The following is a 144,179-nucleotide window of genomic DNA, read 5'->3' as shown; positions in this document are numbered from 1 at the left end:
AATTGCTATAAAAGGCCAGACCTACTGAACTGATAGAGACTAGAGGAACCCCCAAGACTACTGTCCTAAGATACCCTTTGAACTTGGAATTGAAGCTATTTCTGCAGGTTACCTTTCAGCCAAATAATAGCTAGGCTAATAAAATAAACAATATCACCCATGAGTAATGTGCTCCCTTAAACAATTAACTATGAGACCAAATGGTCAACATTTCCCCAAAAGCAAAGATGAGAAGGCAAGGAGGGAAAGGGACACTAGATCAATGGAAACAGAAAAAACAGAATGGAAATAATGGGAATGCTGACACACTGTAAAAACTGTAACCAACGGCAGGGAGCAATCTGTACAAAAAATTGTTAAAGGGGAACTGAATTTGCTGTGTAAGCCTTCACCTAAAACACAATAAAATATTATTTCAAAAAAATCCCAACAGCTTTCTTCACGAAAACTAATCCTCAATTTTATATGGAAAGACAAGAGCTCCTGAATGGTCAAAGCAATTTTGAAAAACAAAGTAGGAGGCGTCATACTTCCTGACTTGAAAACATATATCACAGCTACAGTAATCAAAATAGCCTGGTGCTGGCTTAATGACAGTACATAGGCCAATGGCACAGAATCAAAAATTCAGAAATAAATCCAAACATCTATGCTTATTTGATTTTCAACAAAGGAGCCAAATCCATTCAATGGTGAAGGAACAGTCCCTTCAACAAAGGGAGCTGGCAAAACTGGATTTCCACATGCAGAAAAGTGAAACAAGATGCATATCTCACACCATACTCAAAAAACTAATTCAAAATAGATCAAGTACCTAAATGTTAAATCTAAAACCGCAAAGTTTTTGGAAGAAAATATAGGAGTGAAGCTTTGGAACCTAATTTTCTTTAACGATAGATTATCAAACACAACAACGAATGCACAAGCAACAGAAAACAAAATATATAACTGGGACCTCATGAAAGTTAAATACTTATGTCATCAAGAGACTTTATCAGAACAGTAAAGCAACAACCTACAGATTGGGAAAAAAAATCTCTGGAAATAACATAACTGATAAGGGTCTAATATCTGAAATATATAGAAAACTTCTACAACTTAACAAAAGAAGACAAACAACTTGATCAAAAACTATGCAAAGAACATGAAAAACACGTCACCAAAGAGGATATTCAAAGGGCCAACAAACAGAAAAGATGTTCAATGTCATTAGCCATCAGAAAAATGCAAATCAAAACCACAATGAGATGCCATTTCACTCCCACAAGGATGGCTATGATACAAACAAACAAGCAAACAGAAAAGAATAAGTGTTTCGGGGGATATGGAGAAATTAGAACCCTCATCCACTGTTGGTGGGAATGCAAAATGGTATAGCCATTGTGAAAAATAGTCTGGTGGTTCCTCAGAAAACGAGAGGTAGAGCTACCATATGACCCAGCAATTCTACTCCTAAGTATGTACCCTAGGGATCTAAAAGAAGTGACACAGACATATGCACATCATCATTGGCTGCAGCACTATTTAACATGGTAAAAAGATGGAAACAACCTAGATGCCCACCAACAGAATAAAGGATAAATAACATGTGGTAAATACAAAAGATGGAATACTACTCAGAGATAAAGAAAAATGATTTCATGGAACACGGCTAAAGTTGAAGGACATTATGTTGAGTGAAATAAGTCAATCACAAAAAGACAAATATGGTATACTCTCACTTTTATGAAATGATATGAACAGGCAAACGTACGGAAACTAATGTTCATTACTGGTTACCAGGGATTGGGTGGGGGAGGGGGATTCACTCTTTAGATAGTAGGCACTTGTTATTTTTGGTGATAGGAAGGGTAACACCAAGTGAGAGTGGAATGTGCGCAGCTGGACAAAGGTAAATGATGTTACTAAAAGGTACAAAAGAAAAAAGGATCTTTTAGCAATTGCGAAAGCATATATAATTTTGAAACAACAGCAACATCAACCAAAAAACATATGTGCAAGTATATATGTAGACATATGTGTATAGGTATGTGTATGTGAGTGTATACGTGTGTATATATATAGGTATATGCATATGCATGTATGTGACTGTATGCACCTATACTCACACATATAATAAAACACATACAGGGCACAGTTACCAGTACTTCTTAGACATAACCAAACACCTCGCAGGATTGATTTCCTAGGTTTGAAGGGTTAGGACCATGGTCTCGTGGGACATCTCCGTCAACTGGCGCACTATAGTTCATAAGATTGATCTTTTACATTCTAGCTTGCTAAGCAGCGTCTGAGGTCTTAAAAGCTGAGGAACAGCCATCTAATATGCAACTACTGGTTTCTACTTGTCTAGAGCAAAACAGAAAGAAGGAAACTGTAATGGATTGAACTGTGTACCCCAAAGGTGTGTGTCAACTTGGTTAGGCCATCTGTGGTTGTCCTCCATTTTGTGATTTTCCTATGTGTTTTAAATCATAATCTCTGCCGTGGTTAAAAGGATTAGGCTAGGATGTAACACTTGCTCAGGTCACCTCCCTGATCCAATGTAAAGAGAGTTTCCCTGGGGTGTTGCCTGCACCACCTTTTATCTCACAAGAGATAAAAGGACAGGGAAGCAAGTAGAGAGTTGGGGACCTCATACCACCAGGAAAGCGGTGCCAGGAGCAGATTGTTCCCTTTGGACACAGGGTCCCTGCACCTGAGAAGCTCCTCGACCAGTGGAAGATTGAGGACAAGGACCTTCCTCCAGAGCCGCCACAGACAGAAAGCCTTCCCCTGGAGCTGACGCCCTGAATTTGGACTTGTAACCTACTAGACTTTGAGAAAATAAATTTCTCTTTGTTAAAGCCATCCACTTGGTGCTATTTCTGTTATGGCAGCACTAGATGACTAAGAATTCAAAGAATCAGAGAAGAGACTAGTCCACAAGACTAACAGTCTACATGAACCACAGCCTCATCTACCCTGAGACCAGAACAACTAGACGGTGACCACCTATCACTACCGACCACTCTGATCAGGGCCACAATAGGTAGGCCCCAATAGAATGAGAGAAAAATGTGGAACAGAACCTCAAACTTCTAAAAAAAAAAAAAGACTTACTGGTTGAGACTGGAGTATTCCCCAAGACTACTGCTCTGAGATACGCTTTAAACCTTGAATCAAAACTAGTCCCGGAGGTCACCTTTTACCTAAATAACAGATTGGCTCACAAAATAATATAATTTATGAGTACTGTGCTCCTTTAAAAAAATCATCTATATAAGACCAAATGGTCAAGAATTACTTTAAAACAAAGATACGAATGTAAGGGGACAGAGAAACTAGATTAATGGAAACGAATTGTGAAAAATATAACCAATATCACTGAACAATTTGTGTAGAAAGGGAACTTAAACTGCTGTGTAAACCTTTGTTGAAAACACAATAAATATTAAAAAATACGTATTGATCAAACTAGTGTTTGAGAATGGAAAATCCAATGGGACAGATTGAAAGGGAAGAAGACAGGCAGTATGGAAGTGGTTTAGATTTTCTTACATGTCTAAAATGTGTGTGTGTCTGGATGTATGTGTGTGTGTCTGCATGTATGTGTGTGTGTACAGTGAATGATTACAGATACATACATATATATACATACATACACACGTATATAGCTTTGAAGAGTCATTTACATTTAATATAGCAAAAGAGGCGCCCTTCACCACCACCATGTGGCAAATATAGGCAACTCCTCCTCTACTTGGTAGTTTTGAAGATTCTACTCTAAATATTGATGTTCTTACTGTTTCCATCTTCACACAAAAGTCACAGGATTTCGTCTGTTGACACCCTTTGGGTCCAGGGTTAGTCTTACTCTCAAGAGTCTAGTGCTAACTCAGCCATCTATGGCCAAATGTACTGGAATAAGAAGTGCTGCCCAAATTACAGTGGTAATTTTGTACGTGCCCTCTCATGCACTTGAAAATCTCCTATCCTCTAAGCATAGAGTTCAAAGTCTTTAATTTGGCTTATTCTTGCTGTTATATCTCATAGTCCTCCTCCACCCTCATCTCTTCATACTATGCTATTTTTTTTTTTCTGACTGGAACACTAACTACCACAATCACGTAATTTTTGTGCTAACTTCTATTCACCCTTTATGTCTCAGTTTAAATGATCCTTCCAGGACAAATATATTTTCACTGAGTCCTCAAGAATGGAGGAGTGTCTCTTCAATTCACTCTTTTATAGCTTTATGTTGTACCTATTGAAGCACATCTCCCGCTGTATGATGTAGTCATCTGTTTACCAGTCTGTATTTTTCTCTTCAGTGCATGTCCTTCAAGGGCCGGGAAGGTATCCTGTAAATTGTAGTGACAAGCACAGAGTAATTCCCTGATTAATATTTGTTGAATGAATACATAAATGGCATATATGATAGTGATAACAACTTAAAAAGTCAAAGAGGAAAAACTGGCTTCTAACAATTACAATAATACAACTGATTTCTAGGATTTGGTTCATCAGTACTGTAATTATACTTAAATTTTATCAACTTTATATTGCTCCTTCACAGTTCCTTCACAGGAGTCAGGAAGAATAACTGATTGGGAATATATCATCACATGGGGTGACTCTGATAGAACAAAAGGACCTACAGATGAAAATCCCAAAAAATAAAAACAGAAACTAATTGTGGAGGAAGAGAATCAGATAACTTTTGTTCAGTAGTACTGACTGAATGTATCACTTCTGTAGGTTATACAATAAATCAATATCTGTCAAATTCCTTCTAAATGAAACTATTTGTGTGATTGAGCTAGCAAGAATAGTACCCAAAGTTTTTAGAATCTCAATACATAGAACAATAGTTTTCAAATGTTTTTTGATCAGAACACTTCCAAGATATAAATTTGTTTTTTCTTACAACCCAGTACAAGTTCATAACAAAAGCGTGCATAATGAAGCAAGCTTCATGAAACAATATCTAACCTATTAAATGCGAGGAATTCCATTTTCTTTTCTTGTCTGCTCTACTCCATTCCATTCCATTTTTACTAGTAACATGCTGCCTGAGACCCACCACTGGATATTAATACCAACTTATTAAATTGTAACCCACACTTGAAAAACCCTGCCATAGAAGGAGGTCACTAAATCTTTGTCATGGTCCAAGTGGATTTCTGTTATTTAAAACTTTTCTTAGACGAGACATTATTATATAGAACTTAACTTGAAAGATAAACTCTACTCTCAAGCATATACACTTTACTGTTTCTCAAAAAAATACTGGAATTTCTCAAAAAATGTTCATCTAAGTAAACTGAAGGGTAGTAGATGCAGACACAAATGCCCCTCCTGCTAATCTATGCTGCTTACTAGCCATCATGTATGAAGTATATATTCATTCCTAAACTAAAACTTTCAGTAAAAATATTATTTTTCAAAATAATCCTTGCAAACACGCATACATTATCATCCTTTCTTAACATACTTCTGAATAACAATTTTCCCCAAATTAAAAAATTTAAATTGGGTGATTTCATGATTCTTTTTAGTTATATCCTTTGTTTTTGTGTTGTGACTAAAGACTTAAGTAATAGCTCTGTTTTTTTTAACAAGTAGTAAGAACAGACTGAAGTATGATTAAGATGTAAATGATAAATCTGGGCACTCAAGAAATATCTAAATAAATGATTAAGCTCTAAACTGAATAATCACATGAATTTGTGAAAATCTAAATGAGGGAAATCTAATTGGAGGAAATATAGCACTTGTTTGATCTAGTAAACAGGTAGTCAGACTTAATCATGAAAATGGCACAGGACCGTGCAACACTTCATTCTGTTGTACATGAGGTTGCCATCAGCAGAAGCCAACTCAATGGCAACCAACAACAATAACAGGCTTAAGAATCTATATATTAGTATCAAAAATTATATTTTCATATGCTGATGCCCATAATGATCAGTTCCTTTACTATTAAAATGCACTAACCAACCTAGCTTTCATTTCTTCTCAGTCACTCATCACTCCAAAAACATATTAACTGGACACATGTATCAGGCACTGGGCTGGGTAATGAAATACAGTGGCGGAAAAAGAAGACATGGTATCTTTCTTCATGGACTATAGAGCCTAGAGAAGTCAAGTGACAGCAATCTAGTAAACAAACACACATTCCAGATTGTGAAAAGAACTAAGAAGAAAATAAACACAGTCCGCAGTTCAAATCCACCAGACACTCCTTGGAAACCCGATGGTGTAATTCTACTGTGTCCTGTAGGGTCACCATAAGTTGGAATTATCTCGATGGCAATGGGTTTGGTTTTCTGGGTTTTTTTTTTTTTTTATGGGAGCACCACTGCCCTGGTGGCACTGCTAACCAAAGAGTCAGCAGTTTAAATCCACCAACTGCTCCTTGGAAATCCTACAGGGCAGTTCTACTCTGTCCTATAGAGTCACTACGAGTCAGAATCAACTCCACGGCAATGGGTTTGGGTTTTTGTTTGTTTTTTATGAGAGGGAAAAACTGAAGTGGACGACACCATAAAAAGTTGAGACTGATAAAGCCCTTTTTGAGTAGGTATAAAAAAATTTGAGGCATCAAAGATGAGAAGAAACCAGTGATGCAAAGAACGAAGAAAAATTTCCATGCAGTAAAATGGCAAAGGCCAAAACTGCGGGCAGAAATAAAGCTTCTTTCAAAAAGTCAGAAGGGCTGCGCAGCTGAAACGCAATCAGTGAGAGAGTAGAAGACAAGGTTGGAGAAAGAAGTAGGAGCCAATCCAGGCAAGGCCTTGTAATCCATGACAAGGAATTTGGATTTTGTTCTAAATGTAATGAAAAGCTGCTGAAGGACTAAGCCAACCGTGGCATGCTCTGATTTGCATTTTTGAAAGACCACTTCTAACTGGTATGCAGAGAATGCATTAAACAGGGCAAATGCGGAAGCAGTGAAGTCCAGTTAAGAGGCTATTTCAGTAATTCTAGGCTAGAGGTGATGTGACTTGGCCAAGAAATGGAAATGGCCTACAGATAGAGATGGCAATGGAGATGGCGGGTGGGGGGGGGGGAGTGGAAAAATTCAACATATATTTTCTAAGAGAACCCATAAGACTTGCTCAATATTACAAAGGAGGGCCAAGGTGAAAAGAAAATATAAGCATAACTTCCAGTTATCTGGTTTGAGCAATGGGTTGGAAGTTAATGCCGTTAACTGAGATAGAAAAGTTTAAAGGAAAACAGGTTTCTCAATTACATCTGTAGCGCTTGGGGCTAGGTTACAAATGAAGGAATACAAGTCACGTGCTTAAGTATTTTAAAATTATAAATCAGGCTAACAAATTATTAAATAAAATGTTCTATCGCCCTACCTTGACAAATACACTTTCATAATGAAATGGCAGCCTGAGTTTAAAACTGAATTTTCAAATTCCTCGGAATTCTGTGGAGTGTGGCAGCAAGAAGAGAACTGGCCTCAGGCCCCTGTCTAGCCCCTTTCTTTTCCAGCCCTTACGGCATCCTACTCTGCAATCATTCTGACTCACATACATCTGGACTCCTCAACATAAATATCCAAGCGCTGTCCACTTTCCCACCTCTGCAATTAGCCATTCCTTGAGCTTTAAGTTAAGCACACTAGTCTCACGGTTCACACTTACCAAGATTAACCTGCAAAGACGGCTGTATAGATAAACTAGAAGAGGGACCATTTGGGGAGGCAAGTCACCAGAGCTTCTTCTAGAACTGGTAGGCAACGTGGGTTCACAGAGAGCATGTCCATTTGGCCCCACAGAGTAGGCTGCAGCTGGAAAGTTAGATCAAGCACATATCTCTTTTTATCAGTGTATATGAGTGGTACTGGAGAAAGGAATGGCTTGCGGAGGATAAAAAAAATCAGTGGTGTAAAAGGTGCACACCAGCCCTGGAACAGGGACTAGAAGGCAGGAGGGAACAGGAAAGTTGGTAATAGAGAACCCAGGGTTGAAAAGAGAGAGTGTTGACATGTCATGGGGTTGTTAAACAATGTCATACAACAATGTGTGTACTGTTTGATGAGAAACTAGTTTGTTCTGTAAACCTTCATCTAAAGTACAATAATAAAAAAAAAAATAGTGCTGTAGTGGTTAAGAGCTCGGCTGCTAACTGGCGCTCAGCAGTTCAAATCCACCAGCTGCTCCTTGGAAACCCTAAGGGCAGTTCTACTCTGTCCTATAGGGTCACTAGGACTCAGAATCGACTCGATGGCAACCAGTTTGGTTTTGTTGCAACCAGTTTGGTTTTGTTGTTGTTGTTGTTTGAAGTACTGTCTGAGATATCTGACTCATTGCTATTCATCTCAACTCCTACTGCCATTTTGGAAGAATTCAATGCACAAAACCCTGGTTTCACAGTTTCTGAATGTGTTTACTTTAATGACCTCATTTATTCACTCAAAAGTATTTACTGACCATTTACAATGTGTCACTCACTCACCAGACAGAAATGTTCCCAGCCCCATGTCATCTAAAATCACTTCAGTTCAAACACGCAGGGTCCTATAATCATACCCTGGAACCTTAAACTTCCTTCCAACCAAATATATTCTCTGTTCTGAGAGCTACTATTAAGAACTGCTCCATCGTATTGATGAAGGCAATAAACAATCCGTGATGATGTGAGTAATGTCCCATTACCTTGAATCTCTCTACTTACCCTTTCTCAGCTCCCTTTTCCATTTTCTGCAGTCAGTATTTCAAACTCTAAACACTCTCCTTGCCTATCCTACCCTGCCATTCTTGAGTACTACCAAAGATACAAAGCCCTTCACCTGACTTTCCTCTCATTCTGGTTAACCACTCTGAGATATTCAGAGAAATTAAAGAGAAAAGAGCCTCCCAACGGAACCCCAGCAGCCAAGAGTATTTAGTACTCAATGCTAGACATTTAAAGAAAGACAGAGAAGGCAAGAGCAAGAGGAGGAACTGAAGGAAGGAAAGGAGGGAAAGAGGAGGAGAAAGACAGACACAAACAAGAGGACTCCTCCATCCACCCGCCCATTCCTCAAATTCCCTCAAGTTTAAAGACACACTGTTCTCTTAATTGAGAAATTTCAAAGACAATGTGGCAGGCAGTGGACACTATAGTAATGGCTTGTTTCACATGTGGGTTCCTAAAAGGCTCCAAGGATTCATCTGAACAGGGCATGCGTGTCAAGACCAATCACACCACCCTCACCTCACAACAAAAGACTTGGCCTTCTTACAGCCTTCTTTCCTCCATCCCTCTATGCCTGTTTGTTACATCAGAAATTTAGGTTAGTTCTCAGTGATATATGAATTCTTAAGGACTTCTGATGTACCAGGGACCAGATTACTATCGGCCAAAGTGATTTAATAATCCTTTCAATGACATTTTACTGACCCCATAAATTAATTTTGATGGTACATGCAGATACGTGCTCTTCTTTCCTCACTGCCCAAGGTGAGATTAGTAAATTCTTATCACACCCTCCACCCTGATTTAAGCATCACTTTTTTTAATCTACAGAAAGGAAACCCTGGCAGCCTACTGATTAAGTGTTACGGCTGCTAGCCAAAAGGTTGTCAGTTCGAATCTACCAGGCACTCCTTGGAAACTCTATGGGACAGTTCTACTCTGTCCTGTAGGGTCACTATGAGTCAGAATCAACTCCACGGCAATGGGTTTGGTTTGGGTTTTTTTTTTTTTTTTTGGTATCTAGAGAAAACTCTCCAGAATCCTGTAATCAACAAGATAGATCCTTTTCCAGGCTTCCTTGCATCCCTGTGTTTACTTCAATTATAGCACTTACTACTCTGCACTGTGATTCAGGATCAAGGCTCAGTTGTATCTCTATCCCCAGATAACACGCAAAATTTGTTAAATATATGTTGTTGAATAAACAGATGAAAGTCAACTTTATTAAATGGTGTATGAATATGGCATAAATACAACACAGAAGACTAAATATGACAGGAAGTCAAAAAAAAAAAAACACAAACTCATTGCTGTTGAGTGATCCTACAGAACAGAGCAGAACTGTCTCAAGGGATTTTCAAGGCTATAATCTTTAAGGAAGCAGACTGTCACATCTTTCTCCCACAAAATGACTGGTGGGTTCAAACCCCCAACCTCCACTTTGCAGCCAAACCCTTAAATACTGCACCACCAGGACTCCTTTGTTCAATAAATAATAGAGATTTTATTGATTTATATGAATAAATTTCAACATAACTTGAAATGGATTTTAATTTTTTTTTAATATTTTAAGCATGATAATGAAAAAATTACTTACCTCGGCATACCATATATATTTTACAATACACTATTTTAGGAAATAATCTCAAGTAGCTCTCAAAAAACTCAAGTGGGGGGAAAAAGACTGATACTAATGTAACGAGGGCAAAGATGATTAAACAACGCTCATAATTACTTCCCCAACATCACATGCACAGTACGCATTTACCCCGAAACATTTTAGTCATACCACACCTAAACACACGAAATGGATATTTAAGATAAATTAAAATTATACAAAAATAAATACTAAAGTCATGTAAAAGACACAGTAAATTTTGTTTTGTGTTAAAAAAAAAAAAACCTGAGATTGGCACACTCTAGGAAGTCGGCCACATAAGAATCCCAAGGATACAGGCATTCCCCTCCAGCTGTCCTCCAGCTGTGCTCCAGTTAACCTACATCCAAGCACACAAACGCAGAAACATGAGACGTGTTATGTTTTTCTCATTTTAGTTTTAGTTTTTCCCTTTGTATCATGACATGATTGGGAAAAAATGGATTTCTATTACTTGGACTTCTGGTGTCTAAGAATAACAAGGAGCCTCATGGTGTGGTGATTAACTGTTTGGCTGCTAACCAAAAGGTTGGCAGTTCGAGTCCCCCAGCCACTCCTTGGAAATCCTATGGAGTAGTTCTATTCTGTCCTATAGGGTCTCTATGAACAACAATAAACAAGATTTTATGTAGCATTATTATGTTATACACAAGCTTTTTGCATATAGTGTCTTGTTTTACACACTGAGCTCTTTGCATAAGGTACCTTGTTTAATTCTTTAAACACCCATTCAGGTACACCTTTTATTCCATTTTAGGTTTTTTTTTTTTTTTTTTAAGCCCAGGTTTTGAGAAAAGAAGCAACTTCATGAGAGCTCATGCTTAGTAATCAACGAAGTATCTGAGCCCAGGACTTAAGCAGAGTTCACACACTTAACCACCATGCTATGCTGGCTTTCTCTCTATCAAATCCTATTCCCTGTTACCTTCACTCCTGCAAAGAATTGCTGAGTTATAACTACTTGTCCCTTCTATGAATGTGAAAATCATCATTATTTGAAGCTATATTTTTCTTTGTGCATATCATATATATATTCTACTTTCTATTTTCATCTAAGATTAATTAATTTTTTTTTTTAAAGTTGTTTATGGTGGCACCAAAATCTCCCAGTGGAATTAATGGATACTCTATTGCTTTGTAATATGCAAAATAATAAATGCCTTCTCAGATTAATAGCTGAAGCAAAACTAAGCTGGTTAATGAATCTCAAAGCCTATTTACTCCAAGACAATAGCAATTATTGTTCTTTTACAGTCAACCATATCAGTAGGAAGAACTACAAGAAAAATATTTTTTACCTCACCTGCAATTGCTGAAGACAGTGTTTCTGTAAAGTGGTGGCAAGATTCATTTTAATACCACATGATATAAATATATTAGTAGCATATTTAAAAATGATTTATAGTTTGGTAAGATAGTACAGTTTAGATTAACAAAGTGTATACATTTGAGATAAATTTAATGAAGGAACTGAAAAATCTTGATTATATTAATAATGTGCTCCTAATCACTTATGTACAAATTCTATTCAATTTTTCCAGACTGTGGTTTACAGAAATTGTTCTTCTTGTTTGATTCAACTGCATGAAATTCACTGCAAAAAGAAACTCAAATGAATGGCTAGTTTTATCACTTGAGAGAAATGAAGTATTGGCTAATATGGAAAAATTTTTTAAATAGCTATTATATGTGATAAAAATTACATTCTTAGGTAAAAAATCAGGAAGAGATTTGGAAATGTTATGGTAGTTTTTTTTCTTTTTTTTTCTTTTTATGAGCACTTGTCATAACCTTCAAGAAAAGTCCTATAGAATGATGAACTCTTCTTTCCATCACTTCCAGGATGACCAGCATTTCCCAAAAGTTAGTGTTATAGAAAGGAGCCCTGGTGGCAAATGATTAAGAGCTTGGCAGCTAACCAAAAGGTCAGTGGTTCAAACTCACCAGCTGCTCCTGCCTTTTGGGAGAAAAGACCTGGCAATCTGCTACCATAAAGACTGGGGCAGCTCTACTCTGTCCTATAGGGTCGCTATGAGTAGGAATTTACTCAAGGGCAACTGATTTTTTTTCTTTTTTAATACCTCCTACTTACTCTCCACCAAGACTTAAAACACTATCATCATCTATCTCAGCTATCAATTTGGAAAGTTATTTAAATATATTGTCTATGACTAGTCTATCCACTTTCAAAAAAATGGCTGCAGCTCACCCATAGTTTTCACAAATGATGAAATAAAATGTTCCAGAGTATCTCTTCAGAAGACTCTAAATTATTTTTTGCCCAGAAAACACACTAAGCTATCAGATCAGTAATGAGAACTATTGTTACGGAATATCCCATTAGGACCCTCTAGTTTTTATACATAACCATCATTTTACAGCCTAATTACCTAGAACATAACAAAATCAGGAAGCTTCATGAAAAAACCAGTGAGACAAACTATTTCTAAGGGTGGTGTACTATAAATCTTTGCAACCATTCTGCTTTTCAGGTGGATTTAAGAATTTCCATCACATATAGAATAAGTCCTACCCGCCTAGAAAAAAAAAAAAAAAAGATTGCTATGCATAAGCAGTTTTAAAAAATTTGCATTCTCGACTGTAATTCATGAAATTGTTTCCCTCTCCTTGTGTAACTGAGGATCTAACCTTAAGAGTTAAGTATACCCCAGGTCTTAATTTTGAAAATTTACCACTCCTTTTTGTTAGCTATTTTAAAATTGTCTTATGTTCCCATGTAACTTGAAATAAGAATTTATGTCAAATATATTTGGTATTTATTCTAAATACTTTAAAATGTTTGCTAATTTGATTTTTAAATATGCATTTTTCAGACACCTTGGAATGCAAAATAATTTTTTTCCCCAAATAAAAAAGATTGACCTTAAATAGAATGGTAGTTTCTAAACAGTAAACTCATACAGCAAATTAAAATGCAAACTGTGCTTGTCTGGTAAGATTATTCACAGAGAAACAAGGACACACTAAGTGGATCACTGTTCTGAAAGAGCTTACCTACTGAAGGTTAGATTTACATATCAATGATACAGAAAGTTTACACAGGCTCAGAGGCTAAGCTGTGTTCAGTGATGAGCAGACTTCTACTTAAAAGGATTCTAACCCATTACAACCCTTTCTATTATTATTACGGAAGTTAATATATGCTAACAGCAGATATGTGTAGGGAAGTTCTAATTTTATTTCAGGACAGGAACAGCACACTTGTCTGCTGCAACACCTTTTTCTGTAATGTGAATTAGCTCATATGCATTGCTGAATAGGGAAATGATGTTAGTATAATATGTAAATCAGCTGGTTTATACTTGCTGTGTTCAATTTGGTAGCCACTAGCCAGATGTAGCCATTGTACTGCAAATAACTTCAATAAATTAAAAATCCAGTTTCTCGGTCAGTCATCACATCTGAAGTGTTCATTAGCCACATGTGGCTACCCTACTGGACAGTGACAGATACAAAGTATTCCCCTTGTCCCAGAATATTCTATAGGATAGGGATGATTTATACTTAGTATTTCCCAAGAAGTTAAGGGTCTGTGCCAAAAAGCAGCAGCAGGTGAACACAAAGTACACTGGCACAGTTGAAAACAGCAGGTCTTGGAGGAATGCAGTAATGTATTATGCCTCCTTCTTCCTCTTGGCTCGGCTGGTTACCTATTCTGTCTTTGAAGTGCTTATTGCATGCCATCTTGGTGCATTCTGCTCGTCTCCCTAACCTCACCCCCGTCCACCAACTACTTTGACTATATTTTTAGGTTAATTCTTACATTTACCCTACTATTACTTTATTTATTGAGAACTGGACATTTCTTTTTAACTGTGCTTTTTTTTTTTTTTTTTAATGTTATTGTCTTCATGATCTGGTTACAGAGATTTAGTGTGGTGTGCCCTTAAATGCGGTCTCCATAAGCCCTATAAATTTTAGTACATACCTTTGTAGGATGGTAGGTTTTTCAGGAATGCATAAATGTCTACCCAGATTCTAGCAGCTACCTACCAGTATCAGTTGCCATCAAGTTAATTCTGACTCACGGTGACCCATGTGCTCCACGGAGTTTTCAATGTCTGATTTTTTTAGAAGTAGATTGCCAGGCCTTTCTTCTGGGATACCTCTGGGTAGACTTGAACCTCCAAACCTTCAGTTAGCAGCAGAGTGCATTAACTTGTTTACGCCACCCAGGGACCCCAGAAATTAACTAGCCAAGGTTCAAATTCAGGATCTTCATAACTGTGAACTCAACCTCCAAAGTTCAGTTTCTGTATCTGTACAACAGAGACAACTACAGCCTTGGGCCATGGACGCTGAGGAAGAAGAGAGGTAAAAAGCATCAAGTATTAAAGAAAATACTTTACAAAAAGTAACTGCAAATGTGTGGCATTATTTACTGAAGGAATAATTTTCTTTAAAATGTTTATCTGAGACTGTAATATCTGACTTCATAAAGCATTGTTTCATGTGTATATGCCTTTTTGTGGGAGAAGATTTATATTTTTTCACACAAGTAGTTGACAACAGTTTCTTCCCGGGAATGCGTATAGTGATAAGGCAAGAGATCCAAATTTAGGTTACATCTTTTTATCTTTTCTCTTCTCATGTGCATGAATTACATATTCAAATAAATCATTTTTAAAACTTTTTTTAAAGATCCTTTGTCTTTGCTCTTCTCTGTGCACTTTGGGGATAGGTAAGTTAGTGTGGGTAGCAAGATTTAGAAATCACAAAACTTAACCAAGTATCCTCAAAAATAGGAAATAAGTATTGACTGGCATATGGACTACAGATAGACACACTGTCTACATGGCTGGGAAGACTTAAGCGAAGGAACCGTGGAGAGGGAAATGAAGATGCAAGTTGTAGAGGAGAGAAGTTAATATGATTTAGGAATATAATGAATAAGAAACATTTTATAAATAATTAAAAGGCAAATATCTATTTGCTTAATATATGCATCCCCCTTAGATGAATAATATTTTAATGTAAGGCCTTTTACATTATCCTGCATCAGTAAATGGTAAGGGGTGAAAGGTTTTCTCCACAAACAGAAAAGATCCATCTTAATTCTGATGACTACCTTGATAAAATGTTTTATTATTCAAATGGAATATCAGTTTTTACATTTTATGTCAAAACGTCAAAAATCATTACGGACATGACATTTACTCAAATATTAAAATTTTCAGTAACGCTGATAATACTTTTTAAATTATCATATTTTTGTTCTAGCGTTTCACTTTTTGAAGCATGAATCGGATAAACCAGTGCTCTTTAAATTCTCTTTGGTAAGAGGTCAAGTTTTCCCTTCCTCCCCCTGCCCCCAGTCTGTCATGGGCTGATGTAGCAAAAATTACTAGAAATATAAAAACATGACATACACAAAGACAAGCCAAAATGTTTATTATCACATTCAACTGTTAAAGACTACTAAGTCACCTTGCTAGAGACGTTTTTAAATGCTGACTTGGTTTCTATCTTGAAACAAACACCGGAGGAGCAGTACTGATCCAGAGACCACTTTTGAGTCATTGTTGTTAGGTACCCTTGAGTGGGTTCCGGTATAGTGACCCTACCAGGACAGAAGAGAACTGCTCTGCTGGGTTTCCAAGAAGCAGTTGGTGGATTTGAACTGCCAGCCTTTTGGTTAGCAGCCTAGAGCACTGAGTTAATTGTGGCTCATTTTTTCCTGGAAAGAGGACTAATATACAATTCAAAGAAAGGTTTCAAATACTTCTTGCCATTTAGGTATATATATATTATCACGGTTATTATGGTAAATAATATAAACAAAATTACCTCTAACAATATTTGAAATTTTTAACACATAGCTAAACAGAAAAAAATGTTATTATTGCATATTTACAGACATTTAGGTAAATAAGGATGATTTTTTGTTTTGGTAAACATGGCACTGGATTCATGCCAAATATGAAGACGCATGCAAATATAGTATTTACTTAGTTTATTTAAATTTGATAAAGCACAGGCATATTCTGTACCATTCTATATAAATTCATCTATTTATAACAAATGAAGTTTGACCAAAAAAACCCAAAATTCTGCCTATTTTATGTATATAAAGTGATACAAATTTCTTATATGCAACTTACCAGTTTTCATTATTCAAAGTTGATTTACATGCTGCATAATTATATTGCCTTATCTTTTCCACCCCAGGGTAACAACTGCAATATAACCTAATTTAGTATATTGTGTAAATAATTGGCCTAAAGTATTAGGTACAGGTTGTGGCAATTGATAACAATGATGGAGCACAGCCATAGCAAAGCAAATTAGCTAAAGACAAAGCAAATTGAAATAAGTGTTAATAATTTAGAAAGGAAAATGAAGGAGCTTTAACAATAGAGTTTTTTTATTATTAAACTCGGTTCATCATTTTGTTCATACAACTTTCAGCAGGATCAGTGAAAAGTCAATACTTTTATTCATGAGAAAATCATCCTTATACTAAGGAGGTGTATTAAGGGCACACAGACCGATAATTATTCTACAAAGACCTGTCCGCACTGGATGATGTTAATTTTGAACATTCAAACACATATTCTAAGGAGAGAACCCAAATACAAATATTTAATTACTATACTTCTCAAAGGTTAATTAATGTGTAATATATGAAATTCATGTCAGGAATTTTTTTTAAATGATAAAAGTAGATTTATAAAAATTGACTTCTAATACATACTTTGCATTCGTGTTGTAAAGGATTACTTTTATCTGGAACCAGAAATACACACAATGCACACACACACACAAGTGTTATTTTCTTTCAAGGAAAGAGTTAATTCTTGCAAAAAAATACAAATTTAAGAAAAACAGAAATTTTTTAAAGAAATCTGACATATAATTTAAAAATAATAGTCAATTTAAATATGAAATGACCTTTTATTACATGCAGAAACTTTCTATGTTTACAGAATAAGACGGCTACCAGTGACTCTAGCTCCTGAAAATGTAAGGAAAAGTGAACACAGATAATTCATGAGGCACGTTATAAAGACCAGTTTCTAGTGGTTAAAAAAATAAAAACCTAATTTGTTTACTGCATTTATGTAAGTAGGGATTTTTACCTTATTACTTATTTTCTACTGAAATGTGACTTCTTGTACATTTCAATCTTCTTATAAAATCTTTATGATAAACATTGCTAATCAAACAGCTCATTTCCAGATATGAAAAGGCAATTAAAAAAAAATACTGATCTTTTGAAGTCCATATTCATAATTAAAGTATACTTTTAATAGAACATGGCAATTACTGTCTTCTTTGTCAAGAGGAAGTTTCTTATTTGTACAGTCCTCACATTTCTTTCCCTTATTTATGCTACCTGCATTCCACCTACAGCTCCAGATATTGCTACTAAAACCTTGTTTTTTGAAGCCTAAAACTGTTTGATCAAAATTTGGCTGATGTAATAGCCTTTGCCTCTTGAGAGATCAAATGTGTATTCCCATTTTAAGCCTCAGATTTACTCGCTGTGTGATTTTAGGCAACTCATAACATGTTTAAGTAACACCAGCCCTGAGAACACAAAGTTATGAAGATTACATCAACTAAAAAAAACAAAACCAAACCCAGTGCCGTCAAGTCGATTCCGACTCATAGCGACCCTATAGGACAGAGCAGAACTGCTCCATAGAGTTTCCAACGAGCGCTTGGCGGATTCGAACTGCCTACCCTTTGGTTAGCAGCCGTAACACTTAACCACTAAGCCACCAGGGTTTCCACTAACATCAACTAGCGCATTAAAAATAGTTCTGAAGATACATGGCATAAAGAAAATGTGGTTATACCATTATACAGGGCCACCATTATACAGGGCCACCATTATACAGGGCCACCATTATACAGGGCCACCATTATACAGGGCCACCATTATACGGGGCAGTAGGTTAAAACAGAATTTCTCATGGTAAAATGCACACGCGTTTTGAAATAAATTAGAATTCTATTTATCAGGAAACACTCTCATGATGTAATTCATGAAAAACAATTTATACTCAGAATTCTTAACAACTGTACTATAAATCCTTACGTAAATTATATATGTATTGTATACTCGAAACGACATTTTCATCCACCTGAGGCTTTCTGAAAGTCAGAATTCACAATGGTTTTGTTGTTGTTCTGGCCTATGTAACAGAACCAAACATTGTCTGATCCTGCACCATCTTCATGATCCTCGGTAAGTTCAAGCCCGTTGTTTTGGCTATTGTGTCAATCTACCTCATTGAGGGTTTCCCTTGCTTTTGCTGGCCCTCTCCCAAACACGATGTCCTTTTTTCATAACTGATATATCCTAATGATGTGTTCAAATTGAGTCAAAATCTCACCACCCTCGCCTCTAAGGAACATTCTTGTTGTATTTCTTCTATTACTGATTTGTTCATTTTTCTGGCAGTCCACAGTATATTCACAGTGGTTTAGGAACACAGAATCTGCAATAAAAAACTACCTGACTTGCAATACTGGCTTTCCACTGTGACCTTGAGCAATTTACTTAACCTACCCTATGCCTCAGTTTCCTCATTGGTGATTGTGATTATTAATGGCATTAACACATGCAATGTGCTTAGGAAATTGCTTGGCAATAGACAAGTACTAAATAAGTTTTTGGTCGTGTTTATTATTATTATCATTATGATTATGCTGCCTCCATAGATTTTTCTCAAGGGGATAGTTTTCCAGCCCTATGCAATCCTCTCATCTATAATTCTACATATATTTCGCCAAGGGTTCTGACTAAGTATAAACATTTATACACAGCCATATCAAATAATCACGCATCTTGGTGTCAGCCAACAAAGCAGTTTCCTGAATTTCAGCGAATTCATCTCCATTCATCAGTATATAATTTTGGATCAAGGTACAAGCAGTTACTGGATTAACCCAGCAGTCATGTTCAAGCTCGAAACAGAGAGTTCCTCATTGCTTAGAGTGGGGAAACTAGGCATGCTAATCATTGACATTGTAATCTAATCACCAAATGATAAAAAAAATCATGGGAGAAAGCAAAATCCAAGTGCTGGATCTAATTACATTACTATTCAGTAGCTTGATGCAGAAGATGGGTGAGCTGCTGCAGTCATTTATACAACTGAACATTCAATAGACTGTTTTAGGCCTCAGTCCAAGTTATGACTGGAAGTCTAGCAGCTAGCTGTGCATTTCAAATCAAGACCAGTTGTGAGAGTTAACCAAGGGGCTCTGTAAACACTAATTCTTATGATCTTTAGGTAACAGCAACCCTGAAGTGGAGGTTACAACGATGAAGCAATGTGACAGGGGAGAAAGTGGTCAGGAACACAATCAGACACATTTTCAAATTCCTGCTCTGCCACTTGCTAAGTGGCATGGACAAGTGACTAAATTCTTCAGTTTTTTCATCTGTGAATGATGAAGACAAAGCATCTACCTTTCAAGGATTGTGTCAATATCAGACAATGACTACAGAACACCTGGCAACAGAGTTGGTATTCAAGAATCGGTGCTCTTTCATGTGTAATCAAGGAATGATTTTAAAAAATCATACCAAACTATTATTACTTACTAAAATTACATAAACAACGTGGAGATTATACTATCAGTGCCTAGCACACATTAGGTTCATGAAACTGGCTGTTATAATGATCACATGATACAAATTATGGAAACAGACTAAAACAAATAATCCATGCACATCTGTCTTTCAAACAACGATGTTGGCACAGGGACTAATTTTAAAGAAGTATGTGAAAATAAAATGTAGTAAAAATATTTTCCCCCCCAGCTGTCAAGTAGAAAATTGTTATATTTTATAGGCAAAGTATAAAATAAACTTTCATTGGCTCAAGACCTTGTGATCTGGACTCTGCCAATGAACAAAACAAAACACAGATTATGATTATTTCTCAATTGCCTGCACTGGCAGAGGGAATGATCCAGAACAGTAGGTCATCTAAGCTTCATTTCTATTTGGGCTCTTAAGTATATATATTTTTTCACATCACAGTAGCCATCTTAATTTTTTTTTTTTTTGAGAATAATAAGATTTTTTTGTGTGTGTGGATAACCCATTAAACGAGAAAGAAAAGTAGCTCATGCTGGTAATACCAGCATTGAGACATAGCATGATATAAAAAGGCTGCCAAAAATACCCATTTTGGGAAATCTAAATGTATTGAGTATCATTTATCAAGATGTTAAATACAGGACTTAAAGGCACATCAGCTGTCAATACAGAGACTGTAAAATAATTTAAAAAGTAAAAAGATATATATACACACACTAACACATTTACATACATATATAAGAGTATAATTATGATTAAGCTTGTACAATTCTGAGGCTCTATCACTTTTTTTTATCACTAGGCAAGGAGCCCTGGTGGTGCAGTGGTTAAAGCACTCTGCTGCTAACCAAGAAGTTTGGTGATTCCAACCCACCAGTCGGTTCATGGGAGAAAGATGTGGCAGTTTGCTTCCATAAAGATTTACAGCCTTGGAAACCCTATGGGGTAGTTCTACTCTGTCTTATAGGTTCGCTATGAGTCGGGATGGACTCAACAGCAGTGGGTTTGGTTTAGTTTTATCACTAGACAGCGTATTAAGTAGTGAGATTCATTTTTAAACCAATATACCAGAATATTTACCCTGAAATGTGTACTGCCAATCCAAAGTTGTCAGCTCCAGAGATATACACTATTCCAATGACGTTGTCACCACTCTTCTTTAGTAACTGCCTTTGTGTGAGTTTCGCCACGAGAAAAGTAGCTGCGTTAATTCGTAAACCACATTATATAAGGTGTCAACAAAAGATGAGTAAATCTGAGTTGAGAAATACAAAAAGGCAGCATATTTTGCAAATAATAATAGCTGCCTATTCAGAAATAGTCATTGCCCTGGAACACACACACACACACACACGCACACAGAGTTGGGGCTGGAAAGGTGAAGGAATAATGCACTAGAATGTTAAATCTACTTTGAAATGTTTCGGACTGATGCTCATGGGATTGTGGCAGTGGTTTCCATCCTGAAGGCACATTAAAATACACCAGGAAACTTTTAATATGCAGATTTCCAAGTTCCATTCTAGACTCTGTCAAATCTGAGTCACTGGGGCTCAAGTCAACACGCTGAGATTTCTTCAAACTCCCCAGGTGAGTCTGAATTGGATGTAAGGGCCGCTCAGTAAAAGAAACCATCATTCACTGAAAACACTGTATTGTGGTGGCTTAGTTTATTAAGTTGACCCTCACAGTAACCATAACAGTTTGTGGTTACCATCTCATTTTCAAGATGACAAAAAGATGCCTTTTTAGAGGTTAGGATGCAAGGCCAGAATTTGGGATCAGATCTGTTTGATTCAACACTTCTGATTTTTATCATACACCACACCAAGTCCAAAAAGTTTCTGTAGACTTTAAAATAGGGGCCACAAAGTGGCAACTGAAAGAAGGCTAACAAAGAGACAGCAGTTATGCTCTATGCGGTCTGCTATGCTGTCGTTCTGACAACTGCACATGCGTCCGTTGGACCTCAGGGAGTAACAAAAAGACAGTACTTCCTGAGAAAATGTTGTTGTTTTTAGGTGCTGTCAAGTCAATTCTGACTCGCTGCAACCCCATGTGACACAGCACAACTGCCCCAGAGGGTTTTCTAGGCTTTAATCTTTACAGGAGCAGATCACCAGGTCTTTTCTCCTGTGGAGCTACTGAGCAGATTTGAGCCGATAATCTTTTGGTTAATAGGTGAGCTCTTGTCATTGCACTCCTGAAAAAACAGCCCCCTCGTAATATTTTGTATGCATGTATTTCTTGAGAGGAAGTATATTTGCCATATTTGTGAGCTAAATCTTTTTATTATTATTGTGTGTGCATGTAACCCTCTCTAATCAAAACTGAAGCAGAAAATTGACTAACTCCAAAAAGATGGGAGCTGCATACAGCCAATGCAATCTTCCACTAATGGCCTTCTTTCTCTTTATTCATTAATTCTACCCTGGGTTGCAAGAGAGAATAAAAAAACAAAACAAAACCCACTGCTGTCGAGTCGATTCCGACTCTTAGCGACCCTATGCCACAGAGTAGAAGTGCCCCGTAGAGTTTCCAAGGAGCACCTGGGGGGTTTGAACTGCCACCCTCTTGGTTAACAGCCGTAGCACTTAACCACTACACCACCAGGGTTCCTGTAAGATAGAATAGGGTTCCCTTTTAGGTAGGGCTGCTACTCTGAGATAGCCACATATGGGAACCACGTACTCCCTCATATCATAAAGAAACACTTTCAGCCTTGTTTATGGCCTTGGCCTTAAAACTTCCTTATTAACTTACCTTTTTAACTTAAACATTTTAAATGTAAATAAATTGAATAACACTATACAACATATTTGTGTCATTCCTTTCAATAATCAGACAGAGCAAAAGATTTAGCGCTATTTTCTACAGATAAGAAAACTGAGGCTCAGCCAAAGAAAATTTGATGTAAGTGCAAAAGGCAAGGCAGGAGTTACATGCGGGTCTTCAGGCTGCCAGGTCAAGCCCCTTCCATGGTTCTCCATTCTCAAGAAGCTGCGTACACTAATTCTGGTGAATTTATGTTTCTACAGAGGATTAAGAACCATCACAGCTACAACCACAGTGCCAAACACTGATTCTAAAATTCTCTTTAAAAATTCACTAGATACAGTTAAGCTCCTTCAGCTCTGAGAATAAGTCTAAATAAGGTAATATACCAATCATGTTTTAAGGGAAAAAGAATAGGTCGCGGTGATTTCTCTAATTTGTTAGTATATCTGATTTACTTGCATATAAAAATAGAAAATCCTCATTCTAAAAGAAAACGAATATTTTGTGAAGACAATGAAAAAATAATTTCAAACTTTAAAAGATTTTAGCTCCTGTTAAATTATACTGTGTTAATGTCGACCTTCTAAATCAAATAGTTTTATTACCTATTTCACAATTTAATACTCTGCAGAGAAGAGCTTCATGTAGCCAATCAATCTTCTGGGTTACCTAGAATATCCTGGGATATGTGTTCCCCAGGTCATAAAGCAAACTCAAATTATTGACAGAAAAATGGGGGCTCTGACCTGTATTTGACAGGTACTAACAGGATTTTACAGCTAACATCTCCCCTCCGAATAATACTCTATTAAATGTATTTGTAATGCATTTAAACAGCAAACTGGGAAGTTTTCTTTGACAGACTTCTCATTTTTGAAACTGTCTCCCTCAGCTTCCACAGAACTACACGAGCTTTCCACTTCGCTCGTTCACTTGCTTTCCTTAACTCAAAAACCCTGGGCATTCCTCACGATTAATGAGTAGAAACTCTTTCCTATCCACAATTCCTTATTCCCAGATTTCACCCATTTTCATTTCAACTATCACATATTACCTTCACTCAGATAATTTCAAAATCCTTCTCTTTCTTTCTGACCTCTTCCCAAAATGCCAGTCACTCTTATCTACAGACAACTCAAACTCCTCATTTGAAAAATTAAATTCATACTGTCTTCTAGTTGAATTTGTTTACATCATTAATTCAGCCCTTAATCAGATACTCTCTTTAAACTGTTTTCCCAGTGACTCAGGTATGCAGCCTTAATAAAATAATTGTATCTTCTAGTAAGAAAAGTGCCCTCTTAAAGTGAAAAGCTTTTCAGTGACTGAGGAAAGAACACTTTGCCAGCCATTCAAATGCGGTCACATCACTTTCAGTGTTACCTCCAGACCACCCTCTCACCCCGTGACTGTTATACCCCATCCTACACAGAACTGCAAACTTCTTGAAGTCAGTTATGGTTCATTCTCCTAATATTTTCCACAATGCTTCCAACAGTAGATATTCTAATTTATTTGCTGAAATGATTATAACTTACACTTGGCTACCTTTTTCCCTTTCTCAGCCAGGCTTTTAAAAGCAGATGCACAATGATAAATGTCTTGAGGTCATGGATTTCCCTTTGTTCTATTGCTAACTTAGTGCTTTAGAAAAACACTGCTATTTCTAGCATTCATTCCCAAAGATGTATTAAATTTAGGTTACTTGTTCCTTCAAGTAACATGCTTCTCTTGGAAGTCATGGGATATTGAAAAATCTCAAGGTAAAACTGCAGGGTGGCCTCTCCTTTTAATACCTTGTGTATATGTTAGAAAGGAGCCCTGCTGCTGCAGGGGTGAAGCACTCAGCTGCTGCAGGGGTGAAGCACTCAGCTGCCAACTGAATGCTTGGTGGTTCGAACTCACCAACTGCTCTGCTGGAGAAAAATATGGCAGTCTGCTTCCATAACGATTACAACCTTGGAAACCCTATAGGACAGTTCTACTCTGTTCCATAGGGTCTCTCTGCGTAAGAATTGATTCAATGGCAATGGGTTTTGGGTTTACACATGGAGGAGGGAGGTTATGTGATATTTTCATATTATTTTGGGAATCTTCTCCAATCCACATGTAAACAGATCACTACTTAGTTCCTGAAAAGAAAGGGCCTTCATGCAGGCCATTTCTAGCCACAGAGCCTGTTTCATTTATTTCACCCCAGGATGCTAGAGACAACAGCTATAAAAAGAGTGGGTCCTGGAAGCCATTATATTGTCACTATTGCTGGCTTGAACTGAGGGAGGAGGTGTTCAGTAATTGTATACTGAGAACATTATAGGAGGCCAATAGCTTTGAAGTATCAACATGTGCTTTAGTAGGCAGAAAAATACCCCATCAACATCAAATTGAAAGGGTCATATTCAAATCCTAGTTAACCCACCATATACCAGGAGATGGAAGTAGCCTAACCAGTTGCTTTCAAGTCAGTTCCTACCCATGGCTACACTGTATGTATCAGAATAGAACTGCATTCCATGGGGCTTTCATGGCTGTGAACTTATAGCAGCAGACCAATAAGCCTTTCTTCTGAAGTGCCTCTGGGTGGGCTCAACCTGCCAACCTTTCAGTTAGCAGCCGAGCAATTAGCCATTTTCGCCATCCAGGGACTTCGGAGAGTAGCCTAGTGAGTCATAATTTAGGGATTTTAAAAACAGATTGACCTTAGCTGACTAAGGTCTGCGACTTACTAACTCTGTCACCTTGGGCAAGTAACTTAATCCCTCTCAGTCTTCAGCCCATCATCTATAAAACAGGATTAATGACAATGGACCTCGAGTGACTACTGTGAGAAAAAAATAAGCAAACATTGCATGCTGAGCCCATAGTAATAATTCAAGTAAATGTTATATATTACTTTGTAGACCTGGTAATACTAAACACTATTTTGCTTACTGAAAGTATGTCCCCAGGGTAGATTGTTTTTGGAAAAGCTTATAAAAATACACACATAAGCTTTTTAAAGAAATCAGAGAGAGTAGCTGACCATATGGCATGCCCAAAAGTGATACATTTAGGAATTCACCAAATATTACAAAATATTACAAAATATCACAGTGATACTCTGGGGAACACAGCGAGACAACGTTCTTGTAAAAAAAAAAAAAAAGACAAACATAAAGCACAATAACTTAAGCAACACTGAGGTCGATTAGGGATACGTAAAAGAAATATCCTGGCAGAACCCATAGGCAGTAACAACACGTAGAGTTACAATGCAGGTTTGTATGCATTCAACATGAAATGGACTGAGTCAAAATATGTGTAACCATAAAGAAAAACAAAGTACCTTATTCCTCCATTTTTAATTTTCAAACAATCACAAAATATTATTTATCCATTTTCAATTAATCAACATTCTTTCAGATATTCTAATTCAAAAAAGAAATGATGTATTTTTGCACTGCCTACCCCCCACCCCCTTTTTATTGAGCTAGAGTTCTATTAGATTCTGGTATTTGCTCAGATCTTCCAGGTAATCTATTGAGGTCATCAGTCCCTATGTGAATTTTTCTGTTCCTATGCTGAATTATGAAATTATAAGAATTGAGAATGGGACAATATACATCATTGTGTATCAGCACCTCAAACTTTGTCAATTTAAAAATGTTTCTGAATGGATGGGTGAATAATTCGTGAACGACAGAATTACACAGCCCCTATCTGGTGCTAATGGTTAAGTGCTAGACTACTAGCCAAAAGATTGGCAGCTCAAACCCACACAGAGGAACCTTGAAGACAGGCCAGGCAATCTGCTTCTGAAAGGTCACAGCCTTGAGAATCCTATGAAGCACAGTTCTATTCTACACACGTGAGGTCACCAAGAGTCAGCATCAACTCAACATTTTTAAGAAGCATAAAATACAGAAAAAACTAATACTGCATAAAAAACAATGTGATATGTTTTATACCTGTGCCTCTCAAGCAATTTGTGGTGAATGACCTTTTTCTTTATTTTCAACCAGTCGCAAAACAATGTTTTGGAAAATATAATAAAAAGAAGTTACTAGAAAATGAGGAAAAGCCAAAGAGACAGAAAAAGAAATAATAGTACTCTGTAAAACTGCTATGGAAGTCTCAATTTCTTAACTCAAACTACCAATCAACAGGCCATGGACCATATTTTGAGTTGCACCATTTTATGTTATGATCATGAGCAATATGAGGGAAGAAAACCATAGCTAGCGCAGGACTGGAGTCCCTGGGTGGTGTTAGCTGTTAATGAGCTCAGCTGCTACCCAAAAGGTTTGAGTCCACCCAGAGGCACCTCAGAACAAAGACCCAGGAATCTACTTCGGAAAAATCACCACTTAAAATCCTATGGAGCACAGTTCTACTCTGACATATATTGTTTACTCCTGGCTAACCCAGGACTAAAAGTCAGAAAAGCATTTGAAAAGTTCCATTGCAATTAGTTTAGAATAAGCTAGTGGGAAATTATCACTTTCTTCCTGTACTTTTCAGAATTCTATTGTGATTCGCATGACATAAAAAAATAAAACAAGGAATGAATAATATCCTATAACAAACTTCCTGCTCCTTATATTAAAGTAAAATATAAGGCCAAACTATTTTACTTTTCATAAACCAAAAACTAACTTTTCTACCAGGTATGTTATAAACCTAATCTGAGATCATGAAATTTCAATATCTGCTATATATATTTAATTGCTTCCCACTTACCTAACACCGAACCAAAAAAACCAAACCCACTGCCATCGAGTCAATTCGGACTCACAGCAACCCTATAGAACAGAGTAGAACTGCCCCACAGAGTTCCCAAGGAGTGTCTGGTGGAGTCGAACTGCTGACCTCTTAGTTAGCAGCCGTAGCACTTAACCACTACGCAACCAGGGTTTCCTTACCTGACACAGAGAGATTAAAAGGAACTAAGGAATCATCCCCTACCTGAAGAACTAATAGGCTAACACAATACTCATTAGGCTAAGTAACCACCACTTGTCTGTCAATTTGTCTTACTGTGGGGCTTGTGTGCAGCTGTGATGCTGGAAGCTATGCCACCAGTATTTCAAATACCAGCAGGGTCATTCACGGTGCACCGATTTCAGCAGAGCTTCCAGACTAAGACAGACTAGGAAGAAGGACCTGGCAATATACTTCTAGAAAAATTGGTCAGTAAAATCTTAGGAATAGCGGTGGAAAACTCTCTGACATAGTGCGGGAAAATGAGCCCCTCAGGTTGAAATGCACACATGGGGAAGAGCTGCCTCCTCAAAGCAGAAAAGAACAAAACCAAACCCATTGCCATCAAATCAATTCAGACTCATAGCGACCCTACAGGACAGAACAGAACTGCCCCACAGGGTTTCCAAGGAGCATCTGGGGGATTCGAACTGCCAACCTTTTGGTTAGCAGCCATAGCACTTAACTATTATGCCACCAGGCTTTCCTCTCAAAGTAGAGTCCAAACTCTACAGACAGGGATTAGAATAGACTGTAAGACAGACAATGATACTGGTGAGGAGTGAGCTTCTTGGCTCAAGTGGACACTTGAGTCTATGTGGGCAACTCCTGTCTGGTGGCAAGATGAGAAGGAAGAGGGGGACAGGAGCTGGTTGCATGGACACGGGGAATACAGTTGGAAAGGAGGAATGTACTGTCTCATTAGAAGGAGAGCAGCTGGAAGTACATAGCAAGGTGTGTATAGCTTTTTGTATGAGAGACTGACTTGAATTGTAAACTTTCACCTAAAGCACAATAAATTAATAAGAAGAGTAGACCTTAAATGACACAGACGGAGTAAGGCCTTCAGGACCTTCATTTTCTGATGTGACACAACTCAAAATGAGAAGAAACAGCTGTAAACATCCATTAATAATCAGAATGTGGAATGTACGAATTATGAATCTAGGAAAATTGGAAGTCGTCAAAAATGAAATGGGACACTTGAAGATAGATATCCTAGGCATTAGTGAGCTGAAATGGACTGGTACTTGGCCTTTCTGAATCAGACAAAAATATGGTCTACTATGACCCCAAAAAAACCCAGTAAAAAGTTTACTGATAGGAATGACAAATTGAACCAGAAAGGTGTCACATTCATTGCCAAAAAGAACATTTCAAGATCTATCCTGAAGTACAATGCTGACAGTGATAGGATAATATATGCCTACAAGGAAGATCAGTTAATACAACTATTACTCATATTTACACACCAACCACTAAGGCCAAAAATGAAGAAGATTTTTTCCAATTTCTGCAGTCTAAAATTGATCAAACATGCAATTAAGAAGCATTAATATTTACTGGTAATTAAAATGGGAAAGTTGGAAGCAAAGAAGAAGGATTAGTAGTTGGAAAATATGGACTTAGTAATAACGCCGGAGATCACATGATAGAATTTTGCATAGACCAATGACCTATTCATTGAAAATACCTTTTTACAACAGCATAAATGACAACTATACAAGGGGACCTCACCAGAAGAAACACACGAGAATCATATCAACTATATCTGTAGAAAGAGGATGGAGATGCTCCATATCATCAGTCAGAAAAAGGCCAGGGGCTGACTTCAGAACAAACCATGGATTGCTCATATGCAAGTTCAAGTTGAAAAAGAAAATTACAAGTACATGGGAGCCAAAATACAAGCTTGAGAATATCCCACCTGAATTTAGAGACCATCTCAAGAATAGATTTGATGCAAAGAACACTAATGACCAAAGACCAGTCAAGATGTGGGATGACATAAAGGACATCATACATGAAGAAAGCAAAAAGTCATTAAAAAGACAAAAAAGAAAGAAAACAAAATGGGCGTCAGAAGAGACCCTGAAACTCGCTCTTGAATGTAGAACAGCTAAAGCAAATGGAAGAAATGATGAAGTAAAAGAGCTGAAAGAAGATTTCAAAGAGTGGCTCAAAAAGACAAAAAGTATTATAATGAAATGCACAAAGACCTGGAGTTAGAAAACCAAAAGAGAAGAACACACTCAGCATTTCTCATGATGAAAAAAGTGAAGAAAAAAGTCGAGCCTCAAGTTGCAATACTGAAAGATTCTATGGATCAAATATTGAAAGGCTCAAGAAGCATCAAAAGAAGATGGAAGGAATACACACATCGTTGTACCAAAAAGAACTGGTTGATGTTCAACAATTTCGGGAGGTAGCATAGGATCAAATCAATGGTACTGAAGAAAGAAGTCCAAGCTGCACTGAAGTCATCAGTGAAAAACAAGACTCCAAGACTTGACAGAAAACCAATTGAGATGTTTCAACAAAGGGATGCAACACTGGAAGCACTCACTCGTCTATGCCAAGTAATATGGAAGGCAGTTACCTGGCCAACCAACTAGAAGAGATCCATATTTGTGCCCACTTCAAAGAAAGGTGACAACAGAATATGAAAATTACCAAACCATATCATTAATGACACATGCAAGTAAAATTTTGCCAAAGATAATGCAAAAACAGTCTCAGGAGTACAATGACAGGGAACTGCCAGAAATTCAAGCCAGATTCAGAAGAAGATGTGGAACAAGGGATATCACTGCTGATGTCAGATGGATCTTGGCTGAAAGTGGAGAATACCTGGAAAACGTTTACCTGAGTTTTATTGACTATACGAAGGCATTCGATTGTGTGGATTGTAACAAATTATGGATAACATTTTAAAGAATGGAAACTTGAGAACACCTAATTGTGCTCATGCAGAACCTGTACATAGACCAAGAGGCAATTGTTCAAATAGAACAAGAGGTACCGAGTGGTTTAAATTCAGGGAGGTGTGCATCCTCTCACCATACTTATTCAATCTGTAGGCTGAGCAAATAATCCGAGGAGCTGAACTATATGAACAAGAACGCAGCATCACAATTGGAGGAAGACTCATTAACAACCTTCAATATGCAGATGACATAACCCTGCTTTCTCAGCGTGAAGAGGACTTGAAGCACTTACTGATAATCAAAGACTATATATAGCCTTCAGTATGGATTACACCTCAACATAAAGAAAACAAAAATCCTCACAACTGGACCAATAAATACATCATGATTAATGGAGAAAGGATTGAGATTGTCAAGAATTTTATTTTACTTGGATCCACAATCAATATCCATGGAAGCAGCAGTCAAGAAATCAAACAATGGATTGCATTGGGCAAATCTACTGCAAAAGACCTCTTTCAAGTGCTAAAAAGCAAGATACCACACTGAGGACTAAGGTGCACCCGACCCAAGCCATGGTATTTGCAATCTCCTTGTATGCATGTAAAAGCTGGATAATGATAAGGAAGACAGAGGAACTGATGCTTTTTGAATCATGGTGTTGGCAAAAAACACTAAATATACCATGGGCTGCCAGGAGAACGAACAAATGTATCTTGGAAGAAGGACAGCCAGAATGCTCTTTAGAAGCGAGAATGGCAAGATTTCATCTCATGCACTTTGCGCATGTTATCGAGGAGTGACCGGTCCCTGCAGAAGGAATCGTGTTAGGTAAAGTAGACATCCAGCAAAAAAGAAGACGACCCTCAACGAGACGGACTGACACAGCGGCTGCAACAATGGTCTCAAACATACCAACGATTGTGAGGATGGTGCAGGACCAGGCAGTGTTTCCTTCTGCCATACAGTCCCTAACAACAACAACAGAATAATTAAAAATACCAAGTTCACAAAAACATTGTTCACATGAAGGAAGAAACATACTACTGGATTATTCATATTTCAAAATACATTACTTTTGTAGTTAAACATCTGAAATCTCAACTATGGCACATTCAGCCAAAAGCTCAGAACCCAAAATCTGTAGTACCATGTTTTGAGTATCCCCAGCTCCCAACATGGGTATACAAAAACAGGAAATCTATTTCAGAGCAAAATTATTTGAAATTTATTTTACGTCATTCATCTTTTAGGAGAGTCATGGAATCAAATAAATGTGAAGAAAAATAAAAAAGAATGAGAACTACTTTAAATTGATTCTGTACAATTAGATACCTAATAACATTTCCTAAAGCTGTTCATAAAAAATTGATTCCCAGTTCCCACAGAGGCACTCACAAGACTCATAAGGTCATATTCCCCTCACACACACACACACACACACACACACACACACACACACACACAGTTGAAATAGCTGTACAGTCGTGTGCCATGTAACATCCATTCAGGCAACGTCTGAATGCATATACGTCTGTGGTCCCATAAGGTTATAATAAATTTCAGAAATCCCTATCAGAGAATGGGACATAGGGGACATAACTGGGCATAGTAAACGGGACAGCTTCCTGCAGGCAACACATGTATCTCATATCTCTTGTACACAAAGCAATTGTGCTGCCGGAGTATGATAGCACAGTACACACATTACCTATAGTACATGTCTTGCTAATCAAAATAAACACCTATGTTACTGGCTTATGTATGTACTGTACTGTACTTTCTATCATTATTTTAATGTGAACTTTCCCTACTTACAAATAAAAAGTTTACCATATAAAATATATGCTTTGACTTGTAGGCTGCAGCAGTATATAAAATATGGTATTTGGACAATGTCTAAATCACATAACATCTTATTTCACTGAACATATCACAGACTTTAAGCGATGCATGACTGTACTTGTTTTTAGCTCTGAAACAACCAAATCATAAGAGATAATGGGTCAACATTCAATAATTATCTTTCCCCATCAAATTCTTGAGGATTCAAAGTTTCAACCAAAGATACAAAGCCACTTCAGTATCTCTTAGACTCTACAAATACTATGTGTCATTCTATACATAGTCATCGAAAGATAGTTTGGCTTTATTCACTTTATCACGTGATTTGAATTGCATACGCAATTTTATCTTCTGATTTAATATAAAATAAGATGCCATTTTTACATAAATTAGAATATTAGAAATCAGCTACTCAAGGGGAAGATTTTTGTCTATTCACTGCTGTATTCCCAAAGCCATTCAGAACAATGCCTGGCCCATCACAGTCACCTGACAAATATTTTTTTAATTAATTAATTATTATTTCCGAGTGTTTTTTTCCACTGATACTGATTAAAGGCTTGTATCTTAGCACCAGAGAAAGTTGTTGAATACATAAAAATTTTCAAGAAAATTTGATTTTGGTTTTTAGGTATCTTTTTTATTTGCATCCAAACTTCCAGCCAGTCTTGCAAAAAAAAAAAGTAGGTAACACAAGCCAAAAAATAGCCATGTTACTGCATTTACATTAGTAAATGGAAATGTGATACCCATGTAATTTTTTCTGCTTAATTTCCAAATAAAGTAGCTGGTAAGGCATCATGTACCATGGTCACTAGTTCTTTTTTCAGTTCAAACCCAATGCCTGTTCATACACATCTTCATCTTCTAACCACTTTGGGACATTCTCTGTAGACAGAAATATACTTCTGAAAAACTCCATCACCTCCTTTAAATCATTTAGCTACACGCAGGCAAGAATTAAAATGGTCAGCCATATTCTCAGCCATTGTCTTCTAAAGCAACACAGATGCTACACTATGGTAGACAGGGAGTGATGAGTAAATTCCTTGTGTAGCAGGTTAAAAAAACACCTGCACAAACACCTCCTTATAAGACCATGTATAATCATGCCTACACCCACTGCCATCGAGTCGATTCCAACTCACAGAGACCCTATAGGACAGGGCAGAACTGCCCCAAGGGGTTTCCAAGGCTGTACTCTTTACAGAAATAGACCACCACAAAGCAACTAATGGGTACGAACCACTAATCTTTTGGTTAGCAGCTGTGCATTTAACCACTGTGCCACCAGGGCTCCTTATGTATGATGATATGATATGCAAATAGTATGTATTTAATTATAACAATGATAGTATATGTCCAATTCAATTTCTTTAATAATAAGCATCATGGAAGTTCCTGAACTTTATTTTTACCTCTTATGGAATTTATTACTGTTTGCCCTCTTTATACTGTCAGCTCTATTCTCATAAATTTATATAATACTCTAATGATACACAGACTGATGAAAAAGAGAATACTCAAGAAATATTTATTGGGTAACTAGATTAATGAGTTCATGAAATAATGTGGATATAATACACTGTACTTCATAATTAATGCCAAAAGTATACTCACAGCTTGGGAATAGAAAATGAGTAAGTACCATAAGCCAGTGTTTAGTCAACCTTAAAAGAGAATTCTTAATTACAGTAAATAATGAATGAATACCACACACCATCCCCCTCATTAAAACTAAGAATGCACTTTTAAGTCATTTAACTGCACACTCATGAACTTTTCTCAAAATAGCCTGAGAAACTGTCAAAGTAATCAACAATAGAATCTGTCTTCTAAATGAAAGAATATTAATCCTTATTTTTGTTCAAGCTTTAATTCATTTAAATTAAAAAATTACTTTTTTTTTGCGGGGTGAGGGGGGACACAGCCAGGTGGCTGCACAGAAAGAGTTTTTTTTTGTTTTCTGGCAATTTTTGTTGAAAATATACACAGCCAAACATATACCAATTCAACAATTTCTACATGTCCAGTGCAGTAACACTGAATCCATTCTTCAAGTCGTGCAGGCATTCTTGCCCTTCTTTCCCGAGTTGTTCCTCCCTCATTAACATAAACTCACTGCCCCCAAAGTTTCCTATCTCGTCTTTTGAGTTGCTGCTGTCAATTTGATCCTATATAGATAGTTCTTTAAAAAGCATAATGCTCAAGGCAGACATTCTCTACTAGTTAAGCTAGACTGGGGATTGGTTTAATGAAGGCTTCCGGGGGATATTTTTGGTTTAAGGTTTCAGGTTTAAAGATTATCTCAGAGCAATAGTTTTGGGAGTTCATCCAGCTTCAATGGCTCCAGAAAGTCTGGACTCCATGAGAACTGAAATTCTGTTCTAGATTTTTTCCCCTTTTAATCAGGATTCTCCTACAGAGTCTTTGATCAAAACGTTCAGTAATGGTAGCCAGGCACCATCCAGCTCTTTTGGTCTCACAGCAAAGGAGGCAGTCATTCATGGAGGCAATCAGTCAAACATTCCATTTCTTCCTCTTATTCCTGACTCTTCTTCCTCTGTTTCTCCAGGAGAATAGAGACCAACTGTACCCTGGATGGCCTTTGCAAGCTTTTAAAAACTTCAGACGCTATGCAATGAACTAGAAGGTATAATCTACATTTTCAATAGACTTTGTTTTTCGAGCAGTTTTAGGTTTATAGAAAAGTTGTGCAGAAAGTAGAGTTCACATATACCACCCCCCCCCACACACAGTGTTTCATGTCATTAACATCTTGCATTCATGTGGTACGTTTGTTATAACTGATGAACGAATATTTATACATTTTTATTAACTAAAGTCCACAGTTTACACTAAGGTTCACTCTTTGTATTGTACAGTCCTATGTGTTTTTTTAAATGCATAATGTCATGTGTCCGCCATTATAGTATTACACAGAATAGTTTCACTGCCCTAAAAATGCCTCATGCTCCACCTTTCATCGCCACTTCCCCCCATTCCAGGGCTCCTAGAAACCACAGATCTCTTCACTGCCTCTACAGTTTTGCCCTTTCCAGAAGGCCACAGAGTTAAAATCATACACTATGTAGCTTTTTTCAGACTATTTTAACTTACCAATATGCATGTAAGGCTCCTCCATGTCTTTTCATAGATGGATAGCTCATTTCTTTCTATTGTTGAATTAACACTCCATTGTGTAGAATATACCAGTTTGTTACTATGTTTGGCAATCTATGTTTCACAAATATTTTTCTCCTATGCTGCAGTTTGTCTTTTTTCTTTTAACATTGTCTTTCACCATACACAAGTTTTCAACTTTAATGAATTCAACTTAATTTTTCTTTTGTAGGTTATATATTGGCACTGTAGCTAAAAATCATCAAACACAAGGTCACCTAGATCTTTTCTTATGTTATCTCCAGAACTTGTAAGATTTTGTGTCTTAGATGTAGGTTTATTATCCATTTTGAATCAATTTTTGTTAATGATGTAAGCCCTGTGGAGTTTATATATTTTTTACAAGTGACAAATATTGAACTAGTTGTGGTTGGTTGTTAAAAATCTTTTACTGTATCCTTATATGCAAATAGTGAAAACTGCATGAAGAAAGTGATTTACAAATTTATTTATCCTTAGGGCTCTTTCTTTTAATGGAAACTTACCAAAAAAAAAAAAATCCTAAATCAGATTAAAGTTGTAACATTTGTATTTTCTTTTTCAATCTGTACTTGGAAAACTTTCTTATAAAGTCAGTCAGTACCTTGAATGAAGATGTTTTACTAAACACAAAGCTTTGAATCTGCGGTCTATAGATTACTGCTGTAATCTTATGTCAGATTCGGAATTCAGTGAAGCACTTAAAGCACTCAGCAATGTAGAACAAAGATTACAGCCTTCAGGGTGGATTACACCTCAACACAAAGAAAACAAAAATCCTTATCACTGGTCCAATAAGCAATATCATGATAAATGGAGGAAAGATAGAAGTTGTCAAGAATTTAACTTGGACCCACAATCAATGTCCATGGAAGCAGCAGTCAAGAAATCAAAAAATGCATTATTGCACTGGGCAAATCTGGTACAAATGACCTCTTTGAAGTGTTAAAAAGCAAAGATGTCACTTTAAGGACTAAGATGCACCTGACCCAAGCCACTGGTGTTTTCAATCGCCTCATGTGCATATGAAAGCTGGGCAATGAATAAAGAAGGCCAAAGAAGAAATTACGATGTTGGTGAAAACCACTGAATATACCATGGACTGCCAAGAGAACAAACAAATCTGTCTTGGAAGAAGTACAGCCTGAATGCTCCTTGAGAAGCGAGGATGGCGAGACTTCGTCTCACATACTTTGGACATGTTATCAAGAGGGATCAGTCCCTGGAAAAGGACATGATGCTCAGTAAAGCAGAGGGTCAGCAAAAATGATGAACACCCTCAATAAGATGGACTGACACAGTGGCTGCTACAATGGGCTCAAACATAACAACGTTCATGAGGATGACACAGGACCAGGCAGTTTTTCATTCTTTTTTACACAGGGTCCCTATGAACTGGAACCAACTCAACAACACAGTTTTCATAATTCTCACAATTTATGCACTCCAACTTTTCACGTGTACTATTTCCTTCCTGAGTAGATTGTGAGTGAATGAGGGTAGGTTCAATGTCTTTTGCTTTGTTTTTAAACTTCTTTCATCTCATAAAACACAGTGCCTCACATTAATAAAACCCAAAAAACCAAACCATTACCATCAGGGCAATTCCGACTCATAGTGGCCCTATAGGACCGGGTAGAACTGCCCCATAGTGTTTCCAAGGAGCGGATGGTGGATTTGAACTGCCAATCTTCTGGTTACCAGCTGAGCTCTTAAGAACTATGCCATTTCTGATGGTAATTTTTAAAAATCATTCAGTTACTTAAGAAGGTGACTGCCAGATGCAATGAAGAAGCAATGCTTGGGCACAGCCCACCCACCAAAATACTTTTAACTGGTGATTTTAGCGCACACTGATGATCCCTGCCTGAATCATCTGTTTTACCAGGAGTTAAGCAGCAATTCCTATACTACCATTTCTTACATTTATTAATTTGGATTCTTTTATAAAGAGCTGTCACTCATCAACTACAGATGAGTTCCTCCTAAAAGGCAGGCTAGCAACTTACTTGTTTAAATTTAATTATTTAAGTTTAATTATTTATTGTCAGAATTTTTTCCTTTTCCCTGTTTTTTTAAGAGCATCTCTATAGGCTTTTGGATTTTTACTTTGTTCAATTTTTATAATCTATTCCAGTCATTCTTGATGTTCAAATTGGCCAAAATCTGGCGACTAGAAGTCTCTTCAAGCTGGCTCCAGTTTCCATTCCGTATTTGTCTTCGGGCACTTGATTACGTTTTAGAACAACTACCCCAGACTCACACTTTTCTTCCCCAGACCTAAAATCAGCCATTTCTCTAAGGTGCTCTGGTTCTCTTGAACGGGTATTTAGAAACCATGATTTGAGCACTAGGTATGCTCACTGCTGCTGGAGAGATGTTGCTTTGAAACTTTTTCAGTGGACAAAGCTAATAAATACATTTTGAAAAACCTTATAGTGTATTTTAATATCTGACAGATTAGTGCCCTCTTTGCTTTCTCTTTTTTTAATTTCCCTGGACAGTCTTACATTTTTGTTTTTCTATATGTACATTAAAAATTTTTATTTAGTTCCAGAAAAAAACTTACTAGTCTCCTACTGAAGTCATGATACAAACACACACACATACACGCCACATAAACAATCTTGGGAAGAAATGACCTTCTTCTGATGCTGCCACATCACATCCAGGATCATGCAAGTCTTTTTCATTTAAGTGTAATACATCTCATTCATTTGTTTATTCTTAAAACTAATGGATGTTAATCACAAATTCAAGGCCTTTTTCTCAGGCTTAACCCCTGCTGACCAACACTTCCTTCTTTATACACAAACTTCCCTAAGCTTAAGTAACTATCCAATTCTTTCACTTATTCTACCTTTTCCTAGCTCCTATTCTCATACCCACTCAGAAAAATACAGGTGTTTCCCAAAGTTCTGCCCTTGCATGACTTACTGCCTCCTAGAGTTACAATGCAGATGACTTCATAGTAACTCTTCAGAGCCTTCAATGTGTTCTCCAGGTGTAGACCTGAATTTCACCTGCACATTGGTTATTTCATGCAGGTGTTAATGTCAAGACTTCAAATTACCAGTATGTCCAAAATCGAACCATTCTCCCAACTCTCCCCCAAATTAGGATCTCCTCTACATATTATTTTGTCCTGCTTTGTTTTATGCCACTAGTTCCCAAGACATACAGAGTCCAAAATTCAGAGGGAGCTTTTATAATCTTCCGTTCCGAGACCTGCAAAATCACCAACAATATGTTTTTGAAATCCACTCTATGTCCATTCACACTGTCTCCACTTTGATTTCTGTCCCATTCTTCCTGTAAACCTCCCACTAAGTAAAATACTCACTTTTTTCAAGTTCCAAGGAAATAAAGGGAGACTTTTTTCCTCACATCTGAAGTGGCAATTAGAAACAGCATCCTACAGTAATGTCTTACAGTATGTGTTTTCTGTTATTAACTAACAGACAAAATGAGCTTGAAAAATATCACAATCAAATGTGTAGCACTGAAATTCTGAGGTGGAGATGATGTTGATGGTGAGATGTTGGTAGACGGAAGAGACAAGTTTATTTATAGACTTTTTATGTTATGAAAGAATTGACTGCTCCGTTTCCCTTGTACAAAGAACTAATTTTCCACATCACACTGCAATAGCTTTAAGAACAGAAACTACATTTTGTACTTAGTAAATATTCCTTGAATGCTTTAGCCAGGGCCAGAAAAGGCAGTGTAGACATGGAACCACCTACTTAGTCCCAACCACAGGGCACCAATGGCCTCTCATTAATTTCCACACATTATCACCCCTTGGAAATCCTACAGTCCTGGAGAGATGTGCAATGGTAAAGTCACCCAAAGGTCCTTCCAGGACCAGTGATAGTCTCTGCGTCAGCGATGCTACTTTCTGTTATTTTGGTCAAAGCACTCACTAAGGAAAACTAACAACAACCACTTTAAATAATGTACTGAGAGTAAGTATATGGCAGTTGTTTCAAATCAGATAAAACAAAACAAACAAAATTTCTCTCTACAAATAGGCTTCTACGGGGGCACATGAGGTGTCAGCTTAGGCACTACCCATGGGACTTTGAGCAAGTGACTTATCTCTTTAAGCTCAATTTCCTCAAACATATAAAATAATGACAATACTAAGTGCTCACAGACAGGAATAGCAAATGGAACTATATTCAATTTGGCACATCAATAACACTAGTTCTTTTTTTGCTTCCCTCTCATCTTGATTTAATGAAAAAATAGCCCTTTCCCACTCCATTCCACCAACTGGCTCAGAAATACATTGTGCCTATTATTATCTAGCATATGGCCATCAAAATTTACATAAATATTTTCTCCAAACACACAGATTCTATATGAATGTAAATCCTTTCCATTGTTAACATTTAGAAGAAAAATTCAACTGTTATTCTAACCAAAAACATATTAATTGGTGAGTTAAATGTAATTTTACCAAACATATTAACACAAAATCTCTAATTTTTATTTAATATGACAGTGCTTAGTGATACATTCCAATCCATCTTTCAGAAAAGCAGACAGGGTTCTTGTGTTTTCTTGTATAATTCTCCTACCAACTAAGGTTAATTATGCGGCCAAAAAAATAAAACTCCTGTCATCTTGGCCCAAGTTGAGGAGTCTCCAAGGATGGTCCAGAAGACATTTACCCTAAACACTGACTAAAGCTCTCCAATTACCTTCTCTGGGGCTAGGAATGGATGGAAAACAAAAATCAACACCTCTATATTTCCAGTGATTCAGCCCCAGAAAAACAGGCAATTAAAAAAAAAGAGAGAGAGAAACTTTTTAAATTTACAGGGGAATTAATAAAACACAGTCTGTCTTTCACACTGTAATTTTGATATTTAACATAAATCTAACCAAGAAAAAGTTCTCCCAGTATTTTCCTGAAAAATATGAGTTATAAAAATAAGCAACACTATTGAAAGTTGACAATAACTGGGTTACATTTATGAATTCTACAGGTTAAAAATGTAATACTTTTAATAAAACAAAAGCAATGACAAATACTAAATTTCTATAGTAATTCTTGATACACTTGTAACTAACTTCTGGTAGATTCAGAAATCACCTAATACTTATGTTTCATGTAATAATTTTTGCTCTCAAAATCACGATGTAACTAAACTAATTATTCATGTTGTCACTAATGTGGAATTACATGTTGCTGTTGTCAATTACTGAAGAGAAATTTATTAAATAAAAGAAAAATCATAATGAATTATGAAAATAGGATTTTAAGCATAAATTGAAAACCAAAATTTGAGTTAAAGGGCATTTATGCAAGAGTGAAGTCACCAGGAGTAGCAAATCCTAATAATGATAATAAAAAATAGTGATAATAACTGCAGACCAATAGGGAAAAATATGTTATTTATTTTCCAGAGTTCCAAAAAACAACTTGAAAAACAAGACTCATCATTACCTCAGTTTTTTTATGGCACAAACTAAAGTTTTCTTTATGGCAGTGGAAAAAAAAGAAGTGAAGTAACTCTTTTTCCCCAAAGCTCCAGCTAATCACCATTTAAAATAAAAGTTTTCAGGAGCCAAAAAAGAGTAAGTCAATTAAAATGTTTTCTTCAATTTCCTTTTTATAATGCAAACAATCCTAAATAACCACTTTATATAATTTGTACTTCCAAAAAGGAGCATTCTGAATTCTTGAAATGTAGACTTTGATTTGATCTGATGCACTGTATAATCAGTTGTCTACAGAATGAGTAAACAGTAAACAAAGCATGACCACACTCTTACTCAGTGGAAAACTTTCAACACAACTGGCATGGAAGCCTTTCCATATCCTTACGGGCTGCTTAGTAAAGAGTGGCACATGGTATTTTTCACTAAGAAAACAGTTTTTAGGTATATAAAATTTATGTGCATTGTTGTTTTTCTATTTTATTATTTTCATATGTTTGTACCATTTGTATAAGTGTATAATTGTTTATATAAATGTAGTTACTCTTTTAACCACTTTTATAAAATTAGAGAAAATAAACTAGCTATCTTTGAGAAGAGGTAGTACATCTTTTGTAGCTATGAATATAAAAGAATGTCTTTATATATTACGTGTTTTGAAATTTTCCCCGGATACATAACTCCACCATAGCATGACTACTTGATGCATACCAAGGAAAAAAATGCTCATGATTATGTAACAATAAATATAAGAAATTAACAAAATGTTTATTTAAAAATTAGGAAATTTTCATTAAACAGAATGATATGGTATTCATTTTAAATTTCTTGAACAATCCACACACTCAGCTAAAACTCTAAAATTTGCTTTCTCTATGATCCCTAACACTGAGACAGGACGAGTTTAACCAGTAACCTAAGATTTTTTTAAATACCTAAATTTTTGGCATTCCATACAAAGTTCAAGAAAATTTAACTTTTTCCTGTCATAATTCATAAAGTAAAATACTTGAGGTTAATTACTGGCCCAATGGATAATTTATGTGTCTGCTTTCCCTCACCCCCAACCTACACCTCCCAAATGCTTTATCCCTGTAACTGAAAATAATTTGCATACTTATGCTAATCGGAAGCGGGGGCGGGGGAGGGGTTGCGTGGTGAATGAAAGAACAATATATTTTTCCATGAGAAACCAACCAGTAGGCGGTGCTAACTCTCGGATACTACAAAGATTTTCTGCCAAAAACTAATAGAACCGGCGATCAGTTTAAAGAGCTGTAGAATTCCCAATATGATTCATTCAGGCAGAATGTGAAAAAAAATTGGAATGTAGTGAATAAAAATTTAATATAATAAAATAATATAATGAAAAAGGGATATTAAATAAATGAAAACATGACTGAAGGCTCATAAAAAAAGGCTCATAGCATGATTTTTATTCACAGAATTAAAAGTACAACTACCTATCTGTTCCCACACTGAAATCCTATAAATGTCTCCTTCAGCCCCATATGGTTTCAACCTCCTTTAAAAACATTATACAGTAGAGCTGGGGCTTTGCCTTCATCTTAAAACAAAAACTACCTTGACCTTAGGGAAGCAACTGGTTCTCTTAATGAAAACACAGGTTTGATCACTAAGTTCGTTCTCCAACCTCCCCCCCCCATATATACAAAGGAATTAAATGACTTATACTGCATACAATATACAAAGGAATATTATACAAAGACATTATCCTGCATTTTTAAATAAGTGAAAATTTCTACTTATTATGATACAAATGATAAGAAACAGAATGCTATTTTTTAAATGTTTTATGTTAACTACTTAAAACATATGAAAGACTACGTTTCAGCAATGAGTTCACTACACAAAAAACTGAAAATCCAAATTTAAGACTTACTGGCATAATATTTGCATCAAATCTTAGAACTATGCACTTCAAGATAACAAGTCTGGTAGTCAACAGACAAGTGATATAAACTGTGTTACTTAAATAAGTGCAACAGGCCTTCCTTAAGAGAAAAGATGTCCTGCATATAAAAATAACTCACATACACTGCAACTTGCAAAGATTTCTGAGATGAGTGACTGTATCGTGAATAAAAAAAATAATTTTCTAAGTAATTCAATAAATTTTAATTTCCTATAGCTAAATGATTCTTTGCACTCCTTCCTTTCGCCAGAGTAAAAAATACAGGCATAAAACTGTTCTTTGACACAAACTAAGGTCACAGAGCTCATGAAATACTTCCTTGAAAAAGCTACACGTATGTTTTTAACCCCTTTTATTATGAGCCCTTCTGTCTGTTGGAGTTATTTTTTATGTCTGTAGACAGCCTAGAAGAAAACTTAATCTGCGGGATAAGAAGTTATTTCACTTGATTGATATATGTTTCCACAGACTCCAAAAAACCCACTGCCGTCGAGTCGATTCTGACTCATAGCGACCCTACATACACATGGTAAATTTCAGGCTAAACTTTTCAAGGAAAAAAGAGAAAATCAAAACTTCAAAATAAAACAATTTAAATATATTTAATGTTTTTAAGAGTAAGGCTTTTCAAAATTTATTTGTATGTAAGTTTTCCAAGCAGATTTTGTCACTGTGCTAAGTAGAGAAAAAGGCATTTACTTACAACTGCTAGACTTCTGAAAAAGTAGTGCTAAGACTGTACCGGTAAAATGTAACAATACAATCATAAGAAGGCATAAAATCCACAGAATGCATTCAACACTAAGCATTTCAATGTAAACAATACACGGAAATAAACCAATGCCTCATCACCCCCACTCCCAGTCCCCAGTTTTCAGGAGAAGTTCTTTGCAACCACTATCAGGTGGTTAAAAGGGAAAACACGGTCCCTTTAAAACTTAAATACAAAACTACTTTTATAACTCAGGAGTATAGTTTCATTAATGCAAACAAACAGTTTCGTCCTCAACATTAAACCAAAGTGACCATCCTGGAAAGTAACTATTTCCCCACCCCCTGGAACAAACAAGCAAGCACTGAGTAAGCCAAAGACTGCACCAACTCAAAAAGCAAAGCCCTTCGGATAATCAAAAAGGCAGGTAAAGACCTGAGGCGAGGTTTACTCATAGCGAAGAGGTGGAGCAGGAGTTGAGCGTTCGGGGGCTGGTGCCATCCTCAAGGATCTGGAAACGTCTCCAGCTCCCGGCCCTCGTGCCAGAAGCCATCCCCTCCGGAAGATACTGCCCCTGCCACTTCTCCCCCCATCTCGCGTGCGCTCCGAGGGGCTGCCCTGGACCGCCCGACGGCCAGCACCGCATCCACCGCCCTCAACCCTCCTGCTCTGCAAGTGGTCCTCGGAGAACTTACTGGGCCCCCCGGCAGCCTCATTCCCGGCAGACGCAGACGCCGCCCGCAGCGGAGACGACCCGAGAGCCGCCGAGGAAGGGACTGTATTTAGCGCACATTCAAAAACGATCCGGAGGCAGGGAACGCACTTTGGCTCTTCCTGGCTAGCGGCGCGGTTTTCCCCACCGCGGACTCGGACACTGCCCGAGACGCGCGCGCGCGCACACACGCAAACACACACATAAACAAACAGATTTCTTTGCCAGGACCAGTGTTGCCATTGCAAACCCGGGAAACGCCTCCAAGGGGACCAAGTACCTGCTCTCTGCGAGCTGCTCAGCTGTTCACTTCATCCTCCGTTGACAAGGAAACCAAACCGCACTTCATTTTTTTTTTTTTTTTCCAGAAAAACCTTCCACTGCCATCATTTGAAAATTGATTTACGGGGAGGAGAAGGGGAGGAAGAAGGAATAATATAGATATAGATATCAGGATATCTATCATAAAATTATCTCGGTTTTTAAAAAAAAGTCAAATGCGCAAAAGTCAGTTAATTTAAGGAGGAAAAAAGTATTTTGCTTAAAAATCATCCCAGTAACCAGCTGCAAGAAAAGTTTCATGTTATCAATGGGTATCAAAAACAGGAGGGAAAAAAACGAATTCCTTGTTACCGGCTTCCAAAAAGGGCACCAAAAATATATAAAATTAATGTCTTTGCTCAGTGGTTAGCACCAGTATTGCAAGACCACAAACTTGTAAACACTGCCGTAAAATCCCACCTATACAAAAATGTTATCAGAAAAAGAGTATGCAAAAAAAAAGAGTTAGAAACATGCTTTTCATTTTTACAAAGGAAAAAATCAGGCACCATACTTCACATTGCTTTTTCCATAAAACCAGTTGCATATTTTGCTGGACTTGGGAGTCGCTCCCAGCGGGCACGGCCGCCGCGGACTCCCAGACACAGCGCCTTGTCTACAGAACCATCGCATGCTAGAAAAACTTGGATTCAGGAAAAGGCTCAAAACCATGCTCCTCCAGCTTTCCCAAATATAAACAATAATCAAAGAGGTGGAAAAAAAAAAGAAGAAAAACAAAAAATAAAAAGGACAAAAAAAAAAAAAGAATAGGACAAGAATGCCACTGAGAAGGTACTCACCGAGCGGGAGTAAAATGTTGGAATAAAAATGAGATTTAGTATAAAATACAGTATGGCGGTGGAAGAAGGAATGAAGCGCGTTTTTTTCTCTCAGTCTCTGCCTCAGGCACTGACACGTGACTCGGAGCCAGGCTGACTTGCAGGCAGCGGGGAAGGACCTAGGCTGCGAGGGGGGAAGCCCCACCGAGCCCAACTCTGGCTGGCGAGGCGACGGCAGCGGCGGGGAGCCCGGCGCCCGAGAGCGGCAGCACCAGGGGCGGCAGCAGCGGCAGCTCCCGGCGAGGCTGCCTCCGCTGTGAGCGCAGACTAGCAGGTGCCCCTCACGCTGAGGCTGAGCACACGCACACGCACACGCAAGACAGGCAGGGCGCCGGCGAGAGGGGGAGCCGAGCGGGGCTGGGCCGGAGGCACGCAGCTGCCGCTGCCGCTATTACTGCTGTTACTGCTGCTGGCGGGGCTGCTGCTACCGCCGCCACCTCCTCTGACTGGGGGAGCGTGTGTGCTGGGGGTCGCTCAGGGGGTGCTGATCGAACGCCTCAGAGGAGGTGCACAACTTGCTGCTCACCTCAAACTTGTTGTCGCTTGGCACTTCCTGTGTATTCATCTATTTTTCATCTCAAGGTAGTTACCTGGGGAGAGATCCCACCCCTTCCCACTCGAAGTTTCACTATGAAAGGCTGGTTTTACTCATTCGGTTTTTTCACCCTGATTTCCCGTTTCCCATCCCTCCTGAGCTGCCTTTGCCTCTGCTGTTCCCTCGCGCCGGACCTACGTTTCCCCCTCGCGGTTCTCGGGGAACCTGGCTCAGCGCGGTGCTGGGGGCGTTGTCACGGGCAAAGCCACCGTCAGTGTTTATTGCCATCAGAACGCACAGCGTCTTTTTCGCCTTCTTCAGGAACGGTTGTTTGCAGTTTGAAAGACAAAGAATCTCTCATTTGGAGAACCCGGTTCTGGGTTTCTCTTTGCGGGTAGTAAGGAGGTGGGAGGTGTGAGTGTCGTTAATTTATTCATTCGTGGACCAGGCATTGTTTGTTTTGTCTGCGTGTGCGCGCGTGTTTCAGAGCTTGTCTGGAAGGCTCCGCGCGCTCCGTGCTCCATGGCGGAGGCTCCAGCCTGACTCTTGCTCAAGTTGTTGGTTAGGGCTGGAAGTCAAAAGAGAGGTGCGAAGGAAACAAGTGAGTCCATTGTGTGAATGCTCGCCGGGAGGGAGGGAACCCTTGGCGGTCGAGAGGGGGAGACGTGCACCGGGAGTGAGGAGGCGGTACGGCCCTCGAGAGCCCAGGTGGCTGAGCGGCGGAATCTGAAGGTGAGGGTGAGAGAGTGATTTCTCCACCCAGCTTGTGGTTTAGGATTCCTGTCGATTAACAAAGATGCCATCAGCCAATCGCTGGATGCGATGGAATTCTTCTATAGCTGCCTGTTCAAGAATCAGCTTTCTGGGAGCTAGAACACATCTTTTCTTTTTTTTTTTTTTCTCTTCTTTTTTGCGCAATACTCACACCAGAACCATTTCTCTGTGCTGCTTTGGAATGAGTTGTGTGAAATTAATTGGCATCTCTACGTTTAAGAATGAGCAATTAACGGTGTTCTGCAGTTCACAGATTGTTGCTCCTAATCTTTATCCCAGTGTTTCCAATACAGACGTTTAAGATAAAATGTCGTCATCAGGGAGAATCTAACTTGGACAATTCTGAAAATTAAGTACACAGCCATTACAGAGAGCTTGAACAGCAAATATGTTCCTCAAACATTCTGGTCAGAATTCATTGGCCAAAGCATTAATCCACAATTTAAATAAAAGGATTTAAAGTAACTATTAAAATATCTTTAAATATTTATTTTAGAGAGTTACCAACTCTACTACACCCACTTACACATACTTTAGAGTGAGGATTGCTGATTAGAGATACTGACTGAGAAAGACAAATGTATCTAATTGGATGTAACTTCATAAACCATGTTGAGTTCTATTCGCAAATCTTAGTATGTTAATCTGGGTAATAAAAATAAAATGTTGTGGTTTTCCGTGTAAAATGGATTGTATTTCATTGTTTTAAAAATAAGATCTCTTCAAATGGGATCTTATTCTTCCATGACTCATGAATTAATTTGATCTCACATTTAAACTTTAGTTTGTTCAATTTTCCAAATTTTTCCTGCCATTGTCAGAAACCATCTGATTCTAATCATTTAAGAAGAAAACAGTATTATAACCCATATTTTTTTTTCCACAGTTGTTCAATGGTGGGAAACTTCTCTTTTAAAATAAGCTTGGAATCTTTCAACCAGGCTGGGCAATGCCTGGGGTTTAAAGAGTTATTAAAGAAGAACTTCGAAAAACAAGCTGTTTAGAATTACACTGCAGTAATGGCCGTCAGCCAGTCACAGTGATTGTCAGGCTTTTATTATTCCATAAAATGACTCCCCTTTATGTTAAATGCAGCTCTGCTGAAGAAAAGCAAAAGACATCAATATCCTCATTGCACTTTTCCCATTTACTACATAATTATAGTACAATACTCAAAATATTCCACGACCATTTATTTCCAATGCGCCATTCTCATCTTTTTAGGTGGCAAAGCCACATGAAAAACAAGAGCAAACAAAGTTAGGTTAAGGGAATTGGTATTTGCTGAGTGTAGTCTCTCATTTAATCCTTATAAAAGCTCTATGACATGGATATTATCATACTCATTTTATAGGTTAGGAAACTAAAATCAGAGAATACAAGTAATTTTCCCAGGATTCTATGTTAGTAAACACAAGAGGTAGAAATATATATATATTTCAAAAAATATATGTGAAAGATACTGAATACCCTCAAATACTGTTATTGATGCCTATTAATAAATATATCCTCTTCTCAAATAAATTAAAGCTAGAATCAATTTATGAGAATTGATTTGGCTATATTTTACACCCTAAATAACAGTTGTTGTTCTGTGCCGTCAAATTGATTCCAACTCATAGCACAACCCTATAGACAGAGTAGAACTGCCCTGTGGGGCTCTAAGGACCAGCTGGTAGATTCCAACTACTGACCTTTGGGTTAGCAGCCTGAGCTCGTAACCGAGTCACCACCACAGCTCCCAAATAACAGTAGCGGTACACAGGTTTTCATTCACCTTTTGATTCTGTAAAACAGAGGAAAAAAATAAACTTTCAAAATGCAGAGGTGAATGCATTTTTGGGGGAGGAAAAGTCTGCAAAAAGAATGTGGCCAAGTTTTCCAGGTGATAGCCTCAGGAGTTAACTATATAAACTTTTAAAAAAAAAAAAAACACTTGTAAATTGTGCCTTTTGATAACAGTTCTGAAGTAAACCGTGTTGTTGTTAGTTGCCATTGAGTGGGTTCCGACTCCTGGAGACCCCATGTGTGTCAGAGTAGAACTGTGGTCCATAGTATTTTCAAGGCTGTAGCCTTTGGGAAGCAGATAACCAGGCCTGTCTCCTGAACCACCTCTGGGTGGGTTCAAACCACTGTCCTTTTGGCTAGTAGTCTAGCATTTAACCACTCGTGCCACCCAGGGACTCCTGAGAATGCCCTGGAGAATTTATAATTGAAGAGTATACTAAATTTAAGATAAGATAAATAACAATGAGGATTGAGATTTTTAACTTATGCTAGGTAATCTCAATGTTTTTTTATATGAAAATATTGAAGATACGTAAATGATAAATCATGAGTATATATACATATTTTTGCATATAAATTAAATTATGAGTATATATGCATATTTTTTGCTTATATATATATATATCCCAAAACCTGTTGCCATTGAGTTGATTCCAACTCACAGTAACTCTATAGGACAGAGTAAGAGTGTCCCACAGGGTTTCCAAGGAGCAGCTGGTTATTCGAACTGCTGACCTTTTGATCAGCAGCCGAATTCTTAACTCGGCACCACCAGGGTTACTCACATCATTTTCTCTCATTTTGCGTGATAATTTTTTTCACAATTTAATGATTTTTTTTTTATTCATTTTATTTATTTCTTCATTATGTGCTCTATTCTTGCATATATACAAACTTCAATTTACACTTCTCTTTCAAGTTTGGATAATTTCCTTACCTTTTCCAATATTCCTATTTGGAGGAACTGCAAATACGAAAGCAGCAAATAATTTGTACAAACTGCCAAAGAAAGTGATTAGAAGATATGAAAATAAATATTAGCAATATACTATATATAAGTAAAATTAAACCAGGAAGCACTATCGAAATTTGTGTAATTTCATTTACAACCTTCTTTATTTCACTTTTCCCTTATATTTTATGAAAATCAAAAAAATTCATATAAATGGACTATAACATACATCCAGATTTCTTATGATTTATGTATACTCATATTTATTTCCATATGTAAATGACTAATAAAACATGCATAATGTTAGAAAACTGAATTAAAAATAAATTAACGTGTCTACCAATATTATAGGAGCTCTGGTGATGCAGTGGTTAAGCGCTGGGCTGTTAACCAAAAAGTAGGCTGTCCAAACCCACTGCTCCATGGGAAAAAGATGTGAGTCAACTTCCATAAAGATTTCCAGCTTTGGAAACCCCCTGGGGGCAGTTCTACTCCGTCTTACAGGGTCTCAGTGAGTTGGAACTGACGCAACAGCAAAAGGTTATGTCTCAAAGGTTTCAAGGAACTCCATGTTGCCAAATCCAATCCGCATTTCACAATCTTGTTTTACAGCTTTCCTCATCTTCACTTAACTGTATTAACTAGTCACTTTTTCTCGTAGAATAGTTTTAAGTTTACAGAAATGTTACAAGAAAAGTACAGAAGTTCCCACATACCCCTTTTCTGGTTTTCCTATTGCTAACATCTCAGACATTATACAGTATATCTGACATAGATAATGACCCAATGTTGATACATGATTATTAACAAAAGTTCATATTTTATTTAAATTTTCTCAGTTTTTAACTAGTACCCTTTTTCCCTTCCAGAATTCGTTCCAATATAAAAAACCAAACCCAGTGCCGTCGAGTTGATTCCAACTCATAGCAACCCTATAGGACAGAGTAGAACTGCTCCATAGAGTTTCCAAGGAGCGCCTGGCAGATTCTAACTGCTGACCCTTTGGTTAGCAGCTGTAGCACTTAACCACTAAGCCACCAGCATTTCCCTTTCCAATATAGCACATTTAATTGTTATGTCTCCTTAGGTTTTTCTTGGCTGTGACAGTTTCTTGGGCAGTTTCTTGTTTTTGATGACCTTGACAAGTTTGAAGAGTGCTGTTGAATTTTGAAGACTCCGACTCATGGTGACCTTATGTAGGCCAGAATGAAACGTTGCTAGGTCCTGCTTCATCCTCAAAATTGCCAGCATGTTCAAGTCCATTACTGCAGTTATTATGCCAATCTGTTTCACCGCGGGAGACCTCCTTGGTCCTCTACTTCACCAAAGATGATGTCCTCCTCTAGCAATTGATCCCTCCTGATGAGGTGTCCGAAGCGAGTCAGCTGGATAATGTTCTGTTGTGATCCTTAAGGTTTTCATTGGCTAAATTTATGGAGGTAGATTGCCAGGCCTTTCTTCCTAGACTTAGTCTGAAAGCTCCTCAGAAATCTATTCACTGTAGGTGACCCTGCTAGTATTTGAAATACTGATGACATAGCTTCCAGCATCATAGCAACGTGCAAACCACCACAGTAAGACAAACTGACAGATAGGCAGTGGTTGAGGAGTACTACTGAGGTATTTTGTAGAAGGCCTCTAAAGTGGAGATTTTCTGATTTTTGTCTTGACTGGGATTAAGGGTTTTGGGGAGGAAGATCACAAGTGAAATGCCATTCTCCTCACATCATAACAAGGGTAGATGCAATTAGCACAATTTATAACCATTAATGTTAACCATGATTACCTGGCTGAGGTAGTGTTTTTCAGGTGTCCTCATGGCAAAGTTACTCCTTATTTCACTTCCAGACTGTATGTACTCTTTAGAAGAAAATCACTAGTGTAGTCCACACTTAAGATGTGGAGATTTTTGCTCCCCTTTCTCGAGGGTGGAATATCCACATAAATTATTTGGAATTCTCCCATATGGATTTGCATGTTCTCTGCCATTTACTTCCATATGCAATCTTTTATTAATATCTGTATGAATTCATGAATATTTACTTTACACTTTGGGTTGTAATCCAATTCTACTTTATTTTGTTGGTGAAATTGTTCCTGCTTTGGCCATCGGGAGCCCTTTCAGTTGGCTTCTGTATCTCTTAGAACATTCTGGCCCTATAAGATGCTCCAAAAACATCTTGTGTAGTCCCTGTCCTACCCCTAGAATCAGCCACTTTTTCATGGAGCTCTGGTTCTTTTTATTGGAGAATGGTATTAGAAATCAAGATCTGGGTGATGAGTGGACTATTCACTTTTGAAAATTTTGACTCTCTTCATTTCCTAGGCACCGAGAGCTTCTGGTCCAATCTATTGTTTCAGGTTATGCATTGCCCATCAAGTGTTGGTATTTTCTATCTACAATTCCTGTGCTTCTTATTCTACATGCTACTTGAGGGATTTCACCTATTCTCTTGTCTTACACCATGTATACCATTGGTTCCCAAATTTATGTCCTTACCTTGATCCTCTCCCCTGAGCTAAGCACTCCAACTGCCTGATGAGCACATACAATTGAATTTAACAGGTGCCTCCAAAACTGAATTTACCGTCTTCTCCTTTCAACAAATTGGCTACTCCTTTTGTTCTCCTAATTTGCATTAATACCACCATCATCCACCCAGTTACCCACCAATCACCTGAGTCATTCTAGTCTCTTCCATGTCTCATATTCCACCTCCTACTTAATAATAAATCCTCTTAATTTTACTTCTTAAGAGATTGTTGAGTCAACTCCTCCTTTGTATTCTTATACCTTCCTTATTCCAGCCTAGTTCTTGTCCTCAGCAGCTCTCACTTGGGCTATTGAAAGTCTCACCATCTCCAATTTTGCTTCCTCAAAACCATCCTCTAATCTGGTTTCTTCAGGATTTTCATACAGCTCAGACACTGTCATTCCTCTATATAACATATATTCCATACTATCAGATAGTAAAAAACAGCCTATGTTCTTTTCATCCTACATATGAATTTTATGTATATATATATATATATATAAATTCAGAGTGACCCCATGCGACAGAGTAGAACTTCCCCACGGAGATTTCTAGGCTGTGATCTTTACAGGAGCATATCTTCAGGTTTTTCTCCCATGGAGCCTCTGGGTGGGTTGGACCTCCAACGTTTTGGTTAGCACCCCAGCACTTAACCATTAAGCCACTAGGGCTGCATAGGGCTCTCTCTCCCTCCTTCCTTCTTTCTTTCCCCTCCCTCCTCTTTTCCTTCTTCCCTCTCTTTCTCCCTTCCCCCTTTCCACCCTCCCTCCCCACACACAATCACACATAGACAAATAAAATGGAACAATACAGTAGATACTCAAAGTGAGTGGTACACCAAAAATAGGTAGTTGTGAAAAATTTTTTGACTACCTATTTTAGCATCATGTGAAAATGCTAAATGGGTTTTCACTAAATTTGAAGAATAAGTTTAGGACTTAAAATATAGACTATGTGGCATTCATGGAATTCACTTTAGGGGGCCCAGGTGGCAATTTAAGAGATCACAATCACGCAAACAGTAGCTGAAACCCTAGTACAATAGGCCCATGTGGCTGCTAACTGCAGCAGACTGCCCTACTGATTAGATGATTTGGTCAGAGAAAACACTGTTTTCAAACATGAGGCCCGAATAAAAAGTCATAAAGGCAGATGCTTTGATTTGTAGCAGCTGACTTGTAATTAAGCTGCATCTTACAAAAGGAACTCTATGGAGCATGCGCCAAAGTAAACAGCAGCAGGGATTTATGTATATAACTATGGTTTACGAATTTCCAAAGCCATATTGAAAAAGTCAGCTAGATTGTAAGGGTAATCGATTCAGAGTAAGAAGAAATTGCTGTTTGCTAATATGATCAAAGGGAAGTTTTCGAGTGTGATTTTAATTGAATTTGATTCTTTAAAACTGACTATCTTGGACAGAAAACAAGGAGTGAAGCTCCTTAAGACAAAGACAGAGAAACAGGGAAATAGCCTGTTTTGTGTGAAGACTCTCAAGGCAAGGCCCTTCTGTTGAGTTATACTGCCACATTTGTGATGTCTTGGCCCAGACTTCAGTTCATTTCACCTCCCAAATTCCCAAATGTCAGTCAAGCAGTTCCTTAAAGTTCACTTTTCCAAGAATTCTGCCAGTTAAAAAGGTGGCCACATTCCTTTATACAGAATAATTTCTAAATATTAAATTCACTAAACTTTTATTTCATGGAAAGATCATGTTACCCATTCCTTTTTCAGAACCACATTGGATCCATCTCTACTACACATAAAAATCAAACAAACAACAAAAAATAAATAACAAAAAAACTCATTGCCGTTAAATCTACTCTGACTCATAGTGACCCTGTAGGACAGGGTAGAACTGCCCCATAGGGTTTCCAGGGATCAGCCGGTGAGTTTGAACTGCCGACCATTTTGGTTAGCAGTTGAGCTCTTAACAACTGCGCCACAAGGGCTCCAAATAAAAAACAGTCATCTCATATTAGTTGCTTTTCTCTCCTCAGGCAGGAATTTTCTTTATTTCAAGCTCTCTTCTAACCACACAGATTTTAACCCCTTTCTACTATCCTCACTTTATGGGCAACTACTACATCAGTTTTGTTCTTCAGGCCACTTCTGTTAGGGATCGTTCCTTTACATATAAGGAGAATAGCTTACACTCTTCTGTCCAGGTATTCCTCTTACGTGTGTAAGATTGACTCACCTTATTTTACATACGTGTGTGTGTGTGAGTATGAAATTAGGTTTGCCTGCTATGTATTACAAATACCTAAACCAAGAGTACAGTTACAGCTTTACAATACTTCTCATTTAAAGGAGCACCAAAAACTTTTTTTTTGTAAGTTTTTTTTTTTTTTTTGCGACGTCCTTAATGGCCTAATCTAAAAAAAAAAAACACGAGATATTTTCAAAATATATGTAAGCAGAATTTATACCTTTGATATTACCAACATTTTAAAATTTAATTTTCGGTATCACAAGCCAAACGCTATAAAAATATTGTAAGTTATAAATATTATCCTATTAAAATAAATACAGATATTTTTGTTTGAAGTTACTACATGGACATTATAATGCATACTCTTTGAATGACGAAACTGGTATTATTTTTGGCTGATTGGCTTGAAAACTTGCCTCTTAACTTAAAAAGATGGGTTGCTTTTTATAAATCATTGTTAGTATTTTTTAAAATTGCAGGAAAGTTTATTCTTATCCTGTTATAGCCATATATATTACCGTATATATGTTGACAATTTGTTTCTGCTGACAGTGGGTGGAAATAATTTTTGTTTTTGACAAATGAGCATCATATTTTAGAAGAGCAGATTTACTTGTTTCAAGCAATTATGTGAACTGTTATATTCTAATCATAATGTTAGTCAGCATCAACAATTTTATACTCTACTATACCTTCGTAATATGCCGGTATTATTACTGTTTGCAAATATTCTAATAAGTTCAATGTTCTGTTAGAATGTACTTTTTTAAATCACCATCTAAAGAAGTGAATTGTGAAATTTACTGATTTTTAGTTGGTTTTATATTGCTCCCTGCAAAATGCATTTAAACTAACTATCGGTATCATTATAAACTCGAAGAACACGTTGCTTTTTTGAAGAGATGAGGAGATAGGCAGTAGAAAAGAAAGGAATACATGAATAGCAATGCAGTTCACTATAACTTACAACCCTCTTTAGGAATTCAGTGAGAACAAATAAATGAGCATTAAAAAGAAATCCTTCTTGCTCGTATCTCATCATTATTTTAAAAATAAAGGAAGACATCTTAGATTTTTCTAGTATATTAATCATGAGAGTAATTTTCTGTCATTTTTTGTAAGTAGTCTAGCTTAACACATTGGTTCCATTTATAATTAAATTCTGATTATTCATATTAATGAGACATTAAAGCACAGATAACATAAATTGATATAAGTTCAAATATCAACTTTTGTTCATCATTTTTATTCACCCTTTACAAATATATCTTTTACTGAAAAAAGCAAATGCTTCTAGTAATTTTGTGGAATTAGAAAAATTTTTTTCTCTCCAATTTTCTGCAACTTTCACAGACTATTCTGTTATTGAATATAGAAGTATTAATTTAAATGCTACCACTGGGGTCTCTATGCTATGCCCCATGAATCTAGTTAAGAATTCTAAATGACGCACAGTTCCTGTTCTCTTATTTCTCTTAGCATCAGAGAACTGACTTGTATATTACCAAACACTGCTTGTTGCCTTCACAATACCTGTTATCTCCTTGTTCTTTCTTAACAAATCCCAAATCTCCTAAGGTACTAAAAAGTCACCTTCCTGGCTTCTCTTAGCTTTTTACCTTTTGAGCACTCCTTCCTCCTATCTGGAAACCCTGGTGGCTGATGGTTAAGATCTATAGCTGCTAACCAAAAGGTCAGCAGTTTGAATCCACCAGGCACTTCTTAGAAACTATATGGAGCAGTTCTACTCTGTCCTATTGGGTCGGAATTGACTCAACGGCAATGGGTTTTGGTTTCCTCCTATGTGCAAGGTGGGTATGATGCCTTCGGAGGGAGCAGTCATTTTGGGTCAGGGTATGAAGGCCTTACCCTAAGCATAGCAGAAAAGACCCGTACAATGAGATTGGGTCCCTGGTAAGTTCATGGGACAATTCCTACACCTTCGAAAATCAAGGTGTTTGGGCAGAATGGTGTCAGGAGAAATTGACAGTAATCAAACCTATAAATCATTCTTCGTTGCCAGCAACAGAATCCAAAAACCAAAATAATTCCCTTTTTGATAGAGACTAAAAATTTGGTTAGCATATTCAAGTTCTGTTAGGAGATATCGCTTTTAATTTGAAACAAACGTTCATTAATGTCCTTGAATGTTCATTTTGATTGCTGACGTGCTAAAAAAAAAAATCTTTAAAATGTACTTTCATATTAAAACTATGGAATAGAAAGACATCAGATCATGGCATCTGCAGACTTGGCTAACAATTTCTTGGTTAGAAAGGCTTAGTTTTAATATTTTAAATAATTCCCTTCTTATTCTAATTGGATACTGTTGGTCAGTTGAAATAAAACTTGATTTTTCTAAGATGCATTTGACATTACTTTCCCTACCTGCCCCCACCACTTTCCAAGAAAGACAGTTCGTGCCTTGTTATTCATGCCAGCTTTGGTACTGTTTCAATTATCTCATGGTTCAGGGAGTTGTTGGGTTTTAAATGGATACTCCTGCTATGGGAAATGGCTGCTGTTTTTCACCATATTTTCTCTTATCATCCGCAGATAATTAGTTCTGCCTGACAAAGCACATCACAAGGGACAACTCCATAGCTTTCATAAGCATCTCAGCAGTATTTTCCTTATGGCTGATTCTTCCTGAACCTGCTTAAAACTGGTTCATTCTAATTATTATTACTCATCACTTGTCCACACTATAAATGTAGGCAGTATTATCAGTATATGTTGCAGATATCTGTGTGCCATCTTTTTAATGCTCCCAGATATTTGCATAGCAGGAAATTGAGACATTAAAAAATACACTTACCCCTCCGAACCTCAACGTTCATGCTCATACATCACCACTGGAGCCCTGAATAGATTATTGACGCATCTTAAATTCCTAAATATATTGCCTCCTCCCATTCTTTATACAGAGTTAACATAAAGGATAACATGCAGTTCTCGCTCGTTAACAATAATAAAAATATACAAATCATAAATGAAATTCTATGAATACCACTAAAGTACATTTTTCATTTTAAGATACTATCAAATAAAAGATGCAACATCTATTTAATAAAAGCTGTTCAGTAATGGAAAACTTCTATATTAAATGTATACATCTGTAGTGAAATATAACCCAATTAAGGTATATTTATATAACATGAAAATATACTTCTTATAATCAAAGAAATATGGTAATGAAATATTTATGCTGAGTTTGATATGTCATCACATTTTGAAAAAAAAATATTGACCTATTTTTTATGCTCTCTACTTAACCCCTCCAATGGATCTTTTTCCATTTGCTTCATTCTATCACTTGTATCCTTAACTCTAGACTCCTGAAACTTCATTCCGTATGATCTCTCCAGGTGTTTCCTTTGGAAAGCTCATCCAATCAAACGGCTTCAACTCTCAAAATCTGAGGATTACTTTCAAGACTCTGAAAGTTAAGATACAAGAAGCACGTCTTTTCATACGACCTATTAGTTATTTCTGTTTGTGTATCTTGCTGTCACTTCTAGCACAATATGCCCTCAAACTATCAGTCTTTTTCCAAGTTGAGTTCCAACACCAATCTATTCCCTTTGGTTTATTTGTTTATTTATTTATTTACTTACCAACGATACCACCATTCTCCCTGGAAATGGATGGCATCCAATTATCTTCTTTTTTTTCTTCCCAGTCTTCCAAAATCTGTTCCCAAACTTGTTTCAGTTCTCCCCTTCATACCTCTACAGTGTCATTGCCGCCATAGTGGTGGTTTTTTATCCTCAAACAAGAACAGAAGTAACATAGTCCTCTGCAGCTATGCCTGTTCAGATTATACAGTCTCCCCAGAGAGGTATTTTTAGAATCATTCTAAGACTTTTCTTCTGTGCCATTTGCTTTAGTACAAAATCACTTCTCTCCCTTGAACTCTCAGCAACATTTGCCTCTCTTGATCACTCCTGCCTTCTTAAAACTCTCCAGTTCCCCTTGCATTCTGACAGCTCCTTTGCAATCTTCTCAAATCTTGGTGTTGCTTGGGAGTTTGTCAAAAGCTTAGAGTCATACTGCTGAGTGTGAATTCTGGCTCTACAGACTGGTATGTCACTATGGGCAAATTATATCACCTCTCCATGCATCACTTTCTTCCTCTGTACAATAAGGATTATTGTTGTTGCGTGCTATGGAGTAGATAGCTACCCTGTAGAACTGCCCCATTGGGCTTCCTAGGCTGTAATATTAATGAGAGAAGATCATCAGGTATTTTTCCTCACATAGCAGCTCAGTGAGTTCAAACTGACAAACTTTAAGCTAGTAGTCCAGCACTTAACTCTCTGTACCATTCCATCTTGGATACCGACCACTCTCCCTCTGCTCAGCCCTCTTCCCTCCCTTTTTAGGTTCGGCAGTTCACTGTTAACATCTCACAGAACTCATAAACTGTACTTATATTCAAGTGGTTTTTTAAAGAAACAGGGTACAACTTGGGATCAGGATCAACAGACTACACTCAGGATCAGGACCAGGAAGCCTGTAGCCAAAGTCTCACTTCTTCAGAGCAAGACAGCTCTCTCAGCCCCCTTGGCCTTGCAAGCCTCCACTCTGCGCCCTAAGGACAGGCTCCTCTCAGCTCTCTCAGAACAGGCTCCTCTTGGGCCTGCCTTCTCTGGGCACAGGCTGTGCTACTGGGGCACTTACAGGCCTGTTGCTGTCTTCAATGTTACAGCCTTTGACCCATGTCACAGCTCTTTTGGGAGGTTCCTTGCCTCCTCTCTTTCTCTCTGCTTTTCTGTTCTTTCTTTCTTCTGCTTCTTCCTGCTGCTGCTCTTCCTGCTTCTTTCCATTTGATAAACCTCTGTGGGGTTGGCTGCTTATATACTCAACTGCTTGTCAGTTTCAAGGCATGGCCCCTCCAGTGACCAATCCATTCTCAATAGGCCACAGACACTTCATTTTCATAGTAAGTTACAACTCACCTTATTTGCATAGTCTGTTAACCAATCCCTGCAAGGTATATACCAATCACAGCGTAGGCTACAGCTCAGGGCAAGACAAAATGTATCAAACAAAGTTGTTTACAGATTACCCAGAAAATGTTAATCAACCTGGCAAAAGTAACAGACCCTCTGGGGTAGAAATGTAGGGCAAGGTAACTCCTTAAGGCTTAGAGGAAAAAATTTTTCAAGCTGTTTTTCCAAAGAACCAAGGCAAAAAACCACATAAAGGAACTCATTTCACCACATCAGCATTGAACATAGTGTTGGGAGCGTTCCATGTTGGAAATAAAGCTCATTTTTATGAGTGAAAAACATAAGCAAGGAAAGATATGAATGAGTGGATACATAGATAGATGATAGGTAGATAGATGAATAGATAGATGATAGATTTTTTTACTCCTTGGCAATTTAGATGGGGCACAAAATTAGCAGGAATTATTTTTAAAAATCTACTAGGGTAATTATTATTGGAAATAATAGTTTCACACTGTGGTTGAATTGCTATTTGGAGCAAGCCTCTTTCATTGTTGAAAGGATAATGAAAAGTAATCTCATTCGATAGGCATATGGATTTGGAGACTTCTAGATATGTTTTTAAGCTTGTCATCCTGACAGATCCTTAATGATGCAGTTCTATTCAAAATCAGATCTGTTTTATGTTTAGGCTTGCTTATTGAAATAATTGTCCTTAAAATTGCTCTGGCCCTTTCTGCTCTTTTATATTTTTTCTTGGCAGAATTCTGCCTCTTCATAGAAGGTACAGCCAAATTACCCAGTGCTTTTTTCAAAGCAAAAAAGTTGTCCTATCTACCAGCACCCAAACTGTTATCACAACACTTTGAGGAAATGGATGGCTCTCCAACTAAGTAAATCACACAAATCAGGTCCTGAATTTTCACCAGGAATGTCATTTCTAATGCATGAATGCCTGATATCTAAAGTATATGGATATCTATTCAGCCACATCCTCTATCAACGCTTCAGGCACTAGTCTAAGAATACAACCATGAATTAACTGTGATCCAGTACTTGGGAAAGCTTGCTTGAAAATTCAATATTTAAGGATGTGGAGAGGACACACTAACTGCCCATTGTTCCAGGTTCTCAAAGAGTTAGAGCATAAGAAAGCAAGCAGATTCCTGCAGCAAGGTTTTCACTTAATTCAGATTTTATGTTAGGTCTTGGATTTTTATAGAAAGGTAATATAAAATATTGATTTGAAAACTATTCTGTATTTATTGCAAAAGAATCATTGTTAAGGATCTAAGAAAGAAACTCCTTAGAGATCACAGCATTAGAATAAAGGTGAGGTTTCCTAGTAAATTTGTGTGTGTCCTTTCTCAGTCAGTGGGAACAAAGGTTTAGAGGTAAATTTAATTCTTTGTTAAGGAAACTAACTCATCCCAGGTTCCTGGTACATTGATTTCTCGGTAATCTTTAAAGAAATTTTCTTTTATTAAAAAAAAAAAATTCTGAAATAGTACTTTTGTAAAAAAAAATTAAGAAGAATGAAATGGGAGCAATAAACAAGGATTCAGTTCATATTTAGCCTGAATTTAAAATATTAGAATCATTATCTATTATATACACTGATTCTATCGTAGTTAAATTTGATTTTAATAAAGAATTCCAGGTCAGAATTTTTTAGTGTCTTTTGTAAGCTATATTGACAGTGTCTTCTGGAGAAGCCAAAACAATTACCAAAAAACTAAACCAAACCAATTGCTGTTGAGTTGGTTCCAACTAAGGGCGATCCAATGTGTTGCAGAGTAGAACTATGCTTCATAGGATTTTCATGGCTGTGACTTTTCAGAAGCAGGTAGCCAGAACCTTTCTTTTGAGGCATCTCTTGAGTGAGTTCAAACCACTAACCTTCAGCGTTAGTAGCCCAGTGCTTAACTCTTTCCACCACCCAGGGAATCCCAGCAGAAGCACAAAATTCCTTAAAGTACATTTCTAGCGTTATATTAACAAAGTTTCAGAGATAGATTATTTAATCAGTTTTTACCAATTATACATCCTGCCACCTTACTTGACTAGGTTAAAAAAAAAAAAAATTCCACATATTGATAATTTGTGAATATTGACATAGTTTTGGACTACTTAATGTAGCATTTCTCTAATGAAGAATAAATTTATTTAGAAAAATGAATGATTTTATAATAATTATATTTAATTATTTAAATAATAGATAAAGTTATTTAAATATAAAAACAAGTTAATAAAATTATATCTACACAGCATATAGGATATGAAAGAGTAAATTAAGTTTTAACGATCTATATCTAATCTAGGAGTCCCTGAGGGGTGGAAATGGCTAAGTGCTTGACTAGTAGCCAAAAGGTTGGCTATTCACACCTACCCAGAGGCATCTGGGAAGACAGGCCTGATGGTCTGCTTCTGTAAAGGTCACACACAGCCTTGAAAACCCTCTGGAGCAGCTCTGTTCTGTAACACCAGTCCCCATGAGTCTGAATGGACTCAAGGGCAACTAACAACATCTATCTAATCTAAACTATTTATCTACTTGACTGTTACACTTGGCGATTCATCATCATAACCCGTGGATTTCTGTTGTTGGTGATGAAAAAATATATTTTAAGTAACCTTTAATTCTGCATAAAATGTATTGCTTTTCAGAATTCTAATAACAGTGCTTATCTTGAGTAGAATAGATTCTAGCTTCATCAGTAACTATACTCAATTCAAGGAATATTTTCATCAAGAAACAGATCATTTGTCTTTTCCCAGTATGTTGCTTGCAAAAAATTAGAAGACACATTCCTTATTGACAAGGTTCTATTAAATCTGCACCCCCACCCCCAGTAGTATATTCTTGAATGAGGCTTCTGAATTTTCATTTTTTGTTCTGTTTTCTTTTTGTAAACTTTCATTTAATATACTATAAGATTTCAGTAATGACCTTTTAAATGAATTATGCCACATTTACTGGTTTCTTCTTATAAGCCTTGAAATACGTTGTATTACACATGACAAAAAAATTACAGATTACATTTTTTTATGAGAAAGAACAAGTAGCAAATTTAAAAACTATATTTCTTTTTGTAATCTCCTGGGTATTATAGATATGGGTATAATAAAATATGCTATTTAGATTTTCAAAAAAGTTACTAATTCTTCTTGAAGACAAAAAAAATGCATACAATTCAATATGTATCAATGTACAATTTAAATCAAATTACAGTGATAGCTTTTTAGAGTTATGTAACACGAGACAAAAGCCCAACATTTGCTTTTATGTAATTTGCAGAGATAAATGTCCCTGATACTGGCATGCAAACAAAGAGGTGTGGGCTGCTTTTCTGTGATTTGAAGATTAACCGGAATGTTTGTGTATTTATAAGTTTGTAGTTTGAAATATTTATATATTGCCCGGTGGCCTACTAGTAGTACATTATACTTTTATTTGGAAAGCCTGTGTTTGATCTTTGCTTCTGCTTTCTCTGGAGCTTTAAATGAATAAAACAACTAATAGTTCATTACCTAAAAGCCAAACCACCAAGGGCTGTGATCTTTTCAGATCTTAACAAGTCTGACCCCTCTGTATATTGAGGAGGAAGACATCTATAAGGGGAAGGGACAGAATCTGGGGAATACAGACACATACATACCACACATATAATTGAATATTTCCTATAGTAATTTTTTAATCAAAAGTCTATTCACACATTTGCTAGTAAAAAAAAAAAAATTCTCCTATTATTTAAATACGAGTAAAAGTCAAGGTATTAATATGCCTTATCACAACCCTGGTGGCATAGTGGTTAAGAGCTACAGCTGCTAACCAAAAAGTCGGCAGTTCAAATCCACTGGGTGCTCCTTGGAAACTCTATGGGGCAGTTCTATTCTGTCCTACAGGGTTGCAGTGAGTTGGAATCAACTCGATGGCAATAGGTTTGGTTTTTTGCTTTTTATACTAGCCCTGGAGCCCTGGTGGCTTAGTGGTTAATCATTTGCCTGCTAACCAAAAGGTCAGCAGTTTGAATCCACCATCCAGTCCTTGAAAACTCTATGGGGCAGTTCTACTCTGTCCAATAGGATTGCTTTAAGTCGGAATTGACTCGAAGGCGATGGATTTGGTTTTTTTCGTATCCCAGCCCCACGTATACACCTTCAATACATACAGGAAAATAAAAAAGTCTGAGCTCTGAGAGAGAGTGGAAAGAATAGAGAATATTAAGAAATTAAGACTACAAACTAGAAATGTTAAAGTATATTCATAATTTCAATGAGTTCAAAAAAGAATTGGGGAAATACAGATCTGTACATACCACAGACATACTTATTTCCTATGATCATTTTTTTTACCAAATGTCTATTCACACATTTGTTAGTATAAAAGATGTATATGAGTGAATATTAATTCTCTAAATAAAAGTAAATGTCAGAAAATTAATGTATTGGTATGCAAATGCTCAACTCTATAGTAAAAGGCTTGCTGACTTGTCATAAAATTATTCCATTAAATTTATCTGGCTTTTGAAAACTCTTCATTCCTTGACAAAGAATCCTTTGTTTGCATAATGTAAGCTTCAGCTTAATAAAAATAATAATTTACTAAAGTTCATGGGAATTACAAGTATCTTTCACTGACAAGAGCCCAAGATGGGGAATAACCATGTGATACATGCATCCCTCTCCTGAATGCTACAATCTTTAAACAAACAAAAACTGAATAACCCTTACCTCAAAGAAAAAAAAAAAAAGATATCCAGAGCATTTTTTAATGTTTATACTTAAAAACCAGATAGTCTGTAAACTCCAGATTTTCTTAATTAAGACAAATAAACTAACAAGAGCAAAACAAAACAACAGGAGAGCAGTAACGACATCTCTGTTTACAAAGGAGCAACTTTGTGCCTCTAATTATGTGATCTTGTGGATGGCCAGGAAAATGTCACTTTTCTCTTGTACATCCTCAGGATTCTTTTCCTTAAACAAAATTAATTTTCCAGTGAAATCATATTATCCTCTATAGTCTGGGTCATTCATATTGAGAAATCTCTGGACTTTTAAGACATGAGTGAAGATAGCTCTTTCTGGTTTTTTGTTTTCCCTTTTCTCTTTTTAAAAATGTTCCTTCCCCTAGTGTAGAGTTTTGTTAACCTCAGAGAGATTGTTTTCTGGAGTTTTTGGGCACCATTTAGTCTCACTAAGGAAACATATTGTAAAGTCTGCAATATTTTTCTAATGTACTTTTGTCATATGTCTTTTATGACTCATCTGTATGACCCAAATCTGTCCAGTTTTTGCACTTGTCTTGCATTTCTTATGCATTTTTTCTTTTTCTTTTTGGAGATTTTCTAGGCCCCCATGTTCTTGGTCTTAGAATTTACCTTCCACTCTCCTTCCTTCCTTTCTGCCCTTACCCCTGCTCTTCCTTCTCTTCTGTTCATCCTCCCATCCTTGCCCCCCCATCTCTTACCCTTCAACCCTCCACCCACTACTGTTTTCTTAACTTCTCAGCTGTAGCGACGGCACTATGTCATCAAAATTACCTTATCTATTAACTTGTTGTTAGCTGTCTTACCAGATATGTGAACCTTTGGCTATATCATTTATCAGTCCTGTGGCCTTTGGCACAGTCTTTTAGAACTTGTTTCTATTAGGATTTTATGACCTTGTATATGTCAAGCGTCTAAAACACAGTTAAAAAAAAAAAAACTTATTGCCATCCAGTCAATTTCAACTTATAGCGACACTGTAGGACAGAGTAGAACTGCCCCATAGGGTTTCCAAGGAGCAACTGGTGAATTCGAACTGTAGCTCTTAACCACTACACCACCAGAGTTTCCAAACCACAGTAAGTACTTATGAAATGGTAGATATTTTTTCATTATGATATTTTCAGTGGTATTTTGTTTTGTTTTGTTTTGCATAAATTCCCCTTTTTTTTTTTACCTCTCAGGTTTCTTCTATACTTCATAAGTACATAATAAAATATTTTTAAACTAAACATTTGTAACCTTTGATGCCTTTCTAAAGGCCTGGTTCTGGTTCCAGGATTGCCGCCTTTTCATCTTCAACTCTTAAAATCTAAAGAAACACCTTGGATAAATTCAGGGCTTCTAAATAGACTGACATATTTAATATTCTGTTTAGAATGGATGACTGTCAGGTCGGTAATCAATTAATAATAACAAATGGTGCAGAACATTGAACATGTCACGTGCTGCTCGTTTCCCACTCTGTGCCTGAAGTGTGTTTTTCAGGAAACTGATGAGCGCTTTTTTGTATGTACCCTTTGTTACTTTTTCAGGAGACTACTTTATCGTAGAACTCTGTACAGTATATTTAAGGCAAAATAAACACATTTAAAGTAGTAATATTAGTCCCAACCCCCTGCCTGCAAGTCCATTCTGACACAGAGCAATCCTATAGGACAGAACAGAACTAACTGTCCCATAGGATTTCCAAGGCTGTAAACCTTTATGAAAGCAGACAGCTGCATCTTTCTCCCGTGGAGCAGCTGGTGGGCTGCCACCAGGGCTGCCTTTGAGAGGCCAGGTGGAAGCAGTTCTCATGTTGCAATGGGCTGGAGAGTGAGTACAAAGTGAGAGAGTAGAGTAAATGAAAATCTAGAGGAGCAAAAGAATTAAGAAAAGCTTTTTTTTTTTAAGATGAATTCTGAGCGTTTTTCGTAAACTCTGCAGCAGTTATGCCTTGACTCCTATGTTGGCTATGCTACTCACTAGCTTTTAGGCTTGAGCAAGTTGCCTAATATCCCTGAGCTTCAGTTTTTTTCATCTATAAAATGGGAATAAAAATCATACCCATTACAGAGTTGTTTTAAGCATTAATATTGGTAACACATGAAATGCAATTTGAAAAGTACATGAAGCAAGTGCCCAATATCTGTGAACTTCCCTTCCTATCTCCTCCGCTTTCTCTTCTTCCTCCTTCTTCTTATCGAGATATAATAGAAACTTCTCTTGTGTAGCTACTATGTGCACACTCGCTTTTTTGCAGGCTTTCCTCAAAACATTTCTCTTAACTTCATATCTATGTAATCCTCTCCCGGCATATCTTTATCCTTCTAGATTAAGGCAGGACAACTGAAAATGCACACTAAAACTGCTAGGTGGTTTTGATGATCTTTTTTTTTTTTTTAATGGAACAATTTCTTATAACTTTCATGGAGTAGAGAAAATTCAAAGAGGTTGAGAATGCTTACAGTGTTACCACTGTCTCACCCATGAGACCTGCTGTGTGGCAGAGATTAACTCCTAACCTTATATATAGTGATCCTTCCTGGATTTCCTGGGCAAAATCTCTTTAGCTCTATCTCTCCCTTAAGATCACCCTTCATTTCTAAGAAGGTATTATTTCAGGAGAATAAATACAGCCAGCTGAGGTCAGTTATCTATCATGTTGATACTTGTCCAGAGCAAAAGTCTTGGTATCTTGTGATATAGAAATCCTGAGAATTAGGCGAGATATTACTTGAGTATACCTAAAAAAAAAAAAAGACCCCCTTTATTCTCGCTTCTAATTCTTTTTGTTGATCAGTTGCTTTTTATACCTGCCCATGTAAGTAACCACAGCCTGTTAGTGAATCGTAACACTCAGAGCTGCTTTTCTCCTCTGCCTCTATGTACTCTACCCCTTTTCCCTGCCCACAACAAAATTAACTATCATTAGTTCTATTCTTTCAGGCTTTTTATTTTGCTGTTGTGTTATTAGTTCCACCGTCAGGCAACATATCTTTTGATTTAGCAAGAGAATTCTACAAATAGCATAATAACTAAAAGGAATAATTCTAAAGGTAAGAATGTAAGGCTATTAGTCATTGGGTAAGAGTGCTATTTTCATGTACATGTTGAAATATTTTAACTCCAGATCAAAGCACAAATGTTCCTTCCTAGTCTGCTGACATGCCTACATGGACCATACATAGGAGACATCCATCATGAAAACTTAAATGTACATGAAATAATTCCCTGCTTTCTAAGTAGAGTTATTGAATGAATTCAAGTCAATTGTTAAAAAACTAAAAGCATTGAGATTCAAATCGTAACATTTCTAGACTCAAACAGAGAAATATTGGATTTTTTTGACACTTTCTGTAAACAATATAGATCATTTACACAACATGTGGTGCTAATTCCCTCCACTTGTGAACTTTATTCACATTTCATATATTGTCGTTATAATTTAACAAAAATAGGTGAAATATGTTATGGACACAATATCTAAATTATAGGTAATTTAGCCAATGGAACACAAGCACTAAGCATAAAGTATATACCACATCTCATTACAGCCCTGAGAGTTCAAAGTCAATACTAGATAACTGGATTGTCTAGGATCAAAGGCACTTTTATTAACTAGTAGGATAAAGGATAAGTGACTGTTAAAAAGAGACTGGAAAAAAGTATATACTGTCTTGTAAAAGGTGCAAGTTTCCTTCTCTCACATTCAAGTCAGGCATGGCTAGGCTGGTGGGCATGTCTGCTTCACAAGATCATACTGAGACAAAGGGTTCCCTTTCTGCCTTTGGTCTGACCATTAATCGGGCATTGTCCTAGTCTTCTGGATCTGAGCTGCAACTCTGACACTTCTGTTTTAGCTCAAAGGAAGGGAAAGAGACAGGAGAAGGAGGTCCTGAGCAAGCAATATGTTTTAAGCAAGCGAAGCTGAAGTCACATACAGCCTTTGTGCTCACATTCCTTGGTGAGAATTTGATCACGTGGCCATAGCGATATACAAAGAGTTGGGCACGGAAATGTGGTTTCCAGTTGGGTGGCTATGCTACCAGGAAGGAATAAAGGATGACTTTTGGAGAGAGCAGCCAGTAGCTACCACTAACTATTTAGGGTAAATGTTGAGCTGTGCTTTATAAAATGAAAAGCTGATTTGTGGCATTTGGCTTAAGGAACTGAATGCAATGAGGAGTAGAGTACCTAGCCCATTACATCTTTTGAGAAATAAATGAAATAAAATCATCTTATAATTCAAGGCATACAATGATGATTCACTAAATATCATGTTTCTTCCTTTCTCCAGATGATTGGGTCAAACCTGGTGATCTAGGATTTGTTTGGCAAATCAACGACCCGTAGGCATTAGAGACCTCATGATTTAAAAAAAATCAAAGCTCTTTTGACCTTAAAAATAAGTCCGGATTGATAAGCAAGCAGTTCACTGAGCAACGTGATAGTTTTTCCCCTTTAGAAAATCACTGTACCCTATGTGAAATCTGGTTCTAATCTCCAAATTGAAGGGGAATTGAATTTATTGTTCTAAGATTGTGCAATATGATAGTTTATTGCTAGACAGTATGGTCTAGAATGCATGTTATTGGCACTTAGTAGATATATTCGCAAAAAAAAATTTTTTAAATAATACAAAACATAACAAGAGGACACTCTATCCAGGTGGAATAGCTAAAATAATTCATTTTGGAATGCCTGAGACCATAACTATGTTGCATATGGCAAATATTCAATTTTCATTTCATTTCAAAGTACTTAGTAATATGATCTTAGAAATTTTACCTACATGTGACAATCATTGAGAAAGTTATTTATTAGATTAATAAAATACATTCACTTTCTGAACATATTTTCCCTTCCACATGTTGAATTTTTATGCCAGGAATTTAGAAAATGATTATTCAAAATCTGGACTTATATAGGAATATGTTTATATCCTAAATATATTCAATATACAAGGCACATCCAAGGCTTAGTTCAAATCTTGAAAATAAATTCCTATCAGGAATTTCCTGTCATCCCTATTGTCTGGAAACCCTGGTGGCATAGGGGTTAAGTGCTATGGCTTCTAATCAAAAGGTTGGCAGTTTGAATCCACCAGGCACTGCTTGGAAACACAATGGGGCAGTTTTACTCTGTCCTATAGGGCCGCTGTGAGTTGGATTGACTCGACAGCAACGAGTTAGCAGGAATTTCCTATCATCTCCGTTGTCTGGGATATGGAAAGGTCTGAATACATGTAAATTATTTCAGCCAACCTGGCAACCCTGCAACATTGGTTGTCAACACTCTCTCCTTCTCAACCTCGGGTTCCTCATTCCCAACTTCCCTGTCCCCTCCTACATTCTTGTCCTTGCTCCTGGGCTGGTGTGCCCCTTTAGTCTTGTTTTGTTTTTATGCGCCTGTCTAATCTTTGGCTGAAGGGTGAACCTCAGGAGTGACTTCAGTACTAAATTAAAGGGTGTCCAGGGCGATACTCTTGGGATTTCTCCAGTCTCTGTCAGGCCCGTAAGTCTGGTCTTTTTTTGTGAGTTAGAATTCTGTTCTACATTTTTCTCCAGCTCTGTCCTGGACTCTCTATTGTGATTCCTGTCAGAGCAGTTGGTGGTGGTAACTGGGCACCATCTAGTTGTGCTGGACTCAGTCTAGGGGAGGCTGTGGTAGTTGTGGTCATTAGTCCTTTGGATTATTTTTCCCTTGTGTTTTTAGTTTTCTTTATTTTCCCTTGCTCCAGATGGAATGGGATCAGTGGAGTATCTTAAATGGCCATTTGCAGGCTTTTAAGACCCCAGATGCTACTTGAACGTAGAACATTCTCTTTATAAATTATGTTATGCAAATTGAGCTAGGTGTCCCCAAAGACCATGGTCCCCAGCCCTCAGGGAGTTTGGACGTGTCTTTTAAGCTTCCATGACATTGCTTTGGTGAAGTTGTGCTGATTCCCCAGTATTGCATACTGTCTTACCGTATACCAAAGTCATCACTTATCTATTGTCTAGTTAGTGTTTCCCGCCCAAACACCACTCCTCCCTGGTGACCATCAAAGATTGTTTCTTCCTGTTTGTAAACCTTTTCATGAATTTTTATAATGGTGGTCTCATACAGTATTTGACCTTTTGTGATTGACTTATTTCACTCAGCATAATGCCCTCCAGATTCATCTGTGTTGAGATGTTTCACAGGTTCATCATTGTCCTTTACTGTTGCATACTATTCTGTTGTGTATATGTACCATAGTTTGTTTATCCATTCATCTGTTGATGGGCACTTAGGTTGATTCCATCTTTTTGCTGTTCTGAATAGCGCTGCAATGAATATGGGTGTGCATATATCTACTAGTGTGACGACTTTCATTTCTCTAGGATATATTTCTAGGAATGGAATTGCTTGATTGTATGGTATTTCTATTTCTAGCTTTTTAAGGAAGTGCCATATCATTTTCTAAAATGGTTGTACCATTTTGCATTCCCACCATAAGTGCATAAGAGTTCCAATCTCCCCACAACCTCTCCAACATTTGTTACTTTCTGTTTTGTGTTTTTTTTTTTTTTTTTTGATTAGTGCCAATTATGTCAGGGTGAGATGGTATCTCATTTTAGTTTTGATTTGCATTTCTCTAACAGCTAGGGGTCATGAGCATTTTCTCATGTATCTGTTAGCCACCCGAATGTCTTCTTTGGTGAAGTAACTGTTCATATCCTTTGCCCATTTTTTAATTGGGTTTTTTTGTTGTTGTTTGTCATAAAGGTGTTGGTTGGATTTTCCTATAGATTTTAGAGATTAGAACTTTGCCGGATTTGTCATAGTGAAAATTTCTTTTCCCAGTCTGTAGATCCTCTTTCTAGTCTTTTGGTGAAGTCTTTTGATGGGCATAAGCATTTAATTTTTAGACGATCCCAGTTATCTAGCTTATATTCTGGTGTTTGTGTATCATTGGTTATGGTTTGTATCCTATTTATGCCATGTATTAGGACCTCTAGTGTTGACCTTATTTTTCTTCTATGATCTTTACAGTTTTTGGTTTTTTATTTAGGTCTTTGATCCATTTTGAATTAGTTTTTGTGTATGGTGTGAAGTATGGATCCTGTTTCATTTTTTTTTTACAAGTGGACATTCAGTTTTGCCAGCACTGTTAAAAACAGTGTCTTTCCCCATTCAATGAACTTTGGGCCTTTGTCAAGGATCAGGTGACTGTAGGTAGATGGGTTTACATCTGGGTTCTCAAGTGTGTTCCACTGGTCAATGTGTCTTTCATTTTACCAGTACCAGGCTGTTTTGCTTACTGTAGCTGTCAGGTAGTACGAGTCATCCTACTTTATTTTTCTCCTTCAATAGTATTTTACTTATTCCATCTTGTTAAAGAATGCTATTGGTATTTGGATCAGAATTGCACTGTATTTGCAGATTGCTTTGGGTAGAATTGACATTTTCACAGTGTTGAATCTACCTATCCATGATCATGGTATATTTTTTTAATTTATGTAGATCTCATTTGGTTATTTATAGTAGTGTTTTGTAGTTTTATTTATATAGGCCTTTCACGTCCCTGGTTAGATTTATTCCTAAGTATTTTATTTTATTTTTAGGGGCTATTAGAAATGGTATTGCTTTACTGATTTCCTTTTCTTAGTTCTCTTTATTGGTGTATAGGAATTGAACTGGTTTTTGTATGTTTATCTTGTATTCTGCTACTCTGCTGAATCTTTCTGTTAGTTCCAGTAATTTTCTTTAGAGTCCTTTGAATTTTCTTTGTGAAGTGTAATATGATCCTCAAATAGGGACAGTTTTATTTCTTCCTTACCAACTTGGTTGTCCTTCCTTTCTTTCTTTTTTTTGCCTTATAGCTCTCTCTAGGACTCCAAGCACAGTGTTAAATAGAAGTGGTGATAAAGGGCATCCTTGTCTCATTCCTGTTTTCACTGAGAATAGTTTCAGCCTCTCTCCATTAAGATTGATATTGGCTCTTGGTTTTGTATAGATGGCCTCTATTATCTTGAGAAATTTCCCTTCTATACCCATTTCGTTGAGAGTTTTTATCAGGAGTGGGTATTGGACTTTATCAAATGCCTTTCCTGTGTTGATTGACATGATATGTGATTCTTTTATTTTATTTATGGGATGGATTATGTTGATTGATTTTCTAATGTTGAACCATCCTTGCATTCCTGGTATGAATACCACTTGGTCATGTTGTATTTTTTTTTTTTTTATGATGCTGAATTCTATTGTCTAGAATTTTGTTGAGAATTGTTGCATCTATAGTCATGAGAGATATTGGTCTGCAATTTCCTTTTTTGTGGTGTCTTTGTCTGTTTTTGGTATCACAGTATGCTGGCTTGCAGAGATTTATTAAAGGAATAGAGCAATCCTGATCAGTCAGCGCATCATGAGGATTCACAAAAGCACTCCAGTGAAAGGAATTTTTCACAGAGTTTAAGTACAGAAAATCCAGGAGCTTACAAGGAAAAAATTCTGATTAGTTGACATTTCCAAAATTATGATTTAACAGACACCAGATGATCGCGAGATCTCTTAAGCATTGTTTTGTTAATCATAAAGTTTGAATCAGTTAACTTCTTGTTAATTTATGGATATTTTGGCAGTGCCAGTCTTAGTGAGCATCCTCCCTGGGAGCACGCTGTGAAAGGAAGAGAGGGGTGGAGAGCCAGCATGCTTCCCGAGATATTCTGACTAGCTAACTTTTGAGAGTTGGCTCAGAATAAGCAGTAAAGAAAAAAAAAAAAAAAGAGTCTAGCCTACATCTTTGACAGAAGCCTCTCCTTATGCCAAGCACCTAGACTTTTAGGGCTCCTTCACAACCCCCACTTCTGATCAAGAATTTCTACAGAAATTTGCTGATCGCTATTATAAGAGTGTCTTCTTCTGTATGGACTATTTTCCTTGTGTTTATTAGATGGCTGCCTATTTAAAATACACTTTTAAGACCTCAGACACTCTTCCGTGAAAGGTAGCCAGGCACCATATGATCTGTCTTTGTGATGCCATAGCTTGGACCTCTGCTTCTGTGATCTTTTAAGAAGGGGGTGTGTGAGAGTAGGGTCGTACTAATAGGAGTACTCGGCAGAGAGGGACATTGATCAAGGTGAAGAGCCAAAGTATTCTGTAAGGAATTGTGTTTTCTTCAAAATGCGTGATCTTTTGCCTAGCAAGTAGTGTTGCATTGAGTACAAGCATTTGAAAAATATTTCATAACACATTTGATTAATCCTGTAATAATTATTATAATGATTAAGAGAATTAATCCTGTTTGCAAAACTGAATGTAGCCAAGAACCAATTTCAGTAGGTAGCCAACTAAAATATCAAGAAATGGGGAATTGGACATAGGGGGTAGGGAAGCCATGTAGCTTTATGGCAGACTTGTTTAAGATCTTGTTCTACTTCTCCTGTTGTATTTATCCAAGTACAACAAGTGGTATCAGTAATGGCACAAATTCCTCCTTATTGTGCTAGAAGAAAATAAAGGGAAATTCTGTTATCCAACATAAGTTTGGCAAGAGAGTTTAAAAAAAATTTTTTTGGCTTCTATGCTATCAGCTACTTCATTTGCTTTTTGGAGTAAAGTAACAGACAAATTGGAGTCCTCGTTGCATAGCGGTGAGAGTTTGGCTGCTAACGAAAAGGTCATCAATTTGAATCTGCCAACTGCTGCTTGGAAACCCTATGGGGCAGCTCTAGTCTGTCCTATAGGGTCTCTATGAGTTGGAATCAACTTGATGGCAAAGGCTTTTTTTGTTTTTTTCTGGTTTAGCAGAAAATTGCAAATAATTTTATCAAGTTCAGGGATACCCACAAATGGCAAAGACCCCCAAAAAATGCCCATCCATCCCTGGATATGCCTATTAGAGGATTTTCATAATTTCTTTTTTGCTGAGAAAAGAATTTCAGATCATTTGCTCATTGTACACTTTCATTATGAGAGTGGAGACTTAGGGGAACCTCTAAAAAACCAAGTGTACATTGACCTGTCATTTTTAAACCATCTAGGAATGGTAATGCCCAAGCATAAGGCTCATTATTTGGATTTGGGCTTTTATTTTTTAGGAATGGTAATGCCCAAGCATAAGGCTCATTATTTGGATTTGGGCTTTTATTAGTGGGATATTTTGATCCGCTATCATAAAAATATATATTCATGAGGAGCACAGATCATATTATTTCCTTTGTCATTTTGTGGAGTGGGGTTAGTTTAGTTGACTTTCGAGCCATTCTTCAGTCAAGGAGTAATTACAAATAGACAAAAGCCCCCAGTATGTAGGATGGTAAATGTTATGACAAAAACATGACTTTTCTTTGGTGTTGCTGCAAGGTCCTTGTATAAGCATTCAAAGATACCTGGGATTCCTTGGGCATATGAGTGACCAATAAATACATGAGTAAAACTTCTGTGTATTTTGGGTAAAGTTTTTCAAGATTTCCTCTGTATCATTGACTTGAGGCTGTTGAGCTAAACTGAAGCATATTTCCAATAGAATCAGGTACAGAGCTATAAATAAAGGTATAGCTAAAGGGTCTGAATTAGTATGTCCAGATACCAGGATTTGATGGCAAATCTAACAGTCAGTCAGATTTCAAGCACTATCTGCTGATTGACCAAGGCAAGTGTTCTAAAGCTCTTTTAGCTCTGCCAATATGTGCCCTGAGGCACCCCAGTCTACCAGTAAGCCTCTAGCCTCCCCCCCCCCAAGAAAAACCTCTTGCCATTAAGTCGATTCCAACTCATAGCGACCCAACAGGACAGAGTAGAACTACCCCATAGGGTTTCCAAGGAATGGCTGATGGATTCAAACTTCTGACCTTTTGGTTGGGAGCCACAGCTCTTAACCACTTCACCTCCAGGGCTCCACTCAGCTTTCTCACTCTCTGGACCTGATAGCCCACTGCGCCATCTCCTGCAGGTCTCTCCTGCCACCATTTCTCTGCCACTGTTTCTTACCTTCGTCAGTGTTACAGCTCTCTCTCTGTCTCTGTCTCAGTCTCCTGGTTCTAGGAGCTTCTCAGGGGCAGAGATCCCACACAAAAGCAATCCATCTCAGTGTAGTAGATAACTTTTTTATTTCTAATTTTTTACTGTCAAAAGCTTCTTTGACAAGTGAAAGGTGCTCTTTAGAGTACCGAATAAAAATGCTGATAATATTTCAATAATTCAGGTTGAACTAAATTAGAATCAGTATTAAAAAAAAAGAAAACGCAAACTCTTTGCTGTCAAATCATTTCTAACTCATGGCAGCCCTATGGGACAGAGTGGAATTGTCTCTTAGGATTTCCAAGAAGTGGTTGATGGAGTTGAACTGCTAACCTTTTGTTTAGCAGCCTGAGTTCTTAACCGCAGCAACACCAGGGCTCCAGAATCAATGTAGGTAGAGAAATAAGGAAGGGCCAAAGAAATTCTAGTAATAATTTCATGTGAGGTTTATTTATGTGGCCCAAACAGAATGGACCTCAAATTTAGAAGGACTAGGGAAAGGACCTTAGTCCAGGATAAGCTTAAGGACTCAGAAAGCTTGGCTAATTGGGTTTTTATTATACCACTTGTTCTTTCTACTAGCCCAGAAGATTGTGGATGGTAAGGGCAATAAAGTTTTTGATACATTGGAAAAATCTTACATATTTCTTTAATTACTTGTCCAGTACAATGGGTCCCACTGTCACTGCAAAGAATTGTTGGTGCTTCCCAAGTGGGGATTATGTTTTCATAATGACTAACCTCTCCTTATGTCAAGCATCTAGCTTTTTAAGGCTCTGTCACAACAAATACATAATCACCATTTCTCTACCCATTAAAATAAATCTTCATTGATACATAGTTATACCTCAATAGGCCCATGGATTTTGTATCACATATTTTAATCAAATTGTTCAATAGGGGACCCAGGGTCCCACACACTCCTGAGGAGGCACTGAGAGAGAGAGAAAGGATTTTAAGAAGTTTTTGTTGTATATTATGAAAGGATTTCCCCTTGGTTGCTTCTTCAAGATGTTTTAGTCATGATTTACTTTTTTTTTAATATCAGACCACTATTTCTTTTATAAGTAACAGCAATTTCATAAATGAGAATATTAAAAGAAAGAAAAGGTGATTTGACAGAACTTAACCAGTAATAAAGAGCAAAGTTCAGGCTTGAGTCAATGTGTGTCTGACTTAAAAGCCATCTTTTTTCACCAAACCACACATCATGTTCTTCCTCTAGTGAGGAAGTACTTCAGGCTTTCCCACTTTTGTGATTGTAGTCTTTAGGATTATCACACTTCTTTGCCTTTACCTGTGATATCAAAGTAACCTTACATTAATTTGTTTGCTTAAATATTCTTCACTAATACAGCCTATAACCCTAGGATCATTAGAATGAGATATTCTTAGCAGTTGTTCTGTAAATCAATAAGCACGTACCTATAAATAAATCTCTTGTAGCTTTGATTAGGTACATGTGCTCTCCAGAGTCAAACACTATCATTGGACAGGAAAACTGAGTTTCTCTCTGAATATATTAAGGACTAACTCTAGGCATGTTTCTCCTCTGTCCAGTTTCTAATTCCTCAGGAAGCCCTGATTATGTAGGCATCTATTGTTCTTTCTTTTTATCACATAATGTGAACATGGAGTCCCTCAGTAGTGCAAAAGCTCAGCTGCTAACAGAAAATTTGGAGGTTGCAGTCCAGCTAGAGGCACCTGGGAAGAAAGGCACAGTGATCTACTCCTGAAAAATCAGGCATTGAAAACCCTATGAAGCACAGATCTACTGTGACATACGTGGGGTCACCATGAGTTGGAATCGACTTGAAGGCAACTGTTTGTTTTTTTTTTATTTAACATAGGCAGAACCTACCAGAATCCTTTACCCATAATTTGATTTAATAAATATGTATGGAATGAATGAATATAATAGTCAACTTACATAACTATCTGAATACTTTTGGATCAATACTCTGATTTAACATGAGATGAGACTCTATTGAGTAATTTTAATGTCATAAAGTTATATGGCAGATATCATCATACCAAAAAATTAAATACACATTTTTAAAGTTAATCTTCTGATAGAACTGTAAAAATTTGGTAGAAAATAAATTAGTAATATGTATTATTATGGCATATAAAATTACAAAAACGTTCATTAAGAAAATATGTAGCATATCTATATGAAACAAAATCTTATGAAGCAGATATAATCAAAATCCTCTGATAGGATTATATCACTTCTCAAGGATGAGATAAAAGTCTATGCTAAGGAAAAAACTGAACACAAGAAAATAATATAGATTCATATTCTTGTTTGTTTATAAAAATTCTTGAGTGAGATTTTGTATTGCTGTTTCTTACTAAATGTTTAATAATTGAAAAAATAAAGCAAAATAACAAAATTATCAGGTAATCTAATATTAATTCTGTTACAGAAACGATAGATTTTTATTGAGTTGAGTTTACTCCAGTTTACTCTAGCTTCTGGGGGTGATGGGATATGGCTTTCATGTGTTAATAAATCATGTTACTTTTCATAGATGTTGGTAGATGAGTCTGGGAGCAAGGAGAAACCTGGCTGATCTAAGAGAAAACATAGTGAACTTCCAGCAACATTGTTTCTCACAGTTTCCATGATCTAATTTTAATAAAAGAGAATATGCTTGTTATTATCAAAGGCTGTATTTCTTTTAGAATGAGGAGGAGAGGAAGGTAGAAGGAATCAGCTTTGTGCAGGAGGTTTACACTTAAGAGTTGGTAAAATAGAACATATACTTGCTTCAGCCTGTATCTCTTCAGGCCAAAGCTGTTCCTAGTCCCACTGGTATATTTGAGGCAGCTTTCCAGACTCAATACTCTGAGGACCCTGAGAACCATTCTATTTTATTGCAATGCACCCTATTCAGGGGCCAGCATTGTAATTATCATGCATTAGTCACTCAAATACAAATGTTCAGTGAATGAATTGATTAATTGATGGATAAAGCATTCTTTTGCGACTGGCATCATAATGGTTACTTTATTGATTTATTTATACTATACGGTTTTGAGAATATTAATTATCTAGGATACTTAGGTAGATGCCTGGTTTAAATGATGAAATGCTCTGTCATTTAGCTTACTTAATTGTTCGAAATTATTTTGAAACCCTTTCAATCTCTTTCTGCATATACTTTTCCATGTTTTATAAAGGTCAAGCATATAATCAAGAAATTGAAAATAATTTCTCGCTAATAACTAGAGAGAGTCTTCTTGCTATACCAAACATTGCATGTGAATGAATTATTTACAGCTCCTGATTTAATGCCATCCTGATAACAGATACGTGCTTGCTCAGTTAACCAGTCGTACATTGTTTTCTTTCAGAATTACCTTATTAATGGCAATAAGTTAATAGCACGATGAACGTCATCATTTATCACTTGGAATTACCCAGTTAATATCATACTGGTCACTATGAGTCGGAATCGACTCAACGGCACTGGGTTTGGTTTTGTGCTTATCATACTGGTATTACTGAATTATAATACCTGATAGCTTTGCTATGAATAAGCTGTTGATTTGGGGACAATTTGGCCAATTTCTCTGAAACATAGTATTTTAACTTAGAATGTACATGTTAAAAGTGAGAGTATAGGTGATAAATATATGTATATTTTTTTAATCACTAATTGAGGCTTTGTGGCATAGTGGTTGAGCATTTGGCTGCTAACCAAAAGGTTGGCAGTTCGAATCCACCAGCCACTTACTGGAAACACTATGGGGCAGTTTTACTTTATCCTATAGGGTTGCTATGACTCGGCAATGGGTTTGGTTTTGAAATGTGAATAGAACAATAGGCAAGATTCTAAACACTGAATATCTAGTAAAACGCTTAATCCACAAAACCAATCTCTGATGTAGTCTTGAGAGCAAATACTACTATCATTCCCCTTTACAGAAAGGAAACAGGGGCACAGAGGATTTAAGCCACTTTCCCAAGCTCACATAGGTAACTAGCTGCAACACTGGGGTTTGAAATCAGGCAATTTGACTCAGAGTCCCAAATTTTAACAGCTACTATGTTATACCTACTTTATAGGCTGATGTGATGAACAAGTAAATAAGATAATCCACTTTGTACAATAAACCAACTCTGCTGCTGTGGTGTCGATTCTGACTCATAGTGACACTGTGTGTTGCAGAACAGAACTGACTCATAGCATTTTCTTGGCTGTAATCTTTATGGGAACAGATTGGCAGGCCTTTTTTCTGCGGTGCCACTGGGTTAAGTTAGTAGTGGAGCACAAACCATTTGTACCACCCAAGGACTTTCTTCATGCAATGCTCATCTTATAATAAGCACTCAGTTAACACTAGCCACTGTATGGCTGTGATTAGCACTACAAAAACTGGCTATATTGTTGTTACTGTTGTTGTCACTATGAAACTGCCTTCCTTGGGCTTCCACATTAATCATTTTTTTCTCCACTGATTTCATAAAGATTTTATTTAGCCTTCTCTATATAGCTTTTTTATATAGCGTTGCTATGAGTCTGAACTGACTTGACAGCAAAGGGTATATAGGTAATGTCAAGATGGGCAAAATCAACACATAAATGCAAAATTCTAGTATTAGTGAATTCTAAGTTTCTTGGAAATACAATGCACCTATGTTATTTAAAAAAAAAAAAAAACCTTGCCTAAAGGATTGTCTGTCAAGTATCCATTATGCATGGAGGCTGAGGGTAGTTTGGGTTGATCTGATCCTAATCATTCATTTGTTCATTCACACATTCAATCAAAGCTCTCTATTAAGTGTTAGGTAATATGCTAAGGGCTTTTTCAGAAGTCCATGCTTTAAAGATTTGAAAAGCATTAACAAGTATTACAGGTTGGAAGCCCAAAGAGTCTAGAACCTATTATTGGAGCTTAATCTTCAAACGAAATTGGAGAAGATTCAAACCCTTTTGGATATGCTCCTGTCATCTTTTTCTAAGTGATTTTTCCAGAGATCTGTTATAGTTCCTTGAGGCAAAATAAACTTCAATGACCCAAGATTTTCATTAATGCTTTCCTTTTTTTTTTGGTCTCAGCTAATTGCTTTAGAATACCTCTCCTTCATCTGCGATATTCCTATAGTTAATATTTTAAGACTCTCTGATAGAAATTTAGCTTCCCTTTAGGAGATCCAAAATATGCAAAAGCAAAATCTTGAACGTATACAAGGTAGAAGCAGAAGTCTAACATGGTACTTCCAGCCAACATGACACTATAGACAGGAGCACCACACCATCCCTCCACAGCAAAAACCTGAAAAAACTAAGTAAAACAGAGACAAACGTCATTCCTGGAACCCAAAGTGTCAAACGAAGAGATCAAGAAATCAGCCCAACACCGAGCGGAATAAGAAACTGACAGAGGACAGAGCTATGAGAGATACGTGCAGGGGTTCCTTATAAGCTAACGCAGTAGGGATTCGCCATCTTGAAATCCTGTCAAGATCAGCTGACAGGGAGCATGTGAAAGCAGTTTCACAGAGCTCCCAACAGGAGACAGAGCACCCAGTAAACAGTAACCATGCTTTCCCACCTCACCATCCTATCCCCACTGCTCTACCTCTGAGCTTCCTGGCTCAGTGCAGTGGCTCAGCTGGCCAGGAAGTGCAGCGTCTGTGCAGCTCGGATTTTCCGCACCCACATTGCAGATTGGTGTACAGGGGTACAGGAAAGCAGCTTCATGAAGTTCCCAGCAGGAGACAGAGCACCTGGTAACAAGCAATATATGCTTTCCTGACCCGTACCCTTCTTCCCTTCCCCCTTTGGCCTCCTCTGCTTCCCGCCAGCCACAGTCTCTTGGCCAGGAGGCAACTGCGTCCACCCCAGGCCACTTGAATTCACCTCGCCCACACTGGCCAGGTCCCTGAGCTGGTGTTGCTTCTTTCTGTCTCTTTTGGTTTCTTCCGTGCCTCCCACCACCTCCCCCTCCTCTTTCTTGAACACCTGGCTCACCTGGCTCCCTGTGGCATCTTTGCTCCTTCTTGAAAGGCTGTGAAGCCCCACTCAATGAGGGAACTACTCCCCCAGCCCGCGACACCACGCTGGTGGGATCTTTGGGTTCTTTGTTTTTTTTGCTTGTTTTGTTTTGCTTTGTTCTGTTTGTTTGTTTTCTCTTTTTGCAATTGGGAGCCCCTTCTAGCTGGGCTGTCCGGCACAGCTTAGGAGCCACTCCCTCGTTCGCAGCTGCATAGGCAGGATCCCTGGGGGCATTTTTTTCCTGCTCTTTTTCCCTTTCTGTCTTTTCATTTCTCAGTTCTTGTCTGTCTACACTTACCTTCTTTCCTGTCTCCTGAGTACCTGGTGCTGTGTGACATCTATACTCCCTCTAGCCAGGCTATACTGCGCAGGCTGGGAGACTTCCCCGGCCTTCAAAGCCACACTGGTGGGACCCCGAGGCTTTCCTTTTCTTCTTTTCCAGATTTTTATCTAGTTATTTTTGTTCTTTTTTCTTTTTTTCCCATTTTTGCTTTTCTCCATTTCTCGGTTTCTCATCTCTCCACTCTGACTGCAAGCTCCTTTTGCATTCTTTTTTTTTTTCTTTGTTTATTTTGGCTCCTGTTTCTCTCTCCTCTTTCCCATACCCATATTAGCTCCATACATCACAACCTTCCCCCTCTGTCCTGCCTACCTGCTCTGTGAGCTGAACATCAGACTTCTGAGCAGCACAGGCACAGCCTATGGGAACCTGCCCAGCACTGATTGCCGGCCCGCCCTGTCGGCCCTAGTACATGCCACAAATGACCCACCCCAGCCCCTCCCCTTCAGCTGGACCTGCCCTGCTGCACCATAGCTGAGTGACTGATCCTACCCATTGGACAAGGAGGTGAAAAATATCATGACTACAGACAAGCAAACAACAAAGAACGCACAGCCCACCTGCTCAGACATAACCAAATAAAAGAAAAAATCAGGACAGAACAAACAAATCTACAATCAAGAAATTAAGAAAACAACTACTGAATGTCCTGAAGACAGCAGACAATACCAAAATATATGAAAAAAAAAAAACAGGACAGGATGGTTCCAGTAGGCATCCACTTTCCGATAGAAGAAAAGGCACTAGAACTACCTGATAAAAAAAAAAAAAAAAACCTGATAAAGGGACTTCAAATCTCTAATATTCAGAGCTACCCAAGTGTTGAAGCAAAAAGCAGACAAAAAATGAGGAAAAAATAGACAAATTTATGGAAAAGGCAAACAAATTCATGGAAAATACAGACAAAAAAATGGAAGAATTCAGGAAAATAATACAGGAACAAAATGCCAAAATAAATTCACAACTAGAAATCACACAAAAACAACAATTAGAAATCCAAAAGATAAACAACAAGATTTCAGGAATGGACAGTGTCATAGAAGAGCTGAGGAGCAGGTTTGAAACCATGGAAGCAGGATCAGTGAGATTGAAGACAAACACTTGGATACAACTCTGTTTGAGGAAAAATCAGAAAACTAAGAAAAATGAGGAAACCCTGAGAATCATGCGGGATACAATCAAAAGCAAAAATTTATGAGTGATTGGAGTTCCAGAACAGGGAGAGAAAATGGAAAACACAGAGAGGATCACTGAAGAATTGCTGATGGAAAACTTCCCTAATATCATGAATGATGAAAAGCTGACCATCCAAGAAGCTCAATGAACCCCGTATAGGATAGACCCCAAAAGCAAAACACCAAGGCATATCATAATCACACTCGTTAAAACCAAAGACAAAGGAAAAATCCTGCGAGAAGCTCGAGGAAAGCAAAAAGTCACACACAGAGGAGAAACAATAAGACTAAGCTCTGATTATTCAGCAGTAGCCATGCAGGCAAGAAGGCAATGGGATGACACATATAAAACCTTGAAAGAAAAAAATTGCCAGCCAAGAATAATATGTCCTGCAAAACTTTTGTTCAAATATGATGATGAAATTAGGACATTTCCAGATAAACAGAAATTAAGGGAACGTGTAAACACCAAAACAAACCTACAAGAATTATTAGAGAGAGTCCTTCGGCCTGAGAACAAACAACATCAGACCACAGCCTGAATCTAGGATGCAAGATTGTACCAGCCAGATAGCAATCTAGGAAATGAATTCTCAAGGACTATCCAAAACCGAAACAATTGCAACAGGGAACCAGAGATTAACTGTAGAGGACAACAATGTCAGAATAATAAAAGAGTGAGTAAACGGTGTAGGTATAGAATTTTCTAATGGAGAGGAAGGCAAGGGGATATACCAAGTAATAGACTGGTTCAAACCTAGGAAGATAAAGGTAAATTTCAAGATAACCACAAAGACAGTTAACAAACTACTCATCAAAATAAAGAAGAAAAACAAATTCTCAATGAAAACAAAATCTACAAAAGCAAAAGAAATCCACAAACAAAAGGAACTCAGCACAGGAGAGTAAGAGGAACAAAGAAAATGTTAGCACCACAAAAAAAGCACTACGAAATGACAGCAATAAACTCACTCACACCTATCAATAATTACACTGAATGTAAATGGCCTAAATGTACCCAAAAAGAGACACAGAGTCACAGAATGGATAAAAAAACGTGACCCATCAATATGCTGTCTACAAGAGACCCACCTTAGAAACAATGACGTAACTTTATTAAAAAATCAAAGGATGGAAAAAAACATATCAAGCAAATAACTACCAAAAAAGAGCAGGAGTGGCAATACTAATCTGAGATAAAATAGACTTGAAAACAAAATCCATCATAAAAGACAAAGAAGGGCACTATATAACGATTAAAGGGACGATCCATCGTGAAGACTTAACCCTAATAAACATCTACACACCAAATGACAGGGCTCCAAAATACATAAAACAAACTCTAACAGAAGCCTAACATGGTGAAAAAGGTGAAGAATGTGAATAATTAAACACAAGGATAATTATACCCTGGTAAAAAAAATTTTTTTTTTTAATAGCACACCATGAAAGTTTCCCTTCTACTGCTCACTTTAATATCAGTCTTTGCCACACTCATCAGTGGTGATTGAAGGTGAGGAAAGGGCCATTGAGTGAGTGACCGACTGACTTCTATAGGTAAAAATACTGGGTTTGGGTGACCCTGCCTCTTAGTCCCTATGTGATTTTGATTTGGGGCAGTTTACTCAACCTCTCTAAATCTCAGTTTGCACGTCTGGAAAATGGGTTAATATTATTAAAAAAAAACCTACTTAAAACTTTAGTTGTATTAGCAAGATAATGAATACGAAGCAATTATTAAATACTAACCGTGATTATTAAGAAAGATAATGAATCCATAAGTGTGCAATAAATTATGAACTCAATAAAATTCATCTGAGATTCTGTAAGCCAAACAATCTTTCTCTCTTTTTATTTCCCCCTTCGGCCTGTTTTAGTACAGCAACTATTTTAATACAGAGGCTCCCGATAGATTAAATCAGACCAAAACAAACAAATACATCCTCGTGGTGGTCTAGAAGTCCTTAGCTCATCTGCATCTTATTTGTTCTCTGTGCTCATTTCTTTCTACTCCCTTCCTTACTCTCTCAGACCACATGGTCTCAGGACTTTCATGTTGTTTCTGGAGGAGGAGAGGCACACTCCTGCCCCACAGCCTTTACACTGGATGTTACCGCTCTTGGAATAGCTTTCCACTTTTTCTCTGTACAGTTTGCTCTTTACTTCCTTTTATTCTTTTGTCACTTTCTCTTTAGGACCTTCCCTAAGCACTGTATAAAAATGGAGGTGTTTCTCCCAATTCCTATATGCACGAATGAAAATCATATCAAAATCAAATATCAAAATATCCACTTTTTCTGACACCAACTAAAAGGATATAACAAATCTCCACTTTCCATTCTGTTTTCAATTCTGACTCCAACTGCCCCATGCAGTATTCCTTTCTCTGACCCTAGTCACCTTCAGCAAGGTCAAATCCCACAAGTTAAAAAGCCACCATGCTTCAGAATGCCAAATTGGTGCAAGACTTCAGATGCCAGCTGCAATGGGAATCCCCAGGGCTCCCACAGCTTGCCCTCCCTCCTCTCCTGATTCCCTTACTTCTGACCTGCTGGCTACAAATTTAGGGATTTTCTCTACCCCCTCAGGATACCAGCCATAATCTCAGGGGTTCCCAGCTGCCCTCATTTCTGAACTGCCGGCTTCCACTGCTCCTTTGGATTCAACGATTCCTGGAAGGCCGCAGAACTCATGGAAAGTGCTGTGCTTACCATTTTGGCTTTATTATAGCAAAAAAGGATACAAATGAAAAAATGCATAGAGTGAGATTTGGTAGAATTCCTGACATGAAACTTCCATGTCCCAAATGGCATGCTACCCTCCCACATGCATGGATGTCTTTCAATAACCAGGAAGCCCATGAGGCGTGTGTGTTCAGAACATTTTTGGCTTCATTGCAAAGGCATGGTTGATTGAATCATCCCCCTCTATCCAAGCCAGCTGATATAAGGCCACGTGGTGGTCCTTCTGGCTTGGTCAGCCCCTACTCATTAATACAAACTCCCAGGTGTCATTTAGATACCAAAGACACTTTAATTATTCAGGAAATTAGAGTTATGTTGCAGGAAATAAGGGCAAAGGCCAAATTATTTTGGGTACAGTTAAATTCTAAACTCCACACTGTTTCTCTTATAGGCTTTGTTTTTCTGCACGGCACTCATTACCATGTAAGATAAGCTATAATTTACTTATTTGTATTGATTATTTGTCTCCTCACACTAGAATATAAACATCATGAGGGTAGGAATTTATGTCAGTTTTGCTCAATGCTGTAAACCCACTTCCAAGAAAAGTCTAGCATACAGAAGACACTCAGTAAGCATGTGACAGTATAAATTGTCCAAACCACAAAGAAGTAAAAATGTAAACAACAAACAAAAGAAACAAAAAACAAGCATCCATAGCTTTTAAAGTATGGATAAAAGAAGTACTATGGGTCAGACTATGTAGGGATGGCATGATGAGGGGATTTGTAAAAGTCAAGACAATGAAAGGAAAACCACTTGGGAAGAACATAAAGTTATCTTAAATATTGATTTTAGTTATTCTTTTATTTTAGGTAATCAATACCTTGGTATTTGACCAGTAAACCACATATTATCATTGGTATTAGATAGTTTGTTATACTTATGATCCAGGGCCTCACACTTTCTGTCAATCAGAAATGTTTCACAATGTTGTTAAAACAAAAATTATGTTAAGCCAATAATAGAAATTGAAGTTTATTTAATATATGATTTGCAAATCATGGCAACATTTTGACTGTTGTTATTGTTGTATGCCATCAAGGTGATTCTGACTCATAGCAACCCCATAGCACAGAGTAGAATGGCCCTTGAACGTTTCCTAAACTGTAATCTTTACAGGAAGAGATTGCCAGGTCTTTTCTCCCAAGAGCAGCTGGTGGATTTGAATAGCCTACCTTTCAGTTAGCGGCTGAGCACTTTAACCATTGTGTCACCAGGACTCCTTACATTTTGACTAGGAAGTCAAAATGTTCTGAAGATGAAAAAAATTTCCAAGTATTCTTACACCCCGTGTTATTTACATTGCAGTGGAAAAGGGCTGGAACAAAAATGGTAAAACAGTTTATGGTCAGGAAGGATTTCATATAGCATTGGCTTAAAGAACAACTAAAATAATTACTGGTTTACCCCAAAGCATAGCCTTAGTCTGACCTTTGGAGTCTTTGTTTTCCAAAACTGACTGAATTCTTGAAAATAGCATTCTTCAAAAATTGCCCAAGGCAAAATGTCTTTACTAGTTTGCCTAAACCATTGTTTGACTCAAAAATGACTTTTAGAAGCCAGTTTCTTCAAGGCTCAAGGCTCAAAAGATCACCTCAGAGAAATAGCCTGGGTCGGTCACCCCAACTCCATGGACCTTAGAAATCTGGATTCCAGTAGAATTAAAAGCTGTTTCTCAATATGTAATGTAATAAACTAATGTTGGTTTTAATGCTGGTTGTCATTCCTAAAACCCAACCCTAAGGAATAGCTTAGTCTGAGAAATCTTTCAAGAAAGTTCCTATATATTTATAGGTAACAGATGTCAAGGAGTAAAAAAGCATACTCTGTTAAAGTAAAAACAAAGAGATTTGTTGGAGGCTTTAGGCAGTTCAAACTGAGGAAAACGCTTGATCTCAAAGGGTGACATCAAGCATTCCAAAATGGTGGCATTCCAGGGGCATGTTTATGAGGTAAAATCAGGAAGCAGGAGGTGGGACAACTCGAAGTGGGACTACTCGAAGTGGGACTTCACAGGTATTGGTCGGAAACACATATGTGGGCTATTTGGATTGGCTAGTTTCTTAAATTATAGAAATATATGGCTAAGGGGGGTTTACAGGATAGTCCTTTCTGAGAACATTCTGTTAAAAATAGCTTGTTTTGGGTAAAATATTTCCTGAGGGCTGCTGAGGGGATTTCTGATAAGGGTCTTAGTAAAGACCCTTCCTTAGGAACATTCTTTCCATATCTTTAGTTTAATTGAAGAGAAAAATGTTTCCTTTGTTATGTAGTTAATTCTGTCTAAAGGCTAATGGTTGTAGGGGAAAACCTTTATTATGTACTTGAGTCTGTCTAAAGGTTACTGGTTGCAGGGGAAATAAGCAAAAGCTAAGATTTTTTTTTTAAGATACAGTTGAGGTTCAGGCCTGGGCCAGTCATTCTGATACCAGTCAAACACCTCAATTTTGGATGAGTTATAATTTTTAGTTAATCAGAGGCCATATGCCTCAGGAATCTTAGGGGATGAAAGTGTTTCCTTTGAATTTATGAAATGAAATATAAGTCTATTATAGAGGAAGGGGAAAAAAAATCTTATTTGGAGGGATTCCAATTTACACAGAAATTGCTTGGAAGTTGTTCTGTCTTGTGCTCTACCATGAAATACAGTTACTAATTGCGGCGCCCATGTCTCAGTCTCTGAAGTGTTTATGTCTAAAGGAAAATTATGGCCCATAAAAAGATCTCTCTTAAACCAATATATGGTGTAGAATAGTAAAAAAAAAAAAAAAAAAAAAACCTGTGCTCTTTCATTTGAATTAATTTCATATCCTTGCTTACCTCTTAGGTATGCATCAAATGAAATAGTGTTATTGGTCTTAGACAGTTTCATTGCTATTAGCTGTACTCTGCATATCATCCAGTGACTCATGTTTTCTGCAGTGTTGTCAGCTGAGTCTTAGGTTTGATAAAATGTATCAAATATTATATTCTTACCAAATTAAATTAATTGTATCTGTTTCAGTTACTGAAACTATATCTTGAGTTAGGGAATTCATTTTTTTTTTTATTGTTATAAACTCAAGGTTTTATCTAAATTAGTGATGAGCCAAGAAATATTTATGAAGAGTTTATATCATTAGTTGAGGGAGTTTAACAGATTATCTTCACTGTTAATTCTTTCCAATGTTAATACGCAACCTGAAAAGTTTCCTTTTCATTTTGTGAATTAATCAACTTTATTGAGTGCCCATAAATTATGTTTAATCTAAAATGAATAAAGCTCTTCTTATACTATAGAACAAATCACACTCTTCGGCCTTGTCTCTCAGGGCAGGAAGTACATCTATCTTATTGTCCTATTGCTAAGTATTTCACAGTGCTAAACATATAGTAGGTACTCAGCAAATATTTAATTAAATAACTAATAAGCACACAACTACAATTTTCTCTAATTGTGTGCTATTTGTGGAAGGAATTGCAGTCTTTAAAAAATGATAAATCATTATATTATACTCAAGAAACTGTTGTTGTTAGTTGTCATTCAGTTGGCTCCAACTCATGATGACCTTATGTTTAACAGAACGAAAAATTGTCTGGTCCTTTTCTACTTTATCTCTAAGGTTTTCATTGGATAATTTGTGGAAGTGGCTAGCCAGGCTCTTCTCCTTAGTCTGGAAGCTCTGCTGAAACCTGTCCATCATGGGTGACTCTGCTGGCATTGGAAGTACCGGTGGCATAGCTTCCAACGTTACAGCAATGTCACCACTACATGACAAACTGACTCTAATTGTATACTATTTCTGAAAGGGATTGCTTATAGTATTAAAATATATAAAATCAGACAAATCATTATACTCAAGAAACTTATGACCTGAAAATAGTTTCAAATTTTTAAAGTTTTAATTTGTCATGAGAGATCCTAAAATGTTTTTCTTCTTTTCATTTCCATATGCTCTGATGGTGGATTCAATTCAGTTCTCGCAAATTAACATGTGGAGTAGATTGGAAACAGAGAGGGCAAAGGTGGATCCAGAGGTGTGTCGGGCCCTTTAGTGATTCGTGTAAACTGGATCTCTTCTGAAATTATACATTGTTTTACCTTGGACAGTGCCAGTTTAGACCTGTTGTGATGACAACCAATACAGTTTAGCATTTTCACTCTAAAATGTGTTCCAAATGAGACAATGAATTATATGGTCATTCCACCTCTAGTTACCTCTTGCCACAAGTGCCAGTTTGTCATCTAGATTTTCAAAGTTCCTACCTCACGATGATCTAAAAATTGTGCCAGAACGTTTAGAAAGCTGATCCTACTATAAGAAATTATGCAATAAAGTATAAAAAAGCACAAAAGTCATGCAAATTATCATTCATTAATTCATTCAATAAGTGTGCCCATATAGCAGTGTCTGAGATCTAATTCATGCATTTTTAGAGAAAATTCAGAAGCCTCAGTCTAAATGTACCAGATGCTTCATGTCAAGCACAGTCAGCTGCCATGTTATTAGCATCATAATAAAGGACACGATGACACATTAGATATTGAAAGAATGGCTTATATTTTTCTTTTCAGTAAATTAGAGAAATTGCCAAACATCTAAAATCATATTGACAACTTTGCTTGTTTTAGCAGGAGCTAGGTATTGCCTCCCACTCTGCTCTTCCCTAATTTGTAAAATATGCTCAGTTTATAAACATTTGAGCATGTGTACAAGTTTTAAATACTGTAATCAAATCTTTAAAATAATTTAACTTTTTTATCTATTACAATTTTGATTTATGCATAATATAAATGACTTTGTTTATGCCTTTTTGATACCCTCAGCATTATTTTGTCCAAGTAAGCCGAAGAACAAATATTGATTTGTTATTCAAACAAATGAATCTCATTTTGGTGGAAAGCAAATGTATAAACTTTGATATCTGGCTGCCTAGTTTTCAAATTGTTACATTTAGACCTTCATGACGACATTGTAAGGCTCATTTAGGAACCATTTTTTTTTTTTTAATGTGTACGTTAGTGGAAAAGATAAGTTTTGGATTCAAATAGATCTGAGCTTGAGTCTCGTCAGTCAATCACTAGCTTTGTGAGTTGAGCAAGTCGTTTGATCTGTTTCAGGCTCATTATCCTCATTTGTAGAATAGAGATGACAGTGCTCTCTTTCAGGAGGTTACAGGATTACGTGAGATGATGCTTTCACTATGTCCCGCACAGTGACCAGCACATAATAAGAGCTTATCCTTTTCCTTTTTTTCTAACAAAATTAAAAGTGCCTTGAAGGCAAGAACTGTACTTATTATTCATTGTCACATCTCTTTCTGACACCCCATCCCAGTCTCTAAAAAAGTGCTGCATACATGGTACTCAGAAAATAGATGCTATCTTTATTTATTAATTTCCAGAATTTAACTATTAATTTGACTTTTCTTAAATTTGATTGCATGATTTCTCTATTTAATGTTCATATTATAACTTTCCCATATCTGAGAGTTTCTGATTTTCAGAGAAACTTATTGCAGTTCAAGGTTTTTTTGTTGTTTTTAACTGAATGGCGTTGATCTGTATTCAATTCCATGTAACAATTTTAACTGTAGAGCTATGCTGGTGGAAGTATTAAAACATTCAAACAGATAAGCAAATAAAAGCATCTGAAAGGAGAAAAATAGGTCAGAAACACAAAACACTGGACAAAAAGGGCATTCCAAACTTGTCCTGAGTACCATTCTCCTACTAACCTCCTTTACATTTTACTAATAGAGGATATCACTCATAGCTATAGGGTTACTAGGAGATGGAATCAACTTCACAGCAACAGGTTTGGTTTTTGGGTTTTGAATAGAGGCAATGAGAAAAGCTGGGGCGTGAGTGATCAGCCTTGCTACTGATTTTGTTTGTGAAACTTTGCAGGTTATACTATCTTCTAATGCATGACCAAGGTATAAATCTTTTGACTTTCTGTGCCCCAGTTTCCTCTTTCTTTTTTTTCATAACAATCTATCATAGTGAATATAATGTGCTTAAGAAATTGCTTGGATATATATTTAACTGAAGTCCTTATCATTTTCTTTATTTAAATAGATTTGGCTAAATCAACAAAAATGATCACTTAGGAAGCAGAACAATTACCTGGAAATACATTGTATTAAACTGGATGGTAACTTTGTGATAGCACCAAATAATTTTATGTGTATTTTTTTAAAAATGTTTTCAAAAGCTAATTTTTCATGTTTGCCAAGGGAGGTAATTAATGCTGAATAATCAATGCCAATAGGAAACATCTGAAAATCCCTCCTCCCACTCCAAATAGTTTAACTGACAGTGTTAATTTGATATACATTTACAAAGGATGAAAGTGCAACAAGGAAGCAAATTTAAATTTGTTTTTTCTCTATAATTGGCTGGCTTAACTAATGAATGGGAGGTTGGGTTTGACTTTTGATTCTATATGAAGTATTAGACAAAAAAAGAAAAAATATTAGACAAAAAGAAGTCAAATCAGTAGAGAGATTAAGTAAGGAGGCAAAGCAGAATAAAGACTGAAAAATATACCTGTATCTGGCAAATAGGAAGCTACTGGTGATTTTGGAGAGAGCAAATACAGTGAAGAGTGCCCCAGAGGCCCAAATGCTAAAGATTGAGAAAAATGGTGCATGACAAGGTGAAGATAAGAATGCAAATTGTTATTCCAAAGAGCTTGGTTCTAGAGAGAGGAAACTAGAAACACTATATTACAAAAGAGGATAAAATGGGAATCTTTTTTTTTAGACGGAAAAGGTTATGTCGTTTGAAAATATTTCTGTGCTAAAGGAATGGTGCCAGAAGAAACACAAACTGGTTAGTATGGATGGGGGAAAATCCACCTACAAGTTTACTTCTTCCATTAGAGATAAAAATCAGGCTGGCTGTGGAACCAGAGTAAGTGCACAGAGCTCAGCAACAAAGGGTCAGTCTCATCTTCTTCAGGAGTAACCCTTTTATAGTGTATCTGGAAAGGGTAGTGACTTACATCTGTCCATATCTGCCATTTACATCTACTTTTGCATGTTGTACACTTCTCAATATCACTCTCAAATCCTCCTGAGGCTTCCTCTTCATTTCTGGTCACTCACCCGGAATGTCAGGCTCTTTGTCCATTTGCTGCAGTGTTACTACTACCTTCCTAGGTGTGTCATGGGAAAAGATTATGTCCCTTTGCTTTAATTCCAAAAACTCTACAAAACTCTATGTGTACAATAGACATTACTGAAGAATTAGGGTATGAATTTCTGTGTGTGTATATTATATATATACATATGTACACACACACATATATGTATGGGTATATATGCGTGTGTATATATATACACGTACGTATATGTGCATACATATGTGGATATATGTGTGTGTGTATATATACATACATACACGTATATATGTATGTATGTATACGTATACATATATGTGTATACGTGTGTATGTATTTTTTTTTTCAATTTCCATAATGTGTATACTCCAATTACTGTTCTGGGCCTTTTACATTAGGGTTCATCCATGGGATATCTCTCTTGCAACCACTCTTTTAGGAAAATTCCATACACAAAGTGATGTGTAGCCAATTCAGTATCACATTAGTGACAGACCATTATTCATTATTATATGCTTTTCTTGTATGTTTAACATTAACATTTGAAATGTGAATTTAAAAGCTGACTTTCAATTAATCACCCAATTAATAAAAAATATAGTATTTAGTATTATCTCATGTGAGGTATTATATATGAAAACACTGTGTGGAATACAAAAAAAGAGTAAGACTCAACCTTCTCCTCAGAAAACATTTGATCTTATCATGTGCGTACATATATGTATGCACAAGCAAAGCTTCAGCTGAGCTGCCATTTTTGAACATCCAGTATTGAGAGAGAGCCTTGATTGGTGCTTTACATTTGTCACTTCTCATTCTTTCGAGGTAGATATTTGTATTCTTATTTAGCATATGAGAAAACTAAAGCTCAGTGTTTTAACAATACAGACTTACTTAATTTTAAGTTTAGGAAATGAATTCCTTCCTAAAGTAATGTGATAATAATAGTAAATGTCAATTTGAGTCAGAGAAGTACAGTTAAATGCAGTATATTTTTAAAAATCGAAAACATAGAGATTTTTTCTGATAATGATAAAAATAAGTTAAAAATTAAAAAGCCCAAAATCATATTTGGAAACCTCAGTGGCTTAGCGGTTAAGTGATACAGCTGCTAACAAAAAGGTCAGCCATTCAAATCCACCAGGCACTCCTTGGAAACTCTATGTGGCAGTTCTACTCTATCCTGTAGGTTCGCTATGAGATGGGAATAGACTCGACAGCAAAGGGTTTTTTTTTTTTAAATCATATTTTAAAAATTCCAAATTGTCCAAATTAACAAATGTCCTATTAGAATTAGTAGTGGACATTAGAAAACACATAGAACTGAATAATACTGATAATAAAAGTTATTCATGTTGGGACACAGTGGAAGTAAAACATAAATGTTCTCCTTAGAAAGGAAGAAAGTCTAAAAAGTATTGACCTAAGCATCTAATTTATGAAGTCATTAAAAAGAACAATAAAACAAACACAAAAAAGTAGTGGAAGAAAAATGATAAATTTAAGAACTTATCATTAAGGACTTAATGAAAAAAATAGAAAACAATGATACAATAGAGAGGATTAGGAATGCTAAATTTATTTTAATATCAATACAGTTAACAACATTTTTTTTTTTTGGCAATATAGATAAAATTTAAAAGAATGTACACAAAACACTAGGGTCACTTTAAAGATCAGTTTGAACACATATTCAAAGAACAGATAGTCTCTATCTTGCATGTGTCTATGAGAGAATAAAAAAGGGGACATCCCTTCAACTAATTTTTTTTTTTTATGACATGAGTTTAACCTTGATAGTAAAACTAGAAAATACCACTGTGAGAATGAAACATCACAGACCTATTTAAAATTTACATCCTTATAAAGAGATATGAAAATCTTAAAAAAAAAAAAAAAAGTAAACGAAATCCAGAAATATAGAGAAACAATGGTACCGAAGGAAGAAGTCCAAGTTATACTGAAGACATTGGTGAAAAACAAGGCTCCAGGAATTGACAGAACACCAACTGAGATGTTTCAATAAACAACAGCGCAGTGCTGGAAGGGCTCACATGTCCATGCCAAGAATTTGAAAGATAGCTACCTGACCAACTCACTGGAAGAGTTCCATATTTATGCATATTTCAAAGAAAGGTGATCCAACCAAATGTGGAAATCTTTGACCAATGTAATTCATATCACATGTAAGTGAAATTTTACTGAGAATCATTCAAAACCAGTTATGGGGAACTGCCAGAAATTCAAGCTGGATTCAGAAGAGAACGTGGAACCAGTGATATCATTGCTCTTGTCAGATGGATCTTGGCTGAAAGCACAGAATATCAGAAAGATGTCTACCTGTGTTTTATTGACTATGCAAAGGCATTCAACTGTGTGGATCATAACAAATTATGTATAACGTTGTAAAGAATGGGAATTCCAGAACACTTACTTGTGCTCATGAAGAACCTGTACATAGATCAAGAGGCAGTTATTCAAACAGAACAAGGGGATATTGCGTGTTTTATCGTCAGGAAAGGTTTGTCAGGGTTGTATCCTTTCACCATATTTATTCAGTCTGTATGCTGAGCAAATAATCTGAGAACCCGGACTATACGAAGAAAAACAAGGCATCAGGTTTGGAGGAAAACTCATTAACAACCTGTGATATGCAAATAACAAAACCTTGTTTGCTGAAACTGAAGAGGATTTGAAGCACTTACTGATGAAGATCAAAGACCACAGCCCTCAGTATGGATTACTCCTCAACATAAAGAAAACAAAAATCTTCTCAACTGGGCCAATAAGCAACATCATGATAAATGGAGAAAAGATTGACGTTGACAAGAATTTCATTTTACTTGGATCCAAAATCAACACCCACGGAAGCAGCACTCAAGAAATCAAACGATGTGTTGCATTGGGCAAATCTGTTGCAAAAGACCTCCGTAAAGTGTTAAAAAGCTAAGATGTCACCTTGAGGACTAAGGTGCACCTGACACAAGCCATGGTGTTTTCAGTCACCTCATATACATGTGAAAACTGGACAATGAATAAGGAAGACCAATGAAGAATTGACACCTTTAGGTTATGGTATTGGCAAAGAATGTTGAATATCCCATGGATTGCCAGAAGAACAAACAAGCCTGTGTTGGAAGAAGTACAGCCAGAATACTCCTTAAAAGCGAGGATGGCAAGACTTCTTTTCACATACTTTGGATATGTTATCAAGAGGGGCTCTATAGGGTTGCAATGAGTCAGAATCTACCAGACGGTGCCCAACAACAACAACCACCAACTTGGGTTTGTTTCAGGAATGCAAGGTTAGTTCAGCACCAGAGAATATATTAGTGTATGTCGTTGCATTTATAGACTAAAGGTAAAAATAACATTGACCTTGTAGATGCATAAAATAACGACAGTTCATGACTTAAAAACAAAACACCTAGCAACACAGGAATAGAAGAGAACTTCTTTAATGTGATAAATATCTGCAGAAAAATTAATCACATTTGATAGTGACATGTTAAAAGCATTTCTCTTTTAAATAAAGAATAAGACAAGGATATTCACTGTCCTGATTTCTATTCAATATTGTTCTAAAAAGATTATCCAGAACAAGGAGAAAAAGAAAAGACATACGGCTTTGAAAAAGGAAACGAAGCTATCAGCATTCACAGATGTATGATTTTCAACACAGTAGCCTCAAAAAATCTACAGACAGAAATAATAAGAGATATTAAACAGCTGCTAAATCAGAAGATAAGAGAAACTTTAAAAAAAATATATACCATCGAAGATGGCGGAATAGACAGATGCTTTCGTCGAGCCCTCTTTACAACAAAGACCCGAAAAAAACAAGTGAAACGAGCATATTTTTGACAAGCTGGGAGCCCTGAGCATCAAAGGCAAGCTTAGACAACAAGCTGAGGGGCAGGGGAAGGAAGAGACCATACAGAAGCAGAGAGGAGTTGCTGGACCTGAATCGCGGGGAGCCCTCAGGCACCACTCCTGGAGTGGCTACGGTGGCGGCAGTGGCTGGTCATAGCGTTCAGCAGCAGTTTCCTCAGGGAGAAGCAGCCAGCCACGCAGCCCACTCACACCTCTGGAACTTGAGCACAAGAGCGCTCTCGGCAAAAGCTAAGTACTTGCGTATATTTTACCATGCCCCCACCCCACCCCCAACCCAGCTTCAGCAGCTGAATCCCTAGGCCTGAGATAGACTCTAGTGAGCACCTGGAGCCATCGTCCTGGCCTTGGGGAAGGAAAAAACTTCCAACTGGGGGGAAGAGATAATTTGCTAGCTCCATTAACTGGGGGAGCTCAGGACAAAAGCAGCTCCTGTCCAGGCATAAACCATCCATGGACCTTGAGCAAATATCCCTTCTGCATGGACCTCTGTGGGCCTATTTCGGGAGAGTAGGCCCTTGTTGGCAAACTCCAACCATTTCAGTGGTGAGGTGGGGAGGTGGGTGTTTGATATTTAACATTGCTTTGCCTATTAAACAAGGTCCTCACCTACCCACAACAGGAACCTAAGGACTGGTGGCTCCACTTGGGTCGCCCAGCCACCCGTGACAGCGGCCCAGGGATAGGTGGTACCTCCCAGTCCTTACAACAAAATCTTTGGGTGCCCATGGTCCCTCTGCAGAGCCCACCCACCAGCACGCTCTAGGGAACAGAGATGTATTTTCCTCAGAGACACTTGGGGGTCGGTTCTCAGCCCCCAGCCTTGTTCAGAGCATGATCCCCTGCTGCAATCAGATACAGGTATATACACAAATCACCCCTGCCCCTCTAAGACTGTAGGACAGAGCCTGTACCACACACTTGATGATCAGCTACCTGGAAACCTGAGCTGATTTCGTACAAGAAAACTGAATGGACTCCTAGACTGATATACCTGATAACAGCTCTAGCCAGCTGGGGACAGGACACCAGAGCTCCAAAGGTGAAATAATCAAGCTAGCTCACTTAAGCAACCCATAGGGGTATACCAAAACAAAACAAAGCAAGCAGCTATGACACAGTAAGCAAGCAAAAACTAATACGATAACTTATAGATGGCTCAGAGACAACAGTCAATATCAAGTCACATAAAGAAACAGGCCAGGATGACCTCAACAGGCTCTCAAAACAAAGAACTCAGGGATCTTTTAGATGAACATGCACTCCTGGAATTACCAGAGGCAGAATACAAAAGTTTAATATACAGAACCCTTCAAGACATCAGGAAGGAAGTGAGGCAATACACAGAACAAGCCAAGGAACACACAGATAAAGCAACTGAAGAACTCAGAAAGATTATTCAGGAACATAATGAAAAGTTTAATAAGCTGGAAAAATCCATAGACAGACAGCAAGCAGAAATTCAGATTAACAATAAAATTACAGAATTAGATAACTCAAAAGAAAGTCAGAGGAGCAGAATTGAGCAAAGCAGAAGCTAGAGTTTCTGAACTCAAAGATAAATCACTTGGCACGAATATATTTGAAGAAAAATCAGATAAAAGAATTTTAAGAAATGAAGAAACCTTAAGAATCATGTGGGACTCTATCAAGAGAAATAACCTACGAGTGATTGGAGTACCAGAACAGGGAGGGATAACAGAAAATACAGAGAAAATTGTTGAGGATTTGTTGGCAGAAAACTTCCCTGATATTGTGAAAGATGAGAAGATATCTATCCAAGATGCTAATCTAACTCCACATAAGGTAGATCTTAAAAGAAAGTCACCAAGACATAGTATAATCAAGCTGCCAAAACCAAAGATAAGGAGACAATTATAAGAGCAGCGAGGGATAAAAGAAAAGTCATCTACAAGGGAGAGCCAATAAGAATAAGCTCAGATTATTTGGCAGAAACCACGCAGGCAAGAAGACAATGGGATGACATATTGAAAAAATTGAGGAAAAACATTCCCTGCCAAGAATCGTGTATCCATCAAAACTGTCTCTTAAATGTGAAGGTGAAATTAAGACATTTCCAGATAAACTTAAGTTGAGGGAATTCGTAAAAACCAAACCAAAACTACAAGAAATACTAATGGGAGTTCTTTGGTTAGAAAATCAATAATATCAGGTATTGACCCAAGACTAGAACACTGGGCAGAGCAACCAGAAGTCAACCCAGGCAGGGAAATCCAAAAAAAAAGCAAAGCAAGATTAAAAAAAAAAGGCCGAACACAGGGCAATGGTGATGATGTTATTATATAAAAGAAGACAACATTAATATAATAAAGAGGGACTAAGAAATGTAATCATACACCTTCCATATGGAGAGGAAGATACGGCAATACAAAGAAATAAAAGTTAGTTACAAATTTAGAAAAATAAGGGTAAATAATAAGGTAACCACAAAGGAGACAAACTATCCTACTTATCAAAATAAAATACAAGGGAAAAATATAGACTCAACAGAAACAAAATTAACAACAACAAATATGAGGAAAGGACGATATATAAAGAAAATCTACTCAGCACATAAAATCAAGTGGGATAAAGAAGCTGTCAACACACAAAAAAAGACATCAAAATGATAGCACTAAATTCATACCTATCCATAATTACCCTGAAAGTAAATGGACTAAATGCACCAATAAAGAGACAGAGAGTGGCAGAATGGATTAAAAAACAAGATCCGTCTATATGCTGTCTACAAGAGACACACCTTAGACTTAGAGACATAAACAAACTAAAACTCAAAGGATGGAAAAAAATATATCTAGCAAACAACAATCACAAAAGAGCAAGAGTGGCAATATTGATTTCTGACAAAATAGACTTTAAAGTTAAATCCATCAGAAAGGATAAGGAAGGACACTATATAATGATTAAAGGGACAATACACCAAGAAGATATAACCATATTAAATATTTATGCCCAATGACAGTGCTGCAAGATACATAAAACAAACTCTATCAGCACTGAAAACTGAAATAGACAGCTCCAAAATAATAGTAGGAGACTTCAACACACCACTTTCGGTGAAGGACAGGACATCCAGAAAGAAGCACAATAAAGACACAGAAGATCTAAATGCTACAATCCACCAACTTGACCTCATAGACATATACAGAACACGCCACCCAACAGCAACCAAGTATACTTTCTTTTCTAGTGCACATGGAACATTCTCTAGAATAGACCACATATTAGGTCATAAAGCAAGCCTTAGCAGAATCCAAAACATTGAAATATTACAAATCATCTTCTCTGACCATAAAAAAATAAGGCCATAAAAGTGGAAATCAATAACAGGAAAAGCAGGGAAAAGAAATCAAACACTTGGAAACTGAACAATACCCTGCTCAAAAAAGACTATTATAGAAGACATTACGGATGGAATAAAGAAACTCAGAGAATCCAATGAGAATCAAAACACTTCCTATCAGAACCTTTGGGACAGAGCAAAAGCGATGCTCAGAAGCCAATTTATATCAATAAAATGCACACATTCAAAAAGAAGAAAGGGCCAAAATCAGAGAACTATCCCTACAACTTGAACAAATAGAAAGAGAGCAACAAAAGAAACCCTCAGGCACCAGAAGAAAACAAATAATAAAAATTAGAGCTGAACTAAATGAATTAAAGAACAGAAAAACAATTGAAAGAATTAACAAAGCCAAAAGCTGGTTCTTTGAAAAAATTAACAAAATTGATAAACCATTCACCAGACTGACTAAAGAAATACAGGAAAGGAAACGAATAATCCAAATAAGAAACAAGATGGGCCACATCACAACAGACCCAACTGAAATTAAAAGAATCATATCAGATTGCTATGAAAAATTATACTCGAACAAATTTGAAAACCTAGAAGAAATGGATGAATTCCTAGAAACACACTACCTACCTAAACTAACACAAACAGAGGTAGAACAAATAAATAGACCCATAGCAAAGGAAGAGATTCAAAAGGTAATCAAAAACCTCCCAACAAAAAAAAAGGCCCTAGTCCGAGGGCTTTACTGCAGAGTTCCACCAAACTTTCAGAGAAGAGTTAACACCACTACTACTAAAGGTATTTCAGAGCATAGAAAAGGATGGAATACTACCAAATTCATTCTATGAAGCCACCATATCCCTGATACCAAAACCAGGTAAAGACACCACAAGAAAAGAAAATTATACACCTATATCCCTCATGAATGTAGATGCAAAAATCCTCAACAAGATTCTAGCCAATAGAATTCAACAACATATCAAAAAAATAATTCACCATGACCAAGTGGGATTCATACCAGCTATGCAGGGATGGTTCAACATTAGAAAAACAATTAATGTAATCCACCACATAAATAAAACAAAAGACAAGAATCACATGATTTTATCAATTGATGCCGAAAAGGCATTTGACAAAGTTCAACACTCATTCATGATAAAAACTCTCAGCAAAATAGGAATACAAGGAAACTTCCTCAGCATAATAAAGGGCATTTATACAAAGCCAACAGTCAACATCACCCTAAATGGAGAGAGCCTAAAAACATTCCCACTGAGATTGGGAACCAGACAAGGATTTCCTTTATCATCACTCTTATTCAACATAGTGCTGGAAGTCCTAGCCAGAGCAATTAGGCTAGATAAAGAAATAAAGGGCATCCAGATTGGCAAGGAAGAAGTCAAAGTATCTCTATTTGCAGGTGACATGATCTTACACACAGAAAACCCTAAGGAATCCTCCAGAAAACTACTAAAAGTAATAGAAGAGTTCAGCAGAGTATCGGGATACAAGATAAACATACAAAAATCAGTTGGATTCCTCTACACCAACAAAAAGAACATCGAAGAGAAAATCATCAAATCAATGCCATTTACAGTAGCCGCCAAGAAAATAAAATACTTAGGAATAAATCTTACCAGAGATGTAAAAGACTTATACAAAGAAGACTACAGTACCCTTCTGCAAGAAACCAAAAGAGACTTACATAAGTGGAAGAACATACCTTCCTCGTGCATAGGAAGACTTAACATTATAAAAATGTCTATTCTACCAAAAGCAATCTATACATTTAATGCAATTCTGATCCATATCCCAACGACATTCTTCAATGAGATGGAGAAACAAACCACCAATTTCATATGGAAGGGAAGGAAGCCCTGGATAAATAAGGCATTAGTGAAAAAGAAGAACAAAGTAGGAGGTCTTACTTTACCTGGTTTTAGAACCTATTAAACCACCACAGTAGTCAAAGCAGCCTGGTACCAGTACAACAACAGATACATGGACCAATGGAACAGAATTGAGAATCCAGACATAAATCCATGCACATATGAGCAGCTGATATTTGACAAGGGCCTCAGAACAGTTAAATGGGGAAAAGGCAGTCTTTTTAACAAATGGTGCTGGCATAACTGCAAATCCATCTGCAAAAAAATGAAACAAGACCCATACCTCACTCCATGCACAAAAACTAACTCAAAATGAATCAAAGACCTAAATATAAAATGATAAAGATCATGGAAGAAAAAATAGGGACAACACTAGGAGCCCTAATACATGGCATAAACAGTATAGAACACATTATAAAGAACATAGAAGAAAAACTGGATAACTGGGAGTTCCTAAAAATCAAACACTTTATGCTCATCCAAAGACTTCACCAAAAGAGTAAAAAGACTACCTACAGACTGGGAAAAAGTTTTTAGCTATGACATTTCTGATCAGCGCCTGATCTCTAAAATCTACATAATACTGCAAAAACTCAACTGCAAAAAGACAAATAACCCAACTTAAAAATGGGCAAAAGATATGAATAGACACTTCACTAAAGAAGACATTCAGGTAGCTAACAGATATATGAGGAAATGTTCACTATCATTAGCCATTAGAGAAATGCAGATCAAAACTACAATGAGATTTCATCTCACTCCAACAAGGCTGGCATTAATCCAAAAAACACAAAATAATAAATGTTGGAGAGGCTGTAGAGAGATTGGAACACTTACACACTGCTGGTGGGAATGTAAAATGGTACAACCACTTTGGAAATCGATTTGGCGCTTCCTTAAAAAGCTAGAAATAGAACTACCATATGATCCAGCAATCCCACTCCTTGGAATATATCCTAGAGAAATAAGAGCCTTTACACGAACAGATATATGCACACCCATGTTTATTGCAGCACTGTTTACAACAGCAAAAACATGGAAGCAACCAAGGTGCCCATCAACGGATGAATGGATAAATAAATTACGGTATATTCACACAATGGAATACTACTCATCAATAAAGAACAGTGAGGAATCTGTGAAACATTTCATAACATGGAGGAACCTGGAAGGCATTATGCTGAGTGAGATTAGTCAGTTGCAAAAGGACAAATATTGTATAAGACCACTATCATAAGAACTTGAGAAATAGTTTAAACTGAGAAGAAAACATTCTTTTCTGGTTACTCGAGGGGGGAGGGAGGGAGGGAGGGTGGGAGGGGACACTCACTAATTAGTTAGTAGATAAGAACTACTTTAGGTGAAGGGAAAGACAGCACAATACAGGGGAGGTCAGCACAGTTGGACTAAACCAAAAGCAAAGAAGTTTCCTGAATAAACTGAATGCTTCGAAGGCCAGTGTAGCAGGGGCGGGGTTTGGGGACCACGGTTTCAGGGGACATCTAAGAGTCAACTGGCATAATAAAATCTGTTAAGAAAACATTCTGCATCCCACTTTGGAGAGCGGCGCCTGGAGTCTTAAACGCTAGCAAGCAGCCATCTAAGATGCATCAATTGGTCTCAGCCCATCTGCATCAAAGGAGAATGAAGAACACCAAGAACACAAGGTAATTATGAGCCCAAGGGACAGAAAGGGCCACATAGACCAGAGACTATATCAGCCTGAGACCAGAAGAACTAGATGGTGCCCAGCTACAACCAATGATTTCCCTGACAGGGACCACAACAGAGAACCCCTGAGGGAGCAGTAGAGCAGTGGGACACAGACCTCAAATTCTCGTAAAAAGGCCAGGCTTAATGGTCTGACTGACTGAGACTAGAAGGACCCCGGTAGTCATGGCCCCCAGACCTTCTGTTGGGCCAGGATTAGAACCATTTCCAAATTCAACTCTTCAGACAGGGATTGGACTTGTCAATGGGATGGAGAGGGATGCTGGTGAGGAGTGAACTTCTTGGATCAGATGGATACTTGAGACTATGTTGGCATCTCCTGTCTGGAGGGGAGGTGTGAGGGGGGAGGGGGTTAGAAGCTGGTGGAAGGGACACAGAAAGAGAGAGTGGAGGGAGGGAGCAGGCTGTCTCATTGGGGGAGAGTAATTGGGAGTGTGTAGCAAGGTGTATATAAGTTTTTGTGTGAGAGACTGACTTGATTTGTAAACTTCACTTAAAGCACAATAAAAAAGAAAAAAGAATAGATAATAATAGATAATAAATTAAGAAAAAAGAATAGATAATAAATCATGGTATTTTTATTAAATACATTAGTATATGGGAATGGTAAATAAGGAAATAAAAATAGGTATCTCTGTGAAACACAAGTTATTGCAAAAAAGATACTTCTAGAAGAATACATACAAATAGACATATAGCTCACATATATGCAAAATTAAACACTGTTATTTAAGTTTATGCACATGTGAAAGATTAATATTGAAGATAGTGATTAGCTGTGAGTGTTAGGGTGAGGAATGTGAATTGGGAGGGGCATATTGGGATTCAAAGTTGTAGATAGCTCTCTGTTTATCAAGCTAGGTTTGGAAATATGAGTGCTCATATTATCGTTTTCTTAAAGTACATATATGCTTTATACATGCATTGTTGTTGTTAAGTGCTATGAAGTTGATTTCAGCTCATATTGACACCATGTGACCGAGTAGAACTGCCCCTTCAGTTTTCTAGACTGTAATCTTTATTGGAGTTAATTGCCAGGTCTTTCTCCTGAGGAACTGCTCGGTAGGTTTGAGCCACTGACCTTAGAGTTAGCAGCAGAGTGTTTAACTACTGTGTTGTCAGGGTTCCTTCATATATACATTATGTAGTAAAATTTTTTTTTTCATTAAAAGCAAAAAGCTGGAGGCAGGGCCAAGATGGCTGACTAGGTAGACGCTACCTCGGATCCCTCTTGCAACAAAGACTTGGAAAAACAAGTGAATTGATCACATACATGACAATCTACAAACCCTGACCAACAAACACAGATTTAAACAGTTGACCTGAGTGACAGAGACTGAGAACGAACAGCCACGGGGAAGCAACGACTGCTTTCGGAGCCTGGAGCCAGCATCCCAGTCAGGAAACCTTGGCGCCAGGCTTTGGACTGGGCACAGGGGAGCTGAGCACGGCATCCTGAGAAGGCACAATCACGGGGCGCAGCCCTAACCCCGTGAACTGACCTCAGAGGAAGTCCAGCCAGTGCACGCAGGCAGTGCAGTGACGCGGCTGACAGGAGGAGAAGTCACCAGGAGACAGTGACTGGTTTTTGAGCTGGGAGTTTGGCATCCCTGCCAGGGAACCTTGGCGCTGGGCTTTGGACTGGGAGCGGAGGGACTAACCACGGCTTCTGAGACAGCGCAAGCACGGGATGCGGGCCTGTCCCTCGGGGGCAATCTCTACCCAGCCAGCGCACACAGTCGAGGACGCGTCCCTCGGGAATCCCAGATAAAACAGTTATCCCAACCAAGATAAGTAACTTTGTCTATATTCCGGGGTGCTACTCTATCCTATTTATCTGAACCCTACCCTCCCCTTCCTAGGTGGCTTCATTAACATTGGAATTTCCTGAGCCAGAAAGTAAAGTGCTCTGTGGTTTTTCTTTCTTTCATTTTGTTTTTCTCTTTTCCTAACCCATTCTCCTGGCCTGAGAGAAGCAACTACAAAAAACCCAGGGACCAAAAATCCTTCCCTAGTTGGACTAAAAACACAGAACCAGCTCCAGCCAAGCATATGTGATCCACAGTCTCGGGCTTTCATCCCTACAGGGAACAAGGCGGCTATTATAATGCAAAGGCATTTCTGGTAGGGATCTGACTATAATTGTTTTAGCAGATTTACTGGAAAGACAAGTTTCCCAGGTCTGATATCTCTGCCTATTCATCAGAGCCCTCACTGACCCACAACAGGGAACTGAGGGCTGAAGCTCCCCCCAGACCACGTAGCCTCCTGCCTTAGGGGTCTAAGGAGGGTGACACCTACCAATCTGTAGAGGTACTTGCATTGGGGGCCTAAGGTACAGCTGCAGAGCCCACCCACCAAGGTGCTTTAGGAATAGAGACACACCTACCTTACTGACACTTGGGGGAAGCCTGTCAGCATCCTGCCCCCCTTGGAGTGTGAACCCCAGCTGCTACTAGAATCTGGTGCACACAACTATCACCACTACTTCTCAAGGTGGATAGGTGACAGTCTGCATCACACATTTGATGACCCAAAATCAGATTCTACTCAAGAATAGTGAATGGACTCAGACATATATATCTGGTAACAGCCCAAACCAGCTGGTAATAGGACATAAGTGAGTCAAGGGCTACGACACTCAAGACAGCACAATCTAGTAGCCCATCTACATATATTGAAAGAAAACAAAACAAGATAAGTCTCAGTGAGCAAATATAGAATAAATCACTACAATATCTTAGTGATGGCTTGGAGACAGCAGTCAATATAAAAACCACATAAAGAAGCAGACCATGACTGCTTCTACAACCGCCCAAACAAAAGAATCAAAATCTTTCCCAAATGAAGATACAATCCTGGAATTGCCAGATACAGAATATAAAAAACTAATTTACAGAATGCTTCAAGACATCAGGGATGACCTCAGAAATGAAATAAGGCAATCCAGAGAAAAAGTCAAGGAACACACTGATAAAGCAGTTGAAGAACTCAAAAAGATTATTCAAGAACATAGTGGAAAAATTAATAACTTGCAAGAATCCATAGAGAGACAGCATGTAGAAATCCAAAAGATTAACAATAAAATTACAGAATTAGACGATGCAATAGGAAGTCAGCGGAGCAGACTCGAGCAATTAGAATGCAGACTGGGAGATCTGGAGGACCAGGGAATTAACACCAATATAGCTGAAAAAAAATCAGATAAAAGAATTAAAAAAAAAGAAGAAACCCTAAGAATCATGTGGGACTCTATCAAGAAGAATAACTTGCCTGTGATTGGAGTCCCAGAACAGGGAGGGGTAACAGAAAACCCAGAGAGAATAGTTGAAGATCTGTTGGCAGAAAACTTCCCTGACATCATGAAAGACGAAAGGATATCTATCCAAGATGTTCATCGAACCCCATTTAAGATTGATCCAAAAAGAAAATTACCAAGACATATTATCATCAAACTTGCCAAAACCAAAGATAAAGAGAAAATTTTAAAAGCAGCCAGGGATAAAAGAAAGGTCTCCTACAATGGAGAATCAATAAGAATAAGTTCAGACAACTCAGCAGAAACCATGCAGACAAGAAGGCAATGGGATGACATATATAGAGCCCTGAAGGCGAAAAATTGCCAGCCAAGGATCATATATCCAGCAAAACTCTCTCTGAAATATGAAGGCGAAATTAAGATATTTACAGATAAACACAAGCTTAGAGAATTTGCAAAAACCAAACCGAAGCTACAAGAACTACTAAAGGAAATTGTTTGGTCAGAAAACCAATAATCTCTGATACCAGCACAGCACAAGCTCACAGAACAGAGCACCCTGATATCAACTCAAACAGGGAAATCACAAAAACAAATTAAGATTAATTAAAAAAAAAAATTTAAAAAACGCTCAAAACAGGGAATCATTGAAGTCAATATGTAAAAGATCACAATAATCAAAAAGAGGGACTAAATATAGGTTGCATAGAACGGCCATATGGAGAGGGATACAAGGCGATATAGGACAATACAAGTTAGGTTTTTACTTAGAAAAATATGGGTAAATATTAAGGTAACCACAAAGAGGTATAACAACTCCATAACTCAAAATAAAAACCAAGAAAAACGTAACGACTCAGCAAACAAAGTCAAATACTATGAAAATGAGGAACAGACGAGTTACAAAGAAAAACGTCTAAGCACAAAAAGTAAGTGGAAAAATGAAATTGTCAACAACACACATAAAAAGGCATCAAAATGACAACACTAAACACATACTTATCCATACTTTAGCTGAATGTAAATGGACTAAACGCACCAATAAAGAGACAGAGAGTCTCAGACTGGATAAAGAAACACAACCCGTCTATATGCCGCCTACAAGAGACACACCTTAGACTTAGAGACACAAACAAACTAAAACTCAAAGGATGGAAAAAAATATATCAAGCAAACAATAAGCAAAAGAGAGCAGGAGTAGCAATATTAATTTCTGACAAAATAGACTTTAAAGTTAAATCCACCACAAAGGATAAAGAAGGACACTACATAACGATAAAAGGGACAATTGACCAGGAAGATATAACCATATTAAATATTTATGCACCCAATGACAGGGTGCAAGATACATAAAACAAATTTTAACAGAACTGAAAAGTGAGATAGACACCTCCACAATTATAGTAGGAGACTTCAACACACCACTTTCGGAGAAGGACAGGACATCCAGTAAGAAGCTCAACAGAGACATGGAAGACCTAATTACTACAATCAACCAACTTGACCTCATTGACTTATACAGAACTCTCCACCCAAGAGCTGCAAAGTATACTTTTTTTTTCTAGCGCACATGGAACATACTCTAGAATAGACCACATATTAGATCATAAAACAAACCTTTGCAGAATCCAAAACATTGAAATATTACAAAGCATCTTCTCTGACCACAAGGCCATAAAAGTGGAAATCAATAACAGAAAAATCAGGGAAAAGAAATCAAACATTTGGAAACTGAACAATACCCTCCTGAAAAAAGACTGGGCTATAGAAGACATTAAGGAGGGAATAAAGAAATTCATAGAATGCAACGAGAATGAAAATACTTCCTATCAAAACCTCTGGGACACAGCAAAAGCAGTGCTCAGAGGCCAATTTATATCGATAAATGCACACATACGAAAAGAAGAAACAGCCAAAATCAGAGAACTGTCCCTAGAACTTGAACAAATAGAAAGTGAGCAACAAAAGAATCCATCAGGCACCAGAAGAAAACAAATAATAAAAATTAGAGCTGAACTAAATGAATTAGAGAACAGAAAAACAATTGAAAAAGCTGGTTCTTTGAAAAAATTAACAAAATTGATAGACCATTGGCCAGACTGACTAAAGAAATACAGGAAAGGAAACAAATAACCCGAATAAGAAACGAGATGGGCCACATCACAACAGACCCAACTGAAATTAAAAGAATCATTTCAGATTATTATGAAAAATTGTATTCTAACAAATTTGCAGACCTAGAAGAAATAGATGAATTCCTGGAAAAACACTACCTACCTAAACTAACACAATCAGAAGTAGAACAACTAAATAGACCCATAACAAAAAAAGAGATTGAAAAGGTAATCAAAAAACTCCCAACAAAAAAAAGCCCTGGCACAGATGGCTTTACTGCCGAGTTCTACCAAACTTTCAGAGAAGAGTTAACACCACTACTACTAAAGGTATTTTAAAGTATAGAAAATGACGGAATACTGCCTAACTCATTCTATGAAGCCACCATATCCCTGATACCAAAACCAAGTAAAGACACCACAAAAAAAAGAAAATGACAGACCTATATCCCTCATGAACATAGATGCAAAAATCCTCAACAAAATTCTAGCCAATAGAATTCAACAACATATCAAAAAAATAATCCACCATGACCAAGTGAGATTTATACCAGGTATGCAAGGCTGGTTTAATATTAGAAAAACCATTAATGTAATCCACCATATAAATAAAACAAAAGACAAAAACCACATGATCTTATCAATTGATGCAGAAAAGGCATTTGACAAAGTCCAACACCCATTTATGATAAAAATTCTCAGCAAAATAGGAATTGAGGGAAAATTCCTCAACATAATAAAGGGCATCTATACAAAGCCAAGAGCCAACATCACTCTAAATGGAGAGAGCCTCAAAGCATTTCCCTTGAGAACGGAAACCAGACAAGGATGCCCTTTATCACCGCTGTTATTCAACATTGTGCTAGAGGTCCTAGCCAGAGCAATTAGGCTAGACAAAGAAATAAAGGGCATCCGGATTGGCAAGGAGGTAGTAAAATTATCTCTATTTGCAAATGACATGATCTTATACACAGAAAACCCTAAGGAATCCTCCAGAAAACTACTGAAACTAATAGAAGAGTTTGGCAGAGTCTCAGGTTATAAGATAAACATACAAAAATCACTTGGATTCCTCTACATCAAGAAAAAGAACATCGAAGAGGAAATCACCAAATCAATACCATTCACAGTAGCCCCCAAGAAGATAAAATACTTAGGAATAAATCTTACCAAAGATGTAAAAGACCTATATAAAGAAAACTACAAAGTACTACCACAAGAAACTAAAAAGGACCTACTTAAGTGGAAAAACACACCTTGCTCATGGATAGGAAGACTTAACATAGTAAAAATGTCTATTCTACCAAAAGCCATCTATACATACGATTCACTTCCGATCCAAATTCCAATGACATTTTTTAATGTGATGGAGAAACAAATCACCAACTTCATATGGAAGGGAAAGAAGCCTCAGCTAAGTAAAGCATTACTGAAAAAGAAGAAGAAAGTGGGAGGCCTCACTCTACCTGATTTTAGAATGTATTATACAGCCACATTAGTCAAAACAGCCTGGTACTGGTACAACAACAGGCACATAGACCAATGGAACAGAATTGAGAACCCAGATATAAATCCATCCACATATGAGCAGCTGCTTTTGACAAAGGCCCAGTGTCAGTTAATTGGGGAAAAGATAGTCCTTTTAACAAATGGTGCTGGCATAACTGGATAGCCATTTGCAAAAAAATGAAACAGGACCCATACCTCACACCATGCACAAAAACTAACTCCAAGTGGATCACAGACCTAAACATAAAGACCAAAATGATAAAGACCCTGGAAGAAAAAATAGGGACAACGTTAGGAGCCCTAATACAAGGCATAAACAGAATACAAAATATTACCAAAAATGACGAAGAGAAACCAGATAACTGGGAGCTCCTAAAAATCAAACACCTATGCTCATCTAAAGACTTCACCAAAACAGTAAACAGACCACCTACAGACTGAGAAAGAATTTTCAGCTATGACATCTCCGACCAGCGCCTGATCTCTAAAATCTATATGATTCTGTTAAAACTCAACCACAAAAAGACAAACAACCCAATCAAGAAGTGCGCAAAGGATGTGAACACACACTTCACTAAAGAAGATATTCAGGCAGCTAACAGATACATGAGACAACGCTCTCGATCATTAGCCATTAGAGAAATGCAAATTAAAACTACAATGAGATTCCATCTCACTCCAACAAGGCTGGCATTAATCCAAAAAACACAAAATAATAAATGTTGGAGAGGCTGCGGAGAGATGGGAACTCTTATACACTGCTGGTGGGAATGTAAAATGGTACAACCACTTTGGAAATCTGTCTGGCGTTATCTTAAACAGTTAGAAATAGAACTACCATACAACCCAGAAATCCCACTCCTCGGAATATACCCTAGAGAAATAAGAGCCTTCACACAAACAGATATATGCACTCCCATGTTTATTGCAGCTCTGTTTACAATAACAAAAAGCTGGAAGCAACCAAGGTGTCCATCAATGGATGAATGGTTAAATAAATTGTGGTATAGTCACACAATGGAATACTACGCATCGATAAAGAACAGTGACGAATCTGTGAAACATTTCATAACATGGAGGAATCTGGAAGGCATTATGCTGTGCGAAATTAGAGGCAAAAGGACAAATATTTTATAAGACCACTATTATAAGATCTTGAGAAATAGTATAAACTGAGAACACATACGTTTGTGGTTACGAGGCGGGGAGGGAGGGAGGGTGGGAGAGGGTTATTTACTGCTTAGTTAGTAGATAAGAACTGCTTTAGGTGAAGGGAAAGACAATACTCAATACACGGAAGGTCAGCTCAACTGGACTGGACCAAAAGCAAAGAAGTTTCTGGGATAAACTGAATGCTTTGAAAGTCAGCAGAGCAAGGGTGGGGGTTTGGGGACTATGGCCTAAGGGGACTTCTAAGTCAATTGGCAAAATAATTCTATTATGAAAACATTCTGCATCCCACTTTGAAATGTGGCGTCTGGGGTCTTAAATGCTAACAAGCAGCCATCTAAGATGCATCAATTGGTCTCAACCCACCTGGATCAAAGGAGAATGAAGAACACCAAGGTCACACGATAACTATGAGCCCAGGAGACAGAAAGGGCCACATGAACCAGAGACTTACATCATCCTGAGACCAGAAGAACTAGATGGTGCCCGGCCACAACCGATGACTGCCCTGACAGGGAGCACAACAGAGAACCCCTGAGGGAGCAGGAGATCAGTGGGATGCAGACCCCAAATTCTCATAAAAAGACCAAACTTAATGGTCTGACTGAGACTAGAGGAATCCTGGCGGTCATGGTCCCCAAACCTTCTGTTGGCCCAGGACAGGAGCCATTCCCGAAGACAATTCATCAGACATGGAAGGGACTGGACAATGGGTAGGAAAGAGATGCTGATGAAGTGTGAGCTACTTGTATCAGGTGGACACTTGAGACTGTGTTGGCATCTCCTGTCTGGAGCGGAGATGGGAGGGTAGAGAGGGTTAGAAACTGACAAAATTGTCACGAAAGGTGAGACTGGAAGGGCTGACTCATTAGGGGGAGAGTAAGTGAGAGTATGGAGTAAGGCGTATATAAGCTTATATGTGACAGACTGACTTGATTTGTAAATGTTCACTTAAAGCTCAATAAAAATTATTTAAAAAAAAAAAAGCTAATTTGTCTCAACATATTCCTTTATCCCCAGGACATCTGAGGTGCCAGTTTTCATGGGACTCTAGTTTTATTGGTAACATTATTGGTTATCCTTAATCAGCCAACTGTTCAAAAAGTCTTCTAAAATCTTTATACTTAGCCAGAGAGGGAAGAAGAGTGAAGACATTTGCTGGATAGTCAAATAGACATCATCAAGTGAAGAGAAAGCAACCCTTCGGATAGAAGCCATAGGGTGGCCTCCGAAGTTCTAAGGAGGTAGCATTAATTATTTTGATGATTTTATCACCATGTATGGTCTACCTTGGTTTTGAAGGGAGCCCTGGTGGTGCAGTGGTTAAGAGTTTGGCTGCTAACCAAAAGGTCGACAGTTCAAATTCACCAGCCACTCCTCAGAAACCTTATGAGGCAGTTCTACTCTGTCCTATAGGGTTGCTATGAGTTGGAATCGACTTTGTGACTTGTTTGGGTTTTTTTTGTTTTTGTTGGTCTTGAAGAGAGGGAAACTTGATTTGTCAGCACTTGAGACAGATCTCTCTTTTCTCTGGTGGTTTCCAGATAAACAAGTGCACCAAATCAGAATGCCAAGCATTAATTGAAAAGGAAAAATACAATTGTACATGAAATTGTGATACTTAGTTCACACAACTCATTCACCACCTATTCATTCATTTGACAAATATTTGTTAAGTTCCAAGTATGTGTCAGATACTGTTTTGGTTGGGGATATAACAGTGCTGTGTAAAAAATAATTCCCCTCCTCCTCTTAATCTGTTTATAGTCTTATGAAGTGAGAAAAATAGTACAAAATAAAAGTTCCATATTAATAAGGGCTATGAACCAGTGAAAACTGTATGGGTCACAATGGTCAGATCTGCGGTGGGTAGCCTTTCCTTTTGTTGTGCTTGGGGCCGCCTTGAGTCAGGGGCCACCAGGAGTCAGGGGCTGACTTCATGGCAACTAACAAGCTGACAAGGGTTTTGATGAAAAACGAAGCTGAGAAAGGGGTTACAGAATGACAGGAAGAGGAAAAATATTTTAGATAGGATAGCCAGGAAATGCTTCTCAGAAAAGAGAATGGAAGTGAGGGAATAAATCATGTAAAAATCTTCAGGAAGAATATACCAAGCTGAGGAAAACATTAAGTATGAAGGATGCGAGGAAGAAGTATTTCTGGCTAGCTCGAGGAACAACAGGGAAATAGTGGCAGAACAAGACAGAGAGAAGTCATAGGAGATAAGATCAGAGAAATGGGGGAGGGTGCAGATCATAGAAAGTCTTGAAGGCTCTGGTAAGAATTTTAGACTTTATTCTGAGTGAGAATAAAATCTATCAGTGGGTTTTAAGAAAACCTGTTTTATAATCTTACCTAAATTTTGAAAGGGTATTCCTGTCTGGCTGCTCTATGACAAGAAGACAAGGTGAAAGCAGAGAGACCAGTAGGAGGACTATTTCAATAGTCCAAGAAAGTGATAATGGTGTTTTAGGCTAGGGTTGTAATAGTATAGATGATGACAAAATTATCAGATTTTGGTAGAGCCAGCAGAATAAGGGTGTGAGAGCAAGGAAGACATTCCTGATGACTCTAAGAGGGTTACTTTGAGCAACTGTAGGAAAGGCAGCAGGAAGAAGGGGAAGGTTAAGGGAGCTATTGTTTAGAGTGATGAGGAGTGTGGTTTGATATTGAAGTCATTAGCCAATTTGTGTTTTTATAATTGAGAGGAAGGTTAGGGACTAAAGATATAAATTTGGGAATTGTCATCAGTGTATAGTTGGGATTTTAGACCAGGAGACTGGATAAAATCCCCTAGAGAGTGAGTATAGATGGAAAAAAGGATGTTCGAAGACCGAGACCTGGCATTAGTCAACATTTCAAGGTTAAGAAGAGAATCATCTGACATAGGAATCACAGAACGGTGAAGGATATGCATTTATCCTTGACCTGGCTCCTTGTAGGAATCCATTCCAAAACATACTCTGGGAAAATACATACAATACATGACAACTGACTAGTTTTTCTGCAATGAGTGAATGCCATTAAAAGAAAAATAAAACGATGTGAAAAAACAAACATTCAAAATAGGAGAGAGTCATTCTATTTAAAAGAAAATTAACAAGTAAATATAATGGGTGAGTCTTATCTGGATTCTCATTGAACAAATACATTTTTGAGACAATTGGAGAAATTTGTTTATGAACTCGTTATTTTGTTTCATTGTTAATTTTATTATTCTTGTTATGTGTATTAGTGTCTTTTTGAGCCATGACAAGGAAATGTTTATATTTTTTAGATATGCATATTTAAGTATGAAATGACACAATATGTGGGATTTACTTTAAAGTAGTTCAGCCTCATGAGGTTTAAATACTTCACTAAAGGGAAATGTGACAAAAATCTTGATAATGTTTTAAGCTGGGTGATAGGTAAGGAGCATTGTTTTAATATGCCTCAGGGACCAGGCCATGGAGAAGGACATCATGCTTGGTAAAGCAGATGGTCAGGGAAAAAGAGGAAGACCCTCAATGAGAAGGATTGACACAGTAGCTGCAACAACGGGCTCAAATGTAATGATTGTGAGGATGGCGCAGGACCAGGCAGGGTTTCGTTCTGTTGTATGTGGCATTGCTATAAGTCGGAAGCGACTTGAAGTACCTAATAGCAGTAACAACATGGACAGTTTCATTATACTGTTCTTTCTCTTTTGTACGTATTTAAAATATTAATAATTTTCAGCTATTGATATCAAGTAATAAGAAGACAAACTGACCATTGGCATTGGCATTGGCATTATAGAGGTAACCTCTACAAGAACTGTTTCAGTGACCAAACAGGGATAAAACTTGTTTCAAGTAGTCGAGTAGGTTCAAAAGAAATAGGCTGAAAAGAATTAGCAAGAGAGAGTACAGGCAAGTCTTGGGAGAATAATATAGAGGGGAGCAAAGAAATTGGGTGTCACCAAGGACATGTGAGATCAATTCTGTTTTATAATTTGTGATTTGAGATATTTATTTCAAAATGGTTTTGATAAAATGAGCTGATTCTCCCCCCATAGGAAAGATTATCGGAAATTCTCTTGAAAAGCATGCAATGAAAATGAATAATAGAGTTAGATAAATAACAAAAATCAATACTTTGTATTGATTTCATAATGGAAATTATTTTATGACTGTAACTGGAATGCCTGAAGTTTTTTAGGTAAAATGCTCTCATCAATGGACAGATGAATACTGCCAATGTCTCTACTGCTATTTTTTCTCTAGTTTTCCATAGGTTACCAACTCCTTTCTGACACACTCTTTCTTTATATAGATGGGTATATTAAATTTTGTCACATACTGTCTTGATTTGGAGATCACTGATGGCATAATGGTTAAGAACTACGGCTGCTAATGAAAAGGTTGGCAGTTCAGATCCCCCAGGCACTCCTTGGAAACTCTATGGGGCAGTTCTACTCTGTCCTATAGGGTCGTGATGAGTCAGGGTCGCTATGAGTCAGAATTGACTCGATGTCAGTGGGTTTGGTTTTTTTGGTTTGGTTTCATAGGGAGTCTTTACATAATTCTTCTCCTAGCCACTATAGTTAATCTTAAATTTAGCTCTCCAACAGTGATATTAGTTTTTCTTTTTTTAAATAATGGCACGATGACTTCTAAGTTCTTGAAGAAGGCCTGACTTTATCTCCTGTATACTGAAGACACATGATATTTTAGAACAAATTTTATGAAACAACTCCCTCAAAATGTAAATGAGCAGAAATTGAAAACTATCTTTATAGCCTTAAGAAACATAATATTTAAACTTGTATTAAATATTACAGTATTGAATGTTTTTTGATGATGCTCTCTTGTCATGAAACTTTTGTTAACTAGAATAAAATAGACTTAGTAATTTTAAGTTTCTTGTATTGCTGGCTTTCAAGATACAACTTAAATATAATTATCTCCCTGGAATTTCAGACAATATAAAGAGTTCAAGGTTTAAGAAACTGAGTCATGGGATAACTGTTTATTTTTGAATATATTTTACTTGTTTGTTTTAGTTTTCATCCCTCTCAAAGATTATCACTCTGAAAATAAATAATTGCTTCTTATGCTTATTCTTACAATGCCTTTCATATTAAAGACAACCTTAAAATTAACTTAAATGAGGCTACTGCTTGGGTAAGACATATTCTTCTAAAATGACCCCAATCAACACCAACATTCATTTTGAATGAGATCACCTGATGTAATTAGAAAAAAATGTTAAAGGAATTTAACAAATTTGAATATTTTTTTTCTAAAATGCCAATCTTGGCATTGCAAAAGGTGAATGGTGTTTTAATTAGTCTTTTAAAGAACATGTTATAGAACTGTTAGCATTTATTATAGTATAACAAGTGGTTTATATTTTGAGAGCATACATTCACACTTACAAGACAAACTTTTCAGAAGACTATCTTAATATTATATATATGGGATCAAATTTTCAGGGAGATTATAGCACCTAAATCAAAAAGGTGCTATTTCTCACAACTCAGATGAAAGTGAAGATGATGCAGTCTTAAAAATGTGTTAGATGGCTCAAAAAAAATTGTCCTTATGATTACAAAGTCTGACGTTAAAGATGTATTTGTGAAGACTGACTACAATTTTTAATAAAAAAGACAGTAGTAAAAACTAGTGTCTTAAATTGAATATATTTTATGCAAAATTAATAATAATGATAACAATATAAATAATCAGTGCAAAATTTAATATTTGATTTCTCCCCTCAAAACCAGCAGCTCTTAGAGTCATCATCATCTCAGGAACTGCCAACTCCATTCTTATAATTGTTCAGTTCCACCACTTTGGGATTGTCTTGTTTTCTTTCACACTTTATAGCCAAACATCTGTAAACCCTACTAATTCTTTATCTTCAGAAGAAATAGGAAAAACCTACCACTTCCCCTCACTACTAGCTCATGCTAGTCCAACCCTCCACCATATCTTGCCTAGATTACTGAAGTAACCTTGTGTTGTGGACTGAATTTCGTCCTCCTCAAAAACGTATCAACTTGGCCAGGCCATGATTCCCAATATTGTGTGATTGTCCACAATTTTGTCATCTAATGTGATTTTCCTATAAGTTTTAAATCCTGCCTTCATAATGAAGCAGGAATGGAGGCAGTTATGTTAACGAGGCATGACTCAATCTACAAGGTTAGGTTGTTTTTTAAGTCAATCTCTTTTGAGATATAAAAGAGAGAGGAGAGCAGAGAGACAGGGAAACCTGTTACCACCAAGAAACAAGAGCCAAGAGAACAGGGCATTCTTTGGACCAGGGGTTGCTGCCCTGAGAAGCTCCTCCACCAGGGAAAATTGTTGACAAAGACCTTCCTCCAGAGCCAACAGAGACAGAAAGCCTACCCCTGGAGCTGGCACCCTGAATTCAGACTTCTACCTCCTAAACTGTGAGAGAATAAATTTCTCTTTGTTAAAACCATCCACTTGTGGTATTTTTATTATAACAGCACTAGATAACTAAGACACTTTCTATCAGGTCCCCTTGCTTTTATGTCCCCCTCATCCCAGTCCCTATAATATAATGCAGCACAATGGCCAGAATAATCTTTTAAAAATAGAACTTAGATAACATTGTTATTCTTATGTTCAAAATACTCTCTGATCTCTTTATCTCAGAGGAAAACCAAAGTGCTTCCAATAGCCTACAAAGCCCTTCATGATCTGGCCCACTTCCAAATCATCTGCCACACAGTCCTACCACACTTGCCCTCACTTACTCAATGACCTTAGTTTTCCTCAATATAATAAATAATCTCAACTCATGGCCTTTGTACTTGTTGTTCCTTCTGTCTAGAATGTTCTTTCTCTGATATCCAACTTATTCTCGCCCTCATTTCCTTTTTAATCTCTGCTCAAATGTTTTGTTATCAGAAATGTTTTCTGGCAATCTTTTAAAAAAATAGCATATTGTACATTTATTGTCTCAGCTAGTATCTGTAATCAGCTAATTATCCAAGTAGCCCTAGTTTCTTTTATTGGGAGATGGTATGTAGAGAGCAGAGTTTGGGCAAAGGGATGACATTTCTCATGGGTTGGTCATTATTTCTAGACCTTTCGTGAACAGAGCTAGAAAATATAAATGTGTATTATCTCTCTCTTTCTCTTCTCTTTCTCTATGTAAATATAGATATGGACATAGATTAAGAAATAGATATAGCTACAGATATTTTTAAGAAAAAATATCTTTGGACTTCATGTGAAATTACTATTCATATTCAGTAAAGACTTAACCTCTTCTATTTTACATTTGGGAAACCCTGGTGGTGTAGTGGTAAAGTGCTACGGCTGCTAACCAAAAAGTCGGCAGTTCGAATCTACGAGGCGCCCCTTGGAAACTCTATGGGGCAGTTCCACTCTGTCTTATAGGGTCGCTATGAGTCAGAATCAGCTCGACAGCACTGGTTTTTTTTTTTTTTACATTTGTAATATCTCTCCCCACATTAAAAGTCCTGATTCCCAAAGATAATAGGAATGATGAAATTAGAATTATTGGTTTGCTTTACCCCATACTACATACAAAACATCCTTAGAATAACGATACAAACATTGCCATGAAAATAATTTTTAAGATTTTTTTGCAAATTCTCTACCCTTTTCAATACATTTATTCACAGCTGTATTGTACCCCTTGTCGGAGCATACACCCCTTACATATTATATTCTCTCCCTTATGTGCTTAATTTAGTCTTAGTTTTATAGATAAATCATTACATCTCTAATGTTCATCACTAGTTGGTATGTCAAAGTCTCTCTAGTCATTTTGGTGCTCTGTGGCTCATTTTTTAGTAGATTCTGGGGAAATTCTTATTACTGTTATAGTTTCTTATTTTATTTTTAATATGTTAGATGGCTCAAAAAATTGTCCTTATTTTTACAAAGTCTCTGACATTAAAGATGCATTTGCAAAGATTGTCTACAGTTTTTAATATAAAGAGATGGTAGTAAAAGCGTATCCAACAGAATAAGGAAATTATCAAACAATGTCGTTAATATCACATGCAAGTGAAATTTTGCTGAAAATAATTCATTTCCTTTTCATTTAAAAAAATTTTCTTCTTTTCACTGTCTGTTTCCCATAAGGCATCGCCTGTGTATTTGCTCTTTAATCTTTAGTTCAGAAACAATTGCTTCTTTCTAATTCATTCCTCATTTTTATCACGTCATTTCTAAGTTACAGTGTTCTTTAATATTTTGAATGATTTTCACTGCATTTTTAGCAATCTTGATGTATTGAGTTAATTTTCATGTGTTTTATGCACATTTCTTCTAGTCTGCTTTCATTGTTTATATACAGATATCACTGTTTCTTTGTATCTCATTCTCTCTCTTCCATACTTTTAAGTTTCACAAGGAGATGTTCTCAAATGAAGGAGATGGGTGGGTGGCACTCTGTGGTGGCTGAATTATACTATGAACAGGTGGGTAAATTTTTCTAATCTGAGGATCAGTATTAGGAAGCTCACTTACCTGCATATATATTACAGGAATAACCTCAATATGTCCTACTTCCATTTCTTATTTGGTTCATACCTCAAGGGAGGAAAAATTGAATGATATATATTGACTATATATATTCGATATTCAAAATATTGGATGACACAGGAACCATCAAAAGAAGATGGAAGGAACACAGAGCCACTCTACAAAAAAAAAAAAAAATGGTCAACATTCGAATGTCTCAGGAGGTAGCATATAATCAAGAACTGATGATACTGTAGGAAGAAGTCAAAGCTGCACTGCAGGCATTGGCAAAAAACGAGGCTTCAGGAATTGACAGAGTACCAGTTGAGATGTTTCAACAAAAAAAAGCAACGTTGGAAGCACTCACTTATCTATGCCAAGAAATTTGGAAGACAGCTACCTGGCCAACAGACTAGAAGAGATTCATATTTGTGTCAATTCCAAAGAAAGGTAATCCAACAAAAGGATGAAATTTTCAAACAATATCATTAATATCATATGCAAGTAAAGTTTTGCTAAAGATAATTCAAAAATGGTTGCAACAGTACATCAACAGGGAACTGCCAGAAGTTCAAGCCAGATTCAAAAGAGGACATGGAACCAGGGATATCATTGCTGATGTCAGGTGGATCTTGGCTGAAAGCAGAGACTACCAGAAAGATGTTTAGCTGTGTTCTATTGACTATGCAAAGGCATTCGACTGTCTGGATCATAAAGAATTATGGATAACATTGCAAAGAATGAGAATTTCAGGACATTTAATTGTGTTCATGCAGAACCTGTACATAGACCAAGAGGCAGTCATTGAAAAAGAACAAGAGGATACTATATAGTGTAAAATCAGGAAAAGCGTCTGTCAGGTTGTTTTCTTTCACCATACTTATTCAATCTGTATGCTGAACGAATAATCCGAGAAGCTAGGCTATATGAAGAAGTACGCAGCATCAAGACCGGAGAAAGACTCATTAACAATTTGTGATAGGCAGATGACACAACCTGGCTTGCTGAAGGTGAAGAGGACTTGAAGCACTTACTTATGAAGATCAAAGATTACAGCTACAGCTTTCTGTATGGAATTGCACCTCAACACAAAGAAAACAAAAATCCTCACAAATGGGCCAATAAGCAACATGATAAATGGAGAAAAGATTAAAGTTGTCAAGGATTTCATTTTACTTAGATCCACAGTCAAAACCCATGGAAGCAACAGTCAAGAAATCAAATGATGTATTGTACTATGCAAGTCTGCTGGAATTGACCTCTCTAAAGTGTTAAAAAGCAAAGATGTCACCTTGAGGACTAAGGTGCACCTGATCCAAGCCATGGTATTTTCAATCACCTCATGTGTACGTGAAAACTGAACAATGAATAAGGAACACAAAAGAATAATTGATGCCTTTAAATTATGGTGTTGGCGAAGAATAGTGAATATACCATTAACTACTAGAAGAACGAACAAATCTATTTTGAAAGGACAGCCAGAATGCTCCTTAGAAGTGAGAATGGTAAGATTACATCTCACATACTTTGGACAATTTATCAGGAGAGTCCAGTCCCTGGAGAAGGACCTCATGTTTGGTAAGGTAGAAGGGTCAGTGAAAAAGAGGAAGATCCTTGTCTTAGTCTGGGTTCTTTAGAGAAGCAAAACTAGTGAAGTGTACAAATATATACATAGATTTATATCAAGGAAATGGCTCATGTGATTGTAGAGGCTGGAACGTCACAAGTCTGTGGATCAGGACAGAGACTTCTCCCAATTCATGTAGCCTCAGGGGCTGGCAAACCCAAGATTGGCAGGTCAGAAAGGACAGATCCTTACTCACAGGCTGTGAAGATCCACGAATCCCAAGGTTTGCAAGCAAGACTGAAAGGCTTCTCCTGATTCATGTAGGTGAAGGGTCTGGAGAACCCAAGGTCAGTAGGTTGGAGAGCAGGAATCCTGTGAAGATCAACAGATCCCAAGATTGGCAGATAAGCTGATAGCCCAAGTCCCAAGAGCCGAAGGTAAGATGAAGAGGAGGCAGCTGCTGAATTCAGAGCGAGCAAAAAAGCTAGAATGTCTGCTTATATTCGAATGAAGGCCACACCTCCCAAGGAAACTCCCTTTCAACTGATTGGCTACTCACAGCAGATTCTATCATGGGAGTGGTCACATATAAACACTGAGAATCATGGCCCAGGCAAGTTGACACACAATCTTAACCATGACAATCCTCAATGAGATGGATTGACACAGTGGCTGCAACAATGGTCTCAAACACAGCAACAATTGTGAGGATGGTGCAGCACCGGGCAGTGTTTCGTTCCGTTGTTTATAGGGTTGCTATGCATCAGAACTGACTTGATGGCACCCAACAAAATGTACTGACCCCCTGAAAGCCCTATCATCTACTGAATTGGCCTGAAATCTTGAGAAATGAACAAGGAGTGAAATTTGAGGAACAAAACAGTACTTGAATGTCAAGGTTTTGGTGGATTTGGTACACTTGGGTTAGACCTTGGCATTTTGTAACAGCCTAGATAGCGTTGCTATAGGGTCACTGTGAATCGGAATTGAATGGATGGCAATAGTTGTGGTTTGGTTATATACCGTGCAAGGAGCCTTGGTGGCACAGTGGTTAAGAGCTCAGCTACTAACCAAAAGACCCGCAGTTCAAATCCACCAGCCACTTCCTGGAAACCCTATAGGGCGGTTATACTCTGCCCTATAGGGTTGCTATAACTGTGAGTCGGAATCGACTGGAAAGTAGCAGGTCGGTTTTGGGGTACTGTGCAATGTGTCTGTTTTTTAGAGTAGTACATTAGTTCTTAACTGAGAAGGACTGTACAAACAATTTTTAGCCTTAGGTCACATGTGATTTTTGACTTGAATGTGTCACTTTAGCTTATGACAGTTTTGACCACAGGCAAGGGGCTGTTTTAATGCTGACCGAATTGACCTTAAGCAAGGGTGTGCAGCCTCAGCAAAGTTGTGTTATTCTGGAACTTATGAAAGAAGTAGAGAAACAGGAAGGTGATAAAACAACAGACTCTATGCCCAACACTTTAATAAAAGCTGTGGCAGACAGAAATAGTACTGAGAGCCTGGAATATACACAAACTGAGGAAAAGCAAGATTTTAAGGAGTATTTGGCAAAGTGGCTGTCCTCTAGGCTCCTAGGTGCATTGGATTCTGATATAACACAGAAGTTTTAGTTCAGGTTTCTGCTGAGGGTGATTCTGCAATGAAAATAATTGGGAATAGAGGAGAGGATTTTTTGTTTTTTAGGATTGCACCAGGCTAAACATTCCATAGGAAGAGGTTTAAACTACTGTGGCACAAGAATAAAAATGCTCACAAACAATAGTCACTTGTCACTACTTGTCAATACCTTTGCAGCACTAGGGTTCCATAAACACAGGGCTCCAAGGGCACGTGGAAATTAATAGGTTTGTATTTATAAGAGAAGTGCTTCAGATAAGACTTGGCCATTGGGTTACATTTGCTGCAAATTTTAAATGTGCCAGAAAGAAGGACTATCTCAAAGGCCTCTGACCCAGAGTCATACAAGGCAGCTTCACTATCTTATATTCCTGGCCTCAGTTTGCTTCTTCACTTTATTTTCTCCTGGTCAAGATGAGTGACTTGTTTAGATTATGCATTTGAAAGAGAAACCTATGTGCCTTCCTAGCTCTTTTCTGTTTTCTGTTCTAAGAGCCAACTATCTGTAGGAAATGTAAATTCTGGTCTACTTCTCCATATCTTATGTTTCATACAGTCACGGGCCTCTGCATGGGGAAGCCTTCCATGATCCAGCGCTGCTAATGACTGAGTCAGTGTTCAGTAACTCGCTTACCTAAAAGGTAGGAGTCATATAACCTGTTACCAGCTTTTTCAATAATAAACACGCCTCTTTGTTCTTCATTAGCCTTATCTTTTTATCTTACTTTAAAATTTATTCTAAATTGTCAGAGGAAAGAGGATTGTTATATATTTATCTCTTCAAAAGTCCAAAACTTACATCTCCCAGTTAATCTCATGTTATATATTCCTCCATTCTTTTTATTCCACTCTCTTCTCTGCATCATACACAAACCCTACACTGTAGTCACCATCAGTGATCCATTACTCCCTGTGCACACCTCTTACTTTCACAACTCCATGCTTTTGTTTAATCTAACCCGATTCAAGCATTTTTCTTTACCACTGTGCTCGTAGAAAAAAATGGCTCATCTTTAAAAATCACGGCAAAGTCATAGTCTTTCTCTCCCTGATTCTGTTCCATGGATCCCAAGTTAGAATTAATGTCTTCCCAGACACTCCTAGTTCTCCTTTGGGATATAAATTGTAGCCTGCCATAGTTGGCTGTGAACCTGCCTTTGACAGTAAGTATATTATAAACTTCATCAGGGCAAAAATTCCACCAGCAGAGGTCTCTTTATGCTGAAGGACATTGTTTTCTTGTAGATACTTACCAATTTCAATGATTTATATTAAAGCTGTCATATATTCCCCTTTACCCTCAATCAGGAAACCCTGGTGGTGTAGTGGTTAAGAGCTATGGCTGCTAACCAAAGGTCAGCAGTTCAAATCCACCAAGCACTCCTTGGAAACTCTACGGGGCAGTTCTACTCTGTCCTCTAGGGGTCACTGTGAGTTGGAATCAATTTGAAGGCAATGGTTTTTTGTTTTCTTTTGTTTTGTTTCACCCTCTTTTTATGCTGTGACTTGTACATGCCAGCAATATGTTAACATTTGTCTGCTCAGAAGTCATGGGTGGTTCAAAACTCTGCAGGAAAAAATCTCATCAAAATTAAAAATAGCCACCTAGATCAAAACTGAATGTAAAGGTTAAAACATAAAACCACAGCCAAGAAGAATATTTAAAGAAAGGCAAAAACTAAGAAAAAAGGTAAGGTATTTGATTTATGGAAACCCTGGTGGTTAATAGAAACCCTAGTGGTTAAGTGCTATGACTGCTAACCAAAAGGTCGGCAGTTCGAATCCACGAGGCACTCCTTAGAAACCCTGTGGTGCAGTTCTACTCTGTCCTATAGGGTTGCTGTGAGTTAGAATGAACTCGACGGCAGTGGTTTTTTTTTTTTTTTTTTATGTAGTAGTAAGAAACAGTAAAGGTCAGTAAGTTGCGGTGTAATTTAATGGAGAGCTTCACACAAGCTGCTCCTTGGAGACTTCATGGGGCAGTTCTACTCCGCTCTAGTTGAAATCAACTTTTTTTTTTAATTATTATTTGGGTTATTTTGATTTACTATAATCACTTATGAGCCAGAATTGACTAGATGGCAGTGGGTTTGGGTTTTTGGTTAATCACTTGTGAGTAACCATCATTTCCTTCTGCTTCCCGCCTCCAAATCTGCTTCTCCTGCAGTGTTTCTGTTCTGATTGCTACAATGTCATCCAACCAGTGTAGCAATTCAGAAACTTCAGTCATTCTTAAGACCTTTTCCTTACCTGTTATATTCAATTAGTCAAGCAGTTTTGTGAATATCCATTAAATATTTCTTACTATTTTCACACTTTTCTATCCCTACAGTCACTGTCTGCAATTACGGACATTATATTTTATCTGGTAACTGAAAGAAATTTCCATAGTCTGACTGCTTTATCTGCCTGCTGTTCTCATCCTGATCTATTCACCTCCGTCCTTGTTGGCAGAGAGATATTTTAAAAATACAAATAGTCATGTTAATCCTCTGATCTAAACCACCAGTAAATCCCCTTTATTTGTAACATGAAGTTGCACTCATTATTATGACATAAAATATCCTCCCAAATCCAGTCTATAATCCCAGTCTCATCCATCATTTCTCTCTCCCTCATCTCCTGTACTTCAGATATAAACACATCTTTAGTTCCCTGAAAATACATTTATGCCTTTGCACAAGTTACATTTAACTGAAGTCCCCCTTCCCCCATTTTCCTCACATGCATTCATCCTTTTAGGTCTACCTCTAACTTCTCCTCTTCTGTGGAGAGTTGCCTATCATCCTAGCCACTGTCAGGTAATTTATAGCTTTGTCATATGTTACTAGTTTTATTTATTTTTTTTCTTCCATTTCTGCAGAGCTCCACAATTTCGTGGTTTATTTTTGTTGTTGTTTTGCAATATCTTCCCTGGATTCTCCTATCTCTGCTTTGGTCTTTATAAATGTGACATTCTCTCTCTCTCTCTTTTTTCCATTATTTTGTGTATTTCTGAAGGATACAAATGAAGACTCTGTATGAACATGGTCTTCATTAGCTCCGTGAAAAGATTTTTAAGCTTCTTTTTTTTTTTTTTACCTGCCATCTCTTTTTTCCTATTCCTTGCTCCTTTTGTTATGAAACATGTTATGGTCTCCCTGGTTTCTCTGAGGTTATTACTTTTTTAAAAAATATGAGATGTGTTGTTCCTGGACCAAGATTTTTATATTGAAGAGGGATTAGAGCCTAGTTTTTGGCTAGCAAGAATTTCCTTTGTGGCAGAGTTTGCGTGAGTGCGTATGTATGTGAGTGTGTGACTGTGTGTGAAAGTGTGTCCCTATCCTCAGAGTGAGACTATCTACTTCCATTACCTGATGTCTGTGGTATTAAATGTCTTGTGATACTTTTTGACCTTGATTGCTGTTGTTGTTCAGGATGATAGCTATCTCTTAATATCATGGAAGATGATATTTGAGTTTTTCATCCTTACTCTTTTCCTCAATTTTAAGATTATTTCTGAGAATGAAGGGAGGGGTCTGATCTCACAAGTTAAAAGAACAGGCATCCAGGCTGTCAAATCTGCTCAACATTTCAGACGCCAACTGCCAGTTGGAGAGCCCCTATGACACTCTCACTTCTGACCTGCTGGCTTCAAATATTTCCACTTTCCCTTCAGGATGCCAACCATAAACTTAGGGTTTCCCATCCCCCCTCACTTCTAACCTGGTGGCTCCCACTACTCCCTGGGGTTCAATAATTCTCTAGGACTCACAGAACTCAAGAAAAGCAATATATTTACGATTTATTATGGCAAAAAGGATACAAATGAAAAGATGCATAGGTCTGGGAGGGTTCCCAGTGCAAGGCTTCCATGTTCCAAAAAGAGAGGTGGTACCTCCGCATGTGCATCAATGTCTTTCACTAACGAGGAATCCCATGGAACCTCTGTGTTCATAGGCTTTATTGGGCCTCATTGCATAGTCATGATTCAGTCAGCCCACCTCCCCTGAGGTCAGCCTATATCATGAGGTAGTCCTTCTGGCCTTGCCCCCTCTTACCTCATTAACATAAACTCTCAGGTGTGTTCTCTAGGCCTATAGATAACAAAGGCACCTCAGTTACTCTGGGTTTAGAGTTCTTTCTCAGGGGCCAAGGACAAAGACCAAATCATTTTAGGTAAAGTTAAATTCCTTACCCCATAGTAAGACTGATTGGGCTCTTCCCAAGTATAACATACATGTGGGTGAGTTTTCCCAAAATGACTGTGAAATGCATTGACGTCTCTTAGAAAATTGCTCAAGCATTTTATCAGGAATGATAATTACTTTCCAAAAGGGATAATATATTATACCAACTCAGAGATTCTACTCCAGACCCATATTTGGAACAATTTCCTTTCTTATAGGTATTTTCCAACAAACACCTATAAATAACCATCGTTGTTCTAGACCCTTGAAGAGAAATGTTCTCCTAGGTTTGATCTTGAAGTTAAAATCAGACTGTCCTCTTTTTTCAGTTTATTCTAACTTTAACCTTCAACCTAGTCATATAAGAGAGGATTTTAAACACATTAAAATTATTTTTCTCTTCCTTTTCATGATAAACCAAAACCAAAAACCAAACCCAGTGCCATCGAGTTGATTCCGACTCATAGTGACGAGTGGATGCAAAATTCAACATTCGAACCTGTTAGAATATCATTGAAAGATTTTGAATTATCCACGAGTTGAAAAATTTCTATTTGAGCAGCAGTTGAATTTTACAATTTGGATCTGAATTATCCAAAATGAAAAAATTAATATGAGGAAAATAAATCCCAAAAGTTAAATATTTTGTTGTCTGATTCACTTTTTACTTTACAGCTCTGTCAAGAAAAACATATTATAATGTGAAATGAAAAGTCAGCATGAGTGGGGAAAAATGTGATCCAGTGGGTATACTTTCATTACTCCTATAACTTATCAGTGAGAACTCTGCCATGACTAATGAGTTTTTTAAGTTCTGTGAAGAGAATGTTTTGAGGTGTTATTAGAAAACATCTGTTCACATATTCTTTTTTTAAAAGCCACGTTGTATGAAATAGCGATTGGACCCTAGGTAGCTATTCTCCCTCTACCTCTTTCAAAAATGAAAGAACATCATATTGAATAAAGGCGTTAATTTAGCACCAGTATCTTTTTAAATTTTCTGATGATAAGCTGAAGTCAAATTTAGATGTCTTTCAAAATAATTAAAATAGCAGTACATTTATTTCCAAAATGCAGAATTCTTGATATGCAGTCTATTAGCATGATTTTTGCAATTGAACTGGTGCAAACAGTGAGTAAAATCAGTCCTATAATCTCCAAACATGTTCCCTGGGCCTTGCATCTAAAACCATCTGGACACTATGATAGCATTCTATTTATTACATACAAACGCCTGGATCCTGCCCATGCATAAACACTAATTAAACACATAAGCCAACCATGCATGCCAAATCGGCTAGAACTATCCTTTGAGTATCTTAGAGTTTCCATGCCAATGAGCTTATAGAGAAATTGGCTGGTGATTAAAGATTAATGATTTATGGTTGCAAGAGAGGTTCATTTGCTGCTTACTGAAATAAGTTTGCTAGCATCTTTGTGGTTTTTCCAGAATCCATAGTATAGAGGTAATTATTCTTAAGATAATATCTCAATTAATTTCAAACTCGAGTTTAAGGTGTCAACATATAAAATCTTAAGTATTTTAACCATGTAATTTTCAGAAAGCCTGTCTCTTTTCTTATACCCTCTTTTTTTACTAAGTTTGCCTTGCATGCTTTGAAGTATAACACATTTCAAACATTGGAGAAAAGATCTGTTAGGATGTTTTTCTATTTTTGCTTCCGTAATCCATATCTTCTGTGGCTGGTCACATCCTGTGCTTAAAGCAATCGGACATGATGGATGAAAAAGAAAAATAATGAAGGCACTTACAACGCAGCCTGGCTTCACCTTCGGTTAATCAGCATTTTGCTTTTTTTAGGATGTTTACATTTTTCAGAATTTGTTGATTCCCAGGAAAAAGCAGGTGCTTGTGAGAATTAGTTAATTATAGAAAGAAGGCAGTAGATGCAGCTAGGGATAGAGGGAGTCATAACTTATATTTTAGAATAGATTCTTGAGAGTTACGTCCATAGAGCTTTTGGAATCTGTTAATTCACTCCTATCAACATAACATATAATTTCCTTCATAAATGCAGTAAAATGTAACTGAAAATATGACTGACCCCTTCATAACCTTAATGGTTGTATAAATACAAAACCAAAGCAATTCATAAAGCTGTTAAAATTAATTCTGCCATTAAAATAAACTCCACAGTACATTACATTATTACTCTACTAACCTAAGAACTTCTCTGAGTCAGCAAAGTGAATCAATGGTGATGAATGATGATTGCAACTGAGCAGTGCTTGAATTAAATAATGCTTGCCTGGTCAGGGAGGCACTTTCTTCCAATACAAAGAGGCTTGTCTTCATTGACTATAGTTTCTGGCCTATGGACCTTCTCTTCTACGAAGTTCTTCTGCTTGGGAGGCTAAGCCTCAGTGGGCATGTATTTGGCTAAAGCTGCGTCTCCTGTTAAATTCTCCTTTAAATTCTCACATCAACTTTTATTTGTAGTAATATTTCATTCAATAGCTTCATGGCAATGTTTGTAGAGGTTCCTGGATTTTCACCTGAATTGCATTTGCTACAAGAGGTAGGTGTTGGCTGTGAATATCCTCAAACCACATTAGTCAGTTTTTAAACTCTCTGAGGTTTTACCTCTTTATTGCTTCTGTAATCCATATTACAATGTTGTCAAAGCCCTTGCTGAAAAGAGGCAAGAATTGCCTTGGTTTTTCTAATCAGCATGGGGTGAATGTAAAAATGAATTAGACTAGATTCATAGCGCAATTAGAATTTTTGTGGTTTTCATTAATAATGATTTCTATTTTCTGAACAATATCTCTAAGTTTTTAAAACTCTATTGTTGTTTCTCTTGTTTCTATTCCAACTCTATTAGTTGAACTTTTTCTGGTCTGTCTTTCTCACAGTGAGAAGAATGTGTATTTCTCTAGAGATACTAGAGAAGAGTCTGTCAGTAAACAAAAGGAGCAGAAGGATACAGCTGCATCAACTCAGCGACTCATTCCCAGCCCAAATTCACATTGCCACTCTTCAGATCTGTGATTTGGCAAAATTATTAATAAAGTCTCTGACTTAAACCTTAATGGTTACTGTCCCAATTGTTGAAAGCATAAATACTAAATCTCTAAATCACAGGGCCTACTGTGCACTATGAAATAAAATAGTTGGAAGCTATTCCAGAAATTTAAGCTTCCGAATGTAACTGATTCAGACACTTTTATCTGAAGGATCAATAAAATAAAGTGACAAAAGGCAATTATTATCTATAGTACTAGGCTGAATACTGACTATATAAAGTCTGCTATAAACTGTGCTGGTCCAGAATAAAACCAATGATTTGGGTGAATAAGATCAGAGAGATAAAAAAGGTGAAAACATTTTAGTAGCAATAAAATGCGAATCAATAAGCTTTACAGAGAGAATGCTGATAACATAGTAACAGCCTTAAAAATATTTATGGGCTTTGGCCCACGAATTTATTTACTAGGAACTTACTCCAAGAAATCATGAATGTTATCAAATATTTGACTAAAAGGATGAATCCATAATGATGTCAGAATCTCAAAGAAAATTGGAGACACATAAATGTCAAACAGTAGGCAGCCATTAAATGATGTTGTTGAAAACCATTTAATTGCATGGAGAAAATAACATAATTACAGCTGCAAAAGTGGGTTATAAAATATGCGAAATGTTTTATGCTTTTTAAATATAGGTGACAGGTACATATTTTAAATCTCAAGTATTAATAATTAACCCCACCCTCTATTAATGGTGAGTCTCTTGAAGGGTCTTTTTCTTTTTCTGTATGTCCCCCACTCCCCTGCCCCAGGGATGTACAGGGATGCGCATGGAATGAGAAATACTGGAGGAATGAGAACAGGCTCCTTAAGACAGTGCGCAGATAGGCTCTGAGTGTGTGCATGTGTGTGTGTGGGGGGGGGTCACTCCTTAAAGTTAAGATAAGAGAACAACAGGGCTATTGGCCATTTTGTGGCTTGAGGAGAATATGAGAAGAAAATTAAGCAGAATGAAGCTTTATTGATATGTAAAGACTGAAGAGGCCTGCAGCAAAGGTGAGAGTTTTATCAAGGTTCTTTAAAGGTGTACTTATCTTTTCCGTAGCTGTAGCAGTGCTGAACCTGGCCAAGAGGTGACCAAGTTTTATTTAAACCAATTCACTGCTTATATACGGTGTAAATGTCTGTTGATTTATGGCAGATTTCAATTGCCTATCTTTGTGGTTGTTTGTGTAATTAAAAGAACTATATAGCCTACGGAGCCTTTAGAACTTTTAGTTATTTTTATCTACAAAACATAGCCAAAGAAAGTGGTGTTGCTTGATTACGGTCTGATAAAATTTATGGTGATGTTTAATGGACATTCTAAAAGTTTCAGTTCTCGTTCTTTCTTAGAAACTTTTCCACTTATAAATTAAATATATTCATTACTCTTACATGGAGTCCTTTGTGCACTTGGTGATGGATAAAAGAATAGAGGCCTAATAGTAGCCCCCCCCATCCACGGTTTCACATTCCACTGGTTTCAGTTACGTGAGGTCAACTGGGTTCGAAAAGGTTAAATGAGTAGTATGATGAAATCTCATGCCGTCCTGCTCTGTCATTTGCATAATTTTATTACAGTATATTGTTACGGTTCTATTTTATTATTAGTCATTGTCTTTTTTTTTTTTCATTGTCTTAGTCATCTAGTGCTGCTATAACAGAAATAATCACAAGGGGATGGCTTTAACAAAGAGAAATTTATCCTTTCACAGTAAAGTAGGCTAAAAGTCCAAACTCAGGGTGTCAGCTCCAAGGGAAGGCTTTCTTTCTCTGTCAGCCTTCTCATCAATCTTCCCCTGGACTAGGAGCTTCTTTGCAGCAGGAACCCCAGGTCCAAAGGACGCTCTCTGCTCCTGGCACTGCTTCCTTGGTGGTATGAGGTCTCTCTGCTTGCTGCTATCTTTTATATCTCAAGAAATTGCCTCAAGGCACAATCCAATCTTGTAGATTGAGTTCTGCCTCACTAACACAACTGCTGCCCATCCACCCTCATTAATATCATATAAGGAAGGTTTACAACATACAGGAAAATCACACAATACCGGGAATCAAGGCCCAGCCCAATTGATACATACATTTTTGGGGGGACGTAAGTCAATCCATGACAGTCATTGTTGTTAATCTCTTGCTGTGCCTAATTTATAAATTAAACTTTATCATAGCTCTGTTTGCATAGGAAAAATCACAGTATATATAGGATTCAGTACTCTTCGCAGTTTCAGGCATCCGCAGGAGGACTTGGAACATATCCCCCATGGATAAGGGGGGACTACTGGTACTAGGTAAATCATGTTATTTCTTTTCTTGCTGACCTTTTTATTTTTTAAAAATCTAACCCAAAAATTCAACTCCTTATTGAAGTGCTGGGAACACTTTGCAAGTAATCTATTGCAATCCAGCCATTAAATTTAATAGATGAAATAGTAGAGGAGCAGAAAGGTAAATTTGAAGTAGGTTTTGGACTGACTTTCTGGATTGGTGTCTCTATTCCTGGCGTATATTTACTTTCACTGGACGACCTCTCCAAAAACTTTTAGAACAAATTAATTTATTCAGAATGCTAAATAGAAACAGTACTAGTTCAAGAGTGTTCCCAACTTTATTTTGTTACTCCTTTTTACTATAGGGTCACTATGAGTTGGAATCGACTTGATGGCAATGTTCTTTTTTTTTTTTTACTTTATGTTCTTAATGTATGAGCTATTGTGAAATAACATATAACTGAACATGTATCTTTTGAATTAAAGTACTTATTTATCTGGGTTTAGTGAGGATATGCTAGGTTAAAGAAGTCATTTTGCTCTTCTCAGTTCTCAGTGTCCCAGGTAATCCACTGTGGGTTGGTACAGAGGTACGGAGACTAAATAATTTGGGTTCCTGTTATCCTATCCCAGCTTCAAGTAAGAAAGCTTTGCCGTTAGCTTTTTATATATTTCTCTTCCCAATAAGATAGCATTTACCCAAAGAATTCAATGACAAAATTAATAACAAAAACACTACTCCAAGGCTAATGTTAAGGCTAATAGCCTTAATTACAATATGTGGAGGGTTTTATTGTGTGAAATCACTCTTGGATTAAGGACATTTTTGGGGATTAATCATTTAAAAAAATTTCCCCATACCGTTTTGTATTTTTCCATTGCACCATAATAAGTGTGCATTATTTTTAGAATAAAAAAAAAAAAAAAACTCTCAATTAGGGTAGCACAACACTCTCTCCACAGTAAGTGAGATCTTGCACAAGCAATACAATCATCTCTTCTCAGTTGCCCAGTTTTTCTTCTACTCTTTACTATACTGACATAACACTGACCTACCTGTGGTTCTTCATCGTGGCCAAACTGATTATTGGACTCTTTTACAGACGGCATATTATTTCTTTGTTGTTGGTGTTGTTAGTGGCCATCGAGTTGATTCCGACTCATGGGACCCCATGTAATCAGAGTAGAACTGCCCCATAGGGTTTTCAAGACTGTGTCTTTTCAGAAGCAGATGGCCAGGCCTGTCTTTGGAGACATCTCTGAGTGGGTTGAACTGCCAGCCTTTGGGCTAATAGTAGAATGCTTAGCCATTTATACTACCCAGAGACTCCTATTATATTCAGGAAAAGACAAATTTCCACCTCCTTTATCGCTGTCACATTCATCCAGACCACTGCCATCTCTGACCTGAACTATTGCAATAACCTCCTAACTCCCTCCTTTTGCCCTTTGACCCTCACAACCTAGTCTTAGCAGAGCAACTAAAATGGTCCTCTTAAAACAGAAATCAGATTACATCAGCCAATGCTCAGTCCCTCCAATATCTTCCCTTCTCCATTAGAATAAAACCTAAAATATACACCATCCTTCCCATCTGCCTCCAACATTTCTGGTCATCTAGTGTGTCACCTTTTTACCAGGAATATTCCCATTGCAATATTTCTGCAAATGCTGTTTCCTGCCTAGAATGTGCTTCCACTGGAAACCCCCATGACTTACTCCCTCATATCCTTCAAATACTTGTTCATCTATCACTTGCACAGTGAGGCCTTGCCTGACCGCCCAGTTTAAAATTACAACCCCCATTCCTGTATTCTTTATACCATTTTCTCACTTTATTTCACTACATGATAGTTATCAATTTCTTACATAATACATATCTTGATCATTTTCTTACTGTTTGTATTCCACCATAGTATTGTCTGCAAAGAGGTAAAGGGTTCTTACCTTCTGTTATGACGTGAGAAAGGCATTTTACTTCTATGATAATCTTCCTAAAAACCTGTAACCCTAGCTTAATCATAAAAAACAGACAACTCAAATTGAGGGATATTGTACGAAATGCCTGAATAGTACTCAAAACTATCAAAGTCGTGAAAAAGAGGAAAATCTAGGAAATTGTCACAGACCAGAAAGGACTAAAGAGACATGATGACTAAATATAATGTATCATATTGGATTAAACCTGGAATAAAAAAACAAATTTTTTTTTTTTTTTTGCATAAAATCCAGTGAAATTCAGTTTAGTTAATAGCAATAGACCAGTTTTAGATTCTTAGTTGTTTAAAGTGTACTTTGGTAATGTAAGATGTTACAATATGGGAAACTGGGTGAAGAAATAAATGAAAACTATTTTTTCAACTTTTCTGAAAATCTAAAACTATTCTAAAAAAAGTTTATTAAAAAAATGTGTTCCTTGTTATGGATTGAACTGCGTACTGCAAAAATATGTGTTGGAATCCTAACCCCTATGCCAGTGGTTATAATCCTATCTGGAAATAGGAATTCCTTTGTTATATTAATGAGGCCTTATCAGTGTGGGGATGTGCCCTAAACCTAATGATTTGTGAGATATAAAAAGAGCAGATTAGACACAAGGACAAACAGGGGAAGACAGATGCCACAGGAAGATCACCAAGGAACCGAGAACAGAAGCTGAAAGAGACAATGACCTTTCCCCAGAACCGGCAGGGAGAGAGCCATTCCTTAGAGCTGGTGCCCTGAATTTGAACTAGCCTCCTAAATTGTGAGACAATAAACTTCTGTTCCCTGAAGCCACTTGTTTGTAGTATTTCTGGTCTAACAGCACTAAGAAACTAAGACACCTGTATACTTTTATCAATTTACAAGAAAAGGAAGGGAGGAAGGAAAGAAAGGAAGAAATTAACAATAGAGAAATCAAGACAAGAAGAAAAATTTTCAAAAAATCATAAATATTTTTTTCTACCAAAAACCAAACCCATTGCTGTCCAATTGATTCTGACTCATAGTGACCCTGTAGGACAGGGTAGAATGCCCCATAGAGTTCCCAAGGAGCACCTCGTGGATTCGAACTGCCAACTCTTTGGTTAGCAGCTGTAGTTCTTAACCACTACGCCACCAGGGTTTCCTTTTTTCCATTATCGAGTAGTAAATCAATTGTAAGATTGCCCTGTCTTTTCAGATTCTCCCACCAGATTTCAGCGTTTTTAGCATATGCTCATTAGTGTTTCTTCCTGGAGGAAGAGACTTGTCTTCTGTAACCATATGTGAAACAGAAAATAAAAAAGCCTTGTTTCCTCCCAAAAAAACAAATGCATTTCATTGCCAACAGTTGAGTGCTGTTTCGAGAAGTGGGGTGCCTTCTCTTTCCAGATGTTTACACTCACAGCCCTGATTGTTATTATCTGGATATTTCGGGGATCATTTAAGCAAATTAGGCATGAATGCTCAAGGTAATTGTTTCAATTATCACTTCACTTTTGTTTCTGTACATATATTGCATTTGGTTTTGTTTTACTGTGGTATCCTAAGTACCAGAGTCATTATGCAAACCTCTAGAAAAACCTGGAATCTTTATATGCTATGACCTATTTTCAAATTACAAGAAACAACCATCAATTTTATTAGCCCAGTGTGTGTGTGGGGAAGGTGTGTTTTGGGGACCTGGAGAATATTATAATTTGACTTGAGGGAGACAATTACTTTATTAACTTAATTTTGGCTTTTCGGTCTTCACTGCTTTAGCTTATTAAATGTATTGATATAATTTTTTTTTTTTAATTTTCCCAGGATCATATATATAAATATTGTTATTCTTGGATATTGTGAAGAGACTAGGCACACTTAGAGGTTTTGCTATCCTTAAAGTCACATTTTCATTTCACATCTTTGTTTTTCGGGAACTGTTGAGATAGTTGTATTTCATGTTGCAGACACAAAATGATCTTTGCCACATTATGACTCATAGTGACCCTACAGAACAGAATAAAAGTGCCCCATAGGGTTAACTAATATAGGATGTTAAAATGGTACTATTTTTCTTTCAGTTTGGTTGAAATTCAAAGGCCAAATATGAAACTACAGGTGATAAGTACTCCTACATCCCAAAGAAGGTGATGGGGTTTGCAAAGGAAGCATGTGAAGATAGGCTTTACAGACACTTACCTACTTGAGGCATTAAAGGATTGAAGTTGAAGTGGCCTGGGAATGAGGAAAGGGATTTCTTCAGATAAATTGTTAGAGTGCTGTGACATGATCCACTTCCCTGTGGGGAAGAGAGGAGTTTGTTTACTAATCACCCCAAGCCTCAGAAAAGGAGCCTCAAGGACATTGCTGGGAGCACTTGACTTGTATCTCTGGAGTTTGGAAGACAGTCTGCAAATGTCCGCCTCATGCCTATAAGCAAAAGCTGAACTCTAGGTGGGAGTGTAGTACAGAAGCCTGAACAGCCAAGAAGAGACCCTGTTAGGAGTTACCTTACTCCCTCTGATCATGGGTGCAAGGTGTGTTGTGATACCTGAGGACCAAATGTAGAGTCATGTTTGGGTCAGGAGAGATAACAGATGCAGATACTGAAGGGGGATTCTTAGCAACAAGTCAAAGAGGAGGTCCCACCTTCCCATGGGAGTTGCCATCAGTACAACTTGGGAAGGAAAGTTACTAAGAGAAAAAAAAAAGAGTCTACCTGAAACATCTGCCCAGGCCACAGGAAACTGAGGTCAGATTAGATAGGAACTTGTCAAGTAAGAAGACTTTATCTTTCCTTTACCTCTCCTCCTTTCCTTCCTTCTTTCTGTTCAGCCTCTGGGAAGGCAGAGACAGCCTGAGGAGCAGCACTGGGGTGCTGGCCACCGGAACCGGAGTTGTAGCAAAGGATGCTCCGCTTTCAACCTGCGGAAAAAACAAAGGAATAAACCCGTTGCCAAATAGAGTCAATTCCAGCTCATAGCGACCCTAAGTTTACCTTTAAATGAAGTTTGGGGATTTGTCCTTTCTTTCCTTCTTTTTAATTACCTTTGTCCTTCCTTTTTTAACACAAAGGACTGGAGGTACAGATTTTTGAACATAAATTGGAGATTTACCTTTAAATCAAAGTTGCACTTTTTATTTTAGTTACACAGGACTGAATATACTGATTATTGAAACTGTAGGCTCTTTTATCACCTGAGAAATGAGTGGAACAGCTATTGGGCTTATACTAGCTTGCATCCAGGGGCAGCGGAAGAATATAACCCATAAAACAAGTTTGAACGGTCAAAGAGAGACAAATTAAGTTTTCTAAATCCTCCTGTCAATCTTGCTCATTCATTTCACTAATTACAACTGTGTGCAGCATATTCAACTTCACTGTATTATTTGGAATTGGTTTTCTTACCCTTCAATCCAGCATTCTTCTATAGAAATGTCAGATTTAATTTTGATCTTGCGGCACAATTGCCTGTATATATGGCTATATTGCGTATTATGTCAGTAACACCTTTTCCAATGAATAAACTGATCTTTAAAGACTTACGAACCTTGTATTGCTCTTTCTTTTTATACACACCACAGTCATACAATTGTTTATTCAAAATCTCAAGTTTTTCATTGTAAGGTAGCGATTATGAAAATGTGTTCTTTTTTGCTTCCTTGCAACAGAGCATTGTTAGTCTTTTCATTAACTGCTGCCAACATAAACCTCTGCCCTTTAGCCAGAGTACGCTTCTGGGCTTAGGATACTTTCTTTTGATTTTTTCTTTTCTGTCATTGTTCACTGACTCATCACAGGAAGTTGGGATATGTTAGTACCCACGGAAGTCAGTAATACTTAAATGCACTGGGGCCTGTTGGTTATTAATATTTGCATTTCTAATTTTATTGCTCTTTTTTGTGCTTTAGAAAGTGATTTTTAGCCCATGCCTCAGGAGTATCACAGAAGAGGCTGCAGGCAATAGTTTGCCCCATCTGCTTCAACAATGAAAGCTCCTCTTTTGTCTGTTTTATATTTTAAGTATTCAGGTATGAGTCCTTTGAAGAAAGAGGTCCATAACAACTAGGGTTTCAAAATCACTCCTTTAAAGAGCAGGTTGCAGACTTCACTGAGTCACCTTCTCTTTTGCCTTTCAAAATTTGCTAATTGTGAAGTAACTTTCTGTAGTTTCCTTTAACTTCAAGATGTTTTAAGGCCAAACATTTGCTATCCTTTTGTATTTTCCACGTAGCTAAAAAAACTGATGGCTAAACCAGTTCGTTCATTTACTGAAAGAAGTAATCCTTTTTGTTCATTTTAAAGATAATGTACCAGTGACTCATTCAACTAATTTAATTGTATTTAAAAAGAAATACTTCATTTTATTCCTTTAAAAATGTAATTTTTGGACATCATTTTAATTTTTTTCCTCATTATAAAAGCAATACATACCATTATGGGAAAAGAGAAAAAAGCAAGAAAGCAAAAAATATATATACATAAAGAAAAAAATCACAATCTCATAGCTTTGAGAAAACTATTAAAGTTTTAATGTTTATCTGTCTAGTGGAAACCCTGGTACCGTAGTGGTTAAGAGTTCGGTTGCTAAACAAAAGTGGGTAGTTCAAATCCACCAGTCAGTTCTACTCTGACCCATAGGGTTGCTATGAGTTGGAATTGATGGCAACAGGTTAGCAGTCTAGTGTTTTATTTGAGTAATATATTATTTTTAAAACTAGATTGAGGCTGCGCCAAGATGGCTGACTAGGTAGAAGTTACCGCGGATCCCTCTTGCAACAAAGACTCAGAAAAACAAGTGAATCGATCACATACATGACAGCCTACTAACCCTGACCATCAAACAGAACTAAAGAGTTGACCTGAGTGACAAGGGAGTGAAAAGCCGCACCCTGAAGCAGCAACAGTTTCAGGAACTGGCACCCCTCACCACAACCTTGAGCCCTCGTGGTTCCCTGGGGCCAGAGTGGTGGGGCTGGTTGTGGCTTACTGAGACGGGGCAAGCACGGGACACAGCCCTAACCCCTAACCTCCTGGAGTAACCTTGTTAGAGACTCAGCCAGCACAAGCAGGCCATATGCTGATGCAGCTGACAAGAGAATGAGTAACCACGGGGAAGTAGCAACTGTTTTCAGAGCCCAGAGCCAGCGTCCCAGTCAGAAAACCTTGGTGCCAGGCTTTGGACTAAGCACAGAGGAGCTGAGCACGGATTTCTGAGACGGTGCAAGCACGGGACGCAGCCTTAGCCCCCTGAAGTACCCTTGGAGGAAACCCAGCCAGCGCATGCAGGCTGCACAAAGACGTGGCTGACAAGGGGAGAAATCAATGGAAAGAAGCAACTGTTTTTGGAGTGTGGAGTGCAGAGTCCCAGCCAGAAAACCTTGGCACTGGGCTTTGGACTAGGAGCAGAGGAGCTGATCATGGCTTCCTGAAATGGCACAAGCATGGGACACAGGCCTGACCCTCAGGGGCAATCTCGACCCAGCGCACACAGGATACACGCCCCTCTGGAATCTCAGATAAAACAGCCATCACCAAGCAAGATAAGTAACTTTGTCTATATTGCCCAACTACTCTCTCCTATTTATCTGATCTCTCCCCTCCCTGCCCCCGGTGGCTTCATTAACATTGGAATTTCCTGGGCCAGGGAGTGAAATGCCCTTCTGGCTTTTTTTTTTCCTAACCCATTCTCCTGGCCTGAGAGAAGTAGCAGTTAACAACCTGGGGGGAAAAATCCTTCCCTGACTTCCCTAAACTGGAATAAAAATACAGAACCAGCTCCCGCCAAGCATATGAGATCCACAGTCTTTGGCTTTCATACCTACAGGGAACACGGTGGCTATTATAATGCAAAGGCAATTCTGATAGAGATCTGAGCAGTGGAAAGACACGTTTTCAAGGTCTGATACCTCTCTACGTATTAAACAGAGCCCTCACTGAATCACAGTGGGGAGCTGAGGGCTGAAGCTCCACCCAAACCACCTAGCCACCTGCTAAAGGAGTCTGAGGATAGTGATGCCTACCAATCTCTAGAGGTATAAGCATTGGGTGCCTAAGGTATAGCTGAGGATCCCACCCACAAAAGTGCCCTAGGAATAGAGACAAACCTACATCACTGGCACGTGGGGGAAGGCTGTCAGCATCCTGCCCTCCTTGGAGTGTGATCTCTTGCTGCTACTAGAATCTGGTACACACAACTATCACCACTACTCCTCTAAGTTAATAGGTGACAGTCTACACCACACGCTTGGTGACCCAAAATCAGATCATCTAAGCTGACTCTATTCAAGAATAGTGAATGGGCTCTTAGGCTTATATACCTGGTAACAGATGAAACCAGCTGGTAATGGGACATAAGTGATTCAAAGGCTACAACAATCAACACAGCGCAATCTAGTAGCCCATCTAGGTATACTGAAACAAAACAAGAAGATAAGACTCAGTGAGCAAATATAAAAGAAAACATTACAATACCTTATAGATGGCTCGGAGACAGCAGTCGATATTCAAATCACGTAAAGAAGCAGACCATGATTGCTTCTACAAATCCCCAAAAATCTTTCCCAAATGAAGATACGATCCTGGAATTGCTAGATGCAGAATATAAAAAACTAATATACAGAATGCTTCAAGATATCTGGGATGACTTCAGAAATGAAATAAGGCAATCTACAGAAAAAGCTGAGGAACACACTGATAAACCAGTTGAAGAAATCAAAAAGATTACTCAAGAACATAGTGGAAAAATTAATAAGCTGCAAGAATCCATAGGCAGACAGCATTCAGAAATCCAAAAGATTAACAGTAAAATTACAAAATTAGACAACTCAATAGGAAGTCAGAGGAGCAGAATCGAGGAATTGGAATGTAGAGTGGGGGAGCTGGAGGATAAGGCAATTGACACCAATACAGTTGAAGAAAAATCAGATAAAAAAAAAAATGAAGAAACCCTAAGAACCATGTGGGACTCTATCAAGAAGAATAACTTTCGTGTGATTGGAGCTCCAGAACAGGGAGGGATAACAGAAAATACAGAGAGAATATTTGAAGATCTGTTGGCAGAAAACTTCCGTGGCATTGTGAAAAAAGAAAGGATATCTGTCCAAGATGCTCATTTGAACCCCATACAAGATTGATACAAAAAGAAAATCAGGAAGGCATATTGTCATCAAACTTGCCAAAATCACAGATAAAGAGAAAATTTTAAAAGCAGCCAGGGATAAAATAAAAGTCACCTACAAAGGAGAATCGATAAGAATAAGTTCAGGCTACTCAGCAGAAACCATGCAGTCAAGAAGGCAATGGGATGACATATATAGAGCACTGAAGGAGAAAAACTGCCAGCCAAGGATCATATATCCAGCAAAACTCTCTCTCAAATATGAAGGTGAAATTAAAACATTTAGAGATAAACACAAGCTTAGAGAATTTGCAAAAACCAAACCAAAGGAAATTGGTCAGAAAATCAATAATATCAGATACCAGCACAACACAGTGTCACAAAACAGAACATCCTGATATCAACTCAAACAGGGAAATCACAAAAACAAATTAAGATTAATTTTAAAAAGAAAAAAAAAATGCTCAAAACAGGGAACCATTGAAGTCATTATGTAAAAGCTTACAATAATCAAAAAGAGGGACTAAATACAGGAGGCATAGATCTCCCATATGGAGAGGAAAACAAGGAGACATAGGATGATACAAGTTAGCTTTTTACTTAGAAAAAATAGGGGTAAATATTAAGGTAACTACCAAGAGGTCTAACAATTCCATAACTCAAAATAAAAACCAAGAAAAACATAATGACTCAAGAAAAATAAATTCAACTACTATGAAAATGAGGAACACACAAATTACAAAGAAAAACTTCTCAGCACAAAAAAGTAAGTGGAAAAATGAAATTGTCAACAACACACAGAAAAAGGCATCAAAATGACAGCACTAAACTCATACTTATCTATACTTACGCTGAATGTAAATGGACTAAATGCACCAATAAAGAGACAGAGAGTCTCAGACTGGAAAAAAAACATGATCCATCTATATGCTGCCTAAAAGAGACACACCTTAGACTTAGAGACACAAACAAACTAAAACTCAAAGAATGGAAAAAATATATCAAGCAAACAACAATCAAAAAAGAGCAGGAGTGGCAATAGTAATTTCTGAAAAAATTGACTTTAAAGTTAAAACCACAACAAAGAAAAAAGAAGGACACTACTTAATGATTACAGGGACAATTTACCAGGAAGATATAACCATACTAAATATATATGCACCCAATGACAGGGCTGCAAGATACATAAAACAAACTAACAGAATTGAAAAGTGAGATAGACACCTCCACAATTATAGTAGGAGACTTCAATGTACCACTTTTGGAGAAGGATAGGACTTCCAGTAAGAAGCTCAATAGAGACACAGAAGACCTAATTGCTACAATCAACCAACTTGACCTCATAGACTTATTCAGAACACTCCACCCAACAGCTGCAAAGTATACTTTTTTTCTGGTGCACATGGAACATTCTCTAGAATAGATCACATATTAGGTCATAAAACAAACCTTTGCAGAATCCAAAACATCAAAATATTACAAAGCATCTTCTCAGACCACAAGGCCGTAAAAGTGGAAATCAATAACAGAAAAATCAGGGAAAAGAAATCAAATACTTGGAAACTGAACAATATACCCTGCTCAAAAAAGACTGGGTTATGGAAGACATTAAGGAGGGAATAAAGAAATTCATAGAATGCAACAAGAATGAAAACACTTCCTATCAAAACCTCTGGGACACAGCAAAAGCAGGGCTCAGAGGCCAATTTATATCCATAAATGCACACATACATAAAGAAGAAAGAGCCAAAATCAGAGAACTGTCCCCACAACCTGAACAAATAGAAAGCGAGCAACAAAAGAATCCATCAGGCACCAGAAGAAAACAAACAACAAAAATTCGAGCAGAATTAAATGAATTTAGACAGAGAGCGACAGAATGGATTAAAAAAAAAAGTTTCCACTCATATGCTATCTATAAGAGATGTCTTAGGAACAAAGATGTAAATTTATTAAAACTCAAAGGATGGAAAAAATATATCAAGGAAACAGCTACCAAAAAAAAAAGCAGAAGTGGCAATACTAATCTCAGATAAAATAGACTTTAAAACAAAATCCACCATAAAAGACAGAGAAAGGCATTAGATAATGATTAATGGGATGCTCCATCATGAAGACATAACCATAATAAATATCCACCTACCCAATGATAGGGTCCCAAAATACATAAAACAAACTCTACAGCACTGAAAAGAGAAATTGGCAGTTCCAGAATAATAGTAGGAGGCTTCAACACACAACTCGCAGTAAAGGACAGAACATCTAGAAAAAAATTCAGCAAAGGTACAGAAGATCTAAAGGCCACAGTCAGCCAAATTGACCTCATAGACATATATAGAATACTCCACCCAACAGCTGCAAAGTATATGTTCTTTTCCAATGCACATGGAATATTCTCCAGAATATACCACATCTTAGGCCACAAAGCAACCCTCAACAAAATTGAAAACACTGAGATAGTGCAAAGTATCTCCTCTGATCACAACGCCATCAAAGTAGAAATTACCAATAGGAAGAGCAAGGAAAAAAATCAATTACATGGAAACTGAATAACACCCTGCTTTAAAACCACTGGGTAATAGAAGAAATCAGAGATGGAATTAAAAAATTCCTGGAATCAAACAAGAATGAAAACACATCATACCAAAACTTTTGGGACACAGCAAAGGCGGTGCTCAGAGGTCAATTTATAGCAATAGATGCACACACCAAAAAAAGAAGACAGGGACAAAATCAAAGTATTAGCTACACGACTTGAACAAATAGAAAGAGAACAGCAAAGAAGTCCATAGCCACCAGAAGAAAGGAAATAATAAAGATCAGAGCAGAAATAAATGAAATAGAGAATA

Source organism: Loxodonta africana, chromosome 14 (assembly GCF_030014295.1).
Source record: "Loxodonta africana isolate mLoxAfr1 chromosome 14, mLoxAfr1.hap2, whole genome shotgun sequence".
Classification (NCBI taxonomy): domain Eukaryota; kingdom Metazoa; phylum Chordata; class Mammalia; order Proboscidea; family Elephantidae; genus Loxodonta; species Loxodonta africana.
Note: the sequence above shows the minus strand (reverse complement) of the source record.